Source organism: Theropithecus gelada, chromosome 1, assembly GCF_003255815.1.
Source record: "Theropithecus gelada isolate Dixy chromosome 1, Tgel_1.0, whole genome shotgun sequence".
NCBI lineage: Eukaryota > Metazoa > Chordata > Mammalia > Primates > Cercopithecidae > Theropithecus > Theropithecus gelada.
In genome coordinates, this window is record NC_037668.1 from 209,729,653 (window position 1) to 209,873,831 (window position 144,179).

General features: G+C 45.5%; 1 protein-coding gene across 2 annotated transcripts; it reads right to left on the reverse strand.

Moving 5' to 3' along the window:
* Positions 1-8,266: 8,266 nt before the first annotated feature.
* Positions 8,267-105,038, reverse strand: NID1 (nidogen 1). Of its 2 annotated transcripts, XM_025389433.1 has the most exons (20): positions 104,685-105,037; positions 83,495-83,794; positions 80,101-80,327; positions 76,545-76,927; positions 72,824-72,973; positions 68,897-69,148; positions 66,002-66,202; positions 61,703-61,948; positions 59,545-59,688; positions 52,184-52,309; positions 48,094-48,243; positions 46,846-46,968; positions 25,860-26,087; positions 23,078-23,250; positions 17,485-17,611; positions 14,035-14,206; positions 12,924-13,081; positions 12,261-12,384; positions 11,428-11,540; positions 8,267-10,418 (listed from the first exon to the last, which is right to left on the reverse strand). In XM_025389433.1, the coding sequence occupies exons 1-20, from the start codon at positions 104,907-104,909 to the stop codon at positions 10,297-10,299; spliced, it is 3,744 nt and encodes a 1,247-aa protein (XP_025245218.1). In that variant the 5' UTR covers positions 104,910-105,037; the 3' UTR covers positions 8,267-10,296. The 2 variants fall into 2 exon arrangements, with proteins under 2 accessions (XP_025245218.1, XP_025245225.1); XM_025389440.1 differs by lacking the exons at positions 46,846-46,968; positions 48,094-48,243; positions 52,184-52,309 and having other exon boundaries at positions 104,685-105,038.
* Between the last annotated feature and the right edge of the window lie 39,141 nt (positions 105,039-144,179).

Here is a 144,179-nt window from a genome sequence, read left to right on the forward strand (position 1 = left end):
ATGAATCCTTGCTTCTCTAGCATATAGATTTTTTTGTTGTTGTTCATGTAAGAACTGGGGCCGGGTGCAGTGGCACAAGCCTGTAATCCAAGCACTTTGGGAGGCCGAGACAGGTGGATGACCTGAGGTCAGGAGTTTGAAACCAGCCTGGCCAACATGGTGAAACCCCGTCTCTACTAAAAATATGAAAATTAGCCAGGCATGATGGTGCAGGCCTGTAATCCCAGCTATTCGGGAGGCCAAGGCAGGAGAATTGCTTGAACTTGGGAGGCGACCCAAATACTCACCAATCAAGTGGATAAAGAAACTGAGATATCTATGTATCTATGTGTCTATGTATCTATGTATCTATCTTTCTATCTCTATCTATCTATCTATCTATTTATCTATCTTTCTGTCCATCCATCTCTCTGTCTGTCTATCTATCTATCTGATGGAATACTACTCAGCCAAAAAAAGGAATGAATTAATGGCATTCACAGTGATCTGGATGAGATTGGAGACGATTACTCTAAGTGAAGTAACTCAGGAATGGAAAACCAAACATCATATGTTCTCACTGATATGTAGGAGCTAAGCTATGAGGATTCAAAGGCGTAAGAATGATACAATGGGTGTGGGGACTTGGGAGGAAGGGTGGGAGAGGGGTGAGGGATAAGAGACTACAAATAGGGCACAGTGTATACTGCTTGGGTGATGAGTGCACCAAAATCCCACAAATCACCACTAAATCACTTACTCATGTAACCAAATACCACCTGTACCTGTACCCCAATTACCTATAAAAAAAACAGCCAAAACGCTTGGAAACAGAAATGTTTTGGATTTTGGATTTTTAAAAAAATTTTGGAATATTTGCGTTGTATTCACCAGTTGAGCATCCCTGATCCAAAAATCAGAAATCCAAAATGCGCCAATATTCATTTCCTTTGAGCATGACCTTTGAGCATCACGTCAGCACTCGAAGAGTTTTGAAATGTGGAGTCTTTCAGATTTTATAAGTTTTGGATTAGGGCTGCTCAGCCTGTTTTATCTCTCATGGTCTGAAATTGACTGGGGCCTCCTGGACTGTTCTTGTGAGATTGCTGTCAGACAGTGGCTTGGGCTGGAGTCACCCAGGAGGTCTCTTTGTTTGCGTGTCTAGAGACTGATGTCTGCTGTAGGCTGAGACTACAGCTGGAGCTGCCATCCCAGGCACATGCCCTCTTCATGTGGCTTCTTCCTCCTATCACAGAACCGGAGAGAGAGAATCCCAAGAAGACTGGGCGGAAGCCGTTTCACCTTGTATGACCCAGCCTCAGAACCCACATGTTATCCCCTCCGCTATAGTCATAGGCCCATCCAGATTCAAGAAGAGGGGACATAGGCCCTAGTTCTTGATGAGAGGAATGTCAACATCACATCGACATGCCATTGTAAGAATATGTGGGATGGGAGATTGTGTTGAGGCCATTTTGGAAAATACCATCTGCCACAGGGTGGAGCCTGGACATTCTCGGCCTCGTGATTTCTTGGCTGGTACTTTTGTTCTAATTCACACTGAGCAGGAATTGACTACATGTAGATTAAAACCTTCTGTACATCCCCAAATACCCCAGAACAAAAAACCAATAAAAAAGCTGGGTGGGGTGGCTCATGCCTGCCACCAGCACTTTGGGAGGTTAAGGCAGGTGGATCATGAAGTCAGGAGTTCAAGACCAGCCTGGCCGACATGGTGAAACCCCATCTCTACTAAAAATACAAAACTTAGCCAGGTGTGGTGGCACATGCCTGTAATCCCAGCTGCTGGAGAGGCTGAGGCAGGAGAAGAGCTTGAACCCAGGAGACGGAGGTTGCAGTGAGCCAACATTGCAGTGAGCCAAGATCGTGCCACTGCACTCCAGCCTGGGCGACAGAGCAAAACCCTGTCTCAAAAAACAAACAAACAAACAACAACAAAAAACCCTTGGGGAATATTATTTGCAAAATAGACAACAAAAGGTTAATTAGCTTTAAAATGTAAAGGGCCCTTATACATCAGTAAGATTCTCCCAATTAGGAAAAAGGACAATTGACAAAAGAACTGTAAGTGGCTAGTGTGCATTTCAAAAGTTTACCACAACTTAAAGAGTGTATTTTTTTTTTTCTTTTTAGAGACTGAGCCTCACTCTGTTGCCCAGGCTGGGCCTCAAACTCCTGGCTTCAAGCAATCCTCCCATGTTGGCCTCCCAAAGTGCTGGGATTACAGGCGTGAGTCACTACAACCAGCCAATGATGTAAATTTTAATAAACAAACACCACCTATGTATTTGGCAAAAATGAAAAAATTAACTATGCAAAGGCAAAAGTACGGGGAAACGGGCCCTCTCCAACACTCCTGCTGGTGGGAGTATAAACTGGTACAAACTTTCTGCAAGGCAGTTGGGGAGGATCTATTGAAAGTCTTAAATTTTTAAATAATTGTGAGTTGAAATTTATCCTAAAGATATTAATAAGGACACTGAGGGTCAGGCGCGGTGGCTCATGCCTGTAATCCCAGCACTTTGGGAGGCTGAGGCGGGCGAATCACAAGGTCAGGAGATGGAGACCATCCTGGCTAACGTGGTAAAACCCCGTCCGTACTAAAAATATAAAAAATTAGCTGGGCGTGGTGGCACACGCCTGTGGTCGCAGCTACTCGGGAGGCTGAGGCAGGAGAATCACTTGAATCCGGGAGGTGGAGGTTGCAGTGAGCCGAGATCATGCCACTGCACTCCAGCCTGGGCAACAGAGCACGACTCTCAAAAAAAAAAAAAAAAGGACACTGAGACACTGATATCAGTATGCAGGTGATTATTGTTATTTATCACATTAAAAAAACACATAGAAACACCCTAAATGTTCATGAGTAAATGAATTGGTGAGAGTTTATTGTCCATATAATAGAGTATGATACTATTATGTAGTTGTTCAAAGTAATGTTCATATGCACATTTATTTAAATGGAAAACAAAAATACTGAAAAGTATAACAGGATCGCATTTTTTGTTATATATATCTTACAAAAATATATGTAACAGTATTGTGCGTGTGTGTGTGTGTTTACAACATTTCTGGGACAAGATTGTATTGATGAGGCTATTCTTGAGTAATGAAATTACTGTTATTTTGTTTTTGTGCCTTTATTTTCCAACTTTCTAAATGAAAATGTGCTGAATACAAATAAATAATAATGTAAGATCAAGTACAAATAAATTTTTATTTAAGGTATTTCTTAAAAAGGGGGGTGAGGAAGGGTATTTAGAGTAAACCAAATCTGGAGCTGGACTTTGCTCTGACGGCGTAACCTTTGCCAAGTTACGTCACCTCCCTAACCCTCAGTTTCCTGACTTACTCAATGGGCACAAAAAATTCTATTGCGTAAGGTTATCCTGAGTTAGTTTCCCATTTCCTATTTGCATCTAGCTAATAAAAGCCTCTTGCTGCCCTGTCTCTTCTGAGCCTTCTCCCTTCTCCGATCCACTTAACAAAGTGGTTTGAAGCAGTCATTTAGCACCACCTGTTATTACTATCTGCTTAGTGACTAGACGCCCACTTCCTTGCAAAGGCCCTGCATTTTCTGGAATTAGCCTGCTATTCCGTGTTCTCCTCTTAGATTCACTCAGAACCTGGTCCATGAAGAGACGTAGGCACTTTTGCATACACAGAATACACTCAGGAATACGTCTGTGTATTTCTGCCTCGGTGTACGATGCTGAGCCCACGGCTGGGGATCTCGTGTGATGAATGTCTGCAAATGTTTACTGAGTAAGGAGATGACTTGGGGAGGAAAAGTGCTGGGCTGTTTGGTGGAAATCTGAATTTAGACGAAGAGTCTTGACTATAATTGGGAAGTTCTTTTCGTAACAGGTTAGGCAACTGACCAATATGAAGAAAGCTCTTGAGTGGGATGATGGGAAGGCCTGAGCGTGGCTTCTTTTGGGGAAGTTATCTGGGTAGCCAGGCCTGGGACACTCCCCGCGCTCCGCCCCTACTTCTCTCTTTCCCCAAAAACAGGCATTGAGAGGCTGTTACTGCCCTCACGTGGCCTCTTCTGGAACTGTCTTTGAGAAGACCCGCCCAGATTTAAACTGAAGCAGTGGGGCTGGAGAGCACTCAGGCAGGCTTGCCATTTAAGCTCATCTGTCCCCACGTGAGCTGCTAGCTACCAGGAAGCCGCTCTTGGAGCCTGTTTTCAAGCCTTTTTGGCCCTTGGGCTGGGCAGTGACACTGCTGGGGAGGGAACTTGAGAACCAGAGCTGGGCAGTGACACTGCTGGGGAGGGAACTGGGCCCCGTCTTCCTCGCTTTCCAGAACTGTGGTCTTCAAATGTGTCGATAGAACACTCCCTGAAAGAATTTTTGCAAAGTCATGTTTTTCCCTGTTAAATCAAGTTTAGCCTAAAGCTGCTCTTAAGTATTTTTAAGTTCAGCCTAAAGGTTTCTCTGTGCCTAGTGAACTATAACCTAAAGAGAAGTGTGAACAGTCCTTCTCCCCCTTCACCCTCTCCTCTCCTGCTTTCTGTTTCTGCCTTATCTCGCTGACTCTTCTGCCTCCCTCCTCTGTTTTTAAGGGCTTGCCTGGATAACCCAGGATAATTTCCCTGTTTTAACGTCAGCTACTTAGTCATCTAAATTCCATCTGCAAAGTCCCTTCAGAGCAGTACTAAATTAGAATCCTGAAATCTTTAGAATTCAGCCAGCCACAACAAGGATCAGCATTTTGCCAACCAGGAGCATCCGAGTTTTTGTTTTTAATTACAGTGATTTTTAAAAACCAACTTATTTGGCCGGGCGCGGTGGCTCAAGCCTGTAATCCCAGCACTTTGGGAGGCCGAGACGGGCGGATCACGAGGTCAGGAGATCGAGACCATCCTGGCTAACACGGAAACCCCGTCTCTACTAAAACACACAAAAAAATTAGCCGGGCGCAGTGGCGGGCGCCTGTAGTCCCAGCTACTCAGGAGGCTGAGGCAGGAGAATGGCGTGAACCCGGGAGGCGGAGCTTGCAGTGAGCCGAGATCGTGCCACTGCACTCCAGCCTGGGCGGCTGAGCGGAAAAAAAAAAAAAAAAAAAAACCCTTATGTTTTTGTCTCAAAAAAAAACCCCTTATTTTTTTGTCTCAAAAAAACGAAACAAAACAAAACAAAAAAACCCTTATTTATTTATTTGACAGGGTCCTGCTCTGTGCCCCAGGCTGGAGTACAGCGGCATGATCACAGCTCACTCTAACCTCAAACTCCTGGGCTCAAGCAATCCTCCTGCCTCAGCCTCCCGAGTAGCTGGGACCACAGGCACTTGCCACTACACTCGGCTAATTTTTAAAAGTTTTTTGTAGAGATGGGGGTCTCACTATATTACCCAGGCTGGTCTCAAATTACTGGCCTCAAGCTGTCCTCCTGCCTCAGCCTCTAAAGTGCTGAGATTGCAGATGTGAGCCACTGTGCCCACCCAAAACAGCTTTATTGAGATATTCACATGTGAGCAATTCACATGCTATGTAATTCACCCAAAGTGTACCTGCAGTGGTTTTGGGTATATTACATTATTAATTTTAAAAATCGTAAAATATGTATATATCATGAAATTTGCCATAATTTTTTTTTTTTTTTTTTTGAGACAGAATCTTGCTCTGTTGCTAGGCTGGAGTACAGTGGCACGATCTCGGCCTCCCAGGTTCAAGCGATTCCTCTACCTCAGCCTCCCGAGTAGCTGGGACTACAAGCACGTGCCACCACACCCGGCTAATTTTTTACATTTTAGTAGAGACAAGGTTTCACCATGTTGGCCAGGATGGTCTTGATCTCCTGACCTTGTGGCCTCCCAAAGTGCTGGGATTACAGGTGTTACCCACGACACCTGGTCATTAATAATTTTTAAGTGTACAAGTCACTGACATTTATTACATTCACAATATTGTGCAACCATCACCACTATCTATTTCCAGTACTTTTCATTTTCCCAAATAAGAATTCTGTAGCCATTGAGCAGTAATTCTCCATTCCACCTCCCCACAGTCCCTGGCAACCTTTGATCTACTTTCAGTCTCTATGAATTGGTCCATTCTAGATACCTCATATACATGGAAGCATATATATTGCTTGATAGTTTGTGTCTGGCTTATTTCCCACAGCATAATGTCCTGAAGGTTCATCTATGTTGTAGCATGTATGAGGATTTCATTTGTTAGGCTCAATAATATTCCATTAAATGTACATAACATATTTTGTTGATTCATTCATCTGTTGATGGACACTTGGGTTGTTTCCGTAACTTTTGGCTATAGTGAATGACATTGCAATGAACAGCCACACACAAGCATCTGTTCCAGCCCTTGTTTTCGATTATTTTGGGTATATTCCTAGGAGCGGAACTGCTGGATCATATAGTAATTCTATATTCAAACTTTTTGGGGAACCACCAAGCTGTCTTTTTTCATTCCCATCAGCAATGGACAAGGTTTCTAGGTTTCCACATGCTCTCCAGCACTTGTCTGGTTTGTTTTTTTTTGTTTTTGATAAAAGCCATCCTAATGCTGTAACGTGGTGTCAAATTGCGGTTTTTGTTTGCATTTACCTAATGACTAATGATATTGAGCATCTTTTCATATGCTTATTGGCCATTTGTATATCTTCTTCATATAAATGTTTACTCAAATTCTTTACTCATTTTGAAATTGTTTGCTTTTTTGTTGTTGAAATATAGTTATATTCTGAATATTAATTCCTTATCACATATAGAATTTGCAAATATTTTCTCCCATTCCACGGGTTGTCTTTTTACTCTCTTGATAGTATCCTTTGAGGTAAAAATGTTAATTTTGACGAAGTCCGGCTTACCTGTTTTTTTATTTTGTTGCTGGTGCTTTTGATATCCTATCCAAGAAATGATTGACAAACCCAGGATCATGAAAAATGTTGCCTATATGCTAGCCCCTCAAGGATCAAAAGCAGCAATCAGTAATCAGAACCCACAGCCCTGGTTTTTGGAAAACGGGGTCTTTATCGTCCAACCTGGCTCCAGCGAGCCACACTGAGAACCTGAGCTGCTGTCCCCACAACTGACTGCCCTGAGCTGATCAAGGCAGGTGGTAGCCACCACTAAGTGAAGAGCTGAACTTGACCAGAACTTGCCAGCCTCCTCATCGAGCTTCCTCCTGAGTGCGGCAAGTGTTCCCTAAGATCCCGAATTCCAAAATAGTTGCATCAGACAGCTCTTGCCAGTTCAATTGTTTTAATGGAGGGATAGATTCCTGGAGCTTCTTATCTCCACCATGGAGCTTGATATCATCTTTGAGTAATCAGATTTTATAGCCAGAATAAAACACTAGAAGTTTTAGCCCTAACATATGTAAGTTGTCTCTTTCAAGAAATTCACACTGGCAGGCTGTATATTGGCTCCATTGATGGTACCAATTCCCTTCTCTGCAGCAACTGAGCTCTGGACACCTCAGTCCTGTAACTTCAGAGCTCCTTCACTCTGTCCAAGTCAGAGGCCATTCTCATCCCACCCAGGGGCCAGCATGAGTGGCACTGCCTATTGGTGGCAGCTTAGAACAGACCAGGGGTCTCACTCCATAGCCAGTGCCAGGAAAGCATCTTTCTTCCTTCCTGGAGGTAAAAAGAGAATTAAAACACAGCTTGTCTCCAGAGCTGAATCAGAAAACTTTTCCTATTGCCTGCTTATAGAATATATTTTCTCAATGAAAACAGTATCAAAAAGAGTGGCTTGAAAACTATAATTTATTTTTTATTTTATTTTTTACATTTTTGAGATAGGGTCTCACTCTGTCCCAGGTTGGAGTGCAGTGGCACGATCATAGCTCACTGCAGCCTCGGCCTCCCAGATTCAAACAATCCTCCCACCTCGACCTCCTGAGTATCTGGGACGACAGGGGTGTGCCACCATGCCCAGCTTTTTTTTTTTTTTTTTTTTTTTTTGATGTTTTGTAGAGATGGAGTCTCCCTGTATTGCCCAAACTGGTCTCAAACTCCTGGCCTCAAGTGATTCACCCACCTTGGCCTCCCAAAGTGTTGGGATTACAGGTATGAGACACTGCACCCAGCCTACTCATTTGTAAGTAAAGTACAACCCCTAAGTTTTTTTGTGGTTGAGAAACACACTAGCTCTTATAATACTGGGATAAGAGTTTCTGGGTTCCATAGGTTTTGCAGATTATTAAGTGGTTGTCTGTCTGTCTATTGTGAATCAGCCTCCCAACATTAAATCTCTTCATTCAAAAAAGATAGAGGAAGATTTTCTTTTTAACAAAAAAAATTTATTTTCCACACTATTTGTACAGCTGTAAACTCAAGGAATCTTCCAATACTTGTACAAATCTGGGAGAACAGTTAATAAGCACCTTTAGTGGTTTCCACAGTTTAAGAATTTACCATTTAAAAATTTTAGAATAAATCTAATAAAATGAATAAAATAGTTATAAAAATCATACAAAATCATGATGAACATTTGATATAGAGGGTTTAATATGAAACGATAAATACAAAAAGAAAGCGAGACTGATTTATGGAGTTGGGCTATGTGTAAAAGACCTACATGGTCCTTGAATCTTGTGATTCTTGGGGCTACATTTGCCTCTCAAGACAAACTCCAATTATTCAAGGGAAGACTTTATTTCAATTCAGGTTCCAATGTACTGCAGAAGCAAGTGAGGACAAAGTCAGGAGAAGGTGGGGTGGAGAAGCTGAGGGTAACGGGGTTTGAGGAAAAGAGGAGAGACTCTCTTCCCCAAAGAGAGGATCAGGCAAATTCTTCCATGTTCTCAAGTATAAGTGGTCTTTGGCAAAATGTACCATTTTCTTTCTGGAGTTACTTAAGAGTTTTACTTATTGCTGTTCTTAAATTCCTTCCCCTCCCATTTCCTCTTGGGCTTTTTTATTTCTCTTGTTGATCAAACTCTTTTTTGTGATACTTTTCATTGAATCTTCTTGACTTCTTTATCCCATCCTTTACTCACTCAAACTCCTTATGCTGAACTTTTCAATCCAAAATTTGTATTGTTTTAGGACTCTGGGAAGCAGTTGATGAAAAGATAACACCAGCTACTGATATGGTCAGGAGATGTTTTCTAAACAAATTGTAGAAATATAAATATGAAATGTGGCAATGATCCTTTTAATTAGATCATTGAGCAATAAAGGATATGAACCACTAGTATAAATATTCAATTCAGTCTTTCCAGATTATGTTGTTAGATGAGAATACATCCAACAGTGGCCACAGACAGAGGGAGAAACCAAGGAGGGGTGAGGTCATTGTTGAGTGTAAATTGGTTCTCTAGTGTGGAGGCCAGAGGTGAGGGACTGTGGTGGGAAATCATCTGGTGCCAGCCCCATCCTGTGCCTCAAATAGGTCTCCATGAAAAGGAGGGATATTGGTGCCAGCAGTGGGACTGAAAACCAACACAGCAACAGAGACTAGAACCTTGGATGCAAGTATTTTGGGCAAAGAGGAATAATTAGTAATCTTTGGTATAATTTAAGGCACATCAAAACAATCCCCTATTCTCAAATATCTGACTACACCTTGAAATTCCTACCATTGGACATTCTTTTGATTTAAGCCTTTAACTAACAAATGCCAATATCCTACTGCTCAAATATTGACATTCTATCTGGGGGGGGCTGTTCATTATCATCCGCCAAATGCCCATATATCTTTAGGACAGGGTAGGTTTTGATCAAAAAGCAGAGTGTGAACATTATAATGGGGGTCTTAGATAAGATGATGATGGTGAGGAACTGAGGAGTAAAAATATAGGACCGTAATAAAGAAGAAATTCAGAGCACCAAAACAAAATATTAAGGAATGCTAATTCCCTCCTTAACTCCCAACTTTTCCTAGTCAGGCCCTGGCTCATATGTCAAGGAGCTGACAGGATGGTGGGTACCTCAAAGCGAGGCTGAGCTCATAAGGCCACAGGGAAGGGTGCAACTCAAATTTGGGAGGTTCTGTTCACCACTTGGGGCTAGTATTGGGAAAAGGTCCTAGGACACTGAGATGGGCATGTAATCCTCACTCAGGGATGTATAAGTCTGCCTGAGGGTTGGGGGAGGGGTGGCAGGTTCTGTCCTTGTGTAGGGGTAGAGACTTTTCTATTAGAGAAGTCCAGGGTGCATGTTTTGGGGAACAATGAGGAAAAAGTTGTTGGGGCTCAGGCTGGGCTGAGTCTGGGCCTAGTGGCCACTCAGCCAGAGGACACTTTTCAATCTGGACCAAGTTGCTTCAAGTAGAGTGTTGCTGTGAAATACTTGGAAAGGAAATAAGGCACTCTTGTCTTCATTTCCGTTCGATACAGTCAACTCCCAGGGTGTTGTCAGGGCAACGGCAGGTCCTGCTCCCTGGGGTGGCCAAGCAGAGGTGGGTGCAGCCGCCATTATTCACTGAGCAGTAGTTATGGCCTGGAAAAGGCAGAAATCAGTTCAGTAGCCCTCTCCCTGACTTGACTCCATAGCCAGTTAAGACAGTGGGCTCCTTCTTGTGTGTGATCCCAATTTTGGTTTCCTTGAAGCCATGCTAGGGAGACTTCAGGAGAGTGGGGACACTGTGCTAGGCAATCAGCTGAGCTGATCCATTGTTTGTTTTATCAGTATTAAACCAGACAGACACAAACACTGATTCCCAACTTGGGGGTTATGCAGATTTTCTACTAAGGCTATTAAACAGATCTCAGGGGAAGTTCCCCAGCTCCGATTATAACATGGAGTTGGAATTTTAAAGTGAGAAGTTCTTTTTATGTAGCTTGCACTCCCAGCTTCACACTGACAGGAGAAGATGAGGGAAGCTGAGAAGGAAAGTGGGTGAGGGGAGAGGCCTTCAAGAGGCAGCATAGCACAGACTCCAGGGCCAGGCTGCCTGGACTTGCCTCTGTGAGCTGCGTGACTTGGAGCAAGTTGCTTCAGTTCGCTTATTTATGAAATGAACATAATAATAGTACCTACCTCATAGGGTTGCTATGAGGATTACATGAACTAATGAATACAAAATATTTAGAACTCTAAGTGAATTGGTATACGTAAAGTTCATAGCTCACAGTAAGTGCCGCACATATGTTTGCAATTCTTCTTATTAATTATTGTTATTGCTGTTAGGCCAAATGGATGGACTTTTAAAGCAGCAGAGATCCTAACATTGTAATATCCTAACCTGACTATTTGGTACCTGAAGACCCTATACTTTTATATCCAGCCCAAAACTCAATGCTTTTCCTCATCCTGACAACTTCATGACCTAATATTTTCTGTTTATTTAACTGGTCCACCTTCTAATGGAGACCCTGGATGCAAAGGACTGGATCTCTCTTACGGCATAATCAAGGCTACTAGTGGCCATACGGGTAGCAGCCAGAGTGTGGGCTCTGAGCCTCCAGGTGCCCCCAGTACCCCAACAGTAACGGCACAGGAGAGTTACCTTGGGGACACTGAGACAGGGCCGTGGTGATGCCATACAGCCGGGTCTGCTTGTGGGGTTGGAAAGCATCCGTCTCCTTGGAAATTGCAAGATCGAGAGCAACCACGGAATTCCTACAAAGTACCAAAGGGCAGAAGGTGAACACACATCTGATGGCTTGAACTTGTATCTACAAGGCAGCCTCTTGTCATTTTAAGGATAAACTGGAGGCCATGAACAGACATGATGGGCTTGCTTCCTAGACATCCCTTCCTTCTCCTGGGGTGGGCCAAGCCTGCATTTCTCTGGCTTTTTACAAAAGGATAAAGACCAGCTAGGTCTTCCCTCCCACTCTAAATCCCAGGCAGGAAATGAGCTTTCTAGACAGACGCCTCTGGCTAGTTGTCTTCTTAGCTGAATCCCTCCTTTGGCAGGAAGGGGTGGTCAAGAAGAGGCCATGGGAATATTGCAGTTTGACAACTATAATGAAGCAGAGACATGAAGTGGACATGGAGCCCACTGGCCATGTGACCCTGGGCCAGCTCCTGGGGAAAGAGCAGATGTGCTGAGGAAGTCCAGGTTTGAAGACTTGAAACCACACAGTCAGGAGCATCTGGATGATAAATGGCACCTCCTGTACTCTAGGGCCTTGTCCTCCCTCCTTCTTCACACTCCTCTCTTGGCTCCTCACAACCAGGATGAGGGAGAGGAGACATCTCTAGAGGGGACATTTCTGGAGGCTCAAAAGTCAAGCCAAGAGGCCAGATGGGAAGGGCCTGGCCTCCCAGAGACAGTGGGTGGAGGTGCAGGCCCGAGCAGCCCCCACACAGCCCCCACGGCTACAGCTGACGTACATCTTCCAGTCTGTGTAATACAGATTCTTCCCGTAGCTCGTCACAGCGAAAGGATACTGGAGCCCTTCGAGAACCTTGCGTCTGCTGGGCTGACTGGGGTTCAGGCATTCCGCCCGATTGGTGCCTGTGTGGAGCGGAAACAAGTCATTCATTGTTCACGCAAGAAATGGCCCCTTTGTGCCGAAAAAACAAGAATAATAAGGGCAAGAGTGGGAGAAATTAAGCATTACAATGACAAATCTCATGGGGCTTGCTCTTAAAAACTGGGAAGTTGTCTCTTCCTCCTGTGTTGCTTCTGCTGGGGAGGCACGAGCCAGGACAGAGTAATGTAAGTCGTGAATTGCTTATCAGTATCAGGGTGACTCTAGGCTCTGTGCAGTGCCACTTACAACATGAGGGTGGCCAATTTTTTCTTAAAGCACCAGACAGTAAATTATTTCAGGTTTTGCAGGCCAAGAGGGAAAACCAAGGACAGTTCACAGGTATCTATACAATTTTGTACCAGTATACATTTAATGTACCAGTTCAAAATGTAAAACCCATTCATAGCTTCTGGGTTATATAAAAACAGGTGGCTGGTTAGATTTGGCTTCAGGGCCCTAGTTTGCCCACCCCTGACAGGAGATTGAGACCCGCCCTGGACAGTGTCCAGCTTTCCATCACCTGCATCCACCCAGCAGAGCTGAGATGAGAACGCGTCGAAGGTCAGTCCATTGGGCAAGCCCAGGTCATCCTGCACCAGGATCCTCCGGTTCGTGCCATCCATGTAGGAAGTTTCAATCTTGGGGTTATCTCTGTTCCAGTCTGTCCAGTAAAGGTTCCTGGAGGAGGAAAAGCAGGGGAAAGAGGAAAAGAAATAATAAGGATGCGTGAGAAAAAGTTTATGAAAAGCACTTGAAAAGAATTACAATGAAGTGATTGGCAGACATGAAAACAACGCCTGAAAGGATCGAGAGGTGATAAAACACATTTTCTTTTGCAAGGACACTTGGATTTGGTTCCTCACTTCAATTTGGTGATTCTGTTACTAACAAATTTGGTTCCCTTTAACGTAACTGACATATTGTATTTCAATGAAGCTGTTAGCAAAAGAAAACAAAGTAAAAGTTTACAGCTGGCATAAATACATGGAATTCCCTGTATGGGGCCCATATGGAGGAGAGCACAGCAGACCCAGGGGACCAGACTAGGGCACGAAGCAGATGTTGGCAGGGGCTGTGGTCAGAGCACCTGCCTTCAAGGAGGTGGCTGAGTGGCCACAGAATAAGAGATGTGGTCTCAAAGGGAGAGAATCAGTGTCGAGGAGCTAAGAGCCTGTTGTGTAACAGGTAGACCTTGCGATAAGTAGGAAGAGAAAGCATGGATGTGCCGAAGAAACCCACAGGAAGGGGTCTCCAGCGTGTTCAGGCTGGGTCTGCCCCAGAAAGCAGCCTCAGGGGTCCATCTATGCCGCCCTGCTACTCTTCTGGAGTTGATACAACCTAAGTGTTGATCCACATTGAAGCCATATGGGAAATATCCAATTTCTGAGCATGCCAACTTGTAAAGTCTCTTAGCAAAAGATTTGAAAGTGGGACATGGTATCAAGTCCACACTGTAATACATGTTCTGGCATTGTACCATGGATATCTACAAGTCACCAACCGTAGCCTCTTTCGTCCTGTACTTTTTGATTTCAGGAGAGCAACGCTGCAGTTAAAGCCTCACATCTGAGAACCTCTAAAAGGGCAGATGCAAATCAAAGAGATGCACACACATATTTACACAAAGATACCCTCTCACGGAATCCGTTACAATGCCTCTGGGATTCACCAGGTCGGTCTCAAAGAGTACCCGGCGCTGCGTGCCATCCAGCTTCGCCACTTCTATTCGATCCAGGTTAGAGTCTGTCCAGAAGATGTTGCGGCCAAGGTGATCAACAGCAATGCCTTCTGGACTTCCAAGATCTAGAAGTAAACACAGAGCTCCTCTAATTTTTGTTTTGTTTTGTTTTCTAAGCAGGTGAGATAAGGTTTTTCTGAATACTCAATGTTACTTCACGTGGTGTCCAATCCCTGCACTTTGAGAAACTAAATGAGAATGTGAAATGCCTGTTGTTTATAAGATAAACAACACTCAAAGTGACAAATTCAAAAATGCCATTTACTCACTCTGTGGATATCCATCATGCAGCACACTGGGAACCAGGACAGTAACAATGACTAAGCCGAGGCCCAGTTTTCCATGAGCCCACAGCCAACCACAGTTGAGACTGAGTTCCAGGTCCCATGGGAGCCTGGAGGAGGAACCCCAGCCTGGGGAAACCAGGAAGGGGTTCCTAGGGGAGGTGACATTGCTGGAAGCTGGCACCTGAAGGACCAATAGCAGTTGGTCAGACAAAGATCCTGGATGAGAGCTTTTTAGGTAGCGGGACCGGCACATAGGTATAAAGGAAGGCTGGACGGTGGCTTGAAGTGAACAGGATGTCATTATATGTGGTTGGAGACCATGAGGGTGGGGGAGTGGTCAGAGATGAAGGTAGGATGACATGTTAATGAACTTAGAGCTTAGGCAGAGGGGAGACAGTGGAAGATCTTAAGATGGGGAATGGAAAAATAGTTCTATCTTGTTCATTAATTATGGGGGATAAAGGTCATTTCACAGAAATAACACTTTCAAGAAACCATAGCTGTTATTACTTTCATACAAGCATAAGGGGTACAAAGAAGGGGTGTCAGTGATTACAAATAACACCCCAGTCTTTACTGGGTTATAGTAACTGATTTTCAAGCCAGGAGTTGCCACCGGGTAACATGAACCTTCCCTGCAAACCCTCAGCACCCATCTAACTTTACTGGAAGCTCAAGATTGCATTGGTGTTTTATTATACAGTTTTTTAAAATTAATAATAGCAATTTGTGCTTTATTGATATCACTTAGGCTATCTTTCCCTTCTACTGATTGAAGGAGTGAAGGTCACTTAGTATGACTGGAGTATAAGCAGGAAGGAGAAGGGGCTACCCTACCTGAGGGATCTGGGCTATAAGGAAACCATTCCAATACTGTGTTCCTTTTCTGTTTTGTTTTGTTTTGTTTTGTTTTGAGACAGAGTCTCATTCTGTTGCCCAGGCTGAAGTGCAGTGGTACGATCTCGGCTCACTGCAAACCTCTACCTCCCAGGTTCAAATGATTCTTCTACCTCAGCCTCCCCAGTAGCTGGGATTACAGGTGCGCACCACCATGCCCGGCAAATTTTTGTATTTTTAGTAGAGACAGGGTTTCACCATGTTGGCCAGGCTGGTCTCAAACTCCTGACCTCAAGTGATCCACCGCCTCGGCCTCCCAAAGTGTTGGGATTACAGACGTGAGCCACCGCGCCTGGCTCCAATACTGGGTTCTTTTGTCAATATGCAAGCAATACAGACCCTCAGCCCCCTTTGCATTAGCCTTCGCCAGAGCCCTAATATGATGGTGACCTTGGATGCTGAACACATCAGAGCCCCCAGAAAGAAAGCCCACCAGAGGAAGTTTATTGAAAATTAGAAACCCCACTTAAACAAAGTCTTTATTATCTAAACCCAAAGTAGAGATTTATAAAGTACTAAAATATTTCCCATGTCCCTAGACGAACAGGGACAGTGAGACTGACCTCCAAAGGTCCCTTCTGGCTTTCAGATAGAACCAGAATAAGTTATTCTGGAGTATATTTGGAATGAGCACATCCTGTGTGAGAGACAAGAGTCACTCAGATATACGCAAAGAAAACAGGCTGCTCTGTGAGAGTATCTCTGCGAGGCACCTGGAGGAAGTTCCATGCATATCGTCTCCTTAGAACCAGCCCTGGTCCCGATCTCAAACCCAAAAGCAACCAGTCCCCCTCTCCCTCAACTCAAAATACTTCTTTATGAGCTACTCTTCCAAGGGAAAGGTCTGGAAAATCTTATCCTTCAATGTGCAGTCTGAGGAAGTATTCCTTACTGCTTACCTCAAAGATATGATACTTTTTAAAGATACTTGGTTGGGACCATAACTTAAGGAAAGAAAGAAAAACCTGGGATCCGGGCTGTTATGAAATAAGGAAGAAAAGAAAATGATATCTAACTGTCACTCTTACTCACTAGGCAAGCACCAACCTGTATCATGCTAAGGAGATAACTGGAAGCTTCTTTCTCTCTTAAAAAAAAGAAAATTATTCCCAGTGATCTTTCTTCTACAAAGATCACATTTTGGTTGAATTTTGTGTTTTCACAGTAAGTAGGCTTTTGCTTGGAATGTTTCTTACTGTGCTTACAGCGTTCTTGGATGACTACAAGCTCCAAAAGCAACAGGAAATAGCAAACAATGACCTATTCCCCTCTTCCACTGGGTTTTAAAATGAAATCGTAGAGAATAACAAAAACATGTTTAACACAGAGAGATAGGCTTTTTCAAACTGTTTTTCACTAAACCAAAGTGTGAAAACTAGAAGACATGATTTAAATAGCCTGTTGGCTTCCAGAAAAGGATTCAGGGCCTATGTCCAAAGCCAGACATAGTTAATTCAACCTCAGCTTCATTCCTGCTGCATCATCTCTACTGAAGGCAACAAAGAAGGGAAAAAAATGCTTCAGGAGTTATTCCACGGGCACAGGAAATCGTCTAGAATATCAATTGTTAGGGAAACATTCCACTGAAAATAGAAAAAACTACATTCAGTGCCAAGTAAAAAGAAATACAAAATGAGGCTGCTCTATTTTAAAGATGTATCTTTGATGTGAATATTTTGCAGAGAATGCAAGATGACTCCACAGAACAAATATCATCAGCATGACAATGTCATATGAGCAAAAATATTCCCAAGTCAGTTGATGAGTCACTGAATCAAGCAACGTGTAATACTTGACCATTTCAGCACAGTGGAATTTTTAGAGGTCCTTGGATTTTTGTTGTAATGGTCGTTGAACTAGATAAATCATACCCATGTAAAATAGTCTTGATTTGTTGAATGCAGGCATGAAAAACAATGCACAGAGTCATTGGTTGAAATTGGCATCCTTAATGAGGAATTTGCTCAGTTGAGGAATTGAGGTTGAACACTGAAAAGCAGGTTGTGCCTAAACTTTATGTACTTTATCACAGTAATGCAACAACAGACTGAGAAATGTTTGTGAAAGTTCAGCTTCATTTGCTGTTCTTCTCTGGCATACGTGGCCACTGGGCTGCTAGAAGTAAAACCAAAAAGGAAAAATGATGTTTGCTTGCTTACCTTGCCTAACGATGGTGGTTGGCTCTCCGCCATGCAGACTGGCTCTCCCGATGGAAGGCTCAGTGATGTCCGTCCAGTAAACCATCTTGTCCACACAGTCAAAGGCCAATCCAATGATGACTTTAGCCTGGAAGTGAAGACCAGTGGTTAGAATGGTCCATCTACAAGCATCTGATAGTGAGAATCTTTTTGCATGCCTACAGGCATTTGGATATCTTTTGTTATGAAGTGCCAAGTGTTTTGTCTATTTAAACATTTTTATCATTGAGTTGTAGGAGTTGTTCATATATTTCAGATAAAACTCTTGTTATATACATATATATGTACATCTATATGTGTAGGAATTTTTGTGTGTGTGTGTGTATACATGCATAAATATGTATTTTTTGAGACAGGGTCTCTGTTGCCCAGGCTGGAGTGTAGTGGCATGATTACTGCTCACTGCAGCCTCAACCTTCTGAACTCAAGTGATCCTCGCCCTCAGTCTCTCGAGTAGCTGGGACTATAGGCATGTGCCACCATGCCTCACTAATTTCTTAAATTTTTTTGTAGAAACAGAGTCTCACTGTCTTGCCCACTCTGGTCTCAAACTCCTGGCTCAAGCAAACCATCTGACTCAGCCTCCCAAAGTGCTGGGATTACCGGCACCAGCCACTGCACCTACCTATTATTTCTTCTCAGTATGTAGTTTGCTCTTTCATTTTCGTAATAGTGTTTGGAAGAGCAAAAGTTTTTAATGTTTAGTAAATCTAATTTATTATTTTTTCCTTTTATGGGTAATGCTTTTTGAATACTAAGAAATCTTTGCCTACTTGAAGGTGACAAAGAAAAAGAAATAAAAGGCATACATATTGAAGAAGTAAAATTACTCTATTCTAAGATAATATGGTTATTTATGTAGAAAGTCATGCGGAATCTAAAAAACTACTATAACCAATAAGGGAATCTAGCAAGGGTGCAAGATACAAAGTCGATACAAAATTGTTTTTCTATATACTAGCAAAATATAGAAAATAAACCTTAATAATTGTGACAGCATCAAAAAAACAGAAAATATGTAAGGATAAATATTTTTAAATATGCAAGATTCCACACTGAATACTATACAATATTGCAGCATGAAACTATAAAAGATCCAAATAAATGAAGGGATAGATAAGGTTAAATGTAAACAATTTACATTTAAATTGTAGCTGGGACTACAGACATGTGCCACCACACCTAGTTAATTTTTCTATTTTTTGTAGAGATAAGGTCTCACTATGTTGCCCAGGCTGGTCTCGAACTCCTGGGCTCAACTGATCCACCTGCCTGGGCCTCCCAAAGTCCTGAGATTATAGACGTAAGCCAGTGTGCCCAGACAATGCTGTGCACTTTTAAGATATTCACTCTCTCAAACCATCGCAACCAAATGCTCAGGCCCCAACTATGGGTACCTCCTTCACAGCATCCCAGGCCCATCAACTTCTCTGGCCTTCCGTGGTACTAAGGAAAGAGAACATTTCCTTCAGCAAACATGCTCATCAACTTCTCTGGCCCTCCACAGCATTAAGGAAAGAAAACATTTCCTTCAGCGAACATGCCCAGAGTCCTTTTCCACACATTGGTTCTTACAAAAGTGAGACAGAAAAGGACCAGAGGAAGTGAAGTTGAGTAACGTTTTACATGTGATTTGAGTTTCGTGAAAACCTACTGGGCTATATTTCAGTTTGAAAAGCCACTGACAGTTAGCTCTGAGTAAGCCAGCCTCTCCTCAGAAGAGGCAAATCAATTACCTGCCAGTAACTCATTAACGAGTATTTATTAGGTGCTCATTATGTGTGAAGAACTATGGTGATATTTAGACAAGACTCCAACCTAGAAAGAACACTGAGTTACTTAAATTATTTAAAGCAACCAGCTCAAAACAAGTCATCTGCCTATAGGTTGATTTGGCAAAGCCTTGTCGAGATCTTTTGCAAATTAAAATATTTTAAAACAATAGGGATTCATACTTCTGTAAAATTTAGCCACTGGGAGAAACCAGGTGAAAGGTACACAGGACCTCTCTGTATACCTTTCCAACTTCCTGTGGCTCTGATTACTTCAAAATAAAAACTCAAAAACAAAACAGAAGCACAAACTTTTCCCTTGATCAGACAGTGAGGAGTTCCTTTCTTTGGATGCTGCCCATGAGAGGCTCAGGAAGAAGCTGCCGGGCTGTATGATCTCAGCATGTGGTGAGGTTTGATTCTATCAATAGCCTGGAAACACTGAATTGTTCAGTTACAAGAAACACTGGGAGTGGGTGCTTGGTTGTGGTCACAATACTAGGCATTACGAAGCCAGGGAAGGACTCAGCAGGGAAGGTCTCAGGAACAAGGAAGTGGTGGACCAGGATGATCTTTTACTGGGAAAATCAGGAGGATGAGCACTTACTTCCTCCTCAAGGGATCAAGTCAAAAAGGACAGTGACCCTTACCTCACACCACATACAAAAATTAACTCAAAATGAATCAAAGACCTAAATGTAAGAGCAAACTTATAAAACTCTTAGACAAAAACCAGGGGGAAAGCCTCATGACATTGGATTTGGCAACAATTTCTTGGATATGATACCAAAAGCACAGGCAACAAAAGAAAAAATAGGTAAATTGGACTACATCAAAATTAAAAATTTCTGTGCATCATAGGACATAATCAAGAGACTGAAAAGACAACCATGGAATGTGAGAAAATATTGCAAATCATGTATCTTTTAAAGAGTTAATATCCAGAATATATAAAGAATTCCCACAACTCAACAACAACAAAAGAACAAATCAAAAAACAGACAAAAGTATTTAAGTAGACATTTCTCCAAAGAAGATATACAGTGGCCATTAAGTATGTGAAAAGATGTTCAATGTTATAAATTATTAGGAAAATGCAAATCAAAACCACTTCACACCTGTTACAACGGCTATCATTAAAAAACAAAAACAGCCAACAAGTTTTGGTAAGGATATGGAGGAATTTAAACCCTTGTGCTCTGCTGGTGGGTATGTAAAATGGTACAACCACTGTGGAAAACAGTATGGTTGTTCCTCAAAAAATTAAATATAGAATTACCATATGATCTAGCAATTCCACTTTGGTGTATATATCGAAAAGAAGTTAAAGCAGGGACTTGAACAGATATTTGTATACCTGTGTTCATAGCAGCATTATTTGCAAAAGCCAGAAGGTGGAAGCAACTGCTGATAGATGAATAAATAAACAAAATATGGCATCCATACAATGCGATGTTTTTCAGTCTTAAAAAAGAAATTCTGACACATGCTACAGTATGGATGAACCTGAGGACATCGTGCTAAGTGAAATATGCCAGACACAAATGACAAATACTGTATGATTCTGCTTCTAGGAGGTACTCAGAAAAGTCAAATGTATAGGGACAGTAAGTAGAATGGTGGCTGCCAGGGGCTAGGACATGGGTGGAGGGAGAATGGGAGGTATTGTTTAATAGCTTCAGTTTGGGATGATGAGAAAGTTCTGCAGATGAATGGAGGTGATAGTTGCATAACATTGTTTATATACTTAATACCACTTTAAACAGTTTTCCAAAAGATGGTGAATGTTTATCCTGTTATTTCAGCATTCCCCCTTCCACCTATCCCAGTTAAATAATTATCTGGGTTTTTGTTGTTGTTGTTGTTGTTGTTGTTGTTTTTTGAGACAAGAATCTCGTTCTGTTGCCCAGGATCTCAGCTCACTGCAACCTCTGCCTCCCAGGTTCAAGCAATTCTTGTGCCTCAGCCTCCCAAGTAGCTGGAATTACAGGCATGCACCACCATGCCCAGGTAATTTTTGTATTTTTAGTAGAGATGGGGTTTCTCCCTGTTGCCCAGGCTGTAAATTATCTGCTTTTTATTGCCTCACATGACATTTAGCCTCTCCCCTTGGTCTTGGGAAAGAATGTCTTTCACAGGGAATTTAACCCATTCCTATTACCTGAGAGCATGTGCTGGAGATGGAAATGACACAGATGATCTTCAAGGGGTTTACATGTTCAGCAAGGCAATAGATGAATACAATGATCATGTATGCATTTGTTTGGCAAATATTTTTTTGAGTGCTTCCTACATGCCAAGCACAGTTTTGAGTCTAGAAATACTACATTAAACCAACACCTCCATGAAAGAAATGAACAGTTCCTCTCTTGTGGTGCTGATATTTTAATAGAAAGATACATGTCAGATACACAACACAAATATGGGTATTTAATGCATCACATAGTGCCAAGAGCTCTGATGAAACACAAAGCAGCATAAAGAGCTAGAGAGCAGTGGTGGCTGCTGTCTGGACAGGGGGATCAGGACAGGCCTCTCTGAGAGATGATGCTTTGGCAGAAATTTGCATGAAGTAAGGCAGTGAACTGTGCAATTGTCAGGCAGGGGAACTGCAAGTGCAAAGGCCCTGAGACAGAGATGTGCCTGGTGTGTTCAAAGACCAGCCAGAGGGCCAGAGGGTTGAAGTCGGTGAGTGAGGTGAGAGTGGTAGGGAATAGGGTGGGAGAGAGGACAAGAGGCCAGATCCTATACGGCTTTGAGGGCCATGCAAAGGACTGGATTTTATTCTGAGTGAAGAGGGAACCCATCTGAGGGCTTTGTGCAGGAAAAGGACATGAATCTCATAAAGACTTCTTTGCAAGAGGCTTTTGAGAAGTATTTTTATTTTGGATACTTTTTTGCTGATATTTCCTCCCTGGTCCCAAAGAAGGGATGTGGCTATGTGTGGCATCTATGAAGTGGAGATCAATTCAGGAAGAGTAAGTAGAAAAAGAAGAAAACACAATGGGTAGAGAAAGGAGGAAGAGAAGAAAAACTGGAAGCTGGGCCTGTGGCAGACAAGATGGCCCAAGTAGCATCTTTACCAAGATTTTTCAAGCAGACTTTGTGCCCCCAGTGAGGAATGATAGGGCTTTCTGCTGGACTTTCTTTTACAAGCGCCAATGATCTCAGACCCTCCCTCTCCTTCACTTTTCATGGGACCCTCATAGCCCCTCCCACTGCTCCAATAACTCTGACTCAGCCTTGTAGTGGAAGCCTGCAGGTCTCAGGTTTGGTTTCTTGGCAGGAGTCAGGATCAGATAAAACAGAATGACTTTTCTGAATTGCCCAACCTCTATCCAATGGGAAAAGAAGTCCCTAAATCACAAAATGCATCCTGAAGCTTTGAAAGCCTCTAAAAACTCCAATGCTTGTTGCTACCTCAGGGCAGATATGAGGCTCTCAAATTGAGCAGCTGCTGAAAGATGAATCACCATGAATTTGGCAGGAATGGAAAGATCAAGCCAGCAGATGCACACGAACAAGGTACGAAATTAGCGTGAAGCCACCACCAAGGGGTAGCTCTGGAAGGCCTTCCCACATCTGTGCCCATCTTACTGTGAGCCTCATGGGCAGCTCAGCAATACAGTGGCCCCATCTAGAGATGGTCACCTGGGCCCACATGGAATGAGCACCCATGGTTCCAGGGGTTGAGCCTGGGGTTCTGGTCTGACCTCGTCCTGCTTGTTTCTCCAGGTCACTGAAGCAGGAGCTGTCACCAGGTGCAATCAGCCAGCACTCACCGGGACATGAAGGAATGCCTTTGCTTCTGTCTTCCTCATGGTATTTCCCTCCAGGGGCAGGCGCTCAATCTTCCCGGTCTGGGCAAAGAGTAAATGGGTCCCGGGGGGCAAGGGGATCACGGCGGTAGGCACTGCGGGTCCTTGGTGAATCGGGGGAGCCACTGTACTCAGGCCTGCATGGCAGAGGGGGTCAGTGAGCAAGGCCCGTGTGCACCAGAAACCCACAAATGCACACACACACCCCCACACATACGCAGCATGCACACACATACACACACCCACACATCAGGTCATATCATCTTTATGGCACCACAAACTGCCACAGCCACACATTGCCCATTTTATAGCTGAAAGCACCAGAAGAAAGCCCTCAGTCAAAGGGCACTGATGAAGAAGGTAATACAAAGCGTTAAAGGTCATGTGAAAAAAATAGGCTTGGCCTCCCTCTTTTTTTTTTTTTTTTTTTTTGAGATGGAGTCTTGCTCTGTCACTCAGGCTGGAGTGCAGTGGTGTGATCTCGGCTCACTGCAACCTCTGCCTGCCTGATTCAAGCGATTCTTGTGCCTCAGCCTCCTGAGTAGCTGGGATTACAGCCACGCACCACCATACCCAGTTAATTTTTGTGTTTTTAGTAGAGACAGGGTTTCACCATGTTAGCCAGGCTGGTCTCAAACTCCTGACCTCAAGTGATCTGCCCACCTAGGTCTCCCAAAGTGCTGGGATTACAGGTGTGAGCCACCGTGCCCGGCCGGCTTCCCTCGTAATAGAAAAGCTTGGCTACAGTATGCTCTGCTTTGGGCACTGGTGCTAGAGGAGTGAAGCAAGTAAGAGCAGCACCAGCAGCACCAGCAGCACCGGCAGCACCAGTGATAGCACAACAGCAAAAACAGCATCCCTGAACTCCCTGCCCACAGGGAGCCATGCTCTAGTGCAAGCTATTGAGCTTTTTCATGCTGGAGGAGCCTATCAGAATGAGCTTGCCCCATGCAGTGCACTCTGTCCCGGTGCCACAGGGATGGACAGACTGGGGCCTGACAAGCAAGAGCATGAAGTTTATGGGCTTTCAAGAACAAAATCATGGCCAGGGGCTCCTTTTCCCTCAGAGTCAGGCTTGTCTTTTCATCTGCTGACCTCAAACCCTGGCCAGCTCCTTGATTCACTTGACAAGACAATGTCCCAGGAGGGACACACAGCTGTGCTGCAGAGTAAGGAGGGCTAAGAGGGCTGATCGGGGTGTCTGTAGACCTGAGCCCTGTCCTGGCCTCGCCCACTCACTTGCTGTGTGCACAGGGCATGCATCTTCCAGGGCCTGGTCTCCTGCTCTCTACAGTGAGAGCTGGAAAAGGTTGTCCCCAAGGTCACTTTCTCTTGTCTGTCTTGCCTATTACACCCAATCGATGACATAAACCAATCTGGTTGACCTCTTTCATATCTCTGAAATCCATCCGTTTCTCACCTGGATTCATCATTAGTGCAACAGCCTTCACCTCCCCCCTGCCAGGGACTGTCATGCCTGCCTCTCAGCTTCTACCCCCAGCCAGTGATACTCTAAACCTAAACCCTGCTTCACATGGGCACCTGCTCCAAACCCATCCCAGGCTCCTCATTGCCCTCATGACCAATACGCAGGCTTAGAAACGTGGCTCACGTAGTGTTGCTTCTGGAAAGCCTCACCCATGAGCCCATCGCCCCACACAAGCCAGGATTCCTCCTCGGCTCCCTGGTCGCTGTCCACCCTCTCCTAAAGCTCATCTCCCTACACTGTTCCTGTTTATTCACCGTCCTTTCCGCTTCTTGGGCGCCCAGCACCGTGACTTTCCTCTGGATATCCTAGCACCCACCACAGCACTGCCCGTCAGTGAATGTTGGCTGCGTGAATGAGTGAAGTTTCTGAGTAATTGTTTTACTGTTTATTAGCAGCTTTGGGGAAATATCTGATAGGAGATCAATCTATGATTTTTAGCTAAATTGTGAGTGGAGATTCAAAAATTTATTATATTGGTTTTTGATAATTTGTGACAATAACCAGTTTCTACATTTGCAACAGAAGCAGAATTTTAGAGCTGGGAATCACTCTCAGGGTTATTCTGCCTCATGTCTTAGGCTGAGACTGGGGAAGGTGTCTGTCCAGAGTCACACAGCCACCAGGATGGGCCTCACACAGGGCCCCTGGCCCCTAGGACAGCAACTTCCCACTGCCTCCGGTGATGGTCTTAAAACCAGCTCACGCAGAAAGCTTTGTGGCTGTTTGCTCCTTGGATTGAAAAATCAACCCAAGTAGCTAAAGGCCCTAGGGCACGATTGAAGGAGGCAAGGGTTGCAAGGGTCTGAACAGGTCCCACTGCCTAGGACACCGAGCCCTGGGGAAGACGTTCAGGTTGGTCCCCACCGTCCCTGCCATACCCCAGAGCAGGAACATTCCACCTCCAGCCTCCCTGGGCAAAGAGTTCCTCTGGGAGGCACGGAGCACACACAGCCGCTCTGCTACCATTAAGGGTACTGCTGTGGCAGGCCCCACTGGGTATTTACACCCTACACATGTGTGTGTGTTGGATGGGGAAAGAGAAAGAAGAGGGTAAGAGGACAGAGAGTGTGAGGAGGAGAGGAAGCATGGGGAGGAGCGGGGTGAGAGGCAAGAGGGGTGCAGAGGGAGCGGGTGGGGCTGGAGCCAGTGGAACAGTTCAAGCTTTAGCGCAGCAGAAGAGCCAAGTGCGTGTTCAGCAATTCCGGTCCCCGAGGTCCTTCTCAGGCACACGCCCAAGCACGGCCTGCACCCACTTACACGGGGGCGTCATCCCGGGCCTGGTCCTGGTGCCCTCCACCTCGCGGCCGTCGCGATCCACGCACCAGCAGTAGCCGGTGCTGCCGTGGCACTGGGTGGGCGCGTAGTGCCCGTGCGCATCGCACTCTGGAACGAACAGCCCTGGAGGAATGGGTCGCTGTGGGTCCGCCGCCCCCGCTGCCCCGAGAATGTGTTCTCGCTCATGCTGGCACCGGGTTTTCTCCACCTCTATCAGAGAAACAGACAGGAAAGCTGTCAGGTGCGTCATCCGTCAGTGCTCCCTGGTGGGGCTGCAGGAGTCCCCGCAGCTCGCTCAGAACCACGAGGGCTGCCTGTGTATCACTGGGTTTTGTTTCATCAGTTTTTCTTTTTTTTTTTTTTTTTTGAGACGGAGTCTCGCTCTGTCACCCAGGCTGGAGTGCAGTGGCCGGATCTCAGCTCACTGCAAGCTCCACCTCCCGGGTTTACGCCATTCTCCTGCCTCAGCCTCCCGAGTAGCTGGGACTACAGGCGCCCGCCACCTCGCCCGGCTAAGTTTTTGTATTTTTAGTAGAGACGGGGTTTCACTGTGTTAGCCAGGATGGTCTCGATCTCCTGACCTCGTGATCCGCCCGTCTCGGCCTCCCAAAGTGCTGGGATTACAGGCTTGAGCCACCGCGCCCGGCCTCATCAGTTTTTCAAAATGCAAAAACATCATTATTATTGAATAGGTTTAACTGTCAACAAAATTATATTTTCATCTCCTTCTTACTCCTAGGTAGTTCCTTTTAAAACATTTTTTTTTAATTGAGGCAAAAAGAATTGAAGCAAATTGATAGAACATAAAGTGAACCTTTTTTTATTTTTTTGAGATAGAGTTTCTCTCCTGTTACCCAGGCTGGAGTGCAGCCGCACAATCTCTGCTCACTCAAACCTCCACCTCCTGGGTTCAAGTGATTATCCTGCCTCAGCTTCCTGAGTAGCTGGGATTACAGGCGCCTGCCACCACGCCCAGCTAATTTTGTATTATTAGTAGAGACAGGGTTTCACCATGTTGCCAGGCTGGTCTTGAACTCCTGGCCTCAGGTGATCCACCTGCCTCGGCCTCCCAAAGTGCTGGGATTACAGGCATGAGCCACTGCACCCTGCTGAGTAAACCATTTTTAAGTAAACAATTCAATGGTATTTAGTGCATTCACCATGCTGAGTAACCACCAACCTCTACCTAGTTCTGAAACATTTTCATCACCCCAAAAGGAAGCTGATATGCATTAAGCAGTTGATCCCCGTTTCCCCCTTCTTCCCAGCCCCTGGCAACCATCAATCTACAGTCTGTCTCTGCACATTTACCTATCCTGGGTATTTCGTATACACAAAATCATACAATATGTGACATTTGTGTCTGGCGTCTTTCACTTAGCAGAATGTTCTCAAGCTTTATCCAAGTGGTAGCATGTATTAGAACCTGCTTCATATTCATGGCTGAATAATATTGTATTGTAGGGACAGATCATATTTTGCTTACCCATTGATGAACATCACTGGGTTTTATTTTAAGAAATTTTTTTGTTCTGTTTTTTCTAAATGTGTCATTTTTATCATCTCAAGTTTCTTTTTTTTTTTTTTTTGAGATGGAGTCTCACTCTGTTGCCCAGGCTGGAGTGCAGTGGCGTGATCTCGACTCACTGCAACCTATGCCTCCCAGGTTCAAGCGATTGCCCTGCCCTAGGCTCCTGCATAGCTGGGATTACAGGCAAGTGCCACCACATCTGGCTGATTTTTATATTTTTAGTAGAGACGGGGTTTCACCATGTTGGCCATGCTGGCATCTCAAGCTTCTTGATAACCGACAAGTCAAGGCCAAAGATTTCAGGGACCAGATACCACCAAGTGCGTTTACCAACACTTGTATGTTTTCCTTTATTTATGTCCTGCTTTTTGGCATGAAAATTGACCTCTAAACTGTACAACTCAGATCTTAAGACAGGGAAATACAGTGAACACTCCATATCCATGGGTTCCACATTTGTAGATTCAACCAACCACAGATCGAAAATATTTGGAAGGCCCGGCGCGGTGGCTCAAGCCTGTAATTCCAGCACTTTGGGAGGCCGAGACGGGCGGATCACAAGGTCAGGAGATCGAGACCATCCTGGCTAACACAGTGAAACCCCGTCTCTACTAAAAAAAAAAAAAAAATACAAAAAACTAGCCGGGCGAGGTGGCGGGCGCCTGTAGTCCCAGCTACTCGGGAGGCTGAGGCAGGAGAATGACGTAAACCCGGGAGGCGGAGCTTGCAGTGAGCTGAGATCCACTGTACTCCAGCCCGGGCGACAGAGTGAGACTCCGTCTCAAAAAAAAAAAAAAGAAAATATTTGGAAAAATAAAAAGGATGGTTGCATTTGTACTGAACATGAACAGATTTCTTTTTTTGTCATCATTTCCTAAACAATACAATATAACAACTTCTTACATGGCATTTACATTGTATTAGGAATTATAAATAATCTAGAGATGATTTAAAGTATATGGGAGGGTGTGCATAGGTTATATGCAAATACTGTACCATTTTATATCAGGGACTTGAGTACCTGTGGATTTGTATCTTCAGGAACCAATGCCCCGTGGATACTGAGGGACAGCTGTACTTCTGAAGCTGTGGAATTGCTAATAAGCAGCTGTGGCCTGGAATAAACAACTTCCAAGTCATAGTGCGCTCCACACTGGTTAGAGTTCAGTCACCAGTCCAGAGTTGTAACTTCTGCAGTATTGACCACACAAAGCAACGTCCAGACACTGGCAGGAGGTACCCATTCTCCACATCACTGACTGCTAAGAGCTATACTTCATCCATGTCTTGTTGCCTCTCCCAGGCCTTTCCACGTGATATTCTTTTTGTGACTCTCCTTCTCCCTGTCTGGTTAATCCTTCAGAAATCAGCTTAGGCACTTAACTCCCTTCAGGAAGCCTGTTCAACTCCCCAAGGCTGAGTCCAATCCCCTCTATGACCTCCCAGGGTGATCTGGGCTTGCCCACACCATACCTGTATCTCACTGACTCTAAGGAGCTGTTCCTTGTCTATCTCCCTGACAAAAATCATCTACTCGGTCAGGCACAGTGGCTCACACCTGTAATTCTAGCACTTTGGGAGACCAAGGAGAGAGGACCACTTGAGCCCAGGAGTTCAAGACTAGCCTGGGCAACACAGCAAGACCCATCTCTACAAAAAATAAAAAACTTATCTGGGTGTGGTGGCATGCACCTGTGGTCCCAGCTACCTGGGAGGGTGAGGCAGGAGGATCTGTAGAGCCCAGGAGTTTGAGGCTGCAATGAGCCATGTTCATGCCACTACACTCCAGCCTGGGTGACAGAACAAGACCCTGTCCCCCAAAAAAACAAAAACCAAAAAAACCAAGAAGTACCTACTTGACTGTGCTGGGGGAATGCACACAGGAATAACCCATAGCGCCTGCCTTCAAGGAGCTCACAGTCTGGAGGGAAGTCAACAACTGAACACACATTTGCAATTCAGTGAGTGGCTGCCTTGACAGAGGAGACCAGGAGACAGCAGATACACAGAAGAGATCGTCCACAAGGCATGGAGAGCCAAGGAATGCCCAGGTGCTTTTTCTTTAAATATATAATTTGTATTTCTCCTTTTAATTCTGTCCATTTTCACTCCACGGTTTTTTTGTTTTGTTTTTTGTTTGTTTGTTTGTTTTTTCTTTTTTGAGACAGGATTTCACTCTGTCACCCAGGCTGGAGTGTGGTAGTGTAATCTCAGCTTATTGCAACCTTCACCTCCCAGGCTCAAGCAATCCTCCCACCTCAGCCTCCCAAGTAGGTGGAACTACAGGCATGTATCACCACACTTGGCTAATTTTTTGTAATTTTAGTAGAGATGGGGTCTCACTAGGTTGCCCAGACTGGTCTCGAACTACTGAGCTCAAGTGATCCACCCATCTTGACCTCCCAAAGTGCTGGGATTATAGGTGTGAGCCACCACGCCTGGCCACTTTATGTATTTTTTTAAGTGGCAGGGTCTTGCTATGTTGCCCAGGCTGGCCTCCAACTCCTGGACTCAAGTCATCTTCCTGTCTCAGTCTTCTGTGCTTTTTTTTTTTTTTGAGATGGAGTTTTGCTCTTGTTGCCCAAGCTACAGTGTAGTGGCGCGATCTCAGCTCACTGCAACCTCTGCTTCCTGGGTTCAAGCAATTCTCCTACCTCAGCCTCCTGAGTAGCTGAGATTACAGATGCTTGCCACCATGCCCAGCTAATTTTGTATTTTTAGTAGAGATGGGGTTTCACCGTGTTGGTCAGGCTGGTCTTGAACTCCTGACCTCAGATGATCTGCCCGCCTCAGCCTCCCAAAGTGCTGGGACTACAGGCGTTAGCCACCATGCCTAGCCTCCTCTGTGCTTTTTTTGATGAGTAGAAGATAGTGGTTGAGTAGGTCTAGGGTAGGGCTCAACTGACTTTTCCTGTTAAGAGGAAGAATAAATATTTTTGGCTTTGTGGGCCATGAGGTCTCTGTCACAACTATGCAACTCTGTGGTTGTAGCATGAAAGCAATCATGTCTCATACATCAATGAATGAGTGTGGCTTTCCCAATAAAACTTTATTTACAAAACAAACAGTGGGCCAGATTTGGCCTATGGGGACTGTAGTTGCCAACCCCTGCTCTAGGGCATTACTAGTTATGTTAAGGGGAAATATGTACTTATTTGTATATATGTTTATGTATGTGTGCATTAATTAATATATGCTAAAATGTTAATTAATAATAAAAACATGCTGTAATCACATAGACTAGAATATTATATATTTCTCAGAATTTTGCACCTGGGAATGTTTTTGATTCTCAGTTCCATTACTTTTTTTTTTTTTAAGTTACAGTCTCGCTCTGTCTTGTGCAGGCTGGAGTGAAATGCTCACTGCAACCTCTGCCTCCTGGGCTCAAGAGATTCTCCTGTTTCAGTCTCCCGAATAACTGAGACTACAGGTGCCCGCCACCACATCCGGCTAATTTTGTATTTTTCTGGTAGAGACGGGGTCTCACTATGTTGGCCAGGCTGGTCTAGAACTCCTGACCTCAGGTGATCCACCCGCCTCGGCCTCCCAAAGTGCTGGGATTACAGGTATGAGCCACCACACCTGGCCTGAGTTCCATGACTTCTGGTGTCACCTTGCACGTGTCAATGATACAGATTAAGCTGTGCTTCCTGCAGCTGGGGAACAGGGATGGCAGTAATAACAGATCTCACAGGACTGTTTGAGGAGTCAGTGGGAGGTGACAAGACAGGTGCACAGAGATATTTCGAGCTCTGCACCCAGATGTTCATTTGCGACTGGATCCCCGAAAGGCAGACACGGTGACATTCCACAAGTGTGTTGCCAGCGAATGTTTGAAGGACCTTTGTCTGTGTTGCCAGTTCTCATGTTGGCTTGCTTATTGTGGTTGCTCCCATGGTGACAAGCAGTTAGCATGCCAGGAAAGTATTTGTTGAACCCGGCAAGAGAAAACCATGCAAGCTTTTCTTTTGTCTCAGAGGCTAATTAATATAAAAAACAAAACAAAACATTTGATGTAGGAAGCACCAAACAAAGATAGAAGCAAGCCATCTGGTTGGAATAAAACATGTCTGGCCAGGCATGGTAGCTCACGCCTGCAGTCCCAGCACTTTGGGAGGCTAAGGCAGGTGGATCACCTGAGGTCAGGAGTTTGAGACCAGCCTGGCCAACATGGAGAAACCCCTTCTGTACTAAAAATACAAAAATTAGCTGGGTGTGGTGGTGGCCGCCTGTAATCCCAGCTACTCCAGAGGCTGAGGCTGGAGAATCACTTGAACCCGGGAGGCAGAGGTTGCAGTGACCCGAGATCTTGCCTGGGTGACAAGAGCAAAACTCTGTCTCCAAAAAAAAAAAAAAAAAAGACTTCTGGTTCTGTTCACTCTTGAACGTAAAAGGTGTTTACTTGCACAAAATTTTATGTTGGCATAGGGTTTTAGAGATTTCATATAAGCTGTTTCCATTCACAGATATATTTCATCTGATTCTCATAGTAATCCTACGTGATAAGCAACTGCAGTTTTTACACCAAATGAGAAAACTGAAACTCAGAGAAGTTGAGACTCCTTCAGGCCACAGCACTGGTTGGTGGCTCAGTTCTAACGAGAACCTAGGTCTCTGGGTTTCTGGTCTAGCCCCCGCCATTCTGGTCTGGCATCTGGCGTCCACATTGCCAGTGCTCAGGACAGCTCCCACACACTGAACCTGTTACAAGAACAACGATGTACACACATTACCTTAGCACATTCACCAAAATTATCTGTGCAGCCACAGACCCATTTTCCTACCAATCACATCTGCATATGGTGGTGCCTTTCCAGTTGGAAAACAGAACTGGTGTTCCGTATGCTGTCAACCAAACCAAGCTTTTCAGGCAGTAAGGGTTGTTCCACTTTATGTGGCCGACAGAGTCGTGCTAACTAAGTATTGGGCCAGCATACAAAATCTCAAGGGATCTAGAATTTACAGTGGAACTTCGAAGTACTGTATCTTGAACTTGTAAAAAGGAGGGGGAACCTCGACTGTACTCAGGAAACAGAATCTCAAGTGTGTTTATAAAAAGCTGTGATCTCGGTGGACTTCCTGGGCCAGCAGACAGTGGGAGCAGCCCAGGGCCTCTAGGGAGAGCCCCCTGCTGAGTCTCTGGGGGGGGGGGGGGGGGGGCCCCATGGGAAACTTTCCATGAAAGGCCTGGTGGTTGGGGTGGGGGTAGTGGGGATGCTAAAGACGCATTTCCTGAGTTTGTTTCTGGTTGATAAATTGATGACTCAGACAAGCTGCTTCTTACTCATCTAGTTCGAGCTGCTACGGAAGAAAGCATTCAAGACCTGATACTTATCTGCGGAATGGCAGGAAGTCTGGGGTGACTTTTCTCAAGGTGGGGGGACAAAGAGAATGAGAGGAAAATGAAATAGAGTGTAAACCAAAAATAAAATTCCAAGTCCCCCAACCATCTGAATGGACCCCTCCTCTCAGTCAAGGGCATCCCAAAGTAAACCTATGAAACTACTTCAGGCCATGAGAGGAGGGGGAGGGTTGGCCATGTCTCATTACCATTAATGTCAACATGGACCTTTAAGACTGAAAGAACAGGCCAGATGCAGTGGCTCTCGCCTGTAATCCCAGCACTTTGGGAGGCCAAGGCAGGTGGATCACTTGAGGTCAGGAGTTCGAGACCAGCCTGGCCAACATGGTGAGACCCCATCTCTACTAAAAATACAAAAATTAGCTGGGCATGGTGATGGGCGCCTGTAATCCTAGCTACTTGGGAGGCTGCGACACGAGAATCGCTTGAACCCAGGGGGTGGAGTTTGCAGTGAGTGGAGATTGCACCACTGCACTCTAGCCTGGGTGACAGAGCAAGACTCTGTCTCAATAAAAAATAATAATAATAATAAAAACCCTGACAGAACAGACTCTTTAAGTCTGATAAGAAACATCTACAATCTGTTCTGCCTGAAGCCAGCTACCTGGAGGCTTCATCTGCATGATTAAACCTTGGTCTCCACAAGCCCTTATCGTAACCCAGACATTCCTTTCTATTGGTTCCAGGTTTTTAGACAACAACTCAACCAATTGCCAATCAGGAAATCTTTGAATCTGCCTATGACCTGGAAGCTCTCCACCCTATGCTCGGCTCCCAGTTGTCCCACCTTTCTGGACCAAACCAACATACATCTTACCTGTATTGATTGATGTCTTATGTCTCCCTAAGATCTATAAAACCAAGCTGTAGCCTGACCACCTTGGGCACGTGACATCAGGACCTCCTGAGGCTGTGTCACAGGCATGTCCTAAACTTGGGCAAAATAAATTGTTAAATTGATTGAAATCTGTCTCAGATACTTTTTGGTTTACAAGGAGAACTAAGAAGAAGGTACATTCTTGACTTTGGATTTGCATTCCATTCCCTTGCTTGATTAAATTGATTTCTCTGTGTTCATTCAAATAAATGACCATTGTAGCTGCTCATCGACTCAATAGGGTGGAGGGAGGGGAGGTGCTCACAGATGTCAAGACTCTCTGGGAAGACATGACATGTAACCACGGGAGAACCCATGGGCTACTGAGAATGGAACTTGTTCGGGAAGGCGCTGTTTATTCAGCATCTTCCGGCACAGAGTCTGTGCCCCGCTGCAGGGACAGCTACTCCCAGGGCCTGCACAGACTCTGAGCATGCACTTCGGGGACACACATCTCTGGACAAGGTCACTTGGGTGCAGTGAACCGTCCCTGGTCTCTGCTGGCTTTGAGATTTTTTTTTTTTTTTGAGACAGAATCTCACTGTCGCCCAGCCTGGAGTGAAGTGGTGCAATCTTGGCTCACTGCAACCTCCACCTCCCGGGTTCAAGCAATTCTCCTGCCTCAGCCTCCCAAGTAGCTGGGATTACAGGCGCCTGCCACTGTGCCCAGCTAATTTTCTGTATTTTTAGTAAAGATGGGGTTTCACCATGTTTACCAGGCTGGTCTCAAACTCCTGACCTCGTGATTCGCCCGCCTTGGCCTCCCAAAGTGCTGGGATTACAGGCATGAGCCACCGCGCCCAGCCTGGCTTTGAGATTTTGCTGGCTTACAGCCCCATCTCATTTGCTGCCAAATAGACACTTGTTAGTCCAAGCAAGAGTGCCAAATTTCCAAGAATGGGAATTTACAAGTCAAGGGGGCAATGTCCATCTGACATGGTCTTCATCCTCATGTTCCTAGGGCTACTAAGAACCACACTACTAGTAACAGTGATAGCAATAACAATAATGGTGATGACAGCCTTCTTTACTTATGAACTCTCTTCAGGTCCCTTCTCAACATTTACCCTCATTCTCACAGGGCTGAAGAGGAAGACGAATGGCCAGTGGGGCACTGAACTCACAGTTAGGAAAAGGCAAACAAAGAAGGGAAAACAGAAAGGTCGTAAACCAGCACCAGAAGAGAACTCGCACTGCTCCTCTGTGTGCAGTCTCTTCTGTCGTGATGTGAAACTGCATTGTTGAGTTTTGTCACACCTGTTTCCTGGAGTAGCTCTTGGCTCCCGGCTGCCTCCCTCTCCCGAAATTCTACCACTGCAGGCTTTTAAAATCACGGTAGTCATCATACGCTTCAGGTCAAGAGTCCCATGGACATGTGAAGCACTTACTCACTAGTGTTATAAGCATTTAGTGAAAGCTGCCATCAGCCAGGTGCCCTGCAAGGGCTACATAGGAGAGTCCTTGACTATACAGGCTAGGGCGAAAGATGAGGGCCCTGGTCGGTGGCACAGTGGGAGAAGTGGCTGGCCGTGGTCTGGACAGGCTGCTATGGGACAGAGAGGAAGAGCAACACACCTGCCTTGGTCAAGGGCTTGGCTGACATTAAAGATGATAGATCAGGCTGGGCGCAGTTGTTCATGCCTGTAATCCCAGCACTCTGGGAAGCTGAGGCAGGCAGATCACCTGAGGCAGGGCATTCGAGAACAGCCTGGCTAACATGGTGAGACTCTGTATCTACTAAAAATACAAAAATCAGCTGGGCCCAGTGGCACGTGCCTGTAATCCCAGCTACTTGGGAGGCTGAGGCGGGAGAATCACTTGAACCCGGCAGGCGGAGGTTGCAGTGAGCTGAGATCGCGCCACTGCACTCCAGTCTGAGCAACAGAGCGAGGCTCTAAAAAAACAAACAAACAAAAAAACAAGGCAATACATCTGCAGTGTCTCCAACACACCCAGTCACAGCAGCCTATGCACAGTGGTTGAACAGACTTAAGGCAAGAGCTTTGTAGCCTGAGAGTGCAGAGGGATAGGAAGTCAAGAAATTCCAGGCATTGGTGAGGATGGTTGACTTCATGCTCCCTGGGGTTAGGTTAGAGAGGACTTCAAGAAAAAGAACGGATGGAGGAACCACAGGCTCAACGATGACTCCGTGGATTTGGAAATGAGGCCATGTGAGACTCACAAGGGAAGGAGGTGGCGGTCAGACGCGGCCACAGGCATCAAGACAGGGAGCTTTTCAAGCCTTTGGGTGGCCTGGTTTGGAACCTCCTCAACCTCAACTCCCCCATTTGCCTGACTGTCCCTCCTCCTCATTATTCCTCCCTGCCTCCTATTCAAATCTCACCCGCCGAAAAGGCTGAGTGGGAATCCTCCCTCTCTCACTTTCTGCAGCTTTTCTAGCCCACCTGCATCTCTGCTTCCCACTGCTAGTTATCACTCCTAGTGATAACTACTAGTTATTCACTACTAATTTCAAGTATTCCCTTTTCCTGCCCAGTTACGGTGCAGGTTCGTCCAGGGTGGAGACATTTTACTGTTCACGAGTCAAGTGCAGTGACAAGCACACAAGAGATGCTTAAGAAACATTTAACTATTGGTCTTGACTATGCTGCTAGTTAGTTGGATGCCTTGGACAAATTATCTAGTCTCTCTAATCCACATATCTTCATGCATTCGATGGGGCTAATCGTACCAGCAGTGATATGCACCAGCCGGAAATGCAGAAAAGCCTGAGGTGTGTTGTCCTGGATACCAAACGAAGAAAGTGTTTCAGGAAGGAGGGTGAGACCAACTGTGCCAAGCGCTATCAAGAAATGAGGCCTCAGGCCAGACACGATGGCTCACGCCTATAATCCCAGAACTTCGGGAGGCAGAGGCGGGCAGATCACTTGAGGCCAGGATTTCGAGACAAGCCTGGCCAACATGGTGAAACCCCACCTCTACTGAAGATACAAAAATTAGCCTGGCATGGTGGCAAGCACCTGTAATCCCAGCTACTCAGGAGGCTGAGGCAGGAGGATTGCTTGAACCTGGGAGGTAGAGGCTGCAGTGAGCTGAGATGGCGCCACTGCACTCCAGCCTGGGCAACACAGTGAGATCCTGTCTCAAAAAACAACAACGACAAAAATAGCCAAGTGTGGTGGTACACACCTGTAATCCCAGCCACTCAGGAGACTGAGGCACAAGAATCCAGGAGGCAGATGTTGCAGTGAGCAGAGATCGCACCACTGCACTCCATCCTGAATGACAGAGTGAGATTCTGTTCCAAAAAAAAAAAAAAAAGAAAGAAAAAGAAAAAAGAAAAAGAAATGAGGCCTCAGATCTAACAGAGGGAGGGTTGTTGCTGACTTTTACGAGAGCAGTCTGGGTGCTGTGGTGGGGAAGGAAGCCGACTGCAGCGGTAAGAGAGGGAATGAGAGACCCTGGAAGAATGCGGGAGCCTACTGTTTACAGTCCAGTTCCAGATGGATTAACTAGATAACAAAATCCATAGCCCATGGGTGACATTTGCAAAGCAACACAGTGATAAGGAAGGGTGAAGGGACACACCACCAACCGTTATCTTTGTGTGGAAGACAGCAGAGGAAAGCGGCAAGCAACTCACGGTGTAGGAACAGGCAAGCCCCAGCGCTAACAGGCACTCTAGAAGGCACTGCAGGCCAATGTAAAAACAGCAGCAAAACTGGGAGGGTTTTTCTTACTTTAAGTTAAAGACCAGGCCAGGTGTAGTGGTTCGCCCCTGCAATCCCAGCACTTTGGGAGGCCAAGGCCGGTGGATCACAAAGTCAGGAGATCCAGACCATCCTGGCTAACACGGTGAAACCTTGTCTCTACTAAAAATACAAAAAATTAGCTGGGCGTGGTGGTGGGCACCTGTAGTCCCAGCTACATGGGAGACTGAGGCCAGGAGAATGGCTTGAACCTAGGAGGTGGAGCTTGCAGTGGGCCAAGATCATGCCATTGCACTCCAGCCTTGGTGACAGAGCAAGACTCTGTCTCAAAAAAAAAAAAAAAGGTAAAGACTAAAGGTGCTGGAAGAGCTAGGCCCTAGGAAATTGACCGGGCTGTCAGGGCATCACGTTGGGAAGACAGTGCTAAGAGTGGGATCAAACATAAGAAGAATGGAGCCGGGCACGGTGGCTCACGCCTGTAATCCCAGCACTTTGGGAGGCTGAGGTGGGCAAATCAGTGAGGTTGGGAGTTTGAGACCAGCCTGACCAACACGGTGAAACCCCATGTCTATGAAAAATACAAAATTGTGGTTCACGCCTGTAATCCCAGCACTTTGGGAGGCTGAGGTGGGCGGATCACAAGGTCAGGAGATCGAGACCATGGTGAAACCCTGTCTCTACTAAAAATACAAAAAACTAGCCGGGCGCGGTGGCGGGCACTTGTAGTCCCAGCTACTCAGGAGGCTGAGGCAGGAGAATGGCGTGAACCCACGAGGCGGAGGTTGCAGTGAGCTGAGATCATGCCACTGCACTCCAGCCTGGGGGACAGAGCAAGACTCCAACTCAAAAAAAAAAAAAATACAAAATTAGCTGGGCGTGGTGGCGTGCGCCTATAGTCTCAGCTACTCGGGAGGCTGAGGCAGGAGAATTGTTTGAACCTGGGAGGCGGAGGTTGCAGTGAGCCGAGATCGCACCACTGCACTCCAGCCTGGGTGACAGAGACAGACTCCATCTCAAAAAAACAAAAAACAAACAAACGTAAGCAGAGACCAGGGAAGAGAAGGCCCAGACATAGGCGGGGGATGGGGAGAGAGCTGGGAAATCTCAAAAGCAAATTGTAATGCTTTTGGAAAGCATAAACAACATACGATCATAATTTTGTAAGATACAATTCTCAAGATATTTGAACCAATTGTCTGTTTTTTCTGATTGCAAAATGATTCATATGCCATACACTTTGACATAAAATCTCATTTACTAAAAAGATTTCTTCTAATTTACCTTACATTTTGCTATTTTTAAAACAGTACTGGGCAAAAATTATGTGCTATATAAGTATTAGCTACTATTACTTTAGTATTATTCCTTCCACTAGATAAAAATTTCACTTTTTGAAACTATTGTTTGATGTTGGAGATATCTATTCATATTATTTTAGGGAGGCATTCTTTAAGGAAGACACGTCAGAAAGGAAAAGTGGTAAAGAAACAGCTTACCTGAATTTTAAAATGAACAAAAATCCATAAACATCAACTAACTTCCGTACCGAGCACAGCAGCTAATTATCCAGCCTGCGTTTTCTAATAGTAATAACATCATCGTAAGTGTACACAGTGCCCTCACTGGCCAAAGTTCTTTAACTAAAGTAACAGGAACCACTCTCACTTAACCTAAACCCAAAGGAGGAATTTATTATGAAAATGTAGTTATGTCATGTGAATCAAAAAAGAGACTGGAACCAGAAATAGACAACTGTCAGGAACCAAGAGCTCCTCTCTCCTTGTCACTCACTTGCTTTACGTTTCTCTTGGGAGACTGACTGTCCTCTGCTTCTCCACCCATATGCTGAATAGAGTTACCTCTCAGCTCCCAAATTACAAATACAGTTTTAGTTGTTATTTTGTTGCAATGAATAGAATTAGACTATCACCATTTTGCTCCCCCCATTAGAAATGAGTGGAGCCAGGAAATGAGCATGAATTTCAACTAATAAATGAGAAAGTAATGATGAAATTTGAATATCACCATTTGTCACTCCCTAGAAATTAATGGATCTAGGCAGTAATCATCAATAGCTCCTAACATCACAAAAAGTGAGACAAGCAGACATGCACTCCTGATGAAAGATCACACCACTACCTATTGTCCTGCTGAAAGGAGTGAACCTAAGTCTGATCAAGCCTCTGACAATATGCAGGCAATTTAGAGGACAAAGGAGCTTGTTGTGCTGTACAATGAGTGTGCAATCAGCAAGATCCAGACTGTGGGAAACTACAGATCAAAAGGCATGGGTTCTTCAACAGACCAAATGCAAGGAAAAGAAAGGGATGGCGAAGAAAACTACAGATAGAAAAATGAGCAGCACTAAACCTACAACGTCTAGGAATACACTCAAGTGAGATAAAACTATTAGAAATGCAAGGAAGAGATTACTACAAATGTCAGGTTAGTGGTTGCTTTTGAGGAGAGAGAGGAGGCTATGATCGGGGCAGGTGGGGCTTCTGGGGCTGCTGGTAAAGCTCTATTTCAAGATCTGAGTGGTAGTGACAATCAGACTCACCTTAGAGTAACTCCTTGAACTACCTGTTGCTTTCTTCGACTTTCTGCATCTGTTTTATTTTTACAATATAAAGATAGGACAAAAATGGAAGATGAGAGAGGAGGAAGTAGAGGCAGCAATTCCAGACGACCTTGATGAGGAGTTAAACTACAAAGGGAAGAGGGAGAGGGGATGGCAGTGAGAGACGGATGCAGGGTTGAGGGAAAGCTTCATTTTGTTTATTATTTTTAAATTTTTTTGGAGAAAGGGTCTAGCTCTGTCACCCCAGGCTGGAGTGCAGGGGCACGATCATAGCTCACTGCAGCCTTGAACTCCCAGGCTCAAGTGAGGCTCTTGCCTCAGCCTCGTGAACAGCTGGAACTACAGGTGTGTGCTAATTTCTAAATGCCATGCCTAGCTAATTTTTAATTTTGTGTAACAATTAGCTAATACTGTGCCCAGCTAAGTTTTAAATTTTTTGATAGAGATGGGTTCTTGCTATGTTGTCCAGGGTGTTCTTAAACTCCTGGCCTCAAGCCATAGGATTACAGGCATGAGCCACCACATCTGTCCATTTTTATTTGTCTTTTAGGTGAGAACGATCACAACTTCTTCATAGGCTGACTGGAATTACCCAGTAGAGACAGAAAGAATGCCCATCCAGTGTCGGGGAGCCAACAGCAGGAATGGCAATTTCATCTCAAACAACAATCAGCACATTAAACTAATGTTGATTTGGAAATTTATGATTTATAACTGTTTTATTTAATTTGCAAATCTGTTTTGACCTTATAGTTAGGAAAAAAGTTGATACCTAGATTTATCTATAATAAAAGTAATGTAAGCCAACAGTGGAGGCCTTAGGAATTGTTTTCATTTAAAATGGATAAGGTTTGGATTTTTGTCCCCTCTACATCTCATGGTCAATTGTAATCCCTAACGTTGGAGGTGGGGCCTGGTGGAATATGATTGCATTGCGGGGCCTGGTGAAATATGATTGGATCATGGGGGTGGTTTTTTCATGAATGGTTTAGCACCATTCCATTGGTGCCATCCTCAGCATAGTGAGTAAGTTCCCATAAGATCTGGCTGTTGAAAAGTGTGTAGTACCTCCCCCTTCACTTGCTCCTGCTCCTGCCACGTGAGACGCCTGCTCCCTCTTCACCTTCTACCATGATTGGAAGCTTCCTGAGGCCTCCCAGGAAGCCGGTGCAGGCTCTGCTTCCTGTACAACCTGCAGAACTGTGAGCCAATTAAACCTCTTTTCTTTATAAATTACCCAGCCTCAGGTATTTCTTTATAGCAACTCGAGAACAGACTAACACAAAGATACGTATATGTATATAAAGAATTTGGCTGGGCACAGTGGCTCACGCCTATAATCCCATCACTTTGGGAGGCCAAAGTGGGAGGATCACTTGAGGCCAGGGTTTCAAGAGCAGCCTGGGCATAGTGAGACCCTGTGTCTAGAAAAAATAAAAAGAAGTTAGCTGGGCATGGTGGTGCACACCTGTAGTTCCAGATACTCAGGAGGCTGAGGTGGGAGGTGGGAGGATCACTTGAGCCCAGGAGGTCAAGGCTGTAGTGAGCTATGACTGCACTGCACCTGGGTGACAGAGCAAGGTCCTGTCTCTTAAAAAAAAAGAAGATTCAAGAACCCTTTTTTTGTAAACTAAGAAATTATTCAGGCCTCATGTTCCTTATTTGTAAAACAAATAGGATAAATGACACATTTTCTAGTGTCCCTTCCAGCTCTAATTAGGAAATTCTAGTTTTTTCACACTGGGTTTGCTTGAAACATGTGTAAACTATAATATAAACAACAGAAGCCACATTACGTTGTTCCTCAGCTTTCTGTCCTTTGAGCTGTATCATCCTGCATGTTTTCATCTTTCCTTGTAGCCCTGCTTCCTGAAATCTCATTTTCTTCCTGCCTCAGATGTGTGGCGCCAGATCTAGATGCAGAATGCTGGTGCTAAGGGTATAGCAAAGTGACCCAACATCTCCAGGCTTGGTATTTGCCCTTAAGGACCAGGTTTTACATTTCTAGCCCAAGACATTGTATGCCTTTCTTTGATCCTCTAATAAACTCCCTTATGTTACAAAAACCTAGCCAGTTACATTCTCTCAGATGTTGTCCAGGCAAGGTCAGGGTCAGTGGCTACGGTGGCCGACCTCCAAGATGGCCCTCATTCTCCCCACTGCCTGGTCTTCCATACTTGGGCAGACCCCTGTCACACTGCAAGAGGGATGGCCCGAGACTGATGGTATCAACAAAAGTGATACTTGTCACTTCCAAGATCTGTTTATAAAAGACTGTGGCTTCCATCTTGGTCAGTCTCTCTTTTTCTCTCTCTCTCTCTCCTTTGACTTGCTCTGGAGGGAGCCAGCTGCTAGGTCTTGAAGACACTTAGCCATCCCTGTAGAAAGACCCATGTTGCGAGGAACCGAGGCCTGCTGACAACCACGCGGGTCCTTCAGCGGGGTTCCTTCTTTGCCGTCACAGAAGACCACAGCCCCGACTGATGTCTCAGCAACAACCTCATGAGAGTCCCTGGGTCCAGGGACCACCCAGGAAAGCTGTTCCTGAACTCCTGACCCACAGAAACTGTGAGAAAATAAATGTTTATTGTTTTAAGTGGCTAGCTTTGGGGATGATTTGTTATGCAACAATAGAGAATTAATATGGTGACTTTCTAACTTTCTAACCATGATCCACAGAAAGAAATACATTTTACTCAGCATCCCAGTACACCAGCCCATGCACACTTAGACATGCATACACATGTGCACGCACACACACGCACATATGCTGGCATGCACTACCCATGCACATACACAAATATACATACAAGCATTGCTTCATGGAGCAATACTTATTGCTACTACATGTATTCTCAATCTGATATTTTCTAGATTATTGTTTGCTATTTCAACATTCCATTTAAAAGAAAGTGAGAACAGCAAGTCACTAAACTAACTTTACAATCCATACACAGGATGTGGAGCAGCGTGCAGGAGACAAAGAGGAACAAATCACCATTTCTTGTAGTTTGTCTGTTATCAGTTGACGTTACAGTAGCCATGATCTTAACTGGCTTACCTTCAAAGCCAGTTTAGTTTTCTTTTGGAAACTAGCCCCTTCTGTATACAGTAAGTACCAAATAAGTGCTGTATGATCCCTGTCCTTCACTATGATAGGCACCAGGAGACCAGATGACACTATGCATTATTTTTCTCCCTGTAATGTTTCATAAAGTATTTATTTATTTATTTATTATTTAGAGATGGAGTCTTTCTCTGTCACCCATGCTGGAGTGCACTGGTGCAATCTTGGCTTACTGCGTCCTCCGCCTCCTATGCTCAAGTTATTCACCTGCCTCAACCTCCTGATTAGCTAGGATTACAGGCACGTGCCACCACACCCAGCTAATTTTTTTTTTTTTTTTTTTTTTTGAGAAGGAGTTTCACTCTTGTTGCCCAGGCTGGAGTGCAATGGTGTGATCTCGACTCACCGCAACCTCTGCCACCCGGGTTCAGGTGATTCTCCTGCCTCAGGCTCCCGAGTAGCTGGGATTACAGGCATGCACCACCACGCCCGACTAATTTTGTATTTTCAGTAGAGACGGGGTTTCTCCATGTTGGTCAGGCTGGTCTTGAACTCTCAACCTCAGGTGATCCGCCCACCTTGGCCTCCCAAAATGCTAGGATTACAGGCATGAGCCACCACACCTGGCCTAATTTTTGTATTTTTAATAGAGACGGGGTTTCACCATGTTGGCCAGGGTGGTCTTGAACTCCTGACCTCAGGTGATCCACCCTCCTTGGTCTCCCAAAGTGCTGGGATTACAGGCATGAGCCACTGTGTCTGGCCTTCATAAAGTATTTTAGTCATATGCAATTTAGAATAATATGATGAAAATATCTGTATTCATATTCTGACTGAAAAATAAAACTTTAGAAACACAAATGCAGCTCTTGTGCTGCGGTCTGAATGTTTATGTTCCCGCCCACATTCATATACTGAAATCCTAACTCCCAAGGTGATGGCATTGGGGGTGAGGCCACCAGGAGGTGACTAGGTCATGACAGGGGGGCCCTCATGAATGGCCTTAGTGGTGCCCTTATAATAGCGTCCCCAAAGAGACCCCTTGCCCTTTCTACCATATAAGGACATTGCAGAAAGATGTCTGGCTGTCTGTGAACTAGGAAGTGGGCCTTCGCCAGACACACAACTTGTCAGCACATTGATCTTGGACTTTCCGGCCTTCAGAACTATGAGAAACAAGTTTCTGCTGTTTATAAACCCCCAGTCTACAGCATTTTGCCAGAGCAGCCCCAAACAGACTAAGACATACCATGTATCCCTCCCCAATCCCAATTCCCTCTCTCCCATTATAGAGGTAACATCTATCCCGAACTTTTCATTTCTCATTCACTGTGCATGTTGTAGCTTTCTTATGTATGTACATAACATAACACATGTAGGTATATTTTCACATAGGCTTATGTTTTATACACATGGGGCCGTGCTATACATATCCTTTTATAAATTCTTTTGCTCGACATTATGTTTTTGAGACTTACCCCTGAACTCTAGTTCATTCATTTTAACTGCTATATGTTATTTCATTGTATGGATTATACCAAAAGTCATCTGTTTGTTCCTCTTGTTTGCAGTCATTTAGATTTTCTTCTATTACAAACAATACTCAATGAACACTCTTACACATTTCTAATGCACACTCTCTCCAGTATATAACCAAATGTTAAACTTCTTAAGGGAACAAGATCCAATATATAAACGATCCTGGCAAGCAGCCCTTACTGATTTTATCTTTGTCCCATCTTTAGATCCCAGCCTACACGTCTGGATCTGTTTCTGTTTAGTCAACAGAGTTTTCAAGAGGGGACAAAAAGTCAGGTTAAAAAAACAAAAAAACAAAATTGGAAACATCTGCTTCTCTTTAAACTGGAGATGTGAAGCAAGCCTAAGGAAATAATGAATATTAGTCACTTTTTTTTTTTTGAGACGGAGTCTTGCTCTGTCACCCAGGCTGGGGTGCAGTGGCGTGATCTTGGCTCACTGCAAGCTCCGCCTCCCGGGTTCACACCATTCTCCTGCCTCAGCCTCCTGAGTAGCTGGGACTACAGGCGCCCACTACCACGCATGGCTAATTTTTTGTGTGTTTTAGTAGAGACGGGGTTTCCGTGTTAGCCAGGATGGTCTCAATCTCCTGACCTCGTGATCCGCCCGTCTTGGCCTCCCAAAGTGCTGGGATTATAGGTGTGAGCTACCGCGCTTGGCCAATGAATATTAGTCATTTTTAATAGTGGCTGGAATGTCTTGACTCAAATGATTATACACTCTTCTCTATGTAACCCGCCCATTAAAATCTATGAGTGGTGGTATTTGTTCCCATAATTTCAGGAACAAAAGGTTGCCTTGCCTGGGTTTATTGAAGCCAGGAGTCAGCAAACTTTTTCTGTCAAGAGCCCACATAGTAGGCTATGTATACTTTTTTTTTTTTTTTTTTGAGACAGGATCTCACTCTGTCACCCAGGCTGGGGTGTAGTGTGATCTTGGCTCACTGCAGCCTCAATCTCCCTGGCTCCGTTTTCCCACCTCAGCCCCCCGAGAAGCCAGGACTATAGGTGTGCCACACCACACCCAGCTAATTTTTGTATTTTTTGTAGAAACAGGGTCTCGCTATGTTGCCCAGCATGGTCTCTCAAACTCCTGGACTCAAGTAATCTGTCCACCTCAATCTCCCAAAATGCTAGGATTACAGGTGAGAGCCATGGCACCCAGCCTATTTATGCTTTTTAGACTTTGCAGAGCTTACAGTCTCTGTCACAACTACTGAACTCGGCCTTTGTAACATGAAAGCAGCCATAGACTATACATAAGCATGGATGTGTTCCAATAAAACTTTATTTACAAAAACAGCCAGCCAGATTTGGCCCATGGGCCATAGTTTGCTAACCCCCAATTTTAAGCAGAAAAAAATAATTTAGACTAACAATTTGTGCTACTATACATTAAAATGTAAATCTTAATCTGATATTTTCTCTTTTTTGATAGACAGCTACTCTAAAAACTAGTCTTACTGAGAGTGAAGATAAACAAAGATTTCCAAATGCTTTTGGAGGAATGGAGCTGGTTCGTTCACTTATTTCTTCAACAGCTATAAACAGCTGTGAGCCCCACCATATACCAAATACTCCATTGGGTGCTAGAAACATACAAAAAAATAAAGTGTAGCTGCACCACCCTCAATGCGCTCACAGGTCTTCAATGCACTCACAGACTAGTGAAGGGGATGGTTATTTAAATGGTTTTTAACTGCTTAAAAAGCGATGAGATGAACATGTTTACTTATCTCTAATTGAAAACATTTATAGTGGCATGAATGTATCTGACCAACAACATCAGCAGTAATTAAAAATCAATAACACAATTGGTTAACTCCAGTCTAAGGTGTCAAATATATTTTTTTCTTTTTTTTTTTTCTTTTTTTTTTTTTAAGGCAGTCTCACTCTGTCACCCAGGATGGACTACAGTGGCTCAATTGCAGCTCACTGCAACCTCTGCCTCCCGGGTTCAAGCGATTCTCATGCCTCAGCCTCCGGAGTAGCTGGGATTACAGGCACGTGCCTCCACGCCTGACTACTTTTTGTAATTTTAGTTGAGAGGGGGTTTTGCCATGTTGGCCAGGCTGATCTCGAACTCCTGACCTCAAGTGATCCACCCACCTTGGCCTCCTAAAGTACTGGGATTACAGGCAATGTTCCCATCTGATGTTCTACCATTTCAAAGAATGCTCTGTGTTGCAGTCCATGCTCTGATCTCCCACCTCAACAACTCTTAGAGCTCTCCATGGAGCCTCCTACTTTCCCACCTCACCTTCTCTCCCAGGGCCATGAGCTCTGGATTTATGGATAGGGCAATGGGCTGCCAACTCCAGATGTCCCACAACCTTACCTCCGGGCACGCAGCGGAAGCCGTCTCCCTGATAACCGGGTTTGCACTGGCACGTGAAAGAGCCTGGAGTGTTGTAGCAGAAGGCGTCAGGGTGACATCGGCTTGGCTGGCATTCATCCACATCTGTAAAACAGCCACCAGGCCCAGGGACAATGAGATTTCTTCTGGAATTCGGAGTTTACACAATAATTTAAGCCACTTACTCAAATCTATGGGAACCTGCTTCTGATCTGGGAAGAGTATTTCAAAACTCACTGAACATTAACTATCAAGTCACTGACTCCCCAATTTCTATCTGTTGCACTTACAAATGTGTTTCACTTTGGCAACAAAGGTGGAGGTTGCAGTGAGCTGAGATCGCGCCACCGCACTCCAGTTTGGGCAACAAGAGCAAAACTCCATCTCAAAAAAAAAAAAAGAAAGAAAGAAAGAAAGAAAAGAATGCTTGTATCAACCTTACAACGGGGAAAAGATAGGATCTATTTGCATTATAAAATTATCCCTCCTGTCATAAATGAGAGCTTCAAAACTGTCTGAGTGTTGACCAACAGATTATTAACTACTTGAGAGAAAGTGAGAAAACACCCACATGTTCAGTAATAAAGAGAAAGTATCTCAGAAACTCTATCTTAGTTGGGACTTTTTAGAAATACTCTATGGTATAATATTAAGTGATTGTGCAAACCAAGAGATTCAGGATACTCTATTCATGGGTTATCTTACCTAAAATTACCTGTAAGAGCACCCTGGCAGCCAAGAAGCTCAAGTCTGAAGGAATTACATTGAGTCATTTACTCTTTGACCTGCAGTCATTTATTCAATCAGATAACTTTGCTTTTTTGAAGGAGAAGGTTAGAACAAGCCAGTTGAATGACTATATATTAATACATCTTATTAAATAAATGGATGGACTTTAAGCTCCATGCATGTCCTCCAGGTAAAAGGAGAGTTTCTCTCTTCATGAAAGACAGAAAATATCCCCAGTTCCGAGCAGAGAGCAGGTGTCTAATTGTCACCTGAATGAACTAGTCACCTAGAACAAAACAGTCACCAATGAGAACAGCCCCCGAAAGAAAATGCATAGTTCAAACTACTAGAGAGATATGAAAAGCAACTCATTAACTCAATGGAGATGACAGAAGAACTCTTTCTTTTATTTGGGAGTGAGTTGGTGATTGGCACATGCCAGGTACCACCTAGGAAACTTCCTCAGGTTACACACAGGGGAAAATCAGAGCAACCACGTACCTTGGCAGGCTTGGCCATCCCCAGAAAAGCCTGGCAAACAGGAACAGGTGTAGGAGGACCCTCCTGTGTAGATACACCGGGCCCGCTGGGGTATGTCGCAGTTATGCAGGCCAGTTGCACAGTAGTTGATGGGGCGCTGGTCCACGACAGCTTCAGAACAAAAGGTTGATGCACAGTCTTAGGAAGAAAGTCATCTGAGCAGGCCACGTGCCCCTCCCAGCTCTATAAAGAGGGACCATGCCTGGACCCTAGACCCCTAGGCATGTCCACAGCTTCATCCCCACCCCACTCCTCACTGGGCTGGTACCACTGCCTTCACCGTTTCCTCCCACCTGGGTTCTGCCTCTGATGGGTCTTGACTGACTAACACCGTGGTTGGTCATTCCGCCTGGCTTGACCTCAGTTTCACTCTGTGGGTCTGTCTCAGGCCACTCTCCAAACCAGATCCCCATCACGGGTCCCCAGGACCCAACTTTCCCTTCATCTGGATATGGGGGTGGGACATCTGCTGATTCCACGCTTCTGATGGCAACTCTGTCGAGGCCACTTGGAGGGAAGGAGCTGAGACTTTCACGTGGTATCTTCAGCCTTGGCCCACCCTGGACAGGTGGAACATTCACTACAAATGCCCAAGTCAGTCACCCACTTGCCACCAAGGAAGGACAAATAAATGTTTCCAAGCCAAGGAGATGGGTATGGTTATGGTTAGAAGACTATGAGCCTTTGGAGTAGGCAGCCTTGGTATATATCAGGTACCATGGGTCAACCACACGTCCTTAGACAAATTGTGTAATTCTCAGAGGTTTATGTTCTTCCCCCTACTCCCAACTCTCTCTCGCTCTCTCTCTTTCTGTCTCTCTCTCTCTCTCTCTTTCTCTGTCTGTCTGCACTTAAGGCAGGACAAACTGAAATCAGTCTTAGGAAGACTCATGAAGGAGAAACATGAGTCCTCCTTCATCTGGGATAATCCAGCTACCCAAGACCTGCTGGGAGGGAAAGATGTGTGTTCTGACATTGGGAGGATGGGGCTTTGTCCTGGCTCTGAATGCTTTTAGAAAATCAGAAGCAAAATGCAATGGTACCCCATTTAGGAACCCCAGAGTAACTGAACCAGCCGTTGAAAATCACCCTGTAGACCTCAACCCTTGCCTTCCACCTTGAGGTAGCAGCACAAGATGGGGCATTGTCGCCTAGCCTCTGTGACACTCATCTACTCCTCAGCCCTCCTTCCATGAGTTCTATCATCAGGACTCTTAAGAGAATCACAGTCCCATCTACGGGCCTCTCTGTGCTTGGCATACTGGAAGTTAACTGCTGCAGCTTTTTGCCTAAGCCTGGCCCTGTTCTTGCCTCGAGAGAAGAGCTGATGCATGCAATCGTGCCCTCCACCAAGATGCCCAGGGCAGGTGAAGTAGGACCTCAAGTTCACCACACTCTATATGCCAGCCCAGTGTCACAGGGCTATATCCATTCAGAGGGGTGTCTACGTCTTCACATCAAGGTGACTTACAGGCAAGCTGAGGCCCATCTTTCCTTCACAAAAACATGTTTTGCACATTTCAATTAACCGCAAAGTTGGTACCCGGGGGCAAAGAGAGTCATGAGTTTACAGAAAATGCCAAAGATGGAAGTCCACAAACATCCCTTCCCCGATAATGGATACCAATCCTCATGAAAAGATAACTCCCCTTGGCCAGCCCACAACCCTGCCTGAGCTGCCAGCCCCTCACAGTTGGCACAGCACACCTTGCCCTGTCTATTTCTTCACCTTGCCCCTTTCTGACCTGCAGGGTAACCTTCCCAGTGCTGGCTTCCAACCTACAACACTGTTTTAACAAGGAATTCTAAGAGAGATAGAATGACCACTCAATTACTCAGTCACAAGCCAGAGTTATTTCTTTGAACGCATGTAGGCAGACTTGGTTCTACAGTGAGCCTTCTCTCTGCACAGTGAGTCTCAAAGGAGCCAATTAAAAGGGGTGAAGATGTTCTCCCTCAAATATATAGGCCGGGCATGGTGACTCACACCTGTAATCCCAGCACTTTGGGAGGCTGAGGCAGGCAGATCACCTGAGGTCAGGAGTTTGAGACCAGCCTGGCCAACATGGTGAAACCCCATCTCTACTAAAAATACAAAATTAGCTGGGCATGGTAGTGCATGCCTGTAATTCCAGCTACTCGAGAGGCTGAGGCAGGAGAATTGCTTGAACCCTGGAGGCAGAGGTTGCAGTGAGCGAAGATCGCGCCATTGCACTCCAGCCTGGGTGACAAGAGCAAAACTCCATCTCAAAAAAAAAAAAAAAAAAGGAGGCTAGAGATCAGGGGAGAGGGTGAGAGCCTGCCCACAGCTGGCCTGTGTCCTCCTTGACAGCTCTGGAGGCACTCCAAGAGCTCCATGGGTCACAGGAAACCAATGATCCGGTCTAATCACCTCATTTTACAGACGAGGAACTGAGCCCCAGAGAGGGTGCCTTCCTCAGAAGTAAATGTCTGAAGCACCCAGCACTTTGGGAGGCCGAGGCGGGTGGATCACAAGGTCAGGAGATCGAGACTATCCTGGCTAACATGGTGAAACCCCGTCTCTACTAAAAATACAAAAAAAACTAGCCGGGCGCGGTAGCGGGCGCCTGTAGTCCCAGCTACTTGGGAGGCTGAGGCGGGAGAATGGCGTGAACCCGGGGGGCGGAGCTTGCAGTGAGCCGAGATCGCGCCACTGCACTCCAGCCTGGGAGACACAGTGAGACTCCGTCTCAAAAAAAAAAAAAAGAAGTAAATGTCTGAAGCAGACATTTGCCCAGCACCTGTCTTGCACCCCACCCTGCCCCTTCAGTGAGTGTGGACATCAGGAATGACTGGATCCAGAAACCTAGGTCACCATGCTCCACACAGGTGTCCCAGGATAGATCTCAGTTACTGTGCACATCATCACGCAAGGGATAAAGTATCCACTGCCCAAGCTTGAGCTGAAGTGTAATGTAAATGGTATGGTCATTAAAACTAAACTTTTGAATCTCCTTAGCCTCAAGCAGCAGAGAAAGAAATCATGCCAAATACACAGAAACTGATGTTCTTTACTGAGGAAAAAAAAGAAGCAGCAGTAACTTCAGCAGAGTGAAAATCTCAACTGTGCAGAGGGGACTGGCCTCCCTGAGCTCACAGATGTTTGGGTCACACTCAAAATATGAGAACTGCCTGTTCCCTCCCACCCTCAAGACACCACCTCACCCCAGGACCTTGGCAGCCTTACCCAAGCTTTGAGACAGAGCAAAAAGAAAATATTCTAGGATTTGGTGAACAGTGAGGGAAAGGCAAGAAGATGGTTTGCTGACATGGTACAGGAGGAATCTGTTTTAAACTGGGGAGACATGTTGAGTTCAGATGCCCGTTTGACATGTCACCCTCCAGACCTGGGAACATGCTGGCCTTGGTCGTTCAAGAATCTTGAATGACCAGGTCAAAGTGCAGCAAGAGGAAAAAGAGAAAGAATTTAAACAATCTGGCTGTTTGTGGCTGGCCCATCCTCATCACCACCAAAATCATCATTCAGCAAGAGCATAATTAGCCTAATTAACAGCTGCAACTTCAATAAGGCTAAGAAATTATGCTGCTGCTCGCGGTTGGTAAAATTAAAATCCATAAATAGAATGACCCCAGTTGGAATTTCAGATGTAACTCAGGTAGAATTCAATCTAAGATAGGTAATGATACAAAAGTACCTATAAGGTGGTTCCTCAATATGAATTCCAAGACTACTGATTACTGGAAGAAACATGTCTAATAGCTTTATAGTTATTAAAAGCATAATAAAAATGATTAAAAGAAGTTTATAAGAGGCAAATGTAATGCAAAAGCTGGCAACAGGAGAGGCGATGGTATTACTAGTGTAGGCAATAACGTTGCTTACTCACTGTACTTGTGACTCTTCAGATAGTTGGAGGGCAGGGGCTAAGTCTGATTCATCTTTGTAAATTACCCTTCCCAGCTCCTTCCAACTTGACCAGACTCATTTTTACCTGGAACCAGACCTTTTGCACAAGAGCTAATGCACACCATGTGAATAGTGTTTTGAGAAGTTACCTGGAGAACTTACCCACACACGTTCCCTCATCTGAAAACTGGTAGCCCTCCACACACTCGCAGCGGAAGGTTCCTGGGTGATTATTGCAGACTGCGTGGCTCCCACACACTGAGGGTTGTTCTGAACATTCATCAATATCTGCAGCAAATTTTTTTTAATGCAGGCTTTTTTTAAACCTCTTCAAACATTACTGACTATAATAAAATAGCATTTTCACCTAACAATAGATCAATTTTAAAACAAATTTTTCTTTTTTTTTTTTTTCCCCGAGATGGAGTCTTGCTCTGTCGCCCAGTGCTGGAGTGCAATGGTGCAATCTCGGTTCACTGCGACCTCTGCCTCCAGGGTTCAAGTGATTCTCCTGCCTCAGCCTCCCCCGTAGCTGGGATTACATGTGCGCACCACCACGCCTGGCCAATTTTTGTATTTTTAGTAGAGACGAGGTTTCAACATGTTGGCCAGGCTGGTCTCAAACTCCTGACCTCGTGATCCACCCGGCTCGGCCTCCCAAAGTGCTGGGATTACAGGTGTGAGCCGCTGCCCCAGCCTAAAACAAATTTTCTATATACCAAAAGTAGTGTTAAATACAATTTTTGTGCATAACTGGAGAGAGTGATCCCCACACCCTTCTCCCAAAGAAACGTGTGCTTCCCCCACCTCTCCCGGAGTTAACTGCTGAGCCTGGGACCCCTGAACATGAGTCTCTCCCATTAGATTGCCAAATACGTGTTACAAGGACACAGAGACACATCTCTGGACTCTGAATACTGAGAGTCTCTGAATATTAAATATATTCTCAAGTCCTAAACTTGAGAATTTCAAGTCCTATATTTAAGTCCTAAACTTGAGAGTATATTTAAATATGCTGTTATTCAAAAATATTACTTTCTCCATTACTGTTACAAAGGAAAGCTGAACAATTTACAGCTTAATTGTGAATTTTTGAATATTATCTAGGGCTTAATGGACTAAAAGGGAAGTCATTCACTCATAAGACTATAAATGAACTAGGAGAGTGATGTCCTTTTCTATGACAATACCACAGCCACCATCATGGGGTAACATGGAGTAAACAAACATAGGCTTTGGAGTTGGACCTAGCTAGGTTCAAATCCTGCTTCCTTGAGCTACTAACTTGTGTGGTCTTGGGCAAGTTATCCAACTACTCAGCCTCAGTTCCCCCTTTGGTAAATAAGTATACTACTACTTATCTTGAGGGTTATATAAGTATAATACTACTTATCTTCTGCAGATTACAGAAAATAGATGGAGGCCCCAGCAATGCTCCAGACAGCCAGCTATGATTATACTAACCAAGGATTCATCCAATACCCCAGCCATGGTGATGAATTCAGCTGACTCTGGGAACATGGCCCTCAGATGGCCGCCAGGCTTTGGGTGCCAGGCTGTGGCTACCACTCATGTAAGGCTGGTTAGCCCAGGCAAGAAACTGAGCTAACCTGTCATCCCCCTGGTTACGTGGCCACTGATGGGGGCTGAAATGAACAGTTACACAAGGTTCTTCCCACGTCAACCTGTCAACCTCATACTCAGAGTGTAGACAGCTACTTCTGGCATTTCTAAAACCCTGAGATGTGCATGAGGAGGGCCTCCCAAAGTGCTGGGATTACAGGCGTGAGCCACAGCTCTTAGTCTAAAACAAATTTAGACATGTTTTAGACCTAAAACAAATAAGACATGTTTCTCATAATGGCTGAGACCACACAACTCTTCCACCACTCATAAATCTCTTCCCCAATGCTTTCATGTGAATCTTTGACACACGGGAGTCAAAGCCTCCTATGTCCACCTTCAATGGCCAGTCTAGCCAGGCCTTTGTTGGTGAGAGAAATGTCCTGCTGGCCTATTGGTCAACATTGCACAAGACAAGCATTCTTGCCACATCAGCCCCATAGTTTGTCCTGTACCCAGGCAAATAACCAAACCAAATGCTATTCAACTTTTAGAGATTATACTGATACATGTGTGTTCTGTGACGTGTTTAAGACACAAGGTCTCAGTACTGAACCAGGCACAGCCAGAAGGTTCTGGAACAAAGCCCCTCCCAAAGCAGGCTCTTACGCAAGCTGAAGCTGGGGATGGCCGTGGGGGAGGAGTGCACCCAGCACGTGTGGACTTCACAGCTCCATCCATCAGCTGCCGCTCCAACATGGGAGAAAAAAGGGGCTTCCTGTGTCCACTGCCTCTGTGCTGCAACTCTCAGAGGACACTCCCAGCACAGATGTCTGGAAACATTGTACACATTGCAGGGCTCAGTGATTTAGACTCTATTGAAGCACGAGAGCACAGAGCAGCAGTTTTCAATCAAGAAGACAGAGCAAAATCACAGGGGATCTTCTTCAAGCTCTGTTCCTGACTGGGAACATTTATGCAAGGGGAAGCTGTGTTTTGAAAAAGGCTTCTATGTTGACCAGGCTCTTCTCTCTTGCCCTACCTGAAAAGCTATCGACAAATAAGACCTCAGGGCTGCTGGGATGATGGAGGCGATGGTTCCCTAACACAACCTCCTCCTCCATGCAGGCTTACACACACATGCTGGACTAGATAACACCCTTTCTTAAGGGACAAGACCCTAGCAATTCAATTTCCCAGCTCATGGTCTTCATAGTTTGGAAATTAGTTCATGGTCTTCGTAGTTTGGAAATTCTTCCTAATTTAAATCTTCTCTTCTAGGGCCAGGCGAGGTGGCTCATACCTGTAATCCCATCACTCTGGGAGGCTGAAGCAGACGGACCACCTGAGGTCAGGAGTTCGAGACCAGCCTGATCAACATGGTGAAACCCCATCTCCACTAAAAATACAAACATTAGCCAGGTGTGGTGGCATGTGCCTGTAATCCCAGCTACCTGGGAGGCTGAGGCAGGAGAATCGCTTGAACCCAGCGGGTGGAAGTTGCAGTGAGCCGAGATTGCGTCATTGCATTCCTGCCTGGGTGACAGAGCAAGACTCTGTCTCAAAAAAAAAAAAAATCTTTTCTATAAATTGAAGCCAGGTCCTCAACCCTTTCTTCAGTGGAAATTGTAAAGTGTCAACTGTCTCTCATAACATACCACAGTATCTGCTGGAAAATGATGATTCCTATTATTTAGCATCTGGTCAACCTCTTCTCTGGAAAGAGATTTCCTTTCACAGGATAACTTTCTAACTCAATAGGAAAATCCTGGATCCTTCTTGTCATTGCTGCCTCCTTTTTGACTTTTTTCAGAGTGGCTACTTTTCACATATTTTCAACAACTGTAAGTTTCTCCAATTTTTCCCTTTCACAAAGGCCAGGCTCTTACAGGAGAAGAGTCTCATTGCCAATTTGCTAAATGCCTTCTACATACTCAACGATTACTCAATGAGAGATGAGCCAAAACTATCTCTACAGGCTCTAAATTGAGAAACAGTGGGAGCCATCCTGCCATGGACCAGAGAGAATCACAGAGCTCTGTGAAATCGTCTCCAAATTACTGTGGAGGTTCACTGTGTGACGTCTCACCAAAACCACCCTTGTTTGGGGTGTCATATACCATTATATCAGCGCTGCACACTGAATCACAAAGGCTCATTCTCATTCTCCTCTAATGCACTTCCCAGGTCAAAATAACACATGAAGTGATCTGCTTAATGCAATTTCCTATTTTAAGCCTCATGTCTCGATGCATTAACACTCCAAGGCATGTTCTAGTGACCCAGAACAATAAGTGTCCTGACTGGGAATAGGCTCGCATTCCACGGAGGTAATAAGTCAGAACGAACACTCACCATGGGACAAAAGCAAGTCTACATGCAACCACCTGTCTTCCTGCACAAGGATATTAGAGGATTTTCTAGGATGGTGCAGATTACATAAGGAATGGCTGGTTGTGCCTTCTGAAGTGAAGCACTCCCACTGTGGCAAGCTCAGGCACCAAGGGCAGAATTAGCCAGGAGGTCACAGTTCAACGGCAGCAGACCGGGTTACTTCCACACTTTACTATCCAGGAGGATTACGAAGTTGAAGCACGGCTGCGTAACGAGGAGGCGTGGATCGGTGAAGGAGCCCCACCCCCGCACACCGACCGTCTTCGCAGCCTGGGAGGGCCCCTGTTCACACACAAACACACACACACACACACACACACACACACACCACGGCATCATGCTGCTTTGAACTGGCCAGAGCCAATTTAGCCATTCAAGGCTGTCAGGCTCTTTGCAGGATATACTGGGAAACTGACGATTGTAGGTGAGTAGGCACTATGTCCCCTCCCTAGCGATACATTACCAGGAAGGTGAGTCTCAGACTGAATTCTACCACTTACAAAGCTATCAGCAAGCTGGCCAAACATACAGCCTGTACTATGCGCACAAGTTCCTGACCTCCAGTATTTCAGACATCCTGACAGGCACCTTGCATGGTAGGTTCACTATGAAGCAAACACCGCAAGGCCCTGACAGCAGGATCTTCTAACCTTCATGTTACATCAGCACACCAAATCTGCCATTAGCTGCAGCTGCTGGATTCCAGACCTCAGGCATGATTCCCAAATTCTGAGACTGCTGGGTTTGCCAGATTCTTATACCTCGGTCAAGCAGGGGTAGAGGGAACTGTTCATTTTTCTGGCCAACCATATGTGAACACACTATTCATCCCACTAGGGAAGCTTCCTTCTAGCGTTCCTTATGCTCATTAGTGAGCCCTGTCACTAATTGCAGGCTTAAATAGCACTGCTTGAAGCACTTGGCATTCTTGCCCTTGGTAGTGGACTGACTTCCCCTTGGCAGTAGATTAAAATTTAGTAACAAACAAATATCAAGCTGCCTACATGAAAGTATTTGAACTTAAGTTATAAATAATAAAATAACTGCAACTAGAAGATGGAGTAATACAGATGCTTGAGTCAGAGACTTGTGTTCAAATACTGTTTGTCACAGCTCACTTTAATGAGCCTCAGTTTTCTCGTCTATAAGAAAAGAGTGTTGGGAGGCCAAGGCAAGTGGATCACTTGAACCCAGGAGTTTGAGACCAGCCTGGGCAACATGGAGAAACCCCATCTCTACAAAAAATACAAAATTAGCCAGGCGTGGTGGCACACCTGTAGTCCCAGCTATTCGGGAGACTGAGGTGGGAGGATCACCTGAGCCCAGGAGGTTGAGGCTGGAGTGAGCCAAGATCGTGCCACTGCACTTCAGCCTGGGCAACAGAGTGAGACCCTGTCTCAAAAACAATAAAAATTAAATAAATAAATAAATAAATAAATAAATAAATAAATAAATAAATATAATGAAACTCACACCCATTAGGATGGCCCCTATTTTTTTTTTTTTTTTTTTTTCTGGAGACGGAGTCTCACTATCACCCAGGCTGCAGTGCAGTGGTGTGATCTCCGCTCACTGAAATCTCTGCCTCCCGGGCTCAAGCAATTCTCCTGCCTCAGCCTCCCAAGTAGCTGGGACTGCAGACACTCGCTACCACGCCTGGCTAATTTTTGCATTTTAGTAGAGACGGGGTTTCACCATCTTGGCCAGGCTGGTCTTGAACTCCTGACCTCATGATCCGTACGCCTCGGCCACCCAAAGTGCTGGGATTACAGGCGTGAGCCACTGCGCCTGGCCTCCTATTTTAAAAAGCACAGAAAACAAGTGTCTTCAAGGAGATGGAGAAATGGAAACACTTGTGCACTGTAGGTGGGAACATAAAATGTTGCAGCCACTATGGAAAACGTTGTGGTGGTTCCTCAAAAAATTAAAGATGGAAAGGCTAGGCATGGCAGCTCACGCCTGTAATCCCAGCACTTTGGGAGGCTGAGGAGGGTGGATCACTTGAGGTCAGGAGTTCGAGACCAGCCTGGCCAACATGGTGAAACCCCGAATCTACTAAAAATACAAAAATTAGCCAGGCATGGTGGCGAGCACTTGTAGTCCCAGCTACTCGGGAGGCTGAGGCAGGAGAATCACTTGAGCCTGGGAGGCAGAGGCTGCAGTGAGCCAAGATCACACCACTGCACTCCAGCCTGAGCGACAGAGCAAGACTCCATCTCAAAAAAAAAAAAAAAAAATTAAAGATAGAATTACCACATGATTCAGCAATCCCACTTTTGAATGTATACCCAAAAGAACGGAAAGCAGGAACTTCAACAGACATTTGCACACCCACGTTCATAACAACATTATTTGCAATAGCCGGAAGGCGGAAGCAACCCACGCGCCCACTGATGGATGGCTAAACAAAACGTAATACGTACATGCAATGGAATATTATCTAATCTTAAAAAGGAAAAAAATTCTGACACATGTGACAACATAGGTGAGGCTTGAAGACATTATGCTATGTGAAATAAGCCAGTCACAGAAGAACAAATACAATATGATTCTACATATGCAATCGTTAGAATAATCAAATGCATAGAGACAGGAAGTAGAATGGTGATTGCCAAGGACTAAAGGAAGGGGGAAATGCGAGTTGTTGTTTAATGGGTACAGAGTTCGTTTTGCAAGATGGAGAGTTCTGGAGATGGACAGTGGTGATGGTTACACAATAAAACGAATGCATGTAATGCTACTGAACTGTACACTTAAAAAGTGTTAAAATGGTATATTTTATGTTACGTATATTTTACCACAATCAAACAATTTTTTTTTAAATAAAGGAACAAAAAATCAATTTCATTAGAGTTGTTGAAGAATTAAATGAGATGATGTTTGTGAAGCACTTAGTTCAAACAGCACCTGGGTAAATTATAGCTATCGTTATATTACTGATGTTATCATTAACAGCTGACTTACAACTTCCTTTAAAACTGTGCATTCTTAAGATGGAGTGGAGTGCTGGGCACGGTGGCTCACGCCTGTAATCCCAGCACTTTGGGAGGCCGAGGCTGGCGGATCACGAGGTCAGGAGATCGAGACCATCCTGGCTAACACAATGAAACCCCTTCTCTACTAAAAATACAAAAAAATTAGCCGGGCGTGGTGGCAGGCGCCTGTAGTCCCAGCTACTCCGGAGGCTGAGGCAGGAGAATGGCGTGAACCCGGAAGGTGGAGCTTGCAGTGAGCCGAGATCGCGAGATCGCGCCACCGCACTCCAGCCTGGGCGGCAGAGCGAGACTCCGTCTCAAAAAAAAAAAAAAAAAAAAAAAGATGGAGTGGAGTGTGGCCTTAGGAATTCTACTCTGCTGCTTAGATCAGATGAAAGAATGGGCCAGTACTCCTGAGTCTACCCACAAGAACAGTGAATGTGAAGCATAAATGATTCAGGCCTGGCATATCCACCAGTATTTATCTCATCCGTGCTTCCTTGCTGCACCTAGTTCTCTGGCTTACTGAATCTGGATGCCTCCTCCTCGCCTGATTTCCCAGCCCCAACAAGTCAGAATCAAAGGCTGTACCGTAGCAGGTCCGCCCGTCTCCTCGGAATCCGATGGAGCACTCGCAGGTGAACTGTGTCCTGGGACCAGGGCGACAGGCCGCGTTGGTGTCACACCCATGAGTGCCGATGTAGCAGGGATTCTGAAGAGCATCAGGGGAGCCTTCTGTGAGGGCAGAGACATTGGAACCAAGTGAGTCTTCAGGAGCTCTTGCAGGTTTCCTTCTTCCACAGAAAGTCAACCACAACTGGGGAGCAAGAAGGTGATCACAGAAGAGCAGAGTGGAATGGGACACCAGCCAATTCCTGTGTTGCCCTGGGGCAGGACCAGCATGGCCCCCGCCCCCCGTTTTTGTAAATAAAGTTTTATTAGCAACCAGCCACGTCCATTTGTTAATGTGTGGTCTATGGCTGCATTTGTGCTACCATGGCAGAGCTGACATGTCGTGATAGAGACTGTAGAGCCAGCAAAACCTAAAATATCTACTATCTGGTCCTTCACCAAAAATGCACCGACTCCTGATGCCTGGAGCCACAGTTGCTACAGGAGGGAGAACGCCTACCTTCTTTCTGCTTCATAAAGTTAAAGCGAGGACGAATTAATTAGCTGGAGAAATCATTTGGATATAGAGGAAGAATCAAAGACAACTGAAAAAAAAGGAAAGATTTTAAGGCCCAGACCAGACCCAATTATACGGGACCCCCGAGGCTTAAAGATATGGACAAATGTGAAGTCTGACACCGGTATGTCACAAAAGCTCACTAAACCTCAGCTCCTTCCCGACAGCCGGGACGGGCAGAGACAGGACCACGGCGCCAGCCGGGAACGCGCAGAGACCGGACCAAGGCGCCAGCCGGGAACGCGCAGAGACCGGACCAAGGCGCCAGCCGGGAACGCCCACAGACCGGACCACGGCGCCACCCGGGAACGCCCACAGACCGGACCACGGCGCCAGCCGGGAAGGCCCAGAGACCGGACCAGGGTGCCAGCCGGAAACGCGCAGAGACCGGACCACGGCGCCAGCCGGGAACGCCCACGGACCGGACCACCGCGCAAGCCGGAAACGCCCAGAGACCGGACCGGACCACAGCGCCAGTGGTGTGCAGTCACAGGGCAAGTGTTTGTTTTAGGCTCCCTCCCTAATTTTATTTAATTTCCTCGGGCACTAACCACACAATTCAATTGCTTTTTTTTTTTTTTTTTTTTTTTGAGACAGCCCGGCTCTGTTGCCCAGGCTGGAGTGCAGTGGTGTGATCTTGGTTCACTGCAACCTTCGCCTCCCAGGTTCAAGCGATTTTCCCGCCTCAGCCTCCCCGAGTAGCTGGGATTACAGCCACACACCACCACGCCCGGCTAAATTTTGTATTTTTAGTAGAGATAGGGTTTCTCCATGTTGGCCAGGCTGGTCTCAAAGTCCTGGCCTCAGGTGATCCATCCAGCTTGGCCTCCCAAAGTGCTGGGATTACAAGCGTGAGCCACCACGCTCGGCCCTACAATTTCTTTTTGCTATTGCACCTGGCTCTACAATTTCTTTTTTTCTTTTTCTTTTTCTTTTTTTTTTTTTTTTGAGCCACAGTCTCACTCCATTGCCCAGGCTGGAGTGCAGTGGCGCAATCTCAGCTGACTGCAACCTCTGCCTCCCGGGTTCAAGCGATTCTCCTGCCTCAGCCTACCAAGTAGCTGGGATTACAGGCACGTGCCACCATGCCTGGCTAATTTTTGTATTTTTAGTAGATACAGGGTTTCACCATGTTGGCCAGGCTGGTCTCGAACTCCTGACCTCAAGTGATCCACCCACCTCAGCCTCCCAAAGTGCTGGGAAGACAGGCGTGAGCCACTGCACCTGGCCTACAATTTCTTTCAAGGTTGAATATTAAAGGGTTTTAAAAGTCCTGCCAATGCCAGCAGTAGCCTTAAGAGGGTCCACTCTGTAAGGCACCTCAACAGGTTAGCATTCTGCACTTTAAATAGGATCATGAATAGGCCTTTGGTTGGAAGAACAGACAGGCAGCTTTTCGAAGAATCACAAATAACAAGACATTTTTTTTTTCCTGCCAGAAGATATTTTAGCATAATTTTCTTCTATAGACTGCGAGTAAGAGACCAAAAATAATGTCAAAGAGTGGGGTTTTAAAAAATGCATGAGCACCTGTGCCCAGCATGAGCTGTGTCCCCTTACCCCTCACAGGCCCGATGGAGTTGCTGAGAGCATAGCGCAGGATCCTCTCCTCCTGGTTGTACAGGACGAACACGCTGTCCACCGAGAGCTGCTGGGTGCTGGGCAGGGCTGGCCGGGAGTCATCGTGGACGCATTCCTGGAAGGTGATTGTCTGGCGCCACTGGTAAGTGTAGACGCGGGAAGGAGCTGCCCCCTCTCGCTCCGGCTCAGTCACTGTGTACTCCCGGGTGGAGGAGGAAGTGATCACTGCAGAGTGGGAAGGAGGGAGGGGACAAGGCAGGAAGACAAAGGGAAGATGGTTAAGGATGCAAGAAGCTGAATCAAGGGCTTTGAAAGCACCAATGGCATTCCCTGCTCATAAGGCTACCAGACGACAGATCAGACAGAACAGCTTAAATAAGACCATTTGTTTGTACTCCGTCTGAGTCTATGAAATACCTGGATTTCCCAAATGATCATTGGCATCATTCATATTATGTATATTTGTTGCTTTTCTCATCAATTGGTTCTCAGTAAGTTTTGAAAACTCCCAGAACTAGAGATGAAGGTCAGGTGGAGAGGACACACACTTGGAAAGAGATGCCCCTGAATTCACACTTAGTACCACTCACAAGCTGTGTGGCCACTGGCTGGTGACTCAACATCTTTGATCTCAATTTTTTTTTTTTTTTTTTTTTTTTTTTTTTTGAGACAGAGTCTCGCTCTGTCGCCCAGGCTGGAGTGCAGTGGCGAGATCTCGGCTCACTGCAAGCTCCGCCTCCCGGGTTTACGCCATTCTCCTGCCTCAGCCTCCCGAGTAGCTAGGACTACAGGCGCCCGCCACCTCGCCCGGCTAGTTTTTTGTATTTTTTAGTAGAGACGGGGTTTCACCGGGTTAGCCAGGATGGTCTCGAACTCCTGACCTCATGATCCGCCTGTCTCGGCCTCGCAAAGTGCTGGGATTACAGGCTTGAGCCACCACGCCCGGCCTGATCTCAATTTCTAATACAAAATAGGTCAAGGTGAGGATCAGACCAGGTAATGTATGTAAAATTTCTGTAATCAAGCAGACTAATAGTATTAATAAGATAAGCTACCATTTACTGAGCATTTACTCTGTCATGACCTGCTAATTGCTTTAGATAGGCTATCTCAATTATGATTCAATAAATGGTGATTTCTTTTTCTTATTTTATTTTATTTTATTTTATTTTTTGACACAGAATCTTGCCTTGTCACCCAGGCTGGAGTGCAATGGCACAATCGTGGCTCACTGCAACCTCTGCCCCCTGGGTTCAAGCGATTCTCCCACCTCAGCCTCCTGAGTAGCTGGGAGTACAGGCATGTGCTATCACGCTTAGCTCATTTTTTTGTATTTTAAGTAGAGACGCGGTTCCACCGTGTTGGCCAGGCTGGTCTTGAACTCCTGACCTCAAGTGATCTGCCTGCCTTGGCCTTCCAAAGTGCTGGGATTACAGGTGTGAGGTACCACGTCTGGCCAATAAATGGTGATTTCTACATACTGCTCTAGACCAAGCCGTTCTGCAATACCAAAAAAATGAGATATTAAATGAGTTTCAGTAGCCAGGTTTGGAAAAATTACTAAAACACAGTGAGCAAGCCTGAACAGAGGAGAGGAGAGACAGTCTTCCCCACTCAGAAGAGGGCCTGCTATGGCCCATATGACAAAACCCTCAACTTCCTGTTTTTTTTTTAAAAAAGAAGCATAAAAGACTCTCTATATTTTTGTGCTCTGCTGCAGTTTTCTCCATAATAGAAGGATAAAAGCCAGAGGATAAATAAAAGATCAGTGTAAGCTGCCTCCTATCCAGCTCCCACACGCCAGAAAGGCCATTCAGCTGCAAGCTGGTTGCGACTGTGGTCCTGTTGCTCATTCCTCCTCTTCTCCACTGTCTCCCAGCTCCCCAGGAGAACTCAACCAAACCACAAAACTCCAGTAATTGCTTCAACCTTTCTGAACAGCAATTTAATGAGAGCCTTTAAAAAGGTGGCCAGGCACGATGGCTCATGCCTGTAATCACAGCACTTTGGGAGGCCGAGCCGAGAGGATCACTGGAGGTCAGCAGTTTCAGACCAGCCTGGGCAACATGGAAAAACCCTGTCTCTACTAAAAATACAAAAAGTTAGCCATGCCTGGTGGTGGGCTCCTATAATCCCAGCTATTTCAGAGGCGGAGGCAGGAGAATCACTTGAACCTGGGAAGCGGAGGTTGCAGTGAGCTGAGATCACACCACTGCACCACAACCTGGGTGACAGAGCAAGACCCTGTCTCAAAACAACAGCAACCAAAACCAAAACAAAACAAAACAAAAAACAAAGGTGTTCTTAACCTGGGATTCAATGACCCCCGTAGAAGTTCACATTCATGAATATTCAGTGGGTCTCTATGTGAGCAAGACACTGTCTCAAAAATAAAATAAAATAAAAAAATTAAAAACTCCTGTTGTTTGACTCAGCACTTCTATTTCTAGGAATTGAGTCTTAGAAAGAATCAATGTGGCCAAGATTTATGATTAAGATGATCATTTCAACTCATAATAAGAGGGGAAAATGGAAGCAACCCAAGCTTTAGAAAGTAGAAGAATGTTTTGAATTAACAGCCATCCAGTAGAATCATATAGATTCCTTAAAAAGTGTTTCAAAGACTGCTTAATGAGACTATTAAACATTCATGATGTGACATTAACTGAAAAGGCGAAGATATAACAGCGTGGTATGATTGCAATTTTATTTAAATAAAAACTATAAGCCTGGGTAACATGGCGAAACCTCATCTGTACAAAAAATTTAAAAATTAGCCAGGCGTGGTGGTGTGCCTGTAGTCCTAGCTACTCAGGAGGCTGAGGTGGGAGGATCGCTTGAGCCCAGGAGGTTGAGGCTGCACTCCAGCTTGGGTGACAGGGTGAAAGCTTGTCTCAATACAAACAAACAAACAGCAAAAAAAAACTATACATATCACTGTGTATCCATGTTAAATTTCTCAATTTTTTTTTTTTTTTTTTTGAGACGGAGTCTTGCTCTGTCACCCAGGCTGGAGTGCTGTGGCCGGATCTCAGCTCACTGCAAGCTCCGCCTCCCGGGTTCCTGCCATTCTCCTGCCTCAGCCTCCGGAGTAGCTGGGACTACAGGCGCCCGCCACCTCGCCCGGCTAGTTTTTTTGTATTTTTTAGTAGAGACGGGGTTTCACCGTGTTCACCAGGATGGTCTCGATCTCCTGACCTCGTGATCCGCCCGTCTCGGCCTCCCAAAGTGCTGGGATTACAGGCTTGAGCCACCGCGCCCGGCCAATTTCTCAATTTTGATAACTGTACTGTGGCCTTCTAAAAGAATGTCCTTGTTCTTAGGAAAAACAAATGAAGTGTTTAAAGAATGATCTATCATAATATATACAGCTTATTCTCAAATGGTCAGTAAACATATACACACACACACACACATATATATATACAGAGAGAGAGAGAAAGAAAGGAGAGAGAGAGAAAGAAAAGAAAGAAAGGTAAAGTAAATGTGGCAAAATGTTAACAATTGGTGAAGCTAGATAAATAGTATGTGAACATTTTTTGGGTTATTTTCAGTTTTCATGTAAGTTTGAAATTATTTAAAACCAGGCACCAAATGGAGAATAAATGTAGTTTTTAAAAGTACATATAGATGTGGCTGGGCGCAGTGGCACATGCCTGTAATCCCAGCAGTTAGGGAGGCCGAGGCAGGTGGATCACTTGAGGTCAGGAGTTCCAGGCCAGCCTGGCCAACACAGTGAAAGCCCATCTCTGCTAAAAATGCAAAAGTTAGCCAGGCATGGTGGCATGCACCTGTAGGCCCAGCTACTCAGGAAGCTGAGGCAGGAGGATTGCTCGAGCCCAGGAGGCAGAGGTTGTAGTGCGCTGAGGTTGCGCCACTGAACTCCAGCCTGGGCTGGAAACCTGTCTCAAAAAAAAAAAAAAAAAAGTACATATAGATGTATAATAAAATTACTTTAGCTTGAAATTATGTGTTGGGATATTTGATATACATGTAAATAGATGCTGGAGAAAAGGCTGAAAGGAAATACACTTAAATGTCATAATAATTATGTCCAGGTTTTATAATTCTAACTTATGCATATTGTCTTTTTTGCACAAAATTCTCTACAAGGAGTGCGTCCTACATCTATAATTGGGGGGAAGGTGACTGTAAGGCCCAGTGTATTTCCTTCTCAAGATCCCAGAGACAGCCCCAGCTCACGGCTGCCGTGGTGGGTCAAGAGCACGAGGCTGGTGGCCGGTCTGGGGCTGGCCCTGGGACACGGCTGGGGCTCACCTGAGGTGGAGTAGTGGTACAGCTCCGTGTAGGGCTCAATGTGCACGGAGGAGCCGAACGGAATCTGCGGCACGTGGCCCTCCAGCTCCGTGTCGATGGTCAGGTGCCCATGCTCATCGATGCCGCTGAACCGCTGCTTAATGACCAGCTTGCCCGGGTGCCCTACGAAGGTCACCTCAGCCTGGCGAGTGAACTCACCCCCTGAAAAACAAGATGAGACTGTCACTTTGCTGACTGGGGAGTGCGCCCTTCTGCCCGCCCCAGGCTCACAGTGTGGAGTTGGGTTGGTGCAAACCGTCTGCAGGTGCTTTGGTTTGGCTGGTAGAACATAGAGCTGGTGACGCTGAAGACAGAACTCAGACATCCCTGTGGCCCAACTGAGCCACGCACAGAGGAGAGAAGAGGCTTCCCAGCCACAGCCCAGCATCTGTTGGGTTGGCTCAAGGGTTGTGCTGGAAATAGTGGAGGACAGGGGTTTGACTCCCAGCTGTGCTAGGCTCTGTCTGGGTGAACCTGAGTAAGCTACTTAACTCCTGTGAGCCTCCATTTCCTGATGATTAAAAGAAAGGATACAATCTATGTTGTAAAGGATACAATCTATGTTCTGCAAATTGTCAATTGCTCCATAATGCCAGTTACATTGATGAATATTGAAATAGCTACTTCCTGGTCGGATGGGTGAGTTGCTCAGGGCGCAAACCATTCCCAGTACCAGAAACCATCCTAGGATCACCTGCTACCATGACGGCTTGGGAACTCCTCTTGGTCTGTGCAAGGCGGCAGCCCCAGACAGGCAGGAAAAGTACTTCTCCCTTTTCCACAATGACCTGCCCCATGACAGCAGGGGTTGACAAACTATGGCCTCAGGGCTAAATCTTGCCAGCTGCCTATTTTTCTACATTTTCTACAAATGTAAAGAAAGGTCTTTACATTTTTTAATGGTTAAAAAAAATCAAAAGAAGAATAGTATTTCATGGTATGTGAAAATTATATAAAATTTAAATTTCAGTGCCCATTCAAAAAGTTGTATTGGAACACAGCCATGCTCATTCATTTATATACTGTCTGTGGCTGCTTTTCACTCCACAGTGACAGAGTTGAGCTGTTGCAACAGAGACCATATGGCCTAAAATAATTAGGCATAACTTAAAATATTTACTATCTGGCCCTTTGCCGAAAAAGTTTGACAACCTCAGCTTTATAGTTAAACAAGTCCCAGGCAAATATCTCACTGATAACACAGGACCAGGAGAAATTCAGAAGGATCATTGTAGTCAAGAGATTTGCTGTTGTTGGGAATTTGCAAAGACTCCCTCTTCCTCAGCCCAGCTGAAGTCCATGTATATTACAAAATAGCACCAATATAAATTAACTCATATTAAAAAAAAACAGTGTGAAAAGCTGTGCAGGGAAGGAGTGGGGTCTGTGAGTTTGGCTGCAGCTCAATTATATTTGCAAAGAAAAGGGCATCTGGTTTGCATGAGGGCATCGATATGGTTATAATACTCAGAATATATATGCCTGTGGATTAGGGAGAAAAAACATTCGGCCAAAAAAGTAGCAAATCTTTTGAGCAGGTTCAATCCTTTTCTTTCTTTCTTTCTTTCTTTTTTTTTTTTTTTAATACAGAGTCTCGCTCTGTTGCCCAGGCTGGAGTGCAGTGGCACGATTTCGGGTCTCTGCAAACTCTGCCTCCTGGGTTCAAGCGATTCTCCTGCCTCAGCCTCTTGAATAGCTAGGACTACAGGTGCCTGCCACCACACCTGGCTAATTTTTTTGTATTTTTCATAGAGATGGGGTTTCACTGTGTTAGCCCGAATGATCTCAATCTCCTGACCTTGTGATCCACGTGCCTTGGCCTCCCAAAGTCCTGGGATTACAGGCATGAGCCACCGCACCCAGCCTTGCTCCTTTTCTAATACATGGCCTCTCCTTTCTTAAGACGGCCACACTTTATGTATTTCTATGCCATAACTTTTGGAGGGGTTACCAGCATGCAGCCTGGATGGAGACCCTGCTCCCAGCAGTGTTTCCTCTAATAAAGCCTTGGCTAAGGCTCCAGTTTGGCTCAGGCAGTCAGGGAGAAGGCAGGTCCAGGGCGTCGGAGGCAGTGGCTGGGTACCTGTGCCCAGGCACAACAAGCTCCAGGTCCTGGAAGTGACCAGTGATGAAGGACACAGACTCCTCCAACCCAGCTGTTGCCGGGAATGGCTCTCCAGCACGCAAAGGTTGGGCTGGACTCGGCAGAGCAAGGAGAAGGCCACCACACCAAGGAAACATCCCTCAAGCCATCTGCCCACGCGTCAAATAAAAACTGAACTTCCTCAGTAGGGCGCAGTCTCTAGAAAACTCCAAGGATATTTGGGCTTCCTAAGACTTCTTAGGATTATGTTTATGCGGCTTAAGTAACTAGCTGGAAATGGCAGGTTCCTTCTCTCTGAGCAGATCCTGAAGAAATATCGAAGATCAGTTCCAGGTTGGTTTGGAATCCAGAGGCAGGCTTGAGAACAGTTTCATGTTGCTTTGGAATTCAGAGGCAGGCTGATAGAATGAGGCAAACTGTGAGCCCTGCAGTTTTGGTTGTGCGGTTCTACAAGCTGATATTACTTGTTCTGCCAGAAACGCCTAAATCTCCACCATTAAATTGCTCCTCAATCAAAAGCCAATTCTAGGCAGTCTCAATTGCTATATATTAATGATAATATTACATGTTCATTTTACCTCATCATTTTATTTCCAGGACAGAACTACAGGATGCCCTGTCTACAGACAAAAAGGAGCAACAACATGCTTCTAAGTTGTCTGCAGACTTGGAGTTCTCCTTCCATCCATTCCCAGGCCTCCCCCTAGGCACTACTGTGGGTCCCATTAATTTTAATGTGGGATATAAATTACCGGTGATGCTGAACCCATTCTTGAATCCATCCTGCTCCACTGCAAACATCCATCCAATGATGCCTCCAACTGGGGCCAGCGGAAGCAGAGAATATCCAACGGTTTCGGGAATGGTGCTGATGGCCGTGTAGGACCGCCCGTGGTTCATTACTACGTAAGAGTGGAGGTCAGTGTTCTCAAAGACAATGGGGATCTGGCTGCTCCCCACAAAGATCCTTCCTTTCACCTTGCCATTGACTCGCTGGGGAGAACCTGAGCAAGAAAACAAAGAAAGAATATAGAGATCACTTCCAAGCCAGCCTTTCAAACACGAGTAATATGTAGGACCTGTACCTATTGATGAAGAAAGCAAAGAAACAAAATAGCACTGGGGTAAATGGCTTTGGGTAAGCAAAACTAGTTGTTCTTCCTGAGACTATCCACAACAGTATGCTGTGAGCCTTCAAAATTCCAATGCCCCTGCCTCTCCTCCTGTGACTGAAAATGGATAGCACAAAAGGTGGCTCCATGGACAGCCATTGAGGAACTGCAGGAACAAAAAAATAGAATTTCAGAAGAAGAACAATATCAGGGGTGATCTAGAACTGAGGGGACCATAGAATTTATCACATTTGAGAGTAAAAGGAGGCTGGGCACGGTGGCTCATGCCTGTAATCCCAGCACTTTGAGAGGCTGAGGCAGGCGGATCACCTGAGGTCAGGAGTTCAAGACCAGCCTGGCCATCATGGTGAAACCCCGTCTCCACTAAAAATACAAAAAATTATCTAGGCATGGTGATGGGCACCTATAATCCCAGCTACTCGGGAGGCTGAAGCAGGAGAATTGCTTGAACCCAGGAGGCAGAGGTTACTGTGAGCTGAGATTGCACCATTGCACTCCACCCTGGGCAATAAGAGTGAAACTCCATCTTGAAAAAGATAAAGAAAGAAAAGGAAAAGAAAAAGGCATAAAATACTGATACAGGCTAAAACATGCATGAATCTTGAAATCATCATGCTAAGGGGAAGAAGTCAGACACAAAAGGTCACGTATTGTACGATTCTATGTGTATGAAACATCCGAAATAGGAACACCTATAAAGACAGAAAGTAGGCGAGGGCTTGGCAAGGGCTGGGGGGATTTTGAGAAATCAAAAGTGACTGCTAATGGATACAGTGTTTCTTTTGGGGGTGATGAAAATGTTCTAGAATTAGAGATAATAGTTGGACAACTTTGTGAACATATTAAAACCCACCAAATTGTATACTGTAAAAAGGTATGTGAATTATATCTCAAACAAAAACTGAAGGAAGAGGGAAAACGGAAGTTACGTTGCATTGTTCAGGTTTGATGTGGTACTGCTTTCAGTTATTGATTGTACATATCTTATTTCTGTTCCTAGATTATGACCATCATAGGGTCAGGATTTTCACTCCCAGCCCCTCACAGGTGGTCGGCAGGGTTTTCTTTATGTAGTAAGTTCTCAGTGAATGTTGTTAAATATCCCTAGGCAGGGGCTGGCACCTGGGGATCAGCTGCGTTCCGATGACCTTTCGTTGGGTTCCATATGCCCAAACGGCTCAACAGGTTCTCTGATCAGCCAGGGCATATCCAACAGAGTCATCCTGCACACATGTTGTCTCATTACACTGGGGAATGCTGTGAAGTTAGCTGGCCAACAGCGCAAAAAGGCATCCCAAGAACAATTAGGAAAACAAGCGAGAAAGCCAAGTTAAGAAACCAAACAAAATTTTTTCCACCAAACTTTGAGCTAGAAACTTTTTTTTTTAAGTAGCAGGAATCCAACAAATATTTAAACCACAAATCTATTTCAGAGTGTGTATATAATGTCAAAATATGTGGCTGAACAGTTTGTCATATCTGAGCTTGCTGCCAAACACAAACTGTTCAGCATTTCAAGCTCTGATATTTGGGGTAGAAAAGGCTAAGGGGTTGCTCTTTAAGAATAAGCTCTTATTGTGGATTTTGGAAGCTTCTCCTGGGGTGGGGAAGGTACAAAAGCCAAGCCTGAAACAAAGAAGCAAAGGCACACCACCCCTGGGGTGATGGGATTTAGAAGAAAATCAAAAACAGTTTAGAAGTTAAAAACATCCCCTAAAATTAATAAGTAAAGCATACTCAATTTTCTTTCATCACTGAAGGTAGTATTTTTTTTAAACCTCACTTTATCTAATGGGGACACAGAAGGAAATGATTTTTTGTTTTTAGCAACTTAAAATGATAACGAATTTAACTGTAACTATGGCAGGCAGGGGGTCTGAAGAACAGAAACCATTCTTCCAGCTGAGTTTTACTTAGTCAAATTTTGCAAAGCAATTGAAGTTCCACATTAAACACACAAGGAAAATGACCCCTGACAAATGAGATAATTTGCTGGCATCTCTACGGCTTAAATGTCCCCTCCAAAACTCATACTGAAACTTAATCCCCAATGTGATAGCATTTAGAAATGGGGCCTTTCAGAGCTGATTGGGTCATGAGAGCTCTGCCCTGAAGAATGAATTAATCCAGTCGTGGATTAATGGATGAATGGGTTATCACGGGAATGGGACTGATGGCTTTATAGGAAGAGGAAGAGAGACCTGAGCTAGGATGCTCAGCTCCCTGTGCCACCTCTGCAGAGAGCCCCACCAGAAACAAGGCCATCACCAAATGTGGTTCCCTGATCTTAGACTTCTCAGCCTCCATCACTGTAAGAAATAAATTCTTTTTCTTTATAAATTACTCAGTTTCAGGTATTCTATTAGAAGCATCAGAAAAGTGACTAAGACGGCATCTGAAGGGATGAGCGTTTAACATGGTGGGGTTTTTGCCATTTTTGTGTTAATTCTGGAATTAAAACCAATTCCGGCCTCCCAGATGGTGCACTGAGTGAATGTTACCAGGATCCCCAGATTTGCACAGAAAGGATTCTCGTGACATCTGCAAGCATCCAAACCAGTTGATCCTTTTGAGGGCAGAGTTTAGAACAGACATTGGCCCGTAGCCGAATCCATTTGGCCACACAATGGGATTGGCACCCCAGCATTAACCATGGTGCATCTCTGATGCTCAATCATAACCACGCTGTGACTTCGGGAGCACCAGGAAAGAGGGACAGGAGGGACAGGATGATGGAATAAACTTTACCTGCTACAGACTTTGGTCTAAGCCAGCCTTCTGTGGCCCTGCTGGGGCTTAACAACCATTAACATAGGTCTGGCCTGGCGTGGCTCACGCCTGTAATCCCCACATTTTGGAAGGTCGAGGCAGGCAGATCATTTGAGGTCAGGAGTTCGAGACCAGTCTAGCCAACATGGAGAAGCCCCGTCTCTATGAAAAATACAAAAATTAACTGGGTGTGGTGGTGTGCACCTGTAATTCCAGGTACTCAGGAGGCTGAGGCAGGAGAATCACTTGAACCCAGGAGATGAAGGCTGCCATGAGCCAAGGTTGCGCCACTGCACTCCAGCCTGGGTGACAGAGTGAGACTCTGTCTCAAGAAAAAAAAAAAAGATGGTTCCGTAAGCAACACCACATAAAATTGGAGAGACTCTAAGAGAAAAAGACATGAAAGAGGTTTCAAAGAAATGGAGGAAAGTGAGGGGTATAAACAATTCTTTGTCCAGGCTGCATAATTTTAACACCACGGCCTTTGTGGCCATGCGCCAGGCAGTTGTGAAGATGGGCTCCCAGTGGCTGTCCCCTGAGATGGAGAAATAGCAAAGGAAAGAAAGACTTTGCCATATTTGAAAAATAGGCCTTCCTGGGGGATGCCTGTAGAGAATATGTGAGAAAATGAGGAAAGAGAGACCACGTATGGCTGCCCTAAGAAAAACACTACACACCTCCGGAGATGTGGGTAAAGGCAACATGGAAAATGAGCACCAAAACAAAAACTCCGCTCCGCCTTCTCCCGCATGAAGTGAACATAGAAAAGCAAATTACCTTCTGCAACACATTGCCTGCCATTGCCTGTATAGCCAGCGACACAGCTGCAGCAGAAGCCCGTGGCGTAGTCCCTGCACTCTGCGTGCACCGAGCACTGGTGTCTGTTGTTGGCACACGTCTGGCGGGAATCTGTGTTGTAGCTGAAAACTGGTCCAAGAAAACAATTGCACACCTGTAAGCATTGCACGCAGCTCTAGCCCAGTGGACTCTCTCATCCAGACACCCTGAAGCACTGCAGGGACTCACACCTGCATGGGCAATTCAAGGGACCAGGCTTACTACAGAAGATTACAATCCCCTACATGTAGCCATTTAAATAGTTATGTGAGCCTGGGCAACATGGTGAAACCCCATCTCCACAAAAAAATACAAAAATTAGCAGAGCACTGTAGCGTGCACCTGTAGTCCCAGCTACTGGAAGAGGCTGAGGTGGGAGGATCACTTGAGCCTAGGAGTTTGGGGCTGCAGTGAGCCATGATTGCACCACTGCACTCCAGCCTGGGCAACAGAGCCAGACCCTGTCTCAAAAAGGAAAATAATAATAATAATAATAGTAACGTGGCTCCCCAACTCACATCACTGAGGCAAACAGGTCTAAAGGGAGTTGAGAAATCACAAGGTGATTATTAATTATTGAAAACTGCTAGAATCTAGTGTACTTGGCATCAATATTAGATTAGTGCTATCCAATAGCAATCTTAGGACAGTGTCCATCTAAACTAGTGAGAAGAATGAGCTTCATGTTTGGGGGGGACTCTTAAAATATATATATAAAAATATATATAATATATATTATCTAGGTTATATAGGACATATGTAACACAAATATATTACATATATGTAATATATTAAATATAAATATATAACATAAATTATAAATATGTACATATATGTAAATGTATATACTATATACTATATAATCTATAATATAAAATTATATATAATATTTACAATATATTACATTATATTATAACATAAAATATATTTATATATTATATAATAGTATGTATAATACAATATATACTACATATAATTATATGATATATTTTTTTACTTTTTTATTGTGGTAAAATATATATAACATAAAATTTGCCATTTTAACAACCTTAAAATATGTACATATATTTTATCCTCCTTCCTCAACCTCCCAAGTGGCGGGGACTGCAGGCAGGTGCCATCATGCCTGGCTTATATTCTTTTTAATTTTCAATCACCCCCCACCCCACCCCAACTTACACTTTTCCCTGAGGCGTAATTTGGAAGCACTTATGCTCAAAAGCTGAACAAAAATAATGCTCTAGTCACACCTGGGCTAAAAAGCCTTTGACCTAAGAAACAAAAAGAATGTCTCCCTATTTTAAATTTCCACATTCCACGTTCATTTTATTAGAATCATGAACTAGCTCATTATATTTAATAATCCAGAGCAAATTAATTTGGAATGAAATTCAAAAGCACAAGAGGGGTAAACTTTTAGAGAGGATAATGATCCCATTCATAATTGACTGTTATGAGTGAAGAGAAAAGCAAAGTTTAAACCCAGGTAGACTCTGTGAGTCCTACATACTCCGAAGGGAATTTCTGGCTTTATAAAGACAGCGTTTGGAGCCGAGCACACTTGAGCCCCAAACTGAACACGTGATGCTACTGATTACTTAAACTCCAGCTGTGGGCAGAGCTCTCAGGGGTCATTATGGCCTGCGTGTATGTGAACTATTCAAATAACACCAGGAATGCACTACCGGCCACAGAAGACTGACCTTTCTCATAAACATAGGGAAATAACTGGGGTAGAGGGACAGGAAAACATCTGTTTTAGACACAATCTGTGTTCAAATCTAGGCTTTCTTCAGTCTTAAGTAATACACTGCCCCAAGTTGTTGGGCTAGATATGGTCTCATTCAAATGTGATGACTTCACAAATGAGAATTTCAGAGATACCTAGAAAGGGTGGGACTCAAAACCCAACATCTGCAAGGAAACACACCCAACACATCTGGGGGAGATGATTCCAAAACCCATGGCAGAGTGGCATGTGCTGAGCAATGTGAGCATCACCCCGGGAACCCAGGGTGCAGTAGAAGAACCCTAAGACATGAGCCCCTGTCCTTGTCCTGCCACCAAATGGCAGCTTCTCCATTTCTGGGCCTCAAAGTAAGTGAGCACGCCAGCCAGTAAGCACCCCATCTCATCCACGGTTTGGGATACTCGTGAGAACCAGATTGTATGGCTACTGCTGTGAGATAAATCAGAACAAGTAAGGGCAAATGAAAATGAGGGAACAGTGTGGAATGGGCCAGGCTTTTCTAAGGGTTTTGTGATCATTCCTTAGTAGAAAAGCAGTAGAGAGTCGCAATAAGCTTATCTAAAGGCTTGGACTATCCCATTTATATGAGTCTTAGTGGATTCTATATCAAACTAATGTGAAAAAAAAATGAGGACAGTTTAGTTGGAAAATCTTTTTTTTTTTTTTTTTTTTTTCCTTGAGACAGAGTCTCGCTCTTGTCAACCAGGCTGGAGTGCAATGGTGCCATCTTGGCTCACTGCAACCTCCACCTCCCAGGTTCAAGCGATTCTCTGGCCTCAGCCTCCAGATTGGCTGGGATTAAAGGCGTGTGCCACCATGCCCAGCTAATGTTTTGTATTTTTAGTAGAGGCAGGGTTTCACCATGTTGTCCAGGCTGGTCTCCAACTCCTGACCTCAGGTGATACACCCGCGTTGGCCTCCCAAAGTGCTGGGATTACAGGCATGAGCCACCGTGCCCGGCTGGAACATCTTTTATAAGACAAATGAAAGCATCCAGGAGTTCTGTTTTCCCTCAAAATGTAGCAAAAATCTGATATAACATAATTGACCAGAAAATGTACTGTAAAACTTTTTTTTTTTTTTTTGAGACAGAGTCTCACTCTGTTGCCAGGCTGGAGTGCAGTGGCACAATCTCGACTCACTGCAACCTCTGCCTCTTGGGTTCAAGTAATTCTCCTGCCTCAGTCTCCCGAGTAGCTGAGACTACAGGTGTGCGTCACCACGCCCAGCTAATTTTTGTATTTTTAGTAGAGATGGGGTTTCACCATGTTGGCCAGGATGGTCTCAATCTCTTGACCTTGTGATCTGCCTGTCTCGGCCTCCCAAAGTGCTGGGATTACAGGCGTGAGCCACCGCACCCAGCCCTATTTTTTTTTTTAAAGAGTATCTACTTTTTTTTTTTTTTTTTTTTTTTGATCTTTACAAACCAACTCTGAAACTGACAGGACCTGGGAAGAAAAATAATCAACAATTCTAATTCCAAAACCATGAGGAAATAAATGTCAAAGATAAGCTTCATAAACGGCCAAAAGAACTTCTAAAATGTTTTTTCAGGTGGATGAATACATTTCTGATCTGAGAAATCACAAGAAAATCTGACTTTCAAAATAATTCTAACGGACGTTTTCTCTTTAAAACAGACGGAATGGAATACTAGGAAACTTGAAAGAAGACACACTCAACAGTCTCCAAAACCATGGTCCTAATCCCAAAAGATCACTGAGCATCTCTGAAGCCACTGGGCATATAACACCAAGGCTCCACGGCTGTGAGAGTTCAGCCTGTACTTTCCCAAGCTCTTATCCTTACAAACCACCACGTAATGCTCACAACTGACATCTCCCCAGCAGTATGCCTGTCTGGAAGTCCACACATGCAAGACCTTACCGACTGCAACTTAAATGGTCTTACCAACTCCTGTTTCCTCAACTTCATCCACATCTATGACCTGAGGGTGCTGCTGGTGAAAAGTCTCCACTGCCAACTGGAAAGACCTGGTTCTCTCTGTGGGAGGTCCAAGGGGCCTTTCAGTAGCTGCCCGGCGCGGCGAGAGGACGCTGGGCACACTGTATGTGTCAGCACCTCCCCTTCTCAGAGCCTTGTAGGAGAAGGGTGTGGTGCCCACATCCTCCAGGCCCAGACGAGTCGTCACCAGGTCATAATCTTCATCCTCATCATCATACTCTGCCCCATCTTCAGTTCCGAGGATCACGTCCGCAGGCACCACGCCATTGGTGGTGGCTAGACTCCCGATCTCAAACACCCAGACACCCTGCTGCCCAGAGTTGCTACTCCTAGGAGGAAGGACAGGCTTCTTAGAAACAGGCCAGCAACCCACAAACAGCCACCACTACCCAAGCAGAGGGAGCCCTGGGGATCTGTGTTAGTCTGCAAGCCATCACCTGCAGCTAGGACTGGAGAGTGGAAGGGCACTGGCCGTCACGTCTGGGCGTCATGTGGCTGAGACAGTCTAGGGCTGACTGGTGAGACTGTGTCCAAATGGGCACAATACTAACACAAGCTCAGTCCCAGCCATTCCAGAGGTGTGCTCCAGGGACATTGTCAAGACTTAAAATTCAACTTACTCATCCTAATTGCTGGTTACATGCTCTACGTTATGAGCTAAGGTGGCTCATAGGACTGACAGTGGCTTTACGACTGAAGTCATTCATGCTCTCCACTATCTCTTTCCATGGCATGGTATGATACAATTGAAAATACATATTTGGTCTCTGTCCTCACATTCTGAAACAAGAGCTCCTACAGCCTTTGGAATTTCTGGAGCGATAAGAGTGTATTTTGTAGGCTAATGAGTCGACTGATGGCTGGGAGCTCCTAGACAGTTTCAGGATGGGGGCTGGTGGCCAGAAAGACCAAGGCATGATTAAAGGGTTGGAATGTCCAGCTCTCCCCACTGCCTTCAGGGAGGGGAGATGAGCTGGAGATTGAGTCAATCACCAATGATCAGTGATTTAATCAACCATGCCTATGCAAACCACCATAAAAACCCTAAAATGATGAGGTTCAGAGAGCTTCTGGGTTGAATACATCAACGTGCTGGAAGGGTGGTATACTCAGAGAGGGCATGGAAACCTTGACCCCTTCCCCATACCTCATCCTGTGCCTGTCTTCCATTTGGTCGTTCCCGAATTGTATCCTTTAGAATGAACTGGTAATAGTAAAGCATTTTTCTGTGTTACATGAGCCATTCTAGCAAATTATCAAATCTGAGGAGCATGTCATGAAAACCCTCCATTTATAGCTTGTTGGTCAGAAGTACAGGTGGAAACACAGGACTTGGGACTGGCATCTGAAGTGGGGGCAGTCCTGTGGGACTGAGCCCTTAACCTGTGGGGTCTGCACTATCGCCAGTGCTAGAATTGAACTGAAGTGTAGGACACCCAGCTGGTGTGCAGAGAATTGGTTGGTGTGGGGGGAAAAAACCCACCCATTTGGTGTCAGAAGTGTGAATGAAAACATTGCAGACATGGTTTTTTAGAAATCCCAACTCCAGGGCTGGGCGCCGTGGCTCAAGCCTGAAATCCCAGCACTTTGGGAGGCTGAGGCAGGTGGGTCACGAGGTCAGGAGATCAAGACCATCCTGGCTAACATGGTGAAACCCTGTCTCTACTAAAAATACAAAAAATTAGCCGGGCATGGTAGCGGGCACTTGTAGTCCCAGCTACTCGGGAGGCTGAGGCAGGAGAATGGCGTGAACCCAGGAGGCAGAGCTTGCAGTGAGCTGAGATCACGCCACTGCACTCCAGCCTGGGGGACAGAGCGAGACTCCATCTCAAAACAAAAAGAACAAAAACAACAAAAAAAGAAATCCCATCTCCATTGGCTGTGGGATCTTGGACTAGTCTCAGTTTACCTTTGGTGCTTAAAGGAAGTGGTGAAAAGCAAATGAGATACAAAATCCAAAAGCATTTTATAATTATAAAATATAGCAGAATATCCCTAATCTCTACTTCTTCCTCCACCATTTTTACCATTCTTCTGTGTCTGTGATTGGAAGTGCTCCTATCAGAAATCACATTAAATGATTATATTATACAATGGACAGAGGGGACATACATTACTCAGTGGAAAATACTGAGCAAAACAATGAGGTGGGGTGGGGATGAGAAATCACCAAAGTCCTGCATAACTAGGACGTCTAATCAATTTATCTGCCTGGGATTCAAGTAAAGACAGTGGTGTGTGGGAGCTTATTTGTACTAACTTGTGAGAGCTGGCTGTTAAAATTTTAGGAATCTTGCAAGCCAGTTATTAAACACAGCCATTCTAAACAATTAAATTACATGAACTTCCAATTAAACAATTTATATTTTTTAAAAGGAAAAAATATTCAAAACTCGTCATATTCTAATTCTCATACTGCTATCCATGCTCTTGAAATTACATATATTAAGCCTATTGTATCTTTATGGTGAGAATATATATAATGGTGCATGTTTTCTGAACTCTTCATTGAGTGACATGATGTTAATAACTTGAAATTGACCATAGTAGGAGTATTTACATCACAGAAATAGGCAAATGCTATAAATCAGGGCTCCCCCTGCCCTCATAAAACCAGTTGTTAAGCATTTACCAGCACACCACTAAGTGAAGGGCAGAGGAATTCAAGCTAGATTTGATGCTATAAAGTTAAAAGGTGGTTTTAGGGGATTCACTCTTGGTTTCTAAAGAATAAAGGGAGAGGAAAGGTTTTAATTTTCAAAAACCAATTTGGGCTTTTCCCCCTTTTGTCAAATTCTACAACATAACCTGAGAGCACTATTTCTGTTGTAAGAATTTTCCCCGTAGTCAATGTGAAGGAAAAGGTTTTCTCAGCCTTGAGGTCAAAGAAGGAGATAGGTTTGAATAACTCTTATTTCTAACTGTATTTACAGGCAAAATGGTAAAAACTCTTTTAAGGCTGGGCACGGTGCCTCATGCCTGTAATCCCAGCACTTTGGGAGGCTGAGGCGGGCAGATCACCTGAGGGCAGGAGTTTGAGACCAGCCTGGCCAACATGGTGAAACCCTGTCTCTACTAAAAATACAAAAATTAGCTGGGCATGGTGGCGTGCACCTGTAATCCCAGCTACTTGGGAAGCTGAGGCGAGAGAATCACTTGAACCTGGGAGGTGGAGGTTGCAGTGAGTCGAGATCGCGCCATTGCACTCCAGCTTGGGCAACAGAGTAAGGCTCTGTCTCAAAAAAAAAAAAAAAAAAAAAAAAAACTATTTTAAATGAGGATGATATCTAAAAAATAGGATATCTGTTCATTTTAAAAATATATTTCCTTAAGTTCATCAGAAAAAGAGTATTTCATAATATAAAAACTATATGCAAAACTTATATGTAAAACTTAAATCCATAGGAACATTTTTAGGTAATGATCTATAATACACATTACATTATCCACATTAAAAAATATTATTAAGAGGAGAATCCACTGAAGAACAAAGAAAGCATACTTGGCCAAATTTTCAATTGATTCTCTGTCATTAGCAAATATATTAAAAGCTCCGTTGCTCTTCCATAAGAATCCCACTGAACCTTGACTGAATGCAACCATGGCAGGAACTTGGTTGTTTTCCTTCTTTGAGAATGTCATATGGAACTGCAGACCATCTTCAGGATAAAGGAAAATGGCATAGGAGCTGGAATCAGAGGAGGCTAGAACAGCCTGGAACGTGTTTCTCTGTGAAGATGAGTTAAAATTCAGTTACTCGGAAAAATATCTATAGATCTTAAAATGTGTTATTTGCCAGACTATCTATAAAGTGTACAGTGCTGTAAAGAGATGGCAATATTTTCACCTTATTCTAAAAGAAGAACTTTTGTAGCAAGAACCAAAGATTCCGGGATAGTTCCACTGAAATATCCCTAAGACTAGGTCAACATGACATTTTCTGATTAATTCATAAATATCTTCTGCATAACTGTGGCCCTAAGGTTAACGAAAAATTATACAGATGGTACCTCCAGATGGTGGCCTAAAATCTCATGCAATTTAGGAAATTTTTACCCACAGAATTTGTTTCCATGGCTGTTAACATATTCAACCACATTCATCATTTAACAAACATTTATTGAACCCAAGCACCATACAGTAGGAAAAAAAAGAAAAACATGAGATTTGGGAGAAAACAGACTTGGATCCAAATCTTTGCTCTACTCATTATTATGTGACCTTGGGCATGATACTTGAGTTCCCTAAGCCTCGATGTTTGCATCTGTAAAATGGAGATAAAACCACCTCCTTCACAGAAATGAGGAAGACTACATGAGGTCACATATGAAAGAGCAGGCACATGCCGGTAGCTCATGCCTGAAATCTCAGCACTTTGGGAGGCCAAGGCGGGCGGATCATGAGGTCAGGAGTTCAAGACCAGCCTGGCCAACATGGTGAAACCCCATCTCTACTAAAGATACAAAAAATTAACCGGGCGTGGTGGCGCATGCCTATAATCCCAGCTACTTGGCAGGCTGAGGCAGAAGAATCGCTTGAACCTGGGAGGTGGAGGTTGTGGTGAGCTGAGATCATGCCATTGTACTCCAGCCTGGGCGACAAGAGTGAAACTTTATCTCAAAAAAAGAATAAGAAAGAAAGAACGATCAGACACAGAGAAAGTATTCTTTAAATATTAGTACCTTTCCAACATGCCAGGCATCGTCCTGAGCTCTGTGGATGTGAAGAAAAAAATATGTGGTCCCTGCACTCAAGAATCTACGGTCTAGATGGGAAGGCTGACATTTGAACAAAACATTGTAAAACCTGAGGTTGCAGTCTGTAATCGAAACATTTGCAAAGCGCTGCAGGAGCTGTAAGAGGAAGCGTCCCATGCCAGGAGGGGTGGGAGCGCGTCCCATGCCAGGAGGCTGTGGTTGGTCAAGGCCTCACGGGAGGGCCCAGTCTGAATGAACAAGCAGGAGGAAGCTGCCACTTGTAGGGGGGTCACAGAGGGGATGTCCCAAGCAGAGAGGACAGCCTGTGCAAGATACTGTGGATTTAAAAAAAAGAGCGAGGGCAAGGTCAGGGAATTACATGTAATCTGGTACAGCGGCTACAAAGGGTATGTGGAGGTGGAACAGATTAGGCCCAAGAGGCAGGCAAGGGCTCCATACCAAGGGGCTGGGCGTTTATCCCCAAGTGAAAGGGAGGCAGTTGAGACATTTAACATTTAAGCTGTTTTGAAATTTGGCACTCAGACAGATAACAGTTGGCAAGCAAAATGTGTCATGCAGGCCCATAACAGACTTTCCCAAAGTGTGCTCTGTGGGATGTAATGTAACCTTTATGGAGCGGGGGAAGGGAAGAGGTATGGTCACAGGGTTGGAGACTGCTCAGTTAAACAATATTCGGCAAGGCTGGAATGGTGGCTCACGCCCTTAGTCCCAGCTACTTGGGAGGCTGAGGCAGGAGAATCGCTTGAACCCGGGAGATGGAGATTGCAGTGAGCCAAGATGGCACCACTGCACTCCAGCCTGGGTGACAGAGCAAGACTCTGTCTCAAAAAAAACAAAAAAACAAAAAAACAGCATCAGGCAAGTTGCAAGTTTCCTGACTGCAGGACTTTTCAGGGTGAATCACCAAGAGGGAGATACAGTTTTAGCATTTCCCAAACTAGAAGGCCTTTTCCTCAAGGACTATCTTGTGGGACTGGTGTTTTGCAGTAGACACTTTAGGAACCACCAGCCCGAAATACCTCCCATTTATATGAAGTGCTCTGGGACCCATTAGGTTTCTCTCTTCCTCATTATCCTATAAAAGTGAAGTTATGATAGAAAGAAATTATTTTTCCAAGGGAAAATCGAGGCCTGCCCTAAAAAGTCACTTCAGGCCTAGCAATGAGTTCCTGACCTACTAAAAGGCCCTGTTCCCTTCAAGGGCAAGCCGGTGCTCTACAGCCTGGTCCTTCAAGCCCTCCCTGATGACTGTGCCCACGGAGGTGCCAACCCTGGGTTATGATAATACTTGGGTTTTGAACCACTCACATGGTCCAAATGATCCTTATCTCCCCAACTAGAGTCTGGGCTTTACCTTTCTATCTTTGCATACCTCAGGAGTACTTTGCTATTTTCACCTTTTGTTTCATATTAATAATTTCTCTAATCAGAAACTATCCTTCTAGCCAGGCTCCGTGGCTCACACCTGTAATCCCAGAACTTTGGGAGGCCAAGGTGGGTGGATCATTTGAGGTCAGCAGTTTGAGACCAGCCTGGCCAATGTGGTGAAACCCCGTCTCTACTAAAAATACAAAAATTAGCCAGTGTGGTGGTGCGTGCCTGTAATCCCAGCTACTAGGGAGGCTGAGGCACAAGAATTGCTTGAACCTGGGAGATGGAAGCTGCAATGAGCTGAGATCGTGTCACTGCACTCCAACCTGGGTGACAGAGAGAGACTTCATCTCAAAAAAAAAAAGAAAAAGAAAGAAGAAAGAGAGAGAGAGGGAAGGAAGGAAAGAAGGAGAAAGAAAAAGGAAAGGAAAAGAAAGGAAAGGAAAGGGGAGGGGAGGGGAGGGGAGGGGAAAGGGGAAAGGAAAGAAACTATCCTTCCACTGTCTGCCACCTGAGGTAAGAGCAGCCAGGGGATGCCATTTATCAATGCCATTTTTGCCACGTAGCTGTCTTACCAGGAGCTGGCTTTCTTTATGTCTACTTGTCATTGAAACATAGTTATACAACCTTGCAGATCAGCTTTTGGAGGTTTAGGACCTGCAGGAACCAGCCTACTAGATTTCGCTTTGGATTTCCTGTCTTTATCAGTGGTGTATAATGTATGTCCAAGCAGCACAAACCGTGAAACCAAAGTGTATGGAGCCAGTGTGTCTGCTCACCTGCATTTGGACCTGGAGGAGTGCTTACCTTGCCTTCCTGGTCCGGCTCCCTGCTGGGCCCTTGGTAGGGGGCCACAGATTCCCAAGTGACAACCACCGCACTACTAGGTTGGAAAGAGATCTCTGGGAACCCTCTGTGGACACACTCTGCTGCCCGCTGAGTGATGGAGGGGGATAAGTCTTCTCGATAATAAACCTTCCCCAGGCCATCCGTCGTGTCCAAGTCTGCCAGGAAAGGGCCGATTGCACCGAATGTTGGTGGGAAGAGCCCGGGATGGGATTCTTTGGCCGGGGGTTCACTCGTAGCAATGATGCCATTTGTGGTGACCTGTAGAAAACCAAGTGTGGTTAAAAGGAATATGCAGAAACGGGTCCTTTCTCAGTAAGACTGAGTGCCCACTCCCAGAATACTGTCACCAGTACCCATGCTATGTAAAATACAACAGAATCTGAGAGAGATACGAGCCTGAACTGCAGACCCCAGCATTCTTTTCTAGGCATAACAGGCTGTGTGAAAAGAGAACAAGAGTCATTATTCAAATCCCAGTGAATTTACTCGAAAAAGGGAGTAATCACTCCCTACCAGGACTGCTAATTGGTGTGCGTACAAAAATGGTTGGGAGCCTGGGCATCAAAGTGAGATCCCATCTCTACACAAAAATACCAAAAATTAGCCAGGCTTGGTAGAACGGGCCTGCAGTCCCAGCTAACTGGGAGGCTGAGCTGGGAGGATTGCTTAAGCCCTGGGCAATCAAGGCTGCAATGAGCCATGATCACACCACTGCACGCCAGCCTGGGTGACAGAGTGAACCCTTGTCTCAAAAAAAAAAAAAAAAAAGAAAAAAATGGTTAAGGTCCAGCCCCCACCTTTTAAGAAACCCACAATCCAGAAGGATAAGAGAAAGGACTGACACAAAGAGATGACGACACAATATAGTGTCAAGAAGCAAATCTGTATGGGGCATTATGGTATCACTAATTATTTTGAATACTTTAATGTGTCAGGATAATAGCTAATATTTACTGAATACTCACCATGTTCCAGGCATTTTACTAATATCTAATGCTCAGAAGAACTTAAGACTAGGTACTGCTGGCCGGCGTGGTGGCTTACGCCTGTAATCCCAGCACTTTGGGAGGCCGAGGTGGGCAGATCACGAGGTCGGGAGTTTAAAACCAGCCTGGCCAACATGGTGAAACACCGTCTCTACTAAAAATTCAAAAATTAGCCGGGTGTGTGGTGGCAGACACCTGTAATCCCAGCTACTCGGTAGGCTGAGGCAGGAGAATCACTTGAACCCAGAAGGCAGAGGTTGCAATGAGCCGAGACCGTGCCACTGCATTCCAGCTTGGGCAACAGAGCAAGACTCCGTCTCAGGAAAAAAAAAAACAAAAAAACAAACACTAAGAACTACTAATATCCATATTTTTCTGATGGGGAAAATTAGGCAAATTCATCAATGTGTCCAAAGTTACCAAGTAACAAGTGGCAACACTGGGATTTGAACCCACGGAGTCTGACTGCAAAATTGGTCCTTTTCCAAAACTGGTCCTTTTAATTACTTCATGAACTGCCTCCTTGAAATCAGTTATAACTGCCTATTAAAAGATATCAGTGGCCGGGTGTGGTGGCTCATACCTGTAATCTCAGCACTTTGGGAGGCCGAGGCGGGTGGATTACCTGAGGTCAGGAGTTTGAGACCAGCCTGACCAACATGGTGAAACCCCGTCTCTAATAAAAATACAAAATTAGCTAGGCATGGTGGCACATGCCTGTAATCCCAGGTACTCGGGAGACTGAGGTAGGAGAATCACTTGAGCCTGGGAGGTGGGGGTTGCAGTGAGCCGAGATAGCTCCATTGCACTCCAGCCTGGGCAATGAGAGAAATTCCGTTTAAAAAAAAAAAAAAAAAAAAAACGATATCAGTGTTCATACTCAGCTAAAACCCATTCTCCTTGGGAAAATGGGAAAAGGGCCCCTGAGATATTATGGCAAACCGCCCCTTGGTGTGGGGGCACTCAGGCTCACCAACGAGGTCTAACACCCCCTCACTTTCTTGTTAGTACACAATCCACTGATGACATGGAAGACCAAGCCAGTGATAATTTTCCTTAGATAATCTGTGAACTGAAAGAAAAAAACCCCTAGCTGGGCGCTGTGGCTCACACCTGTAATCCCAACACTTTGGGAAGTGGAGATGGGTGGATCACCTGAGGGCAGGAGTTCGAGACCAGCCTGGCCAACATGGCAAAACCCTGTCTCTATTAAAAATACAAAAAAAAATTGGCCAGGCATGGTGGCAAGCGCCTGCAGTCCCAGTTACTTGGGAGACTGAGGCAGGAGAATCGCTTGAGCCCAGGAGGCGGAGGCTGCAGTGAGCTGAGATCGCACTGATGCATTCCAGCCTGGGCAACAGAGCAAGACTGTCTCAAAAAAAAAAAAGGAAAGAAAGAAGGAAAAAAAGAAGGAAGGAAGGAAGGAAGGAGGGAAAAGAAGGAAGGAAAGAAGGAAGGAAGGAAGGAAGGAAGGAAGGAAGGAAGGAAGGAAGGAAGGAAGGAAGGAAGGAAGGAAGGAAGGAAGGAAGGAAAGGAAGGGAGGGAGGGAGGGAGGGAGGGAGGGAGGAAGGGAAAAGAGAAAGAAAAAGATTCCCTAATCAAAAGGGAGAGATTTTGCAAACTGTACTTTATGTTACACTTTAAGAGCTACAGATTGGAAAAACACGAGTCCAGAATAGCAACCCTCAGTTGTTAGAAGGCCAGTGGATTTTCCAGGCCACTTGTTTCCCTCCCCCTCCCCCTCCCCCTCCCTTTCCTCCTCCTCCTCCCAGGGTCTTATCCCTCAGTCTCTTCACACCTCATTACTAGAGGAGAGGGCAGGGGCAGAAAAAGAGAGAGGAACTAAAGAGCAAACTCTCAATATGCCAAAAACTTGTTATTAATAAAAAGGTTCAATGTACAGAACCAATTGGCTCCCAGGTGAGGATTGGAACCAGAGCTCTGAGAGTGAAATGCAGACAACAAAACCTCCTCTTTTAACCACATGTTATGGGTTATTAACTCTTTGGGTGACATGTTTTCCATCATCACCAGGCACCAGCAAAGCTTTTCTAGAAGATACTGGCAGGCTGCGGAGAAGGGAGTCAGACAAGGGGCTTCTCCCAGCTGGTCCCTCTGTCTCCCTTCCAGGGACCCAAGCATCTCCTAGCACAAGCATCCCAGGGAGCTGCCGTGTGGGAGCGTGGGAAACGGCTCACTCTCTTCAGCCGCCAGAAGTTGGCAGTGAGCAGCTGCTGGTGGGAAGTGATCACAGGGAGGCCACATCCAGACAATTTAGTTTTACAAAGCTGTTTTCCAGTGAAATTTAAATCAGTCCAGGCCGGGCGTAGTGGCTCATGCCTGTAATCCAAGCACTTTGGGAGGCCGAGGTGGGCAGATCGCGAGGTCAGGAGATGGAGACTGTCCTGGCTAACACGGTGAAACCCCATCTCTACTAAAAATATAAAAAATTAGCCGGGCAAGGTGGCGGCGCCTGTAGTCCTGGCTACTCGGGAGGCTGGGGCAGGAAAATGGCGTGAACCCGGGAGGTGGAGCTTGCAGTGAGCCGAGATCACGCCACTGCACTCCAGCCTGGGTGACAGAGCAAAGCTCCGTCTCAAAAAAAAAAGAAATTTAAATCAGTCCAATAATTTTGAAAACACTCTCAGTGTCTTCTAGGCATGGGATTATTTCTGTTTTCACAAGGAGTGTTTTAAGAGTCAGGTTTTTAGACAAATGTCATGCAGCACTGCAAATGCTTTGGACAACGGTCATGTAACCCTCATTAGTATTGGCATTGGAAAATTATTTTTCAGCTGGTTTTACTGAACATTCAGCTCAATCGTCTGTGATAATGAAGAAAGATGACTTCAAAGATAAATATAACGTGCAGAATGGCCAGAAGTTTCACTGAATTCTTAGCTTTAAACTTCTACCCTGTAAACTTCTTTTTCCTGGAAGTAACAGTTAATAGCAAAGTTGATGAACAATATTCCCGTCTACTTGGGTGCAAGTCTCATTTTGCAAAGTCTGTCAAATGCGTGATGCTCCTATCAGCCTTGTTCCTTTTCTCCATCTTTTGAAAGTAACATTGGGCAACTCAACAGCAGAAGGGCAGGGAGCAAAAAGGGAAGGGACACAGGCACTCAGGCGGAAGGAGGCACAGACTCGAGCACAATCCCCAAGGGGACTGGGCTGGGGAGTCCTCAGGCCCGTGCGGCCACTGATGCCCAGGCCATCACCAACATTGGCTCAGTTGGTGAAGCCAGGAAACCTGGAAGTGGGTCCTGGTTCCTTCCGCTTTCTCACCACCCACGCTGCATGTCCTATCTCCAACTACAGCAGGTCCTCAAATAACTTCATTGCATTCAACGTTGTTTTGTTATAATGTTGATGAGAAAAAAAAAAAAAATCTATTCCCGGCTGGAGCCACCATCTGTGTGTCCGTGTTCTCCCCATGTCTGCGTAGGTTTTCTCTGGGTACTCTGGCTTCCTTCCCCATCCCAAAGCTATGCCAAAGCTGGGTGAACTGGCGCGTCTAAACTGTCTGATGGTGAATGAGTGTGGGTGTGTGGGAGCCCTCTTGCGATAGGACAGCATCCTGTCCAGGGTGGCTCCTGCCTGGCACACTGAGCTGCTGGGATGGGCTCCGGCCACCCTCCACTCTGAACTGGAATAAGCAGCTGGAAAATGAATGAATGAATACAAATTATCACAGAATGAAAATGCATCAAGTACGAATAATCACCCAAATGCACACCAATAAATTATGCTGTATAAAAGCACTCAGCAAGCTGTCGGATTTGTGATTGTTTGTTTTTGAACTTCATGGATCAGAAGTGCTGACAATGTTGCTTTGCGAACATTTCTTCCTTGTCTGATCCCACTACCACCATGACCTCCATTATTCACTGATTCATCAAAAATTGGGTAAATAATACCTTGGTTGTTTTTATTCATCTTAAATGTATGTATAGCTCACATTTATTTATTTCAATGTTTAATACTAGAAGTGTTTTGGGCTTTATGGGAATTTTGGTGATGTGTTCCTGACCAGAAATAAGCCATAGGAACTTAAATGTTGTTTCTGTCAATTACCCTACAGTCAAATCGGTTTAGTTACGCATTTTTAGCTTAAAGCCACAGTATCCAAGAACCTATCCACAATGGTAAGTGAGAAGTTACTGTATATGGCACTTTCTCCATCTCAGCTACCACCAGCACGCCCCCGCCCAACCCCACCACCTCCTTAGTCACATGACTGGCCCTTCTTATCCTTATTCCTCAGCTGAAATAGTGCCTTCTCAGAGCTTCCTGGCATCCCCTCCAGTGGAAGCATCTTCCACTCACTCCTTTCTGCCTTCCCTCACACCCCCAGCCCCTGATATGTCTTCTTCCTGCCTATTGGTAGGTTCCGGCTATTCTCCCCACCATGTGGTCATTTCTTCAGGGTCAGGCACTCTATTTGTCTTGGTCACCACGGTAGTTCCAGAGCTTACACATGGTCTGATACATACGAGTCTCCCCACTTCTTGACTTCCTCCAACATAGGGGACAGGTAGGTTCAAAGCAGGATAAGACCTGTGTACCCAGGTTATTTTAGAAATAAGGCCTGAGGGTGAGCTCAGTTGTAGGTGATATGAAGGGTCAGAGAACTATGCATTACTGCCGTTCTTGCCACTGGAGTAAAATGCCAATTACTAAAATAAAAAGTGCATAACTTGAATTCAGTCATGTCTCCAGATCTAAATGCCAGTTTACAGGAAATATAGGAGACAAAAGAACATGCTAATGGACACAATGGGATGCAATCAGCAAAATCCAGAATATAAAGCACTAAAATGGAGAAATACCTAGTTTCTTGACAAATAAATTTTAAAGAAAAAAAAAGAGCTGGGGATTGGGGGAGGACCTGTAGATTTTAAAAGTTCTAAGAGATAGCTAGGCAAGGTGACTTGCTCCTATAATCCCAGTATTTTGGGAGGTGAAGGCGGGCAGATCACCTGTGGTCAGGAGTTGGAGAGCAGCCTGGCCAACATGGTGAAACCCCGTCTCTACTAAAAATACAAAAATTAGCTGGGCATGGTAGCAGGTGCCTGTAATCCCAGCTACTTAGGAAGCTGAGGCAGGAGAATCACTTGAACCTGGGAGGCGGAGGTTGCAGTGAGCCAAGACCATGTCATTGCACTCCAGTCTGGGCTACAAGAGCAAAACCTCATCTCAAAACAAAAGTCCTAAGAGACACATCTACCAAATGCAATGTGTAGGCTTTGTCTGGGCCCTGATTTAAACCAATCAACTGAAAAGCAAAATAAAACATTTCATGAAACCATTTGCACAATATTAGACAATATTTGCACCATTCGACAATATTAAGGAATTATTATCATTTCTTAAAGTATGATCATGATTTTACTATTTTGTTTTTTTAAAGAATCTTCTTTTTTTGAGACAATCTCACTCTGTCACCCAGGCTGGAGTGCAGTGGTGCAGTCTCGGCTCACTGCAACCTCCACCTCCTAGGTTCAAGCGATTCTTCTGCCTCAGCCTCCCAAGTAGCTGGGATTACAGGTGTGTGTCACCACACCTGGCTAATTTGTCTATTTTTAGTGGAGACAGTGTTTCACCATGTTGGCCAGGCTAGTCTGGAACTCCTGAGCTCAAGCTATCCACCCACCTTGGCCTCCCAAAGTACTGGGATTATAGGTATGAGCCACTGGGCTCGGCCTAAAGAGTCTTTTCTTTTGAGGTACATTCTGAAACATTTACAAAAAGATAAAATATTTGGGATTTGCTTAAAAATAATTCAGTTTGGGATGGGGAGGGAACATTAGGAATAAGTGAGGACATCAATGAAAGAAGATTAGTCTCAAATTGCTACTTGTTGGAGCTGGTAATGAATACAGGGGAGTTCATTATATTTTTTAGTATATTTGAAATTTTTCATAATAAAAGTTTATTTTTAAAAACCATATAACAGGCCTGGTGCGGTGGCTAACCACACCTGTAATTCTAGCTACTGGGAAGGCTGAGGCATGAGAATCACTTGAATCCAAGGGGTGGAGTTTGCAATGAGTCAAGATCACGCCACTGCACTCCAGCCTGGGTAACAGAGTGAGACTCCATTTCAAAAAACAAAAATAGAGTAAAAAATTGAAAAAAAAAAAGTATAACAAACCTGATTGATCTGAAATTCAGCAAAGAAGGGCAAATGGTTCTAATAGATAAGCCAAGACTAACATTCTCTGTCAGTGGGGCCTGTGGCTCATTGTCCTTGTTTTTGTTTGGTTTTGTTTTTCCAGGTTTATTGAAGTATAACTGACAAACAAACGTGTATAAGTTTAGGGTGTACAACGTGATTTGATACAGGTATATGTTGTGAAATGAATACCACAATCAAGTTGGCTAGCAAAGCTATCACAGATAGCCGTGATAGATCAACAGGACAGAACTGAGAGCCCAGAGGTGAACCCACATATTTACAGTCAACTAGCATTTGACAAGGTCACCAGGAACACACAATGAGAAAAGGCAGTCTCTCCAATAAACAGTGCTGGGAAAATTGGATATCCTCCTGCAAAAGAATGAAAATGGACCCCTATTTTATAGCACTCACAGAAATTAACCCACAATGGATTGGAGAATTAAATGTAAGACCTGAAACTATAAAACTCCTGGAAGAAAACATTAAGGAAAAAGCCCCTTGATATTGATCTTCACAATAACATTTTGGACATGACACCAAAAGCACAAGCAACAAAGCTAAAATGAAGAAGCGGGACTCCTTCACTGTCCTTTTTGTGTCGGTGAAGATCCACTTTATTATTTTATTTGTACTGATGCATCATATTTGTACATATTTATGGGGTACATGTGGACTATATATTGTGATACATGCATACAATGTGTAATGATCAAATCAGGATAATTAGGAAATTAACCACCTCAAACATTTATCATTTCTTTGCATTGGGAACATTTCAAAGCTTCCTTTCTAGCCATTTTGAAATATACAATATTTGTTAACTATAGTCACTCTACTATGCTATCAAACACTAGAACTTACTCCTTCTATTGAACTGGATGTTTGTACCCATTAACCAACCTCTTTTCATCCCCTACCCTACCCTTCGCAGCGTCTGGTAACCATCATTCCACTCTCTACCTCCATCCCTCATGATCTTTGAATTTCTTCCTTCCCCAGACTTTACTACCACTGCCACTCCCCTCCCAGGGACACAGGAGTGTTAGTTGCACTGGGCACATTAGACCACATTAATGAGCAGAAGATGGTGCTGGTGAAAGCAGATTTTGTCATTAAAACTAATCAAAAGTTACAGAACCTGAGGGACCCCATACAGTGCCCTGAGTCCAGAAAAAAGAAATCATGAAACCTAAGTATTACACAGCAGTCGCCAGTATTACTTTCTGTTCACTACATTTGTACTAGTTTAAAAAGTACACCAGGCTGGGCACAGTGGCTCATGCTTATAATCCCAGCACTTTGGGAGGCCAAAGCAGGTGGATCACCTGAGGTCAGGAGTTTGAGACCAGCCTGACCAATATAGTGAAATCTCATCTCTACTAAAAATACAAAAATTAGCCAGGCGTGGTGGTGGGCACCTGTAATCTCAGCTACTCAGGAGGCTGAGGCAGGAGAATCGCTTGAACCCGGGAGGCGGAGGTTGCAGTGAGCTGAGATTGCACCACTGCACTCCAGCCTGGGTGACAGAGAGAGACTCCGTCTCAAAAGAGTACATGGATTATGAGACCACGATTTAGTTTTTTTTTTTTTTTGAGACAGAGTCTTGCTCTGTCACCCAGGCTGGAGTGCAGTGGCGCGATCTCGGCTCACTGCAAGCTCCGCCTCCCGGGTTCACGCCATTCTCCTGCCTCAGCCTCCCAAGTAGCTGGGACTACAGGCGCCCACCACCGCGCCCGGCTAATTTTTTGTATTTTTAGTAGAGACGGGGTTTCACTGTGTTAGCCAGGATGGTCTCGATCTCCTGACCTCGTGATCCGCCTGCCTCGGCCTCCCAAAGTGCTGGGATTACAGGCGTGAGCCACCGCGCCCGGCCCGAGACCACGATTTAGTTTTTATGAATGTTGGTGAGTAAAAGGCTAGAGGAGAAATGTGCCAGAAAAAAAATTTTAGATTGCTTTTGATTCTCCAAACTCTCCATGGTGTCTCTCCTAGTTAACACTACATGCTTTTGGATCTACGATTCCCTCCTTCTTGAAAACCTCCTCAGCTGAGTGTGGTGGCTCACGCTTGTAATCCCAGCACTTTGGGAGGCTGAGGTGGGCGGATCACCTGAGGTCAGGAGTTTGAGCCCAGCCTGACCAACATGGTGAAACCCTGTCTCTACTAAAAATACAAAAATTAGCCATGCATGATCATGCACACCAGTAATCCCAGCTACTCGGGAGGCTGAAGGTGCAATGAGCTGAAATCTCGCCACTGCACTCCAGCCTGGGCAACAGAGTAAGACAGAAGGAAAGAAAGAAAGGAAAGAAGAAGGAAAGAAAGGGGAGGGGAGGGGAGGGGAGGGGAAGGGAAGGGAAGGGAAGGGAAGGGAAGGGAAGGGAAAACCTCGAAAAGCCTTCTTGATAATCCTCAGCTCATGTGCTTGGCCAAGTCTCATTTTCCCTTGTGAAGGCTTTCTGACCTCCCAACCAAGGTTTATCACATGTTTCTTTCTGTCTGCCTCTCTCTCTAAGTTTGCACTTGGCATCTTAGACCCCTGACTCCCAATGGCAGCAGCACATTCCTTGCTATATTGATCATATTGCAAAACCCTCATGGGGTGAATGCATTTCTGAGAAAGCCCGTCTGAATCACTGAGAGTGCTGCTGATAATAATAATGTAATACTATCATCTTAAGGTAACTTAAGGTAACCAAATATTGCCAAGGTGAGGCTCTTTGTGAATTTGCATTAAGGAGTAAAAACTTCTTTACTGAAAAACAGCTATGTCCAACATGTTGAGCAATGTAAATATTTCCCTGAAATACTGCTTACAATATCAGTTCACACTGGAAAAAAGTTCCTTTAGCAAAGTTAAACTTCAGCTCACTATGTGGCTAGTAAAACTAATGCCCCTTTACAGAACCATGTCTTCCCACTCACCCCAAAAAACACAGAAAAACAATACGACTTTTCATCCAGCTGCCCTAGGGCAGAGTATGTCAATTAGATCACAAAAAAACCCAGGGTGAAAATGCCAAGCACCACATGGGTAACAGCTGGAACCACTTATGTACAATTGTTTCAACCCAACTGACAAGAAGGGGATGGACAGAGCACCTAACTTATAATGGGAGGGCGTTTGCCATCTTAGAAAGCATTTCCTGTCTCATTTCTTCTTTCACGTGAACTTTCAGACAGTAAGAATCACTGGAGAAAGTCTATATGCAGATGCTCAAAAAATTTATAATTTATGTTAGATTTCTTATGTCCAAATACACCCTGAAAAAGTGAAACAACAGCCATTTTGGGGGGGCTTAAATGAGCCTAGTAACAGTCCCCAGGGCAGAAAGCGGCCTGCAATAGTTTGGGGGGAGCCTTCTCCAAAACGTGTGTTTAGAGAATACTTGAGGTAGAAACAAATAAGAAAAAAACAGCGTCCTTTTACAAATGCAAATCGCTGTACTGAGAAGACAGTGAAACTTGCAAAAGCAAACTCCATGGGTGGGAGGCAACGGGAACTTAAAATAATTTAACATAAAGAGTGGAAACCAGCAAACATTGGCTGTCACCTAATGTTGAGGTCCTTTACTAAGGCTCTTTTTATCTTTTAAATATCATACAACAGGCATTTAGTACAATCATCCCTGTTTTCACATACTTGAAACAGACAAGGAAATGACAAGAGATTTTAATTTAGCTTTAATGTCACACAGCCAGCAAGTGATGGAACCAAGATCGGAATCCACATCTGCTGGAGTCCATAACCCATGTTCTTTCTGTTACACTTGGCTGCCTAGTTTAGACACACTGGGGGCAAAAGTCATGCAAGTTGCAATGTTTTTTGGGATGGCTTCAAAGTTAGTGACTGGGCAGCTACGAAAAGCTGGAAAACAAAATGAATCCAAAAAAACGTAAAACACAAAAAGGAAGTCCAGAAAATAGGCAAATCCGGGACACAATCAAAGTGGAGACTGATTAATTTCAGCCTAGAGCCCACAAGTGGACCTGGAGCCTAATCCATTTGCAAGGCACTTTACAGTTTACAAAGCATTTTTACTGTAGTTATCTCATTAAACCTAGTAAAGATTAATATCATTCTCACTCTTTGAGAAAAAGTGAGTTTCAGTTTATGTAACTTGCCTAAGATCAAACACTATAAGTGCCAGAACAAAATTCCAAGTACAAATTGCAAGTGATTCCCATTAACTCCACAGAAGAAATGACTCTGGCATGAAATAGAAATAGAAGCAAAAGGATTAGTAAATAAAGCTGAGGAACAATCTAAGGGTTACCAGAAAGGGATCCCGATCCAGACCCTCAGAAAGGGTTCTTGGATCTTACACAAGAAAGAATTCAGGGCAAGTCCATAAAGTGAAAGCAAGTTTATTAAGAAAGTAAAGGAATAAAGAACAGCAGCTGGGTGCCATGGCTCACGCCTGTAATCCTAGCACTCTGGGAGGCCGAGGCGAGCGGATCACAAGGCCCAAGAGATCGAGACCATCCTGGCCAACATGGTGAAACCCCGTCTCTACTAAAAATACAAAAATTAGCTGGGCGAGGTGGCGGGCTCCTGTAGTCCCAGCTACTCAGGAGGCTGAGGTGGGAGAATGGTGTGAACCTGGGAGGTGGAGGTTGCAGAGAGCTGAGATCGTCCCACTGCACTCCAGCCTGGGCGACAGAGTGAGACTCAGTCTCAAAAAAAAAAAAAAGAATTGTTACGCCATAGACAGAGCGGCCCCATGGGCTGCTAGTAGCCCGTTTTTATGGCTATTTCTTGATGATACGCTAAACAAGGGGTGGATTATTCATACCTCCCTTTTTAGACCATATAGGGTAGCTTCCTGATGTTGCCACGGCATTTGTAAACTGTCATGACGCTGGTGGGAGTGTAGCAGTGAGGACGACCAGAGGTCACTCTCATCGCTATCTTGGTTTTGATAGATTTTGGCGGGCTTCTTTACTGCAACCTGTCTTATCAGGAAGGTCTTCGTGACCTGTATCTTGTGATGACCTGCTACCTCATCCTTTGACTTAGAATGCCTTAACCATCAGGGAATGCAGTCCAGTAGGTCTCAGCCTCATTTTACCCAGCCCCTGTTCAAGATGGAGTTGCTCTTGTTCACATGCCTCTGACATAAGAGTAATAGAGATGAGTCAACATTTTCAACTTAATCCAGTGAATGTCCAAGTGACTTTGGATCAGTTACCCCTCTCTTCTGCAGAAAATTTCTACCTGAGATTACTTTCCAACATTTAAAAATGATTGGGGCTTGTCCGATGGTAGTGGGTTATCAGAACTCATTAGTATTAGTATCCTTAAAGTTGATATACAACCCCCCAGGCTAAATTTGACTGGGAAAAAAAAAAATTGTTGGGTTCTTTAAATTTTAACTACTCGTGTGTCTATCAAAGAAGTAGCCCTTGAGGATGCCACACCAAGGGCCTTGGGGTGTAAGACCCCCAATCTCTGGGGAGACACATGTTTCTCCTTAACAACCTGAATATAGATATCAGAAGTTTACCTGTGGCAATTGGAGCCTAGTACTGTATTACACAAATTCCTTAACTTAAACATAAAAAATTACAGGAAAAGAGTTAAGTATTTATCTGTCTTTCCAGAAGGAACAGTATATCAGTGTTACCCAAAAGTCACGGTTGATGAGGAAAACCTCTTTACAGAATATGCCAGCTAATATATGCAGAAAGAATGACGGAAACAAGCAACCAGCAAAACAAAATAAAACAGCATCCTGCAACCTTTAATTTAATTACTGTTTCAGGCAAAGATCATCAATGGATGCTAAAACTATTAGGTGAAAGGTTGGTGGGCAAGGAAATAGATGATAAGGCCAAAGTGAGTGTCACCCTATAACTCAGTTGCTGCTCATGTGGGGAAAAATATAACTTGACAGGCATGATCTGGCTGTAATCTCCTTAACACCAGGTATTAATCTTAGCATGGCAAGTCAAGCAATAATCAGACATCACTTGCCTGCTGTTATCCAATGTGAAAAATACAGCTTCATTTATGAAGGATTCTTCTCTCTCTCTCTCTTTTTTTCTTTTTTTTTTGAGACAGATTCTCGGTCTCACTCTGTCACCCAGGCTGGAGTGCAGTGGCATGATCTCAGCTCACTGCAACCTCTGCCTCCCAGGTTCAAGAGATTCTCCTGCCTCAGCCTCCTGAGTAGCTGAGGTTACAGGTGCGTGGCACCATACCTAGCTGATTTTTGTATTTTTAGTAGAGATGGGGTTCCACCCTGTTGACCAGGCTGGTCTCATTTATGAAGTATTTTTGTTGAAAGATGCCCTACTCAACCATTAAAAAAAAAAAAACAACTTTTTTAAATGACCAAAGGATTTGAACAGGCATTTCTCCAAAGAAGATACACAAATGGCCAGTGAGTGCATGAAAAGATTCTTGACATCATCAGCCATCAGAGAAATGCAAATCAGATTCACAACACAGCACTTCACACCCGCTGGGATGGCTATAAATCAAAAAGTCAGAAATAAGAAATGTTGGTGAGGATGTCGAGAAATCAGAACCCTCATATATTTTTGGTGGGAATGTCAGATGGTGCTGTCACTTTGGAAAACACTTGGACGGTTCCTTAAAATATTAAACACAGAGTTACCATATGACCCAGGAATTCCAGTCCTAGGTATGTACCCAAGAGAAATGAAATCTACACATTTGCATGCATACCTCTTCTGGAAATGCAGTTTGTCTCAAAGATACCTTTTTACGGCCGATTTGTCTTAATCAGACTGAAACAAAGTCCTCACTTGCATTTGGTCAACAAGTCTCTGAAGTCTCCTTTAACCCACACCAGGTCTCCCTCCTTCTTCCCCACCATGCCATTTATTTGTTGAAAAAAATGTTGAAGAAAATGATAATCTTTTAAAGTTAAATCGTGTCAGCCATCTACTTAGAAATCTCTAATGGCCGGGCACGGTGGCTCATGCCTGTAATTCCAACACTGGAAGGCCGAGGTGGGCGTCTCACTTGAGGTCAGGAGTTCGAGACCAGCCTGACCAACATGCCCTGTCTCTACTAAAAATACAAAATTAGTCGGGCGTGGTGACACATGCTTGTAATCACAGCTACTCAGGAGGCTGAGGCAGGAGAATCTCTTCTTGAACCTGGGAGGCAGAGGTTGTGGTGAGCCGAGATCACGCCATTGCACTCCAGCCTGGGCAATAAGAGCGAAACACCATCTCAGAAAAAAAAAAAAAAAAAAGAAAGAAAGAAATCTCTAATGGCTCCTCATTGGTTCATAGAATAAAATTTTTAAAATCCTAACAGGCTTTCATTCATTCATTCATTCAACAGATCATAACAGAGCACTCACTATATTCCACGGGCTCGATCCTTAGTACCCAGCAGATGGTGGTGAACATGGTGGGCATGCACTCATGGGGCTCAGACTCTAACGGGGGAGACCGGCAACAAACAAATGAAATTTTAAACAATCAGCCAGGCTGAGGTGGGAGGATCACTTGGGCCCAGAAGTTTGAGACCAGCCTGGGTAACATAGTGAGGCTCTATCTCAAAAACACAAAAAGCAAACAAACTAATGTTAGGTGATTAGACATGCTATGAGGGGAAGGAGACAGCGAGGGGGTGGATGGGGAAGGGCCCCGCCCTGAAGAGGCTGCATGTGAGCAGAGGCCTGACCACAGGAGGGCGCAGCCCCAGGGAGCTTGGGGCGGGTGTCTCCGTCAGAAAGGAGAGGAGAGGTCCCCTGACCCGGATGGGATGAGCTGGCCATGGCCAAGGAAGAGAAAGAAGGCCAGGGTGGCTGCAGCCTGGCACATGAGGCGGACATGGGAAGCCATGTGGGCGGAGCGACCGGCAAGCCTGGGCCACTTGAGGCTTTGCAGACCATGCAGCGTGAGGAGTTTGGATTTCATTAAGCACAAAGGAAACCCTTAGAGGGCTTTAGGCTGGGAGTGGCAAGGTCTGAGTTACCAGGCGCTACGGGATCCACCCCTGTTGAGCTCTCCAAGTTCATCTGACGCCACTGCCTTGCGCTCCCATCCACTTTTCCATTCCTAGGACACACCAAGCTCCTGTTCCTTTCAAGGGACAGGGTCTCACATGCGGTCATGCTTCCTCCTCCTCCTTGGAACCATCCTCCTGCCTCCTCCCCTTTCCTCATAGTGAAACTCCACTCACCCCCTGATCTCAGCTCTCCTGGGGGAGGCTCACCTATCTCTCCAATCAGTTCAGCTTTCACCCCAATATATCCCCGCCCTGAACTCATCACAATGTAGGCGTAATTATTGATTTAATGTCTATCTTCCTCACTAGACCTTACACTCTATGAGGGCAGTGGCAACACTGGTGGTGTTTTCAATCTCTATCCCCAAAGCCTAGCACTGTTAGGCAAGAAGTTGAACATCTGTGGAATGAATATATGACAGATGTTAACACTGCACTGCAATTTACAAAAAATAATACCCAATGTCCTGAAAAAATTAATGTACTCAGTCAATCAAAAAAATATTAGAGGCCAGGCTCGGTGGCTCATGCCTGTAATCCCAGCACTTTGGGAGGCCAAGGCAGGCAGATCACCTGGGGTCAGAAGTTCGAGACCAGCCTGGCCAACTTGGCAAAACCCCATCCCTACTAAAAACACAAAAATTAGGGTGTGGTGGCAGACGCCTGTAGCCCCAGTTACTCAGGAGGCTGAGGCAGGAGAATCGCTTGAACCTGAGAGGCGGAGGTTGCTGTAAGGAGAGATTGCGCCACTGCACTCCAGCATGTGCGACAGAGTGAGACTCCATCTCAAATTAAAATAAAATAAAATAAAATAAAATATTAGAGATCCAAGATAAATTGGACTTTAGAGATGAGGGTATTGAGCACTTGGAATGCAGCTAGTGTGACTGAAAGACTGAAATTTTCATAGTATTTAATTGTAATAAAAACAAATTTAGATACCTACATAGGGCTAGTGGCTACCATATTAGCCAAAATGGGCTTGGAGGATGAAAGACCTGTGGAGCAGAACAAAATCATCTCAAATACCCCATCAAGGTCACCCTAGATCAGCCCACTGCCAGCTGGATTGCAGACATGTGAGCAATAAATGCTTATTATTACATGCCACAGGTTTTTGAGGTTGGTTTCTTTTTAATTTTTTTTCATAGAGACAGGGTCTCACTATGTCACCCAGGCTGGTCTGGAACTCCTGGGCTCAAGCAATCCTCCCACCTTGGCCTCCCAAAGTCTGGGATTATAGGCGTGAGCCACTGTGCCCAGCCAAGATTGTTTGTTACACAGCAAAAGCTAACTGATGCATTCTATCTTTTGACCCCCACATGCCTGTCCAGACAGAAACCTCCTATTCCAATAGAACTACCTGCTTTCATCAGATGATACTCATCATTTTCCCAAACTTCTTCCCATCCTCATGCATTTACTCCTGCAGTACATCTGGAATGGCCTCTCCATTTCCTGTCCACCTACTGCAATTGGACCTGTCTTCGAAATCTTAAATGTCACCTCCTCTGTGAAGTCTTCTCTTACTACTCTTCCTCACAGCAATCCCTCACATCCATTGCTACATGTTTTAGGCTTAATGCTTGAAAGTACTATGAGTCAGACACAGACTTGGGTTAGCATTCAAGCTTTGGCATTTGACTGGTCACATGCCCTTGGATATATCACTAATTATTGATATTATTGTTGTTTCTTCATCTGAAGAAAGGGAGGAATGTTTTGAGGATTAAATCATATAAAACTAGCAAATCTCTCTAACATACAGAGGTATACCCAACCAATAACTCTTTTCTTTCTTAGTGGGTGTCTCTTACATTTTCCTAATGCCTAGAATGGTGAAGACCATCCTTTCGTGCCTACACTTCCTATCAATTCAGCTTCTTCCATCAATATGCAAAGAGTATCTGCACAGCTGTAGATAGGGGTGGACACTGCAGTGTGGCACCAGATCCCCCTTCAGCTCCTGGAAATGTAGCCCTCCACTGTCAGCTTTGAGGGTTACTTCCAGGGAGAAACCTGCCTTACCCCCGGGTGTATCTCCATCCAGGACAGCTCTTATCTAGTGATTCACTGACTCACTGATCCATGCAAGGGCACAGGGGCCCAGTCCCCTCAAGGCTTGAGACAACTCTGCAAGGCCATCCCAGCTCCAGAGCTCCCCCAGGGGCTGGCGGAGACCATCGCTGGGACTGCCCTGCGGTTGGGCTTCTCCTCTGCTCAATCCTTCCTCATTTCCCACCCTTCCACAGGTGTGGACCCAAGGAGCACCCTAATGAAATAATCTGCCTCCCAATCTCCAGCGTAGTCAAAGTCAGCTTCCTGGGAACCCAACCTACAGGACAGATAGAAGATGCAAAGAGACCTCTGGGATCCTTTCTCATGGAAGTGCAGATCAAACCCAAATAGACAGGAAAGTCTTTGACAGGAATTGTTTTGTAAGAATAGATTTTCTAGGCCAGGCGCAGTGGCTCACGCCTGTAATCCTAGCACTTTGGGAGGCCGAGGTGGGCGGATCATGAGGTCAGGCGATCGAGACCATCCTGGCTAACACGGTGAAACCCCGTCTCTACTAAAAATACAAAAAAATTAGCCGGGCCTGGTGGCAGGTGCCTGTAGTCCCAGCTACTCGGGAGGCTGAGGCAGGAGAATGGCGTGAACCTGGGAGGCGGAGCTTGCAGTGAGCTGAGATCGCGCCACTGCACTCCAGCCTGGGCGACAGGGCGAGACTCTGTCTCAAAAAAAAAAAATAGATTTTCTAGACCTTTAGAATTTAGTGCGGTTAGTCTGATGTCACAAGTAAAGGAAGAGAGCAGGTCTCAATTTAACAAAAGCGTTCTTAGGCGGGCCTGTAATCCTGGCACTTTGGGAGGCCAAGGCGGGTGGATCACCTGGGGTCAGGAGTTCAAGACCAACCTGGCTACAGATGATGAAACCCCATCCCTACTAAAAATACAAAAATTAGCCGGGTGTGGTGGCTAGCGTCTGTAATCCCAGCTACTCGGGAGACTGAGGCACAAGAATCGCTTGAACCCAGGAGGCAAAGTTCGCAGCGAGCCACGATCAAGCCACTGTACTCCATCCTGGGCGACAGAGTAAGACTGTGTCTCAAGAGAAAACAAAAAAAGAGGTTCTTATTCAGTGGGTCTCTACATGAGAAAAACCATAAACTGGCCGGGCACGGTGGCTCATGCCTATAATCCCAGTACTTTAGGAGGCCAAGGTGGGCAGATCACCTGAGGTCAGGAGTTAAAGACTTAGCCTGGCCAACATGGTGAAATCCCATCTCTACTAAACAATACAAAAATTAGCCAGGCATGGTGGTGAGTGCCGTAATCCCAGCTACTCAGGAGGCTGAGGCAGGACAATCTCTTGAAACCAGGAGGTGCGAGTTGCAGTGAGCCAAGATTGAGCCACTGCACTCCAGTCCAGGCAACAGAGCGAGACTCTGTCTCAAAAAAAAAACAAAAACAAAAAACCAAAAACTGGTGTTTAGCATTTCCTTTAATTATGAATGCAGGCAACAAAGCAGTCACTAATAGAAGTCACAGATCTTTTCGTATCATATCATAGTTGCTGCATGTGTCTTGGAATATTGCTATTGATCTTCAAAGTTCAGTCGTTACCTGAACTGCCCTTGGATCCACTGCTATACCTTGTTATTTAATGTTGTTAAAAGTAAGCATATAGGCCAGGCGTGGTGGCTCACGCCGTAATCCCAGCACTTGGGGAGGCCGAGGCGGGTGGATCACGAGGTCAGGAGTTCAAGACCAGCCTGGCCAACATGGTGAAACCCCATCTATATTGAAAATACAACAATTAGCCAGGCATGGTGGTGCGTACCTGTAGTCCCAGCTACTCAAGAGGCTGAGGCAAGAGAATCACTTGAACCTGGGAGGTGGAGGTTACAGTGAGCTGAGATCTCACACTGCACTCCAGCCTGGGCAACAGAGTGAGACTTCGTCTCAAAAACAAAAACAAACAAACAAAAAAGGTAAGCATATATTGGGCCAGGAATGGTGGCTCACACCTGTAATCCCAGCACTTTGGGAGGCTGAGGCAGGCAGATCATCTGAGGTCAGGAGTTCAAGACTAGCCTGGCCCACATGGTGAAACCATGTTTCTACTTAAAATACAAAAATTAGCCAAGCGTGGTGGTAGGCACCTGTAATCCCAGCTACTCAGGAGGCTGAGGCAGGAGAATCACTTGAACCCAGGAGATGGAGGGTGCAGTGAGCTGAGACTGTGCCACTGAACTACTCCAGCCTGGGGGGGGGATAGAGAAAGATTCTGTCTAAAAAAAAAAAAAAAAAAAAAAAGCATATAAGCATATATAGTACATAAGAACATAAGATGTGTGTGTTTTTTTGTTTGTTTGTTTGTTTTTTGAGACGGAGTCTCGCTCTGTCACCCAGGCTGGAGTGCAGTGGCCGGATCTCAGCTCACTGCAAGCTCCGCCTCCCGGGTTTACGCCATTCTCCGGCCTCAGCCTCCCGAGTAGCTGGGACTACAGGCGCCCGCCACCTCGCCCGGCTAGTTTTTTGTATTTCTTAATAGAGACGGGGTTTCACCGTGTTAGCCAGGATGGTCTCGATCTCCTGACCTCGTGATCCGCCCGTCTTGGCCTCCCAAAGTGCTGGGATTACAGGCTTGAGCCACCGCGCCCGGCCGATGTGTGTTTTTTAATATTTTGATCTGTATTTCAACATAAGTGCCTTCCTTGGTCATCTTGTGGATTTTATTTTATGCATTTAAAACTTTATACTGCCCAGCGTGGTGGCACTCACCTGTGGTCCCAGCTACTCAGGAGACTGAGACCAGAGGACAGCTTGAGCCAAGGAGTTGGAGGCTGCAGTGACCCAAGATGGCGCCACTGCACCCAGCCTGGGCAACAGAGCAAGACCTCGTCTCTCTAAAAACTGAAATAAAAGCATTATACTGAAAAGGGATCTACAGGCTTCACCAGTGTCCAAAGAGGCCAGGGCAGTCAACCAACAAGGTAGAGGGCTCTGTGGATCCAGACTTGAAGGGCTCATTCGTTTTAGTTAAAGCCTACAAGTTCCACGTGAGTGTTGTCTAAGGCGCAGTGTGCCCAGGCCAGACCGGGAGCACAGCCATTTCACGGGCAGGACAGGCTGCAGCCGCCGCGTTTGCAGTTCCAACCCCCTTCCCCCCCCCCCCCCCAACCCCCAACACTTCTGGAATGCACACAAGCCTTATATGAAATCCACATGGTGCGCAGCGGAGGAAGGCAGCGGCACGAAAGGACTTCAACAAGTTGACAGCGCCCCCAGGCCCGGCCAGTCCCGGGGAGGCTCCAGGGAGCTGCAGGTCATCTGGCCCCGCTCCTCGTTTGGGGCCTCCGTGGTGACAATGCCTGGCCACAGGAAATTGGATCACTGGGAGCCCTGTGTTTCCCGCTCTGGACTCTGGACTCTGAAACGAGCCCAACTGGAAAGCAGCATCACTGCCAAGACACATCCGGAGTCCGCACACAAACACAGGAGGCTGCCCCCGAAACTCTCCCGCAGCCACAAGAGTCCCGGGGCCCGCGCGCCGGCTGCGACCCAGCTCCGGCTCTTGCCCTGCAGAGGCTCCGCGCGAGAACCTGGCTCTACCCAAGACCGGCCGGGTCCTAGCCCCGAAGGCACTGGACAACCGAGGGTCGTGGACTGACCTCCCGGCGGCGATGCAGCCCACAGCCGCCGGGGAGGAAGCTCCGCGGGGTACCGAGGTGCCGGGGTCACGGCCGGGGGCGCGCGGAGCCACCCAGACCCCCGCGACCCGCTCTTCGGATGACAGGGACCGGGTCGGGGAGACCTTCGTGGACCCTGCAGAGGCGGGAGACCCTGCGCCGTGCCCGGTGCCCTGGTGGCCAGTGGGTCCCGGTCCCCGCCTGCGACGCCCACGTCCGTCCGGCTCCACGGGCGCCCCCGGCCAGCCGCGCCCTGCAGCCCCTCACCCTCCGTCCCGGGGCTCACTCACGTAGACTGAGTCGATGTCGGATCTGTCGTAGAAGCGGAGCGCCCCACTCAGCTCCAGGGCAGGGGAGACGAGGTCGTCCCCGTCCTCCAGCTCCAGGTCCCCCTGTCCGGGGCCGAAGGGGAAGAGCTCTTGGCGGCTCAGGCAGCCCCCAGGCCCCGCCAGCAGCAGCGGCAGCAGCAGCGCCCACGTCCACGCAGCCCGGATCCGGCTGCTCGAGGCCAACATGTTCCCGAACTGCGGTCCCGCAAACCCGGTCCCGCGGCCAGAGCAGAGGAAGGCGGGGATGTAACCGGACGCCCCTAGCAGCCCCCTCGCCTCCCGCCTCCCGGCGTTCCCACCCCGGGAAATAGGGGAGGGGAGGGGAGCGGAGAGGAGCGGAGGGGAAAGGGGAGGGCCCCGCCCCGTCCAGCGGGCGCGCCGCGGGGCAGCCCAATGGCCACGAGGGGGAGGGCGAGGGGCGAAGCGTAACCTCCCGCGGTGGGCGCCGGTGCCTGCGATTCTCGAAAGCAGCCCGGCTCCCACCGAACGGCGCCTCCGGGAGGGGGAGCAGAGCGCGGGACCCGCACCATGGTCCTCTGATTAGGGTTGGGTCGTGGAGAGCCCGCGACGTGGAAACGCTCCGGATTCGGGAACGGCGCCCACCCCATTGCCGCTCGGCTGCGTCCGGGTTCCAATTCGCTTGACCCTGGTAGGAAGACCGGGTGGGAGCTGGGAACGAGCCAAGGGACCGAGCCACCAGCACGTTCATGGGCTCATCCACCGATTCATTGAGCGATTTTTGAGTGCCTGATCCTGTGCCCCCTACTGTGGAGGTTCGCCAGGAAACGGGGTCCCCCCCTCCGAGGCAAAGTCACCAGTGTACAACACGAGCCAGTGTCAGGAGAGGGCCCCAAGTCATCAAGGACATTAGGGCTGGAAAAACTGGCAGGGAAAGCTGCAGGTGGGATGGCGGGAATCAACCCAGGTCCTCTGGAAGAAATGGGATGTCATCAGGAGGCAGAGAAGGGAGGGGGAGGACCGAGCCGGGTGGATTCAGGGCACCATCCCCCAGCAGAGGATCTGGGGAGGAACCGGTTGAAGTACAGCCTTGAATCACAACTCTAGGAATTTGAATTCGCTCTATCACTCGGAGAAGAAACTATTGAAAGTTCTTGACAAAGGGACATAAGCGATTTAAGTGGTATCCTGAATAATCGGTTAATCGTTAATTAGGCACTAGGGTGAAGGTAGAGATAGGTAAGTTATTGGAGGACCAAGTCTAAAACATTGAAATGAAAGAAGGAGCAAAACCTGATTATAAGATTGGCATTGCAGAGGAGAAGAAACGAAGTTAAAATTGAGTTCAAGGTTTTGCACTCAGAGGACTGGAAAACCAGTACTGCCTTTTGACATCAGGGAAGAGGATCTGGGACAGCTGGAGCTGGATATGTTTGATGTCACACCTATTAACTTGGAGGGGTCAACAGGACATCCCTGTTTCCTGTCAGCAGCTAAAATTAACGACCTAGTTTATAATAATTCTTCAGAAAACAGCAAATTCTGTATAAAATTAGGGGGCGTGAGTTCTGAACCAGCAGACAGGAAGAAAAAGCAAAGGAAACATGTCTTCTAAGCAAAACGCTTTTGATCTCATGAGATCTTGTCTTTTTCTTTTGAATTCATTAGCCATCAGAGATAACATTTATTACCCATCAGAGACAAGGTGTGTTCTACAAATATTCATTCATTTTGCACTCACAGTAACCCTAGGAAACAGTAACCCTAGGAAACAGACCTGCCTTGTTTTACAGAGAAGGGGCATAGAAGCCCAGAGAGGTTAAGTCATATTGCTAAGGTCACACAGCTGGGAGCTGGTAAGTGACCCTAGGTGTCCCAGCTGCAAGGACCCCACTTATAGCCACTGCATTAAGTGCCATCTGTTTACTACCTTTTACTCCTGTTGTTGAAGAGTTACAAATGCAGCCTGCAGTCTGTTGTCAAATACGGTGCTTTTCCTTCAGTTCCCTCCCAACAATACAGCACCTGTGAGTCCCCAGTCTGCTCCCCAGAAGCCCTTCTGACTCTGCTCTATGCCATCTGTGGTTCTGACTGTTTCTGGGCTTCTGGGCCCCAGCACTGCCTGTTCCAGCTGCTGCAAGAGCTCTGTATGGAGATTCTTCTCTATGTTCACCCGCACGTGCCACGGGCCCCACGACTTCCCCATGCCCTGTGGTTGAGGGAAACCCTAAGCTCTGTCAGCCTTTTTTGGTCTGTGCCTCCAACACTCCTCCTTCGAAAACCCCCACCCCAGCCTCTGTCACACATCAGAGCTGTCTCTGAAGCTGTGGTCTGTGCCTGGAATGCTCTTACCCTTCTCACGAATTCTCTCCCTTTTTGGTACTCAGGCAGCTTCTGAAACTCCTATTGGTCCATCCGTGGGACTTTCCTCGGGGAATACAGGAGGAGAGCAGTTCTCTGCTTTGCTGGTTCAGCACAGCCTCCCGAGTCCAGCCTGGCTGAGGTCAGGGCTCCCCATTTACTAGCTGTATAAGCGTGGGCAGGTTTCTAAGCTTTAATATCCTTGTCGCTTGTATGGGATGTTCATAGTTAAAATCAAAGGATTGTCATGAGGATTAGATAAGGTGATTCATTAAATGCTCCTAGCTGGGCACAAAGTAAATATTCAGTTAATATCAAACCATCCTTATTACCTAAGGATGGTTCACCAGGAAACAGGGTCCCACCCTCCGAGGCAAAGTCACCAGTGTACAACACAAGCCAGTGTCAGGTGGGGGCCCCAAGTCATCAAGGAATTTCTATACTAGAAATTCAAAATGCCAAGACCATTAAGGCACAATCCCTTCTTTGAGAAACTCACAATCTATTGGGGAGACAAACACAGCAATAACACAGTGCGATGCTTTAAGAAATACACAAACCAACAAGAGATATCGCTTGTTGAATCCTGCTTCTGCTAGATGCTTCATGTAGCATTCAATTTAATACTAATAACTGCACAAGCTAGTAGCCCTATATGGGCAAAACAAGGTTTACAGCGATGAGATAACTTGCCCAGTTTCACACAGGTAGTGAAAGACCTAGGATTTGAATCCCAGTTTGTCTGACACCAAAGCTATTATTCTTTCTGCCGCACAATCCTGCCCTTCTATGGAAGGAAAGGTTTCTCCCTTTATTTCCACCCACAAGATCTATTTGCTCCATTGTTTATACATAATGCCCATAATCTCTTTGTGCATGCTTGTGCTCCTTTATTTCATCAGTATCTCTTGGCCTGAGTAAGTCCAGTATATACGGTAAATTCTCTGTCATTTACTATTTATAGCCCTGCACTCGCCTCACATTGCCCAGTCCTTGTAGGACGTGATACTGATGCTGTGTCTCCTAGTAGGACAGTGTGTCCCTGTCACTCCTTTAGAATTTGTAGTTCCAAACACATTCGTCATAGAATACTTACTTTTAAATTGTGCTCTGGACATTTTCTAAGTGTATATAATAATTTGGTCTTTTTTTTTCTAGTCGTTTCGTATGTTTTTCAGGGATAAAAGCTCTTTGGGGGCAAGGCCCATGTGCTTTATTTGTTCTCCTGACTTCACAGAGCCTAGCCCAACGCTGCATACACATGAATAAAATGTGCATGGTTCTTAACCGTTTAAGAACTCAGTGATATGTTGAAGAATCATCTGATATCTGCATTACCAACGGCACCCATAATTCTGTAATACACCAGTTTAAAAAAAAAAGAAACCTTGCTCTTTTGAGACTTACACTCTTTTCTTGATGGCTGTCATCCTGATGAGGCAGAAACACAAAATTTGAGAAGCAGGTCTCAGGTTGTGTGTCTATAAGAAGCCACAGTAACTTTTACTTTTTTGTTTGTTTGATTTTTGAGATGGAGTCTCGCTCTGTCACCCAGGCTGGAGTGTAGTGGCGTGATCTTGGCTCACTGCAACCTCCACCTCCCAGTTGCAAGTGATTCTCCTGCCTCACCCTCCTGAGTAGCTGGGATTACAGGCATGCCACCACACCTGACTAATTTTTATATTTTTAGTAGAGATGGGATTTCATCATTTTGGCCAGGCTGGTCTCGGACTCCTGACCTCAGGTGATCCTCCTGCCTCAGCCTCCCAAAGAGCTGGGATTACAGTTGTGAGCCATCACGCCCGGCCCCAAGGCAACTTTTCTCTCTGATGATTCAGACAAAAGTCCAGGCAGCTGAGTGGGAAAAGAGTTCAATTGGCTATTGCACTGAAGGAGGCATTTGTTCTAATCTCACTCTCCTGTGAGGATTGGAAACTGACCATGTATGGCCATGGAGCTTTCCTTTATTTTCCAGATACCATGTAGATGTAAATGTATTAGTGCTCCAATTCCAGGGAATTCACCTAATTCAGGAATATTTTAAACAACCCACACTCAATTGTGATCTCAGATAAAAATGACACCTTTGGCCGGGCACGGTGGCTCACACCTGTAATCCCAGCACTTTGGGAGGCTGAGGTGGGTAGATTACAAGGTCAGGAGATCAAGACCATCCTGGCTAACACAGTAAAACCCCATCTCTACTAAAAATACAAAAAATTAGCCGGGCGTGGTGGCAGGCACCTGTAGTCCCAGCTACTCGGGAGGCTGAGGCAGGAGAATGGCGTGAACCTGGGAGGCAGAGCTTGCAGTGAACCGAGACTGTGCCGCTGCACTCCAGCCTGGGCGACAGAGCGAGTCTCTGTCTCAAAAAAAAAAAAAAAAAAGACACCCTGACAAAGGATGAGAATGAAGCAGGATTTGGTGCTCACTTTATTCTGTTTTCAAAGGAGATTCGGATAAAAAGTACTTTGGGAAAACACAATTATGTCCACCTATGTGTTTGGGAAGATGCCAAGCTTTTCAGGGTAAAGTTTAATTCCTATAGTTCTACATCCTGTTTTCCCATGAATGTTTTCCTGGTTCATTATCATCAGTCCTCCAGCATTCACTGCCGGGGTTTCACTTGCCTTTTGTTGTTATTTTAATTTTTAATCTTGATTTATGTAATTTTCAGCCTTACCTAAAAATTACAAAAAAAGTTCCATATACCCTTATATCCCCATATCTTATTTACTCAGATTTTCCTTAATAGCAACATTTTGCCATGTTTACTTTCTCTCTCTCACTCTCTGTCTCTGTCTCTGTCTCTCTGTCTCTTCACACACTCACACATGCATGCACACACACACACACAGACACATCGATACATATATACATATATTTTTATCTGGACCACTGAGGGTAAGTTGCAAACATGACACCTCTTTACCTCTGAATGCTTAAGTGTATTCTTTAAAACTAGAACATTCTCTCACCTAACCATAACACAATTGCCAAAATAAGAAAATTAACATTTTTTTTTTTTTTTTTTTTTTGAGACGGAGTCTGGCTCTGTCACCCAGGCTGGAGTGCTGTGGCCGGATCTCAGCTCACTGCAAGCTCCGCCTCCCGGGTTCACGCCATTCTCCTGCCTCAGCCTCCCAAGTAGCTGGGACTACAGGCGCCCGCCACCTCGCCCGGCTAGTTTTTTGTATTTTTTAGTAGAGACGGGGTTTCACCATGTTAGCCAGGATGGTCTCGATCTCCTGACCTCGTGATCCGCCCGTCTCGGCCTCCCAAAGTGCTGGGATTACAGGCTTGAGCCACCGCGCCCGGCCAGAAAATTAACATTGATGTCATACTATAATCTAATTGACAGCTCTTATTCAGAGTTCACCGATGTCAAAATAATGTCCTGTAATAGCAAAAGAAAATACCAGATTACAAATTGCATTCAATTGTCATGTGCTTTCAGTCTTCTTCAACTTGAAAGAATTCCTCAGTCATTCTTTACCTTTCATGACCTTAACTTTTTTTTTTTTTTTTTTTAAGAGATGAGATCTAGCTATGCCCAGGCTGGAGTGCAGTGGCTATTCACAGTGTGATCACAGTATGCCATAGCCTCAAACTCCTGGCCTCAAGTGATCCTCTCACCATAGCCTCTCTAGTAGCTGGGACTACAGGGACAAGTCACTGAGCCTGGCCCTTGACATTTTTTAAGAGGACAGACCAGTTATTTTGTAGGCTGTCCCTCAGTTTGGGTTTGTCTAGTGTGTCTTTCATAATTAGATCAGATTTTGCATACATTTTGGCAGCAGTAACATAGAAGTGATATTGTGTCCTTCTTAGTGCAACATATCAGAAGGAACATGTCCGTTTGTCCTAATGCTGATCGTGTTTACTTTCATCACTTGGTACATTTATACCTCCTAATTTCTCCACTGTAAAATTACTAGGTTTTGTTTTCTAATTAATAAATATATTGGAAACAGATAATTTGACACTATATAAATATTCTGTATTTCATTAAACTTTTACCATCTAATTTAACCCCATTAATGACTCTTACCAGAATCAATTGTTATTGTAATGGTTGCAAATATTTTTCTCTCTTCAGTTATTAAAAAAGATTTTATTTGGTAAGCTACACATACATAATATCTCCCATCTTAACCATTTTTAAGTGTAGAGTTCAATAGTATTACATTCAATGTATTAAATGGTAGTACATTCACACTGTTGTGCAACCATCACCATCATCCATCTCTAGGACTCTTTTCATCTCACAAAACTGAAACTCTGCACCCATTAGACAATACTTCCCATCCTTCCTTCCCTCGGCCTCTGGCAATCACCATTCTACTTTCCATCTCTAAGAATTTGACTACTCTAGATGTCATATTAATGGAATAATACACTATTTGTCTTTTTGTGACTGGCTTATTTCACTTTGCATAATGTCTTCAAGGTTCATCCATATTGTAGCATGTGTCAGAATTTCCTCCCTTTTTAAGGCTGAATAATATTTCATTGCACAGGCTGGGTGTTGTGGCTGACACCTGTAATCTCAGCATTTTGGCAGGCCAAGGCAAGTGGAGCCTAGGAGTTCGAGACCAGCCTGGGCAACATGGTGAAACCCCATCTGCACAAAAAATACAAAAATACAAAAATTACAAAATACAAAAATTAGTCAGGCATGGTGGTGTGCACCTGTAGTCTCAGCTACTGGGGAGGCTGAAGTGGGGTGATCACTTGAGCCTAGAAGGTCAAGGCTGCAGTGAGCTGTGATCATGCCACTGCACTCCAGCCTGGGTAACAGAGCGAGATCCTGTCTCAAAAGAAAAAAAAAAAATTGTATGTATGTAGTACCACATTTTGCTTATCCATTAATCTGTGTGTGGAAATATCTGTTGCTTTCATGTTTGGCTATTGTGAATAATGCTGCTTTGAACATGTATGGACAAATATTTCTTCAAGACTCTCTTTGCAATTCCTTTGGGTATATACCCAGAAAGGGAATTGCTAGATCATATGGTAATTCTGTTTTAATTTTTTGAGGAAATGCCATACTGTTTTCCATGGCAGCTATACCATTTTACATTCCGACCACCAGTGTACAAGCATTCTAGTTTCTCTATATACTTTGACAACACTTACTATTTTATATTTTTTAATAGTAGCCATCTAATGAGTATGAAGTGATATCTTATTGTGGTTTTGATTTGCATCTCTCTAATGACTGGGGATGTTGAGCATCTTTTCACGGGCTTATTGGCCATTCATACATCCTGTTTGGAGATACGTCTTTTCATGTCTTTGCTGATTTTGAATCAGGTTGTTCGGTGTTTTTGGCGGTAATGTTCATTTTTAAAGTTTTTAATTTGAAAAATTTCAGGCTGGCACAGTGGCTGACGCCTGTAATCCCAGCACTTTGGGAGGCCGAGGACAGATCACCTGAAGTCAGGAGTTTGAGACCAGGCTGGCCAACATGGCAAAACCCCATCTTTACTTAAATACAAAAAATTAGTCAGGCGTGGTGGCATGCGTCTGTAATCCCAGCTACTTGGGAGGCTGAGGCGGGAGGATCACTTGAACCCAGGAGGCAGAGGTTGCAGTGAGCCAAGATAGCGACTGCACCACAGCCTGGGTGATAGTCCCGTCTCAAAAAAAAAAAAAAACAAGACCAGGCACGGTGGCTCACACCCGTAATCCCAGCATTTTGGGAGGCCGAGGTGGGTGGATCACAAGGTCAGAAGTTCAAGACCAGTCTGGCCAACATAGTGAAACCCCACCTCTACAAAAAATACAAAAAAAAATAGCCAGGCATGTTGGAAGGCACCTATAGTCCCAGCTACTTGGGAGGCTGAGGCAGGAGAATCGCTTGAACCCGGCAGGTGGTGGTTGCAGTGAGCCGAGATCGTGCCACTGCACTCCAGCCTGGGTGACACAGTGAGACTCTGTCTCAAAAAGACAGAGAGAGAGAGAGAGAAGGAAGAAAGGAAGGAAGGAAGGAAAATTTCAAACCCTCAGGAAATTTGGTTAAAAAAACAAAAATACATCCAAATGCACCAATTACTGGACATAGAGGTTCGGGCCTATAATTCCAGCATTTTGGGAGGCAGAGGCAGGAGGATCACTTGAGGTCAGGAGTTCAAGGCCAGCTTGGACAACATAGTGGGACTTGTCTCTACAAAAAAAAAAAAAATTGTTGTAATTAGCCACGGGTGGTGGCATATGCCTTGAGTCCCAGCTCCTTGAGGTAGGAGATCACTTGGGCCTAGGAGTTTGAGGTTGCAGTGAGCTCTGATTGTGCTACTGCACTTTAGCCTGGGCATGACAGTGAGATCCTGTCTCAAAAACCAAATGCAAACCAAATGCACCAATTGTTAACATTTTGCCATGTTTGCTTTACCTCTTTGAACGTCTCTTTTATGCTCTTATTGTTGTTTGCATAACCATTTGAGAGTCAGTTGCAGACATCATGACCCTTCATGCCTAAATACTTGTGTGTAGGTCTCCTAAGAACAAAGACTTTCTCTTTGTAACCATAGTACACTAATTGTACCTAGGAAACACAATTGTATTGTCTAAATATACAATCTGTATCCTAATTTTACCAATTGTCCCAATAATGTTCTTTGTAATAACCTTTTTTAAAAATGATCATCTAACCCAAGATCATGCATTGCATTTTGTTGTTCTTTCTTTCTTTCTTTCTTTCTTTTTTATTTATTTTTTTCTGAGATGGAGTCTCGCTCTGTCTCCCAGGCTGGAGTGCAATGGTGTGATCTTAGCTCACTGCAATGTCCACCTCCCAGGTTCAAGTGATTCTCCTGCCTCAGCCTCCCAAGTAGCTGGGATTACAGGTGTGCAACACCATGCCCGGCTAATTTTTGTATTTTTAGTAGAAACGGGGTTTTGCCGTGTTGGCCAGGATGGTCTCGAACTCCTGACCATGTGATCTGCCCGCCTCAGCCTCCCAAAGTGCTGGGATTACAGGCGTGAGCCACTGCACCTGGCCTGTCCTGTCTTTTTAGACTTCATTAAACTGGAACACTTTCTTGGCCTTTCTTTCTTGTTCATGTTATTTACAGTTGTTAAAAGAACAGGCCAGTTGTTTTGTGGGTCTTTCAATTCAGGTGTGTCTAATTGTTCTCTTATGATTAGATTAGGGTTATGCAATCTGGCAGGAATGCTACAAAACTCATGGGGTGTCCTCAGCGCATCTCATCAGGAGATCCATGATGCCACTGTGTCCCATTACTGCTGAAGTTAATGTTGATTGATTGATTCAAGTGGTATCTGCCAGATTTCTTTACGTGACTCTTTAAGAAAGTAAATTTACTGGCCGGGCGCGGTGGCTCAAGCCTGTAATCCCAGCACTTTGGGAGGCTGAGACGGGCGGATCACAAGGTCAGGAGATCGAGACCATCCTGGCTAACACGGTGAAACCCCATCTCTCCTAAAAAAATACAAAAAACTAGCCGGGCGAGGTGGCCGGCGCCTGTAAACCCAGCTACTTGGGAGGCTGAGGCAGGAGAATGGCATGAACCCAGGAGGCGGAGCTTGCAGTGAGCTGAGATCCGGCCACTGCACTCCACCCTGGGTGACAGAGCGAGACTCCGTCTCAAAAAAAAAAAAAAAAGAAAGTAAATTTACTTAGTAATATTTCCTTAAACTCCAGAATTATTACTATTATTAACAACAAAGACATTATCTTTCATATTCTTAAAGCATCTACATATTATTTAATTCCATTTTGGAATAATGGAATGTTTAATTCTGTTGATATCAAATTTTAAGTTGATATCAGTTTTCTTCTAAATATTTTCTCTCCAAAATCGTTTTTGAAACAGCATTTTTATAACTATGCTATATCCCAAGACAATATTATAAGACGGTATTAGGAAGTTAATCTTTTTGTTTGTTTTGAGACGGAGTTTTGCTCTTGTTTCCCAGGCTGGAGTGCAATGGCGTGATCTCAGCTCACCACAACCTCTGCAATTCAAGTTCCGTGGTTGAACTCCCAGGTTCAAGCAATTCTCCTGCCTCAGCCTCCCGAGTTACTGGAATTATGGATATGCGCCACCACGCTCAGCTAATTTTGTATTTTTTGTAGAGATGGGTTTCTCCACGTTGGTCAGGCTGGTCTTGAACTCCTGACCTCTGGTGATCCTCCCGCCTCAGCCTCCCAAAGTGCTGGGATTACAGGTATGAGCCACCTCGCCTGGCCAGGAAGTTAATCTTAAAAGCATATATGTATGACTTCTCAGTTCCTGTTGTTAATTGTCTTATTCTAACAATGGACTTCCATATGTTAATTTGATCAGTCTTAATAACCCATACTAATCATTTATTCATCAATTAATATTTATTGAGCCCTTACTATGTACCTGGCACAGTGCTAGACATTAAAGGCACACCTAAGAACAAAATATGGTCACTGTTCTCTTGAAGATTACATTCTAATGGGGAAAGACGTATCCCCATTAGATACATCTTTCCCCATGAATAAGCAATTATATAATGTGTCAGATGGAGATAAAGAAAAGTGCCATAAATAAACATGAATTTACATAAGAACTTACAGAGTGGAAGCTGGGTGTGGTGGCTCGTGCCTGTAATCCCAGCACTTTGGGAGGCCAAGGAGGGCAGATCACCTGAGGTCAGGAGTTCGAGACTAGCCTGACCAACATGGCGAAACCCAGTCTCTATTAAAAATACAAAAATTAGCCAGGTGTGGTGGCAGAAGCCTGTAATCCCAGCTACCTGAAGGCTGAGACAGGAGAATCGCTGGAACCCGGGAGGCGGAGGTTGCATGAGCCAAGATCGCGCTATTGCACTCCAGCCTGGGTGACATAATAAGACTCTGTCTCAAAAAAAAAAAAAAGAGCTTACAGAATGATGTGGTTGGGTGTGAGAGGTGCAATTTTATTTTGGTATATCAGGAAAGTTTTCTATAATCTCTTCAATACCTTTGGGGCAGAGTCCTGGGAAGTGAGGGAGTGAGCCAAGTGGGTAGGTTAAAGGAAGAGCCCAGGCCGCATTTGTTCTTGAGCATAAGGTGCAAAGTTCTTGAGCATAAGTGAGCTTCCAAAGGTTGGCAAGGGAGCCAGGTGGGTGGAGCAGGGTGAGTGAGGGGTAGACCCCTTAGCCCCACAGGCCACAGTAAGGACTTTGGACAGCATCTGAAAATAGTTCAATGAGCAATACTCCCAGACGCAGAAAGAATCAACCAATCTCCAGAATAAGTATTTTCGTGAGTTAGTTAAATTGCTACCTTTGGTTAGGGAAAACATTGAAGATAGTACAAACCTAGCAAAGGACAGCCAAGAAAGAATTCCAGTGCAAGACTAAATGAGATATTATCATTGGAAAGGTAGAAATAAAAATCGCAAAATGCTATTGCCTTCTCACGGAACTTAAGTGCAGTAACCTATAATCTAATGCTTGTTCTGAAAATGCAGACTTGTTCCACCTGGATGACATACACACATACCTCAGAGATATTGCAGACTCAGTTTCAGACCAGTGCAATAAAGCAAATATAGCGATCAAGTGAAATTACACAAATGTTTTGGTTTCCTAGTGCATATCGAAGTTATGTTTAGCTGTAAAAACCCTGGAAGAAAACCTAAGTAATACCATCCTGAATATAGAAGCAAGCAAAGATTTAAGACAAAGATAGCAAAAGCAATCACAACAAAAGCAAAAATTGACAAATGGGATCTAATTAAACTTAAGAGCTTCTGCACAGCAAAAGAAACTATCAACAGAGTAAACAGACAACCTATGGAATGGGAGAAAATATTGGCAAACTACACATCTGACAAAGGTCTAATATCCAGCATCTATAAGGAACTTAAACAAATTTACAAGACAGGCCAGCATGGTGGCTCATGCCTGTAGTCTCAGCACTCTGGGAAACTGAGGTGGGCAGATCACCTGAGGTCAGGAGTTCAAGACCAGCCTGCCAACATGGAGAAACCCCATCTCTACTAAAAATACAAACATTAGCCAGGTGCAGTGGCATGTGCCTGTAATCCCCGCTACTCAGGAGGCTGAGGCAGGAGAATCGCTTGAACGCGGGAGGCAGAGGTTGCAGTGAGCTGTGATTGTGCCACTGCATTCAAGCCTAGGGCACAGAGCGAAACCCCATTTCAAAACACACACGCACAAACACACACACACATTTATAAGACAAAAAAAACTACCCCATTAAAAAGTGGGCAAAGAATATGAAAAGACACTTTTCAAAAGAAGACATACAGGCCGGGCAGGGTGGTTCACACCTGTAATCCCAGAACTTTGGGAGGCCAAGGTGGGTGGATCACCTAAAGTTGGGAGTTCAAGAGCAGCCTGACCAACGTGGAGAAACCCGCCTCTACTAAAACTACAAAAATTAGCCGGGCGTGGTGGCACATGCCCGTAATCCCAGCTACTTGGGAGGCTGAGGCAGGAATTGCCAGAACCCAGGAGGCGGAGATTGCAGTGAGCCGAGATCGTGTCATTGTTCTCCAGTCTGGGCAACAAGAGTGAAACTCCATCTCAAAAAAGAAAAAAAAGAAAAAGAAAAAAAAAAAAAAAAGAAATACATGTGGCCAAGAATCATGAAAAAATCTCAATATCACTGATCATTACAGAAATAGAAATCAAAACCACAGTGAGACACCATCTCACACAGTCAGAATGGCTATTATTAAAAAGTCAAAAAATAACAGATGCTGGCAAGGTTGAAGAGAAAAGGGAACATTTATACTCTGTTGGTGGGAATCTAAATTAGTTCAACCATTGTGGAAAGCAGTATGGTGATTCCTCAGAGAGCTAAAAGCAGAACTACCATTCAACCCAGCAATCCCGTTACTGGGAATATACCCAGGGGAATATAAATATCATCCTACCATAAAGACACATGCACGTGAATGTTCATAGCAGCATGATTCGCAATAGCAAAGACATGGAATCAACCTAAATGCCCATCAATGACAGATTGGATAAAGATGTGGTACATATACACCAAGGAATACTATACAGCCCACAAAAAAGAACAAGATCATGTCTCTTTTGCAGGAACATAGATGGAGCTGGAGACTATTATCCTTAGCAAACTAACACAGGAACAGAAAACCAAATACTGCATGTTCTCACTTGTAAGTGGGAGCTAAATGATGAGAACTCATGAACACAAAGAGGGGAACAACAGACACAGGGGCCTACTTGAGGGTGGAGGGTGGGAGGAGGGATAGGAGCAGAAAAAATAACTATTGGGTACTGGGCTAAGTATGTAAGTGATGAAATAATCTGTACAACCACCCCCCATGACATGAGTTTACCTGTATAACAAACCTGCACATGTACTCCTACACCTAAAATAAAATTTTTTTTTAAGTTATGTTTAGGCCACGCACGGTGACTCAAGCTTGCAATCCCAACACTTTGGGAGGCCGAGGCAGGTGGATCACCTGAGGTCAGGAGCTCGAAACCAGCCTGGCCAACAGGCCAAACCCTGTCTCTACTAAAAATACAAAAATTAGCTGGGTGTGGTAGCGCATGCCTGTAGTCCCAGCTACTTGGGGAGCTGAGGCAGGAGAATTACTTGAACCCGAGAGGCGGAGGTTGCAGTGAGCCAAGATTGAACCACTACACCCCAGCCTGGGTGACAGAGCAAGACCCTGTCTCACAAAAACAAAACAAAATGGGAGGCCAAGACGGGCGGATCACGAGGTCAGGAGATCGAGACCATCCTGGCTAACCCGGTGAAACCCCGTCTTTACTAAAAAAATGCAAAAAACTAGCCGGGCAAGGTGGCGGGCGCCTGTAGTCCCAGCTACTCAGGAGGCTGAGGCAGGAGAATGGCGTGAACCCGGGAGGCGGAGCTTGCAGTGAGCTGAGATCTGGCCACTGCACTCCAGCCTGGGCGACAGAGCGAGACTCCGTCTCAAAAAAAAAAAAAAAGTTATGTTTAGCTGGGTCTGGTGGGTCACACCTGTAATCCCAGTACTTTGTGGGGACTAAGGTGAGAGGCTAGCTTGAGGCCAGGAGTTTGAGACCAGCCTGGGCAACAAAGTAGGATCCTATCTTTACAAAAGAAAAAAAAAGTCATGTTTATACTATACTGTAGTCTATTAAGTGCAATAGCATTACGTCTGAAAAAAAATGCACACACCAAAAATACTTCATTGTCAAAAAATGCTGGCACAGAAACATGAAGTGTGCGCACACTGTTGGAAAAACGGCACCGACAGAGTTGCTCAATGCAGGGACGTCACAAGCCTTCAGTTTGTAAAATAGGCTATATCTGTGCAGTGCTATAAAGTGAATCTTAATAAAACAGGGTGTACCTGTATCAGGGAATAATTTGCATAATGTGAATGTCGCACTTGCTCATGTGAGATTTTTGTCTTTGAAAAACACTAGATGAACAAACAGAGAATACTGCACGCGGGTGAACTGAGCTGCATTGAAGTGCACAAAGCGACCCATGCGCCACCCTGGCCAGGACAGTGAGCCACCCCCACCCCCACCTGGGGTCCCAACTTTCCACACTGAATTTCAGATGCTGCTCCTTCCACCCCTTCACAGTTACTCACAAGCAGCCACCCATCCAAAGGCCACTGGGCCGTGTGGTCGCCTTCTCTTTAATTTCCCCCTCTTCCTTCTCAGCCTACTTTGCGTATTTCCTCTCTGTTCTCTTTCTTTCCCTCCCCTTTTTTTCCTCTCTGTTTTGCGCTCTTCCTCTTTTACACAGGTGGTGGGCCTGGGAGCCAGCCGGTGAGTGGGGAGGAGTGTAGGTGAACACCCTGCATGGGAACTTCAGGTCTTTTGCAAGCTGATGTCCTATCGTTGCTGTACTGTATATGCATTTCTCAACCATGGAACATGTATGAAACTGTGCTGCCATTTTTATTAGGTTCCTAGGTTGTTAATGTCACTAATGAAGTTTTTGATTATTCTACTCCTAACCCGATTTTCCTGGTGAGCCCTGTGGTTTTATTGCTGCAGTGATTTTTTTTTTTTTTTTTTTTTTTGAGACAGAGTCTCGCTCTGTCCCCCAGGCTGGAGTGCAGTGGCACGATCTCGGCTCACTGCAAGCTCCGCCTCCCAGGTTCACGCCATTCTCCTGCCTCAGCCTCCTGAGTAGCTGGGACTACAGGCGCCCACCACCGCGCCCGGCTAATTTTGTGTATTTTTAGTAGAGACAGGGTTTCACCGTGGTCTCGATCTCCTGACCTTGTGATCCGCCCGCCTCGGCCTCCCAAAGTACTGGGATTACAGGCGTGAGCCACCGCGCCCAGCCGCTGCAATGATTTTTAGGAACACATCTGTTGCAATCCAGCAGAACCTACCACATTTCAGTAATAGACATCAGCACAGCCACGGTAATCATCATTTTCATCAGGCCCACCTGTTTCTCTCTGGTATCATTTAAGTTAGGAAGAAAGTGATCTGCCAGTACTGGCCAGGCGCGGTGACTCACGCCTGTAATCCCAGAACTTTGGGAGGCCGAGGCAGGTGGATCACTTGAGCTCAGGAGTTCGAGACCAGCTTGGGCAATATGGCGAAACCCCATCTCTACCCAAAATACAAAAATTAGCTGGGCATGGTGGCACGCTCCTGTGGTCCCAGCTACTCAGGAGGCTGAAGTGAGAGGATCAATTGTGCCCAGGAAGTTGAGGCTGTGAGCTGAGATCATGCCACTGCACTCCAGCCTGGGTGACGGAGGGAGACCCTGTCTCAAAACTAAATAAATAAACAAACAAGAAAGAGGTCTGCCAGTGCCATCCTTAAGAAGGAAGGCATCTACGCCACAGGGACTGAGGGCTGCTGGCCACTTCGTGGTGGGACTAGCTTTGCCTCCCTGCAGAAAGCCAGGGATGCCCCTGCCAGGCCCTTCTCAAAGCATCGCTTGCTGCACATCTCCTGAGCTGCCACTTGCTCCCAGGAGCCCTTGGCTTCTTGCACACTAAAAACCCCACACCGTCATCCATTTAGGTGGCAAAAGTTACCTTCTGACAGCAAATGCTGAGCCAGCAGGTTAACTGGAAGGCTACATATGGAAACGAGGAAGTCAGGTTGCACAGGTTCATTCGGGCAGATTCAACAGAGCACTGAACATCCAGAGGAATTTAAGTTTGGGGATGGAGTCTTGCTACATTGCCCAGGCCGGTCTCGAACTGCTGGCCTCAAGCCATCCCCCTGCCTCAGCTTCCCAAAGTACTGGGATTACAGATGTGAGTCACTGCGCCCTGGCCCAATGTGAGGGTTTTGACACAGAAATCATATACAAGTTAGAGGTGACCAAAATAAACACAAAAGAGACCTTTCTAGAAGCAGCTGGCTGAGGAATATTCTGTGAGCCTGACTTCCCGAATCTCCCACGCGCCTTGTGGGAAGACAGTTGGTGTTCTGCCTGTGCAGGGAAGTGTGTGGGTCTCAGAAAACCTGGAGTGGGGTCTTAGCAAGCTGCTTCTACCCTAATCTCATTTTCTGAAACTCCTATGGGTTCCAAAAGCCATCCAGGTTCCCTGGACACAAAATTCAGGTCCTGAGTGTAATTTCTCACCACACAACCAGAAGCAGCTTCCTATGTTTTTTCACGATTAAATAAATAGTTACATGAGCAGTCCCAATGTACAATGTAGGTCCGCAGACAGGGAAATCAGGCTAAGACGTAGAGGAGGCTGGAAGAACAGGCCTGGCCCCACCCTGTCACACTAGCTTGGAGAGACAGGCCAGATTCTTAGACAATGAGAAGCCAATGAGTGTTTGGTGGCGTCAGGTGAGCTGTACTCTGCGATGATTACTCTGTCAGCACAATTTGGGAGGAATTAGAAAATAAATGACATGAACATGGAAGTATGCAGGAGAAAGTTGAAGACTCCAATACATGACAGGGGCAGACTCAGAAAGGTTGGGGAACTGAGGAGGTGACGGGTAAGGAAGAGGAGAACATGCTGGCCCTAAGTGTACTCCATTCAGCTCTAAGGCACAAAGCATGCCTGACAAACAGCCCTAGCTGCTGGCCTCTGGGGCCACCGCTGCATCACGCTGAGGTCCCATGTCCCTGAGCCTGGTGGGGGTGCTGGAGCAAGCCCATTCCTGTAGGATGCCTGCTCCTCTCTCCAGCGATCTGCTAAGCAGGCCTCAATGGCCCAGCCCAATCTTTCCCAGATCCACACTGCAGGCTGTGGGTCCTCCCACCCATGTTCCTGCCATTTTCTCCTTCCCCAAGGCTGAAGGATCTCCCTGCCTCTTGGCCTGCTCCTTCCCCTTTATCCTTCATAGGTCTAAGAACAGGGATGAGGTTTGGGGACTGGCTGACTCACTGCCCTGCAGGTGAGGGGGAGGGTTACATCTATGCCATTTACAGTGTGTGATGCATAGACTGTCTCATCTAATCACTACAGTGGCCCTGTGGGCTACCTACCACAAACTCTGCTTCACCAGTGAGGAAACTGAGTCTGGGGGTATTTACTCTCCCAAGGCCTCACAGCTAATAAATGGCACAGCTAAGACTAGTATGCAGTCTTCTTTTTTTTTTTTTCTTTCTGAGACGGAGTCTGGCTCTGTCACTGAGGCTTGAGGACAATGGCATGATCTCAGCTCACCACAGTCTCTGCCTCTTGGGTTCAAACGATTCTCCTGCCTCAGTCTCCTGAGTAGCTGGCATTGCAGGTGCCTGCCACCACATCCAGCTAATTTTTGTATATTTAGTAGAGACGGGGTTTTACCATGTTGGCCAGGCTGGTCTCAAACTCCTGACCTCAGGTGATCCACCCACCTCGGCCTCCCAAAGTGCTGGGATTACAGGTGTGAGCCACCATGCCTGGTCTAGCATGCAGTCTTCTAACTTCAAATACAACACTGTTTCCTCCAGTGTGATGATATTCAAGGGTTTGTTGGTAATTTATTTTATTTATTTATTTTTTTTGAGATGGAGTTTCACTCTTGTTGCCCAGGCTGGAGTGCAATGGTGTGATCTCGGCTCACCACAACCTCCAGCTCCCAGGTTTAAGTGATTCTCCTGCCTTAGCCTCCCAAGTAGCTGGGATGACAGGCATGTGCCACCACACTCGACTAATTTGGTATTTTTAGTAGAGATGGGGTTTCTCCATGTTGGTCAGGCTGGTCTCGAACTCCCGACCTCAGGTGATCTGCCTGCCTTGGCCTCCCAAAGTGCTGCGATTACAGGCATGAACCACCGCACCTGGCCCCCTGTTTGCAAATTTTTATACCAACGTAAGACTATTGCCCCAATACTGCTTTTTTCTTTTTATTATTCTAATCAATTATAATATGCAAATATTCTAGACAGGGTTGCCATTACAATATATAGATACCACTTTGACTTCACTTTTTCTTTCAATTAGCCTGGTACTATAATAACCTCCACGTTGCAGTATAGGTTCATACTTAATATTTTGTTTACATTCCATTTATTGGTGCACACTTAATCTAACCATTTCTCTACTGCTAACGTTTAGGTTGGTTCCAGTTTTTTTTTTTTTTTTTTTTGCTATTTTTATATATTTATTATATTTATTTTACATTTTATTATTATTATTTTTTGAGACAGAGTTTCACTCTTGTTGCCCAGGCTGGAGTGCAGTGGCGCGATCTTGGCTCACTGCAACCTCCGCCTCCTAGGTGCAAGCGATTCTCCTGTCTCAGCCTCCCGAGTAGCTGTGATTACAGGTGCCCACCACCATGCCCAGCTAATTTTTTTGTATTTTTAGTAGAGACGAGGTTTCACCATGTTGGCCAGGCTGGTCTCGAACTCCTGACTTCAGGTGATCCACCCACCTCGGCCTCCCAAAGTGCTGGGATTACAGGTGTGAGCCACCATGCCCAACCTTTTTTGGCTATTTTTAAAAAGCATCAGCAGTGAGTATTGCTCTTTCTCTGTAGGGCTTCTTTCCTCAAATCCTCTTCCCCAAAGTGGGATTGCTGGGTGAAAGGCTGTGGACATTTTGATGGCCTTTGATTGTATTGCTATTGTTGGGAATGTGGGCAAGGGGAGTCCTGAGAGGCAGGACATGAGCAAATCACCACCAACACCAGAGATACAAGAGGCATGCCTTTCCACCTTCCTACGGGTCCAGCTCCAAACCCCCCTTGCAAAAATCTTTCTCCAATCCACGCCCCCCGTACAATTAATCTCTCCCTTGGCTTCACCCTATTATACCAATGGTTGTAACAATGCCTCACCTAGTCCGCAAACTCTTTAGTGTACAACGTATCTCTACAACCTCATGTAATCTGCAGGAGTGTCTTTATCTCTCATTTTACAGATGAGGACACTGAGAATCGGAGTGATTGCCTTGCTCAAGGACACTCAGTAAGCAAGAGGCAAGGCCAGCTCTTCAAATACAGAGTTCTTTCCATTGCAGAGCTGTAAACCAGTGACTCAAATCCACAGTGAACTTTCTGTCTTTGACTGAAGAGGTTCCTGCACCCAGAGTTGGAGATACTTGCATTTGAGATAATACTGACGTCTCCTCCTGGCCAGGCAGCCTCTTCAGCTTTCAAAAAAACTCTAGCAGGGCAAGCGACGTGCTTTCTTCCATAACAGTCATTCTCAGCAGAGTAGACTGAACGGTGGGGAGACAGGGAGGAGGAGGGAGGGGAGAATGGTGAATCAGAATTACTTTTTGCAAATTCTGATAAGCCTAAACATGTGTCAGGGTCTAAGGAGGGGTGAGGAGGGAAAGGAAGGTTGAAACTTGAAAGAGAATCTGATTAGCACCCTAGATGGAGAATCTTTGATCGAAGCTGAAGATTTGCTGGAGGTCAGCATCGGGCTTTGTGTCCTGGTTCCCGGCAGGACAATTCCCGTCACAGTGCGATTTCCTAGATAGAGCCCATTTAATTCTGATTACAAAGTAGCCATTCCTTATGCAGGAACAAAGGTATGAGGATAAACAAAATGTAAACCCAGACAATGCAAACAGATAAAGGAAGGACCTTTCCACCCACTCTTCGTTCTAATGCTGGGAAGAAATTTGTACAGCACCTTGTCACATGTCCTACTAATAATGGCTGAATGGCCAAGTGGGAAAAGATTTGGTGTAGAAACCATACCAACAAATTTGAAAACCATCAGATGCTGTGACATGAACAGTTTGTTAAAAGACGCACCTGGAGCATCCTCTGTATTTACCTAGTGAGGGACTTCTGGGAAATCCTCCTTCTTTTCTTCATCTGCTGCCTGGGATGCAGATGTGGTAACTGGAACTCCAGCAGCCAACTTGAACCATGAGGCACACTTGGGGAGGGTGCTGTAGTGATCTGCAGGGGTCCCCAAGGACAGCATGGAGCCATCCTCACTGCCCGAGCTGCTGACTTCTGGACTCTTATTCCCTGAGACAAGGATCATAGTAAATGACCAAGCTTAACACATTCACAGGACAAATCACAGAAAGGGAGTCCCTTCTATAAGTATAGGAAAAAACGTGGCCAGGTGCCATGGCTCACACTTGTAATCCCAGCACTTTAGGAAGCTAAGGTGGGAGGATCATTTGAATCCAGGAGTTCAAGACAAGCCTGCGCAACAAAGCGAGACCCCATCTCTATAAAAATTTAAAATAAATAAAAATCAGCAAGGCAGGCATGGTGGCATGGGCCTGTAACCCCAGTGACCCAGGAGGCTGAGGTGGGAGGACGCTCGAGCCCAGGCATCCAAGGCTGCAGTGAGCCATGATCATGCACTGCACTCCAGCCTGGGCAACAAGTCAGACCCTGCTCTACACACACAAAAAAATTATTTATCAGGGACAGTGGCATGTGCCTGTAGTCCCAGTGACTTAGGAGGCTGAGGCAGGAGGATACTCAAGCCCAGGAGTTTGAGGCTGCAGTGAGCTGTGATCGCACCACTGCACTCTAGCCTGGGCAACAGAGCAAGACCCCATCTCTAATAATAATAATAATAATAATAATAATAATAATACAAAACCAAACACAATCAACCTCTCATAGCTGATGGCACAAGCCTCCCTTGCAGGGCACATGCTGATTCTCCACTTCTCCAATGCTTGAGTGTTAACAGAAAATAAACATAGTAAGTAAATGTTATGATCTATAAAAAAAACTGAGTGCTCTGGGGAAAATAGAGAGGCGTGGGGGGTTGGGAGTGTGGGGAGAGGCAGGAAATGTGAAATTTTAAATAAAGGGGTCAGAGAAAACCTCACTGAGAAGGCGGCAACTAAGCAAAGTCTAAAAGGAAGTGAAGGAATGAGCCATGAAGCTGTGCAGGGGAAGAGTGTTCCGGGCAGAGGGAAGTCAGTGCAAAGGCCCTGGGGCAGCAGCAGGGCTGGTATGTAGGGGGCAGGGAGGCTAGAGCCAGAGTCAGAGGGGAGTAGTAGGCGAGGTCAGTGTGTGTGTGCATGTATGTGGTGCGTGTATGTGGTGTGTGTGCTCATATGAGCATAAGTGTGTGTGGTGCATATGTGTACACATGTCTGGTGTGTGTGTATGTGTGCTCTGCATGTGGAGGGTGCATGTATATGGTGTATGTGTGTGCTGCATGTATGTGTATATGGTGTGTCTATATATGTGGTGTGTATGTGCATGTGTGGGTGTCTGGGTATGTGGTGTGTATATGTGTGTGTGTATGGTGTATGTATATGAATGTGTATGTGAGTATAAGTGGTACATGTATATGTATATGTGTATATGTATGTGAATGATGTGCGCATGTGTGTGGTATAGATAGGTAAATATGTATGTGTACATGTGAGTGGTGTATGTATGTGTGTGTTGTGCCTGTGTGCATGTGTGCTGTGTGCTTGCGGTGTGCATGCTTTGTGTGTGTGTGTGTGTGTGTGTGTGTGTGTGTGTGTGTGTTTACTTGGTGTTTGGGGAGGGGAGTGGCTATTGGAAGGGCATATTCCTGGCATTGCCTGGTCTCTGAACTCTCCCATTTCCAAGCCTGATTCCATCCTGTTCCTCCCTCTTAAGAAAGAATCTGGTATCAGCCGCTGTTAAGGTCATTCTATCTGATTCTCGCAGGTCTGTACCATGACTTAACCTAGGCCGGTCAGTGCTCCTGGCCCATGCAGAAAAGCCAGAGGTGGGAATACAAACCAGTCAGCGGGGTCTCGGTTTTCAGGAAGAGTGTAGTGCTCCATTGGATCATTCAGGCAACCTCTCTGATTTGAAATAAGAGTGGAGGAAATGAAGGATTTCTAATTCAAAATTCAAGGTTCTGGCTTTAAAAGAACCAAGTGGGAGAGGATTGGGTGCTTTAGGTGATGGTTTTTCAGTACTGGAAGTACTGGAGGAAGGAGAATTAACAATTTCTTGAAAAAGAAAAGATGTCTCCAACCCCTGCCAATCAACATCGATCAACAGGAAGAGGACGCAGGGGGCTCCTCTCTGAGGGCATCCCAGGTGCTGTTTCCAGGCTGGCTGTGACTCGGCTTGCCTGAATTCAGGCATAAGAGGATGGTTTATATGCTGAAATACAAACAGAAAGGGACGTAGGGAGCTGGGCCCCTATTCATTCGTGTCGTGGCCCTCAGTTGTCTCCAGTCTGCCCATCCCCACCCGACCTCCATGCCACCGTTGAGGGAGTTCCTGGAAATGAAAATCTGATCAATTATCCTATTTCAGTGAATCCCACAGTTTTGGACTCCCTGGGCCTCTGAAAGTTTCAATGGAAACTGAAGTCACTGACAGAATGCCTAGCTTTTTATTGTCACCATCATTTGATTAATGACCAGATGTTTAAACATCAAAATACAGGGATAGCAAAGTGTCAGAATCAAAGAGAGTCCTTTCAATTGAATATAGTTCATGCTCTGAAAAATTTGCTTTAGATAAATTATACACATCTGTATCACTATAGATATAATGTATGATTATAGGTATATGTAATTATGTTATATAATAATATATCATTATAATATATGTAATCTTTAACAATTTTACCACAGACTGATGAAAATTTTGTCATAGACAACAGCTGTTCTGGGCAGAGGGAAGTCTGGCCCCAGGACTGTGCTTACAAGGGGCCCCTGGCCCATGGAGCAATCCTAGGTTCCCACATGGGGTAAGAGGGACCCTTGCCAGCCCCTCACTCCCCACCTCGCACTCCTGCCCCACTCACAGGTTCCTGAGCCTTGCGCTGTCTCATGCCTCCCAGTCCCAGTCGGTCCGTTCTGCCTGGATGCCCTTCTCTTCCTCTTAGCCTTGATGTAATCTACTCAACTCTCAAAATTCTGCTTAGTTAATACCTTCTCTCTTGAGTTTCCTTTGTTTTTCTTCTGCACCTAAGAAGACAAAATTGCTCATTCATGCCTTAGAATGGTGTCTTAGTCTGTTTTGTGTTGCTACAACAGAATACCCGAGACTGGGTAATATATAAACAACAGAAATGTATTTTTCACCATTCTGGAGACTGGGAAGTCCCAGGTCAAAGCACCGGCATCTGGTGTGGGACTTCTTGCTGTGTCCTCACATGGCAGAAGGTGGAAGGACAAGAGAGGGTGAACGCTTTGTCTTCACACGGAGAAAGAGCAGAAGAGAGAAAGCCCATTCCCACAAGCATCCCCCTCCTTTTTTAAAATTTTTATTTATTTATTTATTTTTTAGCAGAGTTTCACTCTATTGCCCAGGCTGGAGTCCAGTGGCATGATCTCAGCTCACTGCAATCTCTGCCTCTCAGTGCAAGTGATTCTTCTGCCTCAGCCTCCAGATTAGCTGGGATTACAGGTGCCCACCACCATGCCTGGCTAATTTTTGTACTTTTAGTAGAGACAGGTTTTGGCCATGTTGGCCAGGTGTGTCTCAAACTCCTGGCCTCAAGTGATCCACCTGCCTCAGCCTCCCAGAATACTAGGATTACAGGCGTGAGCCACCACACCTGGCCACAAGCCCTTTTTATGGTGGCATTAATCCATTCATGAGGGCAGAGCCCTCATGGCTTAAACACCTCTGCTAGGAACCACCTCCTCACGTTATTGCATTGGGGATTACATTTTCAACATATGGATTTGGGGGGACATATTCAGACCGTAGAAATGGTATCACTTTCCCTTCCCCCCATCCCTTGCAATTTTAATCATTTTGATGAACTCTTCTCTGTTTTCCCCCTCTGGTTTCAGGCATCTTTGCAACCTAGACCTTGGTGCACAGCCCAGAATCCCGGTGCTCCTGGTGCGCCATTGCCAATAGTAACCACAGAAGCTAGGGCGTGGAATGCAGTAAGTCTAGAGTCCTGGCGCGCAGAGCCCGGGTGGAACTCAGGGTGGGCTGGGAACGGGCAGACAAACATCTTCTATCCTGGATGCTGGGGCCGTGGCTGGAGGGGAGTGGGCGTCCATCGTGGAGTCCTCAGGCTCTGCTTCTGCCCTGAGCTTTGTGCACCACGCTACTACTGCCCCTCAGAAAACCGGGGAATGCAAATGGTATCAATTTTTTTTTTTTTGAGACGGAGTCTCGCTCTGTCGCCCAGGCTGGAGTGCAGTGGCGCGATCTCAGCTCACTGCAAGCTCCACCTCCCGGGTTCCCGCCATTCTCCTGCCTCAGCCTCCCGAGTAGCTGAGACTACAGGCGCCCGCCACCTCGCCCGGCTAATTTTTTGTATTTTTAGTAGAGACGGGGTTTCACCGTATTAGCCAGGATGGTCTCGATCTCCTGACCTCGTGATCCGCCCATCTCGGCCTCCCAAAGTGCTGGGGATATCACTTTTCTATCTTTGTCATTGTGTTTATTTTAAAATATCTGATTCTTTCTCCACTAGACTCTGAGTTCCTTGTTTACTGTAGGTCCCCCCACAAAAGTAAGCACATAGTAGATACTCATTAAATGCCTACCAGGCCAGGCACGGTGGCTCATGCCTATAACCCCAGCACTTCCTGAGGCCGAGGCGGGTCAGGAGTTCTAGACCAGTCTGGCCAACATGGGGAAACCCCGTCTCTACTAAAAATACAAAAACATTAGCCGGGTGTGGTGGTGGGCACCTGTAATCCCAGCTACTCAGGAGGCTGAGGCAGGAGAATCTCTTGAATCCAGGAGGCGGAGGTTGCAGTGAGCCGAGATCGCGCCACTGGCACTCCAGCCTGGGCAACAAGAGCGAAACTCCATCCCAAAAGAAAAGAAATGCTTACCAAACTGAACTGATGTTGAGCAGAAACCACCCTGTTCAAAGCAAAGTTTGCTTCATGAAAATGACTCATACATGAGCCAAGTAGTTAACAAAACAATTTCCCTGTGCAGTTCACATCATGTACTTGAGGGGGGGCCAAGTCATTCGTCTCAGTGTTCAGACAGGTCCTGAAAGATACATTCTGTAGAGATGTGTTTAAAGCAAAGATCATTTCAGGAGGCTGAGGTGTGAGGATCTCCTGAGCCTGGGAATTCGAGGCTGCAGTGAGTCTTGGTGGCACCGCTGCACTCCAGCCTGGATGACACTGTGAGACCATATCTTAAAAAAAAACAAATGAGTAGAACAATGATTATAATGCCTATACTAACACATCATTTTTAAAAAGGGAATAGTTGTGTCGTGGGTGGGCTTTTCTTTTCATTTGTTTAACCTAAAACTTGTTCAGATCAGATCTCATTATTATTATTATTATTATTATTATTATTATTATTATTATTATTTTGAGACAGAGTCTTGCTGTGTCGCCCAGGCTGGAGTGCAGTGACACAGTCTTGGCTCACTGCAACCTCTGCCTCCCAGGTTTAAGCAATTCTTGTGCTTCAGCCTCCTGAGTAGCTGGGATTACAGGCACCTGCCACCACGTGTGGCTAATTTTTATATTTTCAGTAGAAACGAGGTTTCACCATGTTGGCCAGGCTGGCCTAGAACTCCTGACCTCAGGTGATCTACCCACCTCAGCCTCCTAAAGTGCTGGGATTACAGGCATGAGCCACCGCATCTGGCTCAGATCTTATTTTCTTGAAGTAGTCTAGCTGAAGCGCAAAATACCCTTTGCCCCTTTACACTTAAAACACGCCAGCTCACAGTTAGCCAGGCGTGGTAGCAGGCACCTGTAATCCCAGCTACTCAGGAGGCTGAGGCAGGAGAACTGCTTGAACTTGGGAGGCAGAGGTTGCAGGGAACTGAGATTGCACCATTGAACTCCAGCCTGGTCGACAGAGTGAGACTCCGTCTCAAAAAACAAAAAAACCACCAAAACCAAAAGAACCACACATGCTCAGGGCTCGAATACAGTTCCGTGTCATGCACACATCTTCCTTCTCAACTACGAAGCTTTGCAGGTTCAGAAGTGGGCAGAAACCCCTGAGACCATGTATTCTTGTGGATGGTAACTGTATGGACCGAATGTCCTTTGTCCCAGTTAAAAGATCTGAAACTAAAACAATCAGCAGTCCACTCATTTCGGACCAAATATGGTATGTTTTGGCTCAGAACACACTCCATGGAGCTGTCATCCACAGGAAGGTTTAGGAGAGACAAGCACTTATCTTCTTCCGGGAACTAGAGTGCTAAATATTTATAAATGTAAGAGAGGTTGTGTGCCTGAGACCCTCTCAAGGGACGAGTGGTTGGCTGAGGTTTTTTTTTTTTCCTCTTTCTGGGTTTACACTGAAGATATATTATTACAAAACAAATGATGAAAAATGAGAAATGTGTTCAACTGGTTGTTTGTGGAACATGACATCAACTGGCTAGCATGGTCCATCTGCGAAGCATTTTTTGTTTTTTGAGACGGAGTCTCGCTGTGTTGCCCAGGCTGGAGTGCAGTGGTGCAATCTCGGCTCACTGCAACCTCCGCCTCCCAGGTTCAAGCAATTCTCCTGCCTCAGCCTCCAGAGTAGCTGGGATTACAGGCACCCGCCACCATGCCAAGGTAATTTTTGTCTTTTTAGTAGACATGGGGTTTCACCATGTTGGTCAGGCTGGTCTCGAACTCCTGACCTCGTGATCCACCCACCCTGGACTTCCAAAGTGCTGGGATTACAGGCATAAGCCACCATGCCTGGCCCTGCAAAGCATTTTTAGTTCTATTCTGCTCTGCTCCACCCTTCACTCTGTCTCGTTAGAGAATCAGGCTCACTATGGAACAGCTCTCGTCTCTGAGAGGCCAGGTGAACAACTAGGCCTGAGAAGGGAATTTTTTAAGTTTTGTGTGTGTATATATACATATATATGTACATGTATCTATCCATCTATTTTTTATATATATATATATATGCTTTTTTTTTTTTTTTTTTTTTGAAACAGAGTTTTGCTCTTATCACCCAGGCTGGAGTGCAATGGCTCGATCTTGGTTCACTGCAACCTCCACCACCCAGGTTCAAGCGATTCTCCTGCCTCAGCCTCCCGAGTAGCTGGGATTACAGGTGTGCACCATCACACCCAGTTAATTTTTGTATTTTTAGTAGAGATGGGGTTTCACTATGTTGGCCAGGCTGGTCTCGAACTCCTGACTTCAGGTAATCCACCAGCCTCAGCCTCCCAAAGTGCTGGGATTATAGGCATGAGCCACCACGCCCAACCTCAGTTATATTTTAAACTAATGTTACCTCTCCCTATTACATTTATTTTCTAGTAAAATAGCTTGACTTTTACAGCTTTTCCATTTTTAAAACTATAGAAGTAATGCATGACTTTTATAAAAAATTCAAACATTCAGAGAAGTATAATGTAAAAAAGAAAATTTATTCTCTCCCTTGCCTACATTGCATACTCCAGATGTCATTTTGGATCTGTACCTCCAGAATGGTTTTCTATGCATGCCATGGTTAGGAACACAGACCTAACCCAGTCAGACTACCTGAGTGCATGCCCCAGCTCTGCTGCTCCTCCTAGCAGTGTGACCTTTCATGATACTTGACCTCCTTGTGTCTCAGTTTTCTCATCTGTAAAATGGGCACAATTATGGTACTCACCTCCCAGGGTTGTTGTGGGGTTTAAACAAGTTATTTATGTAAAGTGCCTAGAACAGTGCTTGGCACATAATAAGCACTAGATGTCGGTAAACTATCATTATTAGCAAAGGTAATACCATAAAGGTGCATTGTATTACTTACTACATGGGATTTGCAGCTGTTAACAGTCCCCAGACTACAGTAACTCAAACCAGATAAAAGTGAATTTCTCCTTCTAGAAGCCGTTAGAGGAGTGGGACAAGGCAGGCAGTTGCTCTGTTGCATGAAGATTCGTCCTGTAGCAGGGGGCCCTTGTCTACATCAAAGCATTATCTCCAGGGTGTCACTGCAGAAAGGGGACAGAGGACGTGAACAACAACTAGCTTCCTTTTGAAGGATATGACCCCTTCACTGCATATATCACTTCTGGTCACATCCTGTGGCCAGAATTTAGACCTTTTGACAAAGCTGGCTAAAAGGGGAGGTGACGACTACCCACTTACATGTAGAATTCAGCCACATTGCCCTAGAACCTTGACACCCACCCAAGCCAACCACTTAAAACGGGGCTGGAGGGGGCCGGATTTCTTTTACTAAATGAAATAAAGGATACTGGGCAACAGCTGGCGGTCTCTGCCACGTACTCTTTTTCTTTAGTGGGATTATTTTATATGTGCTGCTGTCCACATGGGTTTCTCATCGAGCAATGTGTTGGGTGCTGTTCCCTAAGTTCCTGTACACAGATCTGGTTTATGTTGTCCATCAGCTCTCTTGTATTCCAGGAAATTGAAATCTTTTTTTTTTTTTTTTTTTTGAGACGGAGTCTCACTCTGTCACCCAGGCTGGAGTGCAGTGGCACAATCTTGGCTCACTCAACGTCTGCCTATGGGGTTCAAGCGATTCTCTAGCCTCAGCCTCTCGAGTAGCTGGGATTACAGGCATGTGCCATGACTCCCGGCTAATTTTTATATTTTTAGTAGAGTCGGGGTGTTGCCATGTTGGCCAGGCTGGTCTCAAACTCCTGACCTCAAGTGATCCACCCGCCACAGCCTCCCAAAGTGCTGGGATTATAGGCATGAGTCACTGCGCCTGGCCAGGAAATGGAAATCTCTCAATTCACATAGCCAAGCCTTACTGATGGATGGACATTGAGGTTGTCTCCAAGTTTTGCTATTGCAAAGAAAGCAGCAATGTACTTTTATTTTATTTTATTTTATTTTTTTATTTATTTTTTGAGTCAGACTCTCATTCTGTTGCCCAGGCTGGAGTACAGTGGCATGATCTCAGCTCACTGCAACCTCTGTCTCCTGGGTTCAAGTGATTCTCCTGCCTCAGCCTCCTGAGTAGCTGGGACTACAGGCACACACCCCCAAGCCCAGCTAATTTTTATATTTTTGGTAGAGACAGGGTTTTACCATATTGGCCAGGCTGGTCTCAAACTCCTGACCTCAGGCGATATGCCCGCCTCGGCCTCCCAAAGTGCTGGGGTTACAGGCGTGAGCCACTGCACCCGGCCAAAACAGCAATGTACGTCCTTCTACACACTTTTTGCACTTTTTTTTTTTCTTTTTTTTTTGCCAGCCTTTCTATCACATAGGTTTACAGAAGCAGAAAGGATTTGCACATTTAACATTTTGACACATATGAGAGTCTTCACATCTAGAGATTGCCCCTTTAGAGAGACATGATTCCTATCTGAAGACCTCAGGGGAAAGGTCACCAGTCCCCACCCATCAATGACAGTCTTGATTTATAGCTGGCTCAGACTAACAGTCTGGAAGAAAGAAAGGAAAGGAGACAGAAACTTGACACTTACTGAGAGCTAACTATTATTATCCTTATAAGTGTGGAAATACAGGCATGGACCAGTTACATAAGCTGTCCAGTTCACAGAGCTGCTAGGCCTTTCCTTTCCGTTCTTTTTTTTTTTTTTTTTTTTGAGATGGAGTCTTGCTCTGTTGCCCATGCTGGAGTGCAATGGTGTGAACTCGGTTCATTGCAACCTCTGCCTCCTGGGTTCAAGCGATTCTCCTGCCTTAGCCTCCCAAGTAGCTGGGACTACAGGCTGCACCACCACGCCCGGCTAATTTTTTTGTATTTTTAGTAGAGACAGGAGTTCACCATTTTGACCAGGCTGGTCTCGAACTCTTGACCTCAGGTGATCCACCAGCCTTGGTCTCCCAAAGTGCTGGGATTACAGGCATGAGCCACCATGCCCAGCCTTCATTCTTTTCTTAAATCAGCTTTATGGAGGTACAACTTACATATAATAAAATTTGCCAACCTTTAGTGTGTAATTTGTTACATTTTAACAAATGTGGACAGTTTTGTAGCCAGCACTAGAATCACGATATGAAACATTTTCATCACCCCAAAAGATCCCTCATTTACAGTCAATCCCTGTTTTCCACCCCAGCCCTGCCAGCCGCAGATCTGCTTTCTGTGGCTATCATTTTGTTTCTAGAATTTCATGTGAATGGAATCTTACAGTATATGATCTTTTGTGTCTGACTTCTTTCACTTAGAATACTGCTTTTAAGATTCACCCGTAGGCCGGGCGCAGTGGCTCATGCCTGTAATCCCAGCACTTTGGGAGGCCGAGACGGGCGGATCACGAGGTCAGGAGATCGAGACCATCCCGGCTAACACAGTGAAACCCCATCTCTACTAAAAATATAAAAAAATTAGCCGGGCGTGGTGGTGGGTGCCTGTAGTCCCAGCTACTCGGGAGGCTGAGGCAGGAGAATGGCGTGAACCCGGGAGGCGGAGCTTGCAGTGAGCTGAGATCAAGCCACTGCACTCCAGCCTGGGTGACAGAGCGAGACTCCGTCTCAAAAAAAAAAAAAAGATTCACCTGTGTTGTTACGTATATGTGTAGTTGATTCTTGTTTTTTATTGCTGATGAGCATTTTATGGATATACAAACATTTGTTTATTCATTCTCAAGTCGATGGACATTTGGGTTATTTCCAGTTTTTAACTATCACAAATAAAGCTGCTATGAATGTCCCTGTACAAGTTTATGTGAATACATGTTTTCATTTCTCTTGGATAAACATTTAGGTGTAGGATGGCTGGGCTGTATCGGTGGTATCTCATATATTGAAATATATGAGAAATTGCAAAACTGTTTTCCAAAGTAAGTATATCATTGTGCATTCCCAACAGCTATCTATGGGAGTTCCAGTGGCTCCACATCCTTGCCAACACTATCAGTCTTTTTCATTTTAGCCATTTTGGTGGATATGCAGACATATTTCATTGTGATTTCAAATTGCATTTTCTTTTTAATTTTTTTTTTTTTTTTTTTTTTTTTGAGACTGGGTCTTGCTCTGTCTCCCAGTCTAGAGTGCAGTGGTGTGATCACAGCTTACTGATGATGCCTCAACCGCCTGGGCTCAAGCTATCCTCCCACCTCAGCCTACCATGCAGTTGGCACTACAGATGCGTGCACACCACCATGCCCAGCTAATTTATTTGATTTTTGTTTGTTTATTTGTTTTAGTAGAGACAAGGTCTCATTGTGTTGCCCAGGCTAGTCTTGAACTCCTGGACTCAAGCGATCCTCCCACCTTGGTCTCCCAAAGTGCTAGAATTACAGGCATGAGCCACTGCATGCAACCTGATTTTCTTTTTTCTTTCTTTTTTTTTTTTTTTTTTGAGACGAAGTCTCACTGTGTCGCCCAGGCTGGAGTGCAGTGGCACTATCTCGGCTTACTGCAACCTCTGCTTCCCAGGTTCAAATAATTCTCTTGTCTCAGCCTGCTGAGTAGCTGGGATTACAGGTGCACACCACCACGCCCAGATAATTTTTGGTAGAGATGGGGTTTCTCCATATTGCCCAGGCTGATCTCGAACTCCTGACCTCAGGTGATCTGCCTGCCTCAGCTTCCCGAAGTGCTGGGATTATAGGTGTGAGCCACCATGCCTGGCCATGATTTGTATTTTGTTAATGATGAATGATGTTGATTTCCTTAACCATTTGTATATTTGCTTTGGTGAAATGTCTATTCAAATATTTCACCTCCTCCCCAACACTTTTAAAGTGGTTTAAATTTTTTTAAATTAGTTCGTTTAGCTTCTTATAACAGACTTGTAATAGTTCTTTGTATATTCAGAATACAACTCCTTTAACAGATACATATTTTGCAAATATTTTCTCCCATTCTATGGCTTGCTTTTTTGTTTTCTTAACAGTGTCGTTTTATTTTGAAACAAAGTCGCACCCTGTTGCCCAGGCTGGAGTGCAGTGGCACGATCATAGCTCACTGCAGCCTCAAATTCCTGGGCTCAAGCCATCCTCCCACCTTAGCCTCCCAAGTAGCTATGACTACAGGCTCATGCTACCTTGCCCAGCAATTTTTTTTCCGTAGAGATTGGGGTCTTGCTCTATTGCCCAGGCTGGCTCTAACTCCTGGGCTCAAGTGGCCCGCCTGCCTCAGTCTCCCAAAGTGTTGGAATTATAGGCATGAGCCACTGTGCCCAGCCAACAATGTACTTTGAAGAGCAAACGTTTTCAATTTTGATGATGACCCATTTATTGATTGCTTTTTACAAATTGTGCTTTTAGAGTCATTTGTATTAACTACATTTTCTTATTTTTGGTATTGTTGATGCTCTGACATCTGAGACCTTACTGAGCCAAAAGAGGCTACCTCTCCCAGGCAGAGTAAGCTAATTCCCAGAGATAGCAAAGGACATGCTTCCCTTAGTGGGTTCCCACACTCCGCGCCATTATCTACCTGCCCTAGTCATCCCAGAACCTGGTACCAGAGAGCTAGGGACAGTCCCTGTGGCCCAGAGCCACCAAATTGTTCAAACTGCCCAATACTAACCCTGACTAGCCTGCTTATCTTGCATCATCTATTTCTTCCTGTGAAAACCATGATATAGGCTCCTGCCCCCAGTTCGCATCACCACAGCCTGCTGTCTTGCCTGAGTACTTCTCCCTGGGGCCCTGCATGGAGTACCACGCCTCCTGTCTCTAGGGACTGTGAGTATAACAAAAATCTTTTCCTTCATAACAATTATTTTCATATTTGCATGTCTTACCATACCCAATTAAAATAAATCTCAAATACCACTAAAACTCACTTCTGAGAAATCTTTGCCTAACTCAACCTCACAAAGAGTTTCTATATGTTTTCTTCTAGAACAGAGGTTACCAAGCTATGGCCTACACACCAGTGGCTTGTTTTTCTAAATAAGATTTTACTGGAACATGGCCATACCCTTCATTTTCATAATGTTTATGGCTGCTATTGTGCTATGACAGAGTTAAGTAGTCATGACAGAGACCACATGGCCCATAAGCCTAAACATCCGCTACCTCGCCCTTTAAGAAAAAGTATGATGACCTCTGTTTTAAAAATTTTATAGTTTTAGTTCTTACATTTAGGTCTGAGACCCTTTTTGAGTTAAATATTTTTATGATGTGAAGTGAAAGTTAAGGATATTTTTGTGTATGAACATCCAGTTGTTTCTTTTTCAAAAAAGACCATCCTTTCCAAGTTGAATTTTGTTGGTAGTCATCAAAAATTAATTGACCATGTAGCTGTTTCTCAACTTTTTATTCTGTTCCATTGATCTTCGTGTCTGTTCTTCTACCAATACCACCCTGTCACGTCTATTGTATCTTTCTAGTAAATCTTAAAATCAGGTAACATAAGCCCTCCATTTCCATTTTCTGGAAAAATTTGGGTAAAGTTTGTTGTAAATAAATTTTTGATGCCACAAATGAAGTAGCACTTATACATAAATTTAATTTTCTCAGCAAGGCAATTCTACTTCTATAGAAGGGTGTGACTCGTGGATGGAACAATGGCGAGAGCACACCTGAACAAGGGAGGGTATAGAAGGGTGTGACTCACGGATGAAATAATGGCAAGAGCACACCTGAACAAAGGAGGGGAAGGGGTTCTTATTCCTGACACAGGTAGCCCCTACTGCGGCATTGTTCCCCTATTGGCTAGGGTTGGACTGCATAGTCTAAGCTAATTCCAACTGGCTACTTTAAAGAGAGCAGGGGTATGAACCAGAGTGGCGGGGTGAGTAGTTTGGTGGGAAGGGCAGTTACAGAACAGGTGACTCTGGATGATTCAGGTCAGAGCAGGTGACCAAGGGTGACTCAAGATGGAGCAGGTGACCAGGGGAACAGATGTGAACTACTCATTGGAGCTGTTGGAGAAGGTTGTTGAGTGAAACTAGGGCTGAGGAGAACGAGGAAGTTCAACTTTAAAATGGAGAACAAAGCACTGAACATACTGACATACTGATTCTTTGAAGAGAAATTTAGAACTCACTGTATTCAACAAATTATTATTGTTGCTTTTAAATGTCTGTAGAATTCACTGGTGATCCACCTGCCTCAGCCTCCCAAAGTGCTGGGATTACAGGTGTGAACCATCGTGCCCGACCAAGAACAGCCTTTCATTTCTACCTTGCCTATAGCCTCCCAAACCAAATACAGGTCTCAACCAATTTCAAGGGCTTCCAACCTGGTCCTTGATCTCCTTGACTCCCCTTGGACCCAAGAAGTATGGTTTCTGTCCCCTTTCCTCTGGTGGATGACCCTGGACACAACCCACCTCACACTGACGGAGACAGAGGGGTAGTCCCAGGGAAGTGAGTGAGCAGTTACCTGCAGAAGAGAGAACTTTTGAGAGAAGGAACCAGGTAGCTGTGAGGCCCTTGAAAACAGAAGGCCGTCAAGGCAGACTTGAAAGGAGAATATACGTGAATTAGCAAGTGCAGGAGATAGAGAGAGCACTAAGTATTAGAAAGAAGTGAAAATAGGGCCAGGCGCTATGGCTCACACTTGTAATCCCAGCACTTTGGGAGGTTGAGGCAAGTGTATCACTTGAGGTCAGGAGTTTGAGGCCAGCCTGGCCAACATGGCGAAACCTCCCCACTGTCTCTACTAAAAATACAAAAATTAGCCGGGTGTGGTGGTGTGCACATGTAATCCCAGCTACTTGGGAGGCTGAGGGAGGAGAATCTCTTGAACCCAGGAGGCGGAGGCTGCAGTAAGTCAAGATTGGACCACTGCACTCCAGTCTAGGTGACAGAGTGAGACTCCATCAGGAAGGAAGGAAGGAAGGAAGGAAGGAAGGAAGGAAGGAAGGAAGGAAGGAAGGAAGGAAGGAAGGGGAAGGGGAAGGGAGGGAAGGGAGGGGAAGGGGGGAAGGGAGGAAGGAAGGGAGGGAGGGAGGGAGAGAGGAAGGAAGGAAGGAAGGAAGGAAGAAAGGGGGAACTAGGAATAGGGAGAGGATAAAGAGATTTTAATTTTTGAAAAAGCTATGTTAAGCTAATCAAGTCACATGAGATCATGCAGAGATGCGGCTACCATAGTATCTAAAGAAAAGGACTCTGAGGCAGGCAGGCTGCCTGGGTTCGAATCCTGCCTCTCCCACTTATTCACTGTGCAATCTTGGGCAAGTTACCTAAACTCTGTCTCAGTTTCCTCATTTGTGATGGTTGTTGTAAGGATCAAGTTATTGCACGTGAAGTACTTAAAACAACTCCTGTCCCATTAAGCACAAGAGACCTGTTTTTGTTCTTGCACCACCTTCCTCCTCATCATTACGTACCTATAAATTAACTAACCTGGATTTTACTGGCATTCCAAGATTTCCTTGCACAGTGCTAAAAGTCACTGTTCAAATTGTGCTCACAATCTGTGCACTCTTATCAGAATATGGGCAAGAGGTTGGACAGAGTTGCCTACTAGAGAAAGCGGGTATATAGGGAGCATCTTTTACATATGTGCATTGGGGCGGTCTTTCATCACAATGGGAGCAGAATTTGACAGGCAGTAGGGCGGGTGAGGTACAGCTCCACACTAACCAGCTGAGCCGTGTGAGCAAATATTGAGGGTTTCCATTCATCATCAGGCTCCTTCTTTTTTTTTTTTTTTTTTTTTTTTTGAGACAGAGTCTCACTCTGTTGTCCAGGCTGGAGTGCAGTGGCACCATCTCAGCTCACTGAAATTTCTGCTTCCCAGGTTCAAGTGATTCTCGTGCCTCAGCCTCCCTAGTAGCTGGGACTACAGGTGCTCACCATCATGCCTGGCTAATGTTTTTTGTATTTTCAGTAGAGACGGGGTTTCATCATGTTGGACAGGCTGGTCTTGAACTCCTGACCTCTGGTAATCCGCCTGCCTTGGCCGCTTAAAGTGCTGGGATTACAGGCGTGAGCCACCGAGCCCAGCCATCAGGCTCCCTCTAACACGTGTTTACATTTAATCATTCGACTTGCATAAATCTAGCTTCTTGCCTGCCCTAGACATGTGTGGCTTTGTTGCAAAACTAGACATGCTTTAAAATTAATTTGAAATGCATGTATCTTTTGCTATCCCAAAGATGGTAATATAGCTGCATTGCATTCCTAGAGCCCTCCAACACTTCCTTCCTTCCCGAACAGAGCATTTAACTCTCTTCTCAAACTACCGACTGTCTGGGGCAGTGTGCCATGATGCCCCGGGGGAAGCTCCGTGGATCCGGAAGGCAACTCGGGACATCTGCTCTGGCCAGCCCACCCACGTAATGCATTCAGCAGACCTGCCCCCTACAGGGAGGGCTGAGCCTCTGAGCTCCCACAGGCTGTACCTTATAAGTAAAGACTGAAGATTCTTTGTTCATAAGAAAGAGAGAAGAAAGAAAAAAAGCAATTAAACAGCATTGCAGGAGCTCCTAGAGTCTGTCAGTTTCTTGAGAGCCACGCCAGGGTCTCAGCTCTCTTCGTAGGCTGCTCAGTGGAAGTGAGGCACCCAGTGGGTGCTGGCTGAGGTCTCCTCTCCCTCGGCAGGGTCCCTTCTGATGGCCTCCCTCCTCCATCTGCAACAATCTCCTGCACCCCTATGGGCTTCCTTCTTCCCGCCACCTCTACATGCTGGGCCCTCTGGATTCTGTCGTCTTCCTATTGGGAGCTCCCTTTCCAAATGACCTCCTATCCTCTGCTGGCCCAGACCTCTGCTTATGTGCTGTGAATCTCCCATCTCCAACTCCAGCCTGATCTCTCTTCTCAATACCCAGTGACCACTTGCATCATGTCCCCCAGACATCCTAAATTCAGCACTTCCAAAACTGGAATTCACAGATTTTCCAAATGCACTTACACACCTGGGTTCCTCATGCAGCCCGGGACACTGCCTTTCCCGGACTCGCTCTAAAACCCGAGTCTTCTTTGACTTCTCCCTTCCCTCTTTCCCTGGAGCCTAACGATAGTAAAATAGTATCGCTGATATATACTGAGTACACCCAGTGTGCTAGACAGCATACGAATCCCCAGCAGTTTCCTTTGATACACGAGGCAGGCACTATTATCAACAGCATTTTATGGACGAGGAAGTGGGGTGCAGAGAGCTGGCTCGAGGGGCCAGAGCTGATGGAGAGCTGGACTGAGACTGGATCTGTTTGATTCCAGAGCTTGAGCCTTTTGCACCACTCTGCCCCATCCTTGACGGCCACACATCCTAAAAACAAAGCAAAACCCAAAACACTCCACCAATGAACAATTTTAGTGATCACTGTCCCACCTCTGGGAGGGCTGGGAGTCCTCAGAAAACACAGAAGTAGCTCCCAGGCCCATAATTCACCCCAACGTTTTTGGTTATAGAAACCTGGTAAAGCAGCCACACGGGCCCAAGCCAACGACGCCCTGCGGCCCGGCTTCCCACAGCCCCGGGCCCAGCGAGGCTGAAAGGAAGTCTGGAAGGCGGCGAGGTGGGAAGGGATGCTCCTCTTTCACTTGCTTCAGAGAAAGCCCTCGCGAGTCTCAGCATCAGCGGTCCACGTGTGGCCTGCTCTTCAGCGGATCTCACCTTAACAGCTTCGGGGATTTGGGGCAGAGACCGGGCCCCTGCGGCTGCCCTGGGAAGCCTGAGGTATGAAGGAGGATTCAGGATGTGCCTCTGTTTGTGTGTGTCCAAGTGTGAGTATGAGTGTATGTGTGAATGTGGAGGTGGGTGAGTGTATGAATGTGTACGTGTGAATTTGAGTGTCATGTGGGTGTCTTTGTATGCGTGTGTGTGTGGGTGTTGTGGGTGTGTGTGTACATGTGCGCAAATGTATGTAAATGTAATTCCATGGATGTGTGTGTGTATGTGTGAGAGTGTTATGTGGGTGTTTGTGGGTGTTGTGTGTGAATGTGGTTGTGTATGTGGGTGAGTGTTATGTGGGTGTGAGTACGTGTATGCGTGGGTGAGTGTGGGTGAGTGTTGTGTGAGTGTGAGTGTGCATGAGTGTGTGAGTGCTACCTGAGTGTGTGAGTGTGTGTGTTATGTGGGTGTTCGTGGGTGTTGTGTGTGTGAATGTGGCTGTGTATGTGGGTGAGTGTTATGTGGGTGTGAGTATGTATATGCGTGGGTGAGTGTTGTGTGGGTGTGAGTGTGCATGAGTGTGTGAGTGTGCACATGTGAGTGTGTGTGGTGTGTATGAGAGTGTTATGTGGGTGTTTGTGGGTGTTGTGTGTGAATGTGGCAGTGTATGTGGGTATTATGTGGGTGTGAGTACGTGTATGCGTGGGTGAGTGTGGGTGAGTGTTGTGTGTGTGAGTGTGCATGAGTGTGTGAGTACTGAGTGTGTGAGTGTGTGTGTGAGAGTCTTATATGGGTGTTTGTGGGTGTTGTGTGTGTAAATGTGGATGTGCATATGGGTGCGTGAGTGTTATGTGGGTGTATGTGTATGCGTGGGTGAGCGAGTGTGCATGAGTGTGGGGTGTGAGTGTGTGGGTACAGAATTTATCTGATCCCAAACCATTTTCACACCTACTCTCCCATTCGGAGGCCCATTAAAGGCCCTCCAAGCACTCCCCTGTCCCTCTCGAGTATGGAAGGGACAGTCCTCCTCTGAGGTCTCCTAGCACAGCCCATCTTGCACGGTGGCCATTTCCTGCTTGCATGGTAGTTATTTGTACCGTCGTCTCTGCTCCCTCTAACTGGACGCCTCATGAGGACAACACAGCATCCACTCTGTCATTGTCTTCCCGAAGCCACCAGCACACAGTAGGGGCTCAACAAATAGCTGGTGAAGGCCAAGCACGGTGGCTCACACCTGTAATCCCAGCACTTTGGGAGGCCAAGATACGAGGATCCCTTAAGCCCAGGAGTTCGAGACCAGCCCGGTCAACATAGCGAAACCCCGTCTCTATTTAAAACGTATGTAACTGGCGAACTCGTACAACCCACCCCCAGCTCAGTGTTCTCCACAGGGTCTTTGGGGGTGTTTTCTCTCCCCCACATTTCTGCTCTCAGCCCCAGGAACACCTGCCCCGACAGCCTGGGGTGGTTGGGTGGGAGAGTAGCTCCCTGCAGGC

Bases quoted from the DNA above. Each gene is read 5' to 3' on its own strand.
- NID1 (XM_025389433.1), bottom strand. From the start codon at position 104,909: ATGTTGGCCTCGAGCAGCCGGATCCGGGCTGCGTGGACGTGGGCGCTG. The intron at 59,689-61,702 runs GTAAGGGGACAC...CTGCCCTCACAG, and splicing joins CTCCATCGGGCCTGTGAGGG to AAGGCTCCCCTGATGCTCTT. The intron at 26,088-46,845 runs GTAAGGTTGTGG...TTTCTCTGATAG, and splicing joins CTTCCGCTGCGTGCCCGGAG to AGGTGGAGAAAACCCGGTGC.